Genomic DNA, 143,697 nt, shown 5'->3' on the forward strand with positions numbered 1-143,697 from the left:
GGCTAAATCACTATTATGACTCATAATAGCAAAGTTTTAGTGGAGATGTGGAACAGGGATACAAGTTTTGTTTTTTTCAATCAAATGGGATCCATAACTTTTAAACAGTTGCAGAAAAAACAAGACACTACAAAAAAGCATCAAAACGTCTGTTGTGTAGTGAAATAAAAACCATATTCATGTGGAGGAAGTGAAGGTTGTCTGTTTCTGGTGAACTCTGAAGAACCTTAGATAATATCAGTTAAAACATTTAATTTCCATTAGGGATAAAAACGTTATTTTTATTGAATTTGTGTCAATTAATCTCAGTATAAACTATATAATGTTCTTCCTGCAGGCATGTTGGATCAGACACGTCTCCATTTAATCACAATTTCCAGATATAATCTCAAACTGAAACAAATAAACAAGCAAAGTTTTTCATTCTTCCTGTATTTTTTTCTGCTTGCATTTTTTCTACAAGCAGCATTAAAACAAAGAGACAGAAATGGAAAGAAAAACTTTATTAGAGCATAAATTTGACTTATTTTTTGCTTCCTCAGAGGTTTTCAGGTTTTCAGGTTTTCAGGTCTTCTGGTTTTCAGGTCTTCAGGTTTTAAGGTCTTCAGGTTTTCAGGTCTTCAGGTTTTCAGGTTTTCAGGTTTTCAGGTTTTCAGGTCTTCAGGTTTTCAGGTCTTCAGGTCTTCAGGTTTTCATGTTCAGGTTTTCAGGTCTTCAGGTCTTCAGGTCTTCAGGTTTTCAGTACGGTCCGCACAAAGCCAGCAGGACTTTCTGATAATGTCCTTTGGTGTCGTTCTGTTAAAACAGAAATAAAAAAGCATTATTGATGTGGTTTGAAACTTAAACATAGAAACAGTTTGGGAAACGTATTTTACCACGATGTCCTCATGGAGGGTTCTGTCAAACATTGCCCGGTACTCCTCTATGACCTTCTGCAGGTCGACCTCGGAGCGGCTCACCAGGATCCGGATCAGAGTGTGATCCCTCGTACCGTGGCCCTGGTAAGGCACAAAATGGACCACATGAAGTTGAGTTGGACATTTTGATTCCTTTTTTCTATCTCCACTGCTATAAATATGGCATCAAAAAAACTATTTTTCGACATCTGGAATTTAATTACAGACAGACAAAACTGATTTTATGTCAAGACGGTTTTCCATATCACTCCAAACTAAGGAGTTTATTAAAACATGGTAAAATATGAACACTGTAGCCGTAATAATCCAGAGTAATCCCTATTTTAACCATGTTATTAGTGGGATTAGGAGCAGCAGACGCGTTCACTCACCTTCATGGCCGATTGAGTTTCTCAGCAAAGAAAGCCGGTGTGTTCCAGGCACATTTCACTGGACATGAAAGAGGAAACAGAAAATAAAAACTCCGTCACAGACAAAAATAACAGAGTCCAGATGTTTCTGCGTCTCCCAGCTGTGGAGCTTCAGGGTTCAGCTCAACCAGAAACTTTCAAGATGAACAAAAAGGTGAGAAACATTTAAACCAGCAGGATTCTGATGGACGCAGCATACTAAAAAATAAACAATTTTCTGTTCAGTTTGGGATCCGAGTCTAAGAGTAAAACAACATATTAGGGTCTTTGCAGATAAAAAAAGAAAAAATAGCACATTTATGCCAAAAAAATCTTTTATAAACATTTTTGAGCTCCAAAATTGTATAGAAAAAAACTCTAAATTTTAAGATTAATTCCAAAACTTTTCTACTAAAAAATGCAGAAATTTTAGTTTTCAAACTTTTTAAATTAATTTCAGAACATTTTGAGCAATGCTCAGTTTACACTCTAGTCTGAAAACTTGAAAAAATAAAAAAGTCAAACACTCAAAAATGTAAAAAATTTTCTGATTGAAAAGTAAAAAATTAGATTTTTGCTTGTAAATGTGGAAATTATTGGATTATAAATGCTGCCACATCTAGAACCACCACTAGAGGGAGCAATTCATCATATTTATTTCATATTCAACAAGTGAGACATAAAATTCTAATATTCTGAATATTTAAAATGTTAAATTTTCTTTAGAAATGAATATATTTTGCATATTTCAGAGCATTAATAAACTAATCATGTTATTAGTTGGGAGATGATTAGTTTTGGTGACAGGCCTTCCCACCGATGTGATGAGGCAATCCTCGATGTCTCCCTTCAGCTCCAACTGCAGGGCTTTAGGCAGCGTCAGGTCGCTGATGGCAGCATAATGCTGGAACGCTGGCAGGAAACAAAAACACAACTTTCATTTCAACTAATGACCTGAATATATGTTACTGCTTTTAAATACATTCCTGCTGTAAAGCAGAAGATATTGTATCCATGAGGAAAAACAGGAGAATACATGTTGGAAGTTGACTTATATTTGTGTTTTTTTCTTCAAAACCTGAGAGTAAATGTTGAATTGGATTACACTTACCATATGGAAGAAGATTATGGCCACTAAAATATTCTGTTCAATCTAATCTAATCTCAAAATGTTGGCTTTTTCTCTGAAATCTGACTTTTTTTCTAAATATTAGAATCCTACCACTAATCTCAAAATTCTAATTAATCTAAAATCTTTTGGTTTTTCCCCAAATGTCAAAAATTCCACCTTTAGACTCACAATCCTAATTTCAATCTCAAAATTTCTGTTTTTCCTCATGTGTTAATTTTTTCTTTGAGTCCAGACTTTTTTTGGGAAAAAAAACAGAATTTGATTTTTTTAAATTTATTTATCAGAATTTAAATTTTAATCTCAGAATTCAAACTTTTCCCAGAATTCAGACTGTCAAAAAAGCTAAAACTCAGACTTTTTGAAAATATTAATTCAAACTTTTTACACTTTTTTCAATGAAAATATCAGAATCCTAAATTTAATCTCAGAAAACTTCCCCCCCTAGTGGCCTGGATGTTTTCCTGTCTGATTAAAACTCAACATCGTCTCAAATTCTTGTGACATAACTTGTTCAGGTCATTGAATATTTCTCAGCCAGTCTTCTGTTGGCGCCCAGGTGTGACCCGGTCACCTGTCAGTGCGACTCCACCTGTTTGTCCAGGTGTAACGTCACTTTGGAGTGAAACTCAACAATTGACACGTTTCTGTGACTCACTTTTAGAAAGCTGCGGGCCGCTGCGCGTGGTCAGGATGTTGATGAAGGTCGACACGTTTGCTTTTCCGATGCCTTCACCAGCTTTCAAACAAAATCTGGACAAGAAAACATAAAAATGAAATGAGGACATTTAGTCGCCTGATAAAAGCAGAAATACTTAAATCTCAAAATCTCAACTTCAACACGAGAACTTATGGTTTTTTCATACATGTACACAAATCAAAATAATAAACATAAAGAAAAATCACTAAATATAGAAAGCTGAATGACTCAGATTTTGTTTCTTGATTTATTTTCTACCTTGGCGTCCTTTCTGGCCTGCTCCATGTCCACCACAGTGTTCTGGTCTCTCTTGGTGTTCAGCATGGCCAGCAGCGCCGCGGTGAAGTCACCGCTGGTCTCATCCTTAATCACCTGCTCCAGCTCCTTTGGTACTCTGACCACAAGATTCAGCTCAAAACCTTCAACTTTTAAACTGAACAAATGGATTCAGGAATAACAAAGAGAAAATAAGTGGACAGTCTGGACCAATGAGAAAGAAACAGGAACAAAATGGCTGCTGGCGGGATCGACCTGCATGAGCTGGAGCTTCATCACTGCAAAAACTTAAGTATTTCTGGCCGAGTTTCTAGTGTAAATATTTAATTACACTTGAAAAAGAACAAAAATATCTTACATTTCACAAATTCAGCAAAATATATGACTTTGGTTTTAGTAAACAATTCCTTAATATTGATTTTAAATAAGTTCCAGTTTAACTGGCAGATTATTTCACTTGCAACCAAACAATTTTTTCCATGCAAGTAAAATTATTTGTTGCTAAAAAGTTAATTGCAAGTTACTTTGTTGTATGTCGAGTGTACTAAGGTATATGCAGTATAAATTAGAGCAAAATTACTTGATCAGATTTTGTGTGTTTGAAGTGTTTTGATCTCATATTATTATGCAGTAAACAAAGAGTTCTGCTGAAATCTATGGACGAATGCAGTCGGTGTTTAAACGGATCAATAAAAGACTCAAACTGTTGAAGTGACTGTGAGAGAAAGAACATGCAGCAGCAAACACATAGATAATCGACATTAGATGAGCTAATTTTGCTCCATCATAAGAACTACAGTAAATATCACAGATATTTTATCTTAATTGAGTTCTGAAGTCGTTCTAATGAGCTTTTATTGTTTATAAGTTATAAAGGAACAAAACGAGAGCTACTTCCTGGTTTCTGGCTTGTTTACTGATGTCACAGCAACCGCCTGCAGGTGTGACGTCACATGAGAACAGGTGTGACATCACATGAGAACAGGTGTGACGTCACATGAGAACAGGTGAGAAGTCACATGAGAACAGGTGAGACGTCACATGAGAACAGGTGTGAAGTCACATGAGGACAGGTGTGACGTCACATGAGAACAGGTGTGACGCCACATGAGAACAGGTGTGAACTGAGAGTCTGGTATAAAAACCTTGTTTGAAGACTTTCTTTATTTCCTGAATTTCTGCGTAGGATCTGGTGGCCAGAACCTCGACCAGGACGTCCTCGTCTGTCCCCAGACCCTGTGGCAACAGACGGGGAGACGACATTTATCAGCAACGCACGGCAACGTTGATCCTAAAGCACAGGGGGGTCCAAAGTGAGGAACGCGGGCCACATGTGGCCCCTGGGCTGAGTCTGTGTGGCCCCCTGACAACAATTCAGAAATGAAACAAGATCGTCCTGCCAGCGCATGATGGTTGATACAGATGGAGAATTTTTGTTTCAAATACATTTAAAAAATTACTTGTTATAAGTGAAATGATCTGCCAATAGGACTAAAACTGTTTCATCAATACTAAGGAATTATTTTCTTTAAAACAAGATCCTGCTTTGCTGAGAAGTTCTCAAATATCTTAGTTAAAGTGAACTACGATATTTGCATGAGAATCTAGACCAAAGTTACTTGGTAAGGTTTTATATTTTTGCAGCATAAACAGGACAAAAAAGAGACAAAACCATAATTTAAACTAAATTCCCTCCAAAAGGTAAAAGGCACCAAATGTTGGACCAAAAGTAAAGACAAAATATCCTGAGAACTTCTTCTACATAATCCCTACTTCTAGATAATCTATGTGAATTCATTTTAAATATTAATATTTAATACAAAGGTGCATCTTTTTATGTTAATAATTTTGGATAGTGACATTTTAAACTCGTTTTATTCGCACTGCAGATACAAATGATTGAGCATTTTTCATCTTGCTGACAGTTAGGATTGTAAATCTGAGCCGGTTTACCTTGGTGGCTCTCCTGAGCAGGAAGGCATCGAAATGAGCTGGAGGCATCAGCAGAGCCAGAACCACGTCCTCCAAATCGGACCTGAGGACCGGCTTCAGGGATCCAACCAGATTCTGGAAAAAATGACAAAAAACATTTGTTTCCACTATAGAAAATGAAGCTAAACAAAAATATTAGATATTCCACCAAATCTACAGAAATTAAAATGCCTCTATTTATTAATGTATTTATGTAATATGTTATTGTGAGACATTGTTAATAAACCTGTAGTAGCTCTAATTACATAACATTGCATTTTATTGTAGTATTCAATTATATAAAATAAGAAAGATCAAAAATCTTGCTGAACTTTATTATTGTTCAATTAAACCCATATTTAATTAAATTTAATTTGTACTATATTTATAATTAAAAAAAAAAAGTCTTTGCAGCCATTTTAAGTTATTTAAAACTGTAATCTTCTCCGCTCTGTCCGCCAATTTTACAAAATCTCCTCATTGTCCCGCCAGGAATCTTGAGAAAGAGTACACCAGTATTTCCTTTAAATCCGGGGAAAAGAAGGACGCTTTCACGGCTGCTGAGGAAGGATCTGTGATGATCCATCTTTGTGCAGCAACAACTTACTTTTCCAGAGGACGATTCGTAAACGGCTTTAATTTTCTGCCTCTGCTCGTTGTTCCTCTTCACCAGAATGGCAACGATCACATCCACATCCACCTCTAGACAGAAAAAAATACAACTATTGCTAAAAATGGTCATTTCTCCAAAGCTAAAGCCTCAATGAAAACCAAAAATGACCTGAAATGGTAAAGTTTTTCAGTCATTTATCAAAATTAAAACATGCATTTGACAGAAACAAGAACATTTCTGGTCACACACTTTTACTTTGGATGGCGCTCTGAAGGGTCGATGCATCACTGCTGGCACTGAAGTTTGGATACGGAGTCACCGTCCCGTAGAACTTTGGTTTGGCTTCCTCCTTCACCTTCATAACCAACCAAACTCAGATTATTACCAAAACAATAAATACTGCTGAAAACATAAGAAGGCTCCAGGAAATGATAACGGACATGTTTGATTCACAGCAGGGGTCCCCAAAGTGGATCCTCGAGGGCCGGCATTCTGCAGGTTTTAGTTCTCCCCCTAGTGGTACAAACAACCTTCTCAGCATGTCAGTGTTTTTCTCAGGCCTTCTGATGAGCCACAATTTGATCCAGGCGTTTTAAACCAGGGAGAAAAGTAAAACATGCAGGATGCTGGTCCTCGAGAACTTCTTGAGGATCCACTTTTGGGATCCATTTTGGGGATCCACTTTGGGGACCCACTTTAGGAACCCACTTTGGGGACCCACTGTGGGGACCCTGGGTTTACAGAAATCAGTCCAAAGATGAATCTCAGCAAAGATTCTCACTGATTTGTTACAATAATTCAGTTCAAAAAGTGAATTGCATGTGAAGTTATTCTGTTTTCAGCTGTTTTCTGTGTTAAGTTTTTTCTTCCACTAAACTTTCCATACTTGCATAAAACACACTAAGCTACCTGCTTTTTTTGTAAAATACATTTTATAGTTAAAAATATTTAACATTAGTATCAAAGTAGACATTTGGACTGGTCTTTTGTAATATTTAAATTTTATGAGAAGCTATTTGTGGTTTTTATAACTTGATTATCAAAACTGATCCATTTTGAGTACTGAATGTAAATGTTTCACTTTTTGAACTGAATTATTAAAACTATTCTAAATGTATTAACCTGCACCTGTATGCTCACCTTGACAGTTTCATCCTTTGGGTCTCTGTCGTGGATGATGCCTTTGAAGAACTTCTTGAAAAGAGACATTTTAACTCAACTTTCAATGGTCAAAACTGCAGGGGACAAAAAAATTGGAGACATGTAAGTAATTTAGTCGTCAAAAGAGAAACAGAGAATAATCTCAGCTGACAAACAAGGAAGAACAGAAGAAACAAAGAGGCGTTGATGTGTAATTAGATCACCTGTGTCCAGGTGAGAAACAAAGACAGGAAGCTCAGCGAACAAAGTGCAAAAAACACAAAACAATAATTTAGAAAACTTACAGATTTAAACATTTAGGATCTTACCAGAGTCACAAAGCTTGTCCAGACAATCAGAGCTACGTTGCAGTGAATTCAGATCACACCCATCTCCACCCTAGTTTTACCTGAACACCATCAGCCAATCACCTGTCAGCTTTCCTACCACGACTCTTACAGGTGTGACAGCACTTCTGTTCAGTCTTAAGCTTTTTACCCCTTCAACTCAAACTGATTTTGGTTCTTGGAAATGATTCAAGAATCAGCTAAAAGCCGACACACCTAGTAAAAGAAACTGGAATCCATGAACACACCCAGTGTTGTTGTCTGTTGAACAACGGCTGAACCAGACGGTCCACATTCTTCTGTTCACAGAACTGGACTGAAGCTACTAGCAGTTGTGCTCACATGTGCTATTTGCATAGCTAATGTTTCATGTAAATGAAAAAAAAAAAACTTTTTATTAAACTTTCATAGATGAGTTTAGGAACCGAAAGACAAAAACAGTATGATCAACCAGCTTCTCCATATGGAATGCCTGAAATGTCAAAAATAGGACATGTACACCAAAAATTAAACATTTTTTTGAATATAAAGTCCATTGAATCAACACTACACTTGATACATTGGAGTCTTTATTTGTGAAGATGTTGCTGTACGGTTTGAAAGATTAAACAATCAAAAAACACAAAATGCACAGTGAAAAAAAGTATTAATCATGTCAATGTTTTTTTCCAGTCAGAAATCAAAACGGGGATGTTGACAGAAAATTCCCACCAGATGTTGGTAACAACCCAAATAATCCACTCACACAAAGAAATCTAAGCAAATGTACTGATAAAGTAAAATGTATGTGCAGTTAATTTTACAGTGTATAAAATATTAAAAGCACTGCAAAAAGAAACAATCAGATTTAGCACCTGCTTTTTATTTATATCTATATATATTTTCTCTTTGTTTAAATCAAATCAATATCCGCCATGAATGTGTGGGTTACTTGCATTGAAGTCCATGTCTGCTGTGTTTCATGTCAATGGCCCAATTAGAAACATATTTGTAAAAAAAACAGACATGTTTAATTTACCTAATTTCTTGACTGTAGTTTACATCTTCAGACATCAAATGTATAAAGATCACAAATTAGAAAAGGCACAAGACAATTTACTTTCTATGTTAATCATCATCATTTAAGGACAAATGAATGTTTGTTTCAATTATAGTGCAATATTTATTTTCTTTATATTCATTACAGTGATGGATGTTGCATATTTACACTCAAATTTTAACAATAAATTAGTTTATTATGATGTACTTTGTCTAATTTGTTCTCTTTTTCTGGTTTTCTCACAATATTAACTGGGAGGGGCTCCTCTCCCGCGGCCACGGCCCCGTCCAGCACCCGGACCCGGCCCGGGTCCTCTCGGTCCTGGTGGCCGGTCTACCGGCCCTCGAACGTTTGGGTTGGAAGAAGCCAGAGCCACGTCCTTCTGTAAGTTTACTCCTTTCCCAGCAGAACCAGGTTTGGTTTTGGTGGGTTTCGCCTCCGGTTCCGGTGGTTTTTCTGCAAAGGAAAACTTGGCTTTACGACCTTAATGGGTTCCCAGTCAATACCAATCAGATGAAAATTGGGTGAAACGTAACACTTTAGAATCAGGAATAAAAATTAGCTACTGAAGTATTAGCCATAGCTTATATTTTGGTAGCTAGCTCAAATATGCTTGCATAATAATTAGGTAACATTTTGAAGTTCTATTCAAATTGTTAAATTAGCATAAAATAAAGACATTATTTTTACCAAGTCAGTAAAAATCAAATGCAACCTGCTTATGAACCATTAGCCAAGTAGCTACATAGTGACCTACACTGCAAGAAGCTAGCAAAAACAGAAGAAAATTGAAAATATTTTACAACTGTAGCTTTATTGTAATTACTAAACAGTGATTCAATCTTAGCACAACTTTGACCACCTGTTAGTTATAAATACCTGTAAAGTTTTATTGACTAGCTCATTAATAAGATAATAGTTCAATAAGAATGACAAACAAATCAAGGACTATTTGCAAAGAGCCATTAGCTAACTCATATCTTATGAGTTATCTTTAGCTCATCCTCATGTAGCTACTTAGCTAGCTAAATAGGGAAATGAGCAAGGTAAATATGTATTAAATGATTAGCCATTAGCTAACGTTCATATTATGTTTTATAACACCTAGCATAAAACTAGTTGCTCTGCTTATTCATATGCAACTGAGCGTTACCTGCCAATTATTAACTATTTAAATTATTAGCTAGAGATGATTATTTATGATTAAAGCAGGTGTTTATGTTTAGCTAATGCTTAGCTGCTAACATTCCCTGTTATTAACGGTGACTGTGGTTCTGGTATGACTGACCAGGCTCCGGCGGCCGACTGAGGGATCGGTTGGGCAGCAGGTCCTCCAGGTCTTTCAGGACCTGGTTGGTGCTGTCTTTGTTATTTCTCCGGTTCTTCTCTTCATCACGGGCCTGGATGGACACAAAGAGATGGAGGGAAATATGAAAAATTAAACGATTGGACAATAATGGAAAGGCAAGCTCAGAGGTAAAAACTTTTCCTTAATAACTGGACAGCCATTAAATGATTCCTGTTTGGATGAAAATAAATCATTATCATTAAAGCCATTTCTCTACTCACCATCTGCATCTTCTTCTTCAGCTCCATGTTTGAGTTTTGGTAAGCTTTGGAGACTGAGTTCAGATAATAGATGGCCAGCCTGCAAGAGATCAACTGGATTAAAGATCAGTTTCTTTAGTAAGTTAGTAAGAGGACCATATAAAAGGCTATGGCGAGCCGGATGTGGCCCAGGGCCTCCAGTTTGACACCCTGACTTACACCATGAGCAGCACAGCCGGGATGATGAGTCCGGGATTTGCTGCGTAGCTGAACAGAGTTCCCATGAAGGCTGGCAGATCCAGCCTGATCGTCTCCATGATCACATCGAACATCTTCGCCCTCCCGCTGCAGAGACACACAGACAACTAAGTACTAGTTACATTTACCAATTAGCTTTTAGGGGAAAAGTACTTGTAGAACTAGTTTTACTACACTGTACTACAATCCAATAATTATACTGACAATAAAGTCCCCATGAAGAAAGTCGACTTCAGTATATTTTTCTCATGTAAAACTCAGGCAAGAGTCGGGTTCTTACTATTTACATTTACTCAATTGCATTTGCTTGAGTAACGTTTTTAATAACTATACTTAACTACGCTTTTCTTTGAGTTATTTTATTATGAAGTATTTCTACTCTCACCTGAATTAAACTTCTGGATTTTCTACCCACTGAATGGAAACAAACATATTTTAACCAAAAATCCACCAGAAAACTTTTCATTTGTCAAAATATAAAGTTAAGTGAAAATATTGGTAAAAATAAAATCAGGCGAAATAAATATTTCCCAAATGAGTTTCTGTTAATAAAAAAAAACTTATGAAACTTTAACAAAAACAGGGAACAGTTCGAACATGTTTGTTTTTTATTCAGTGGGTAGAAAATCCAGAAATGTTGCCCAAGTAAGAGTAGAAATACTTCATGATAAAATTAGTCAAGTAAAAGTAGTAAAATTACTCCAAAAAGTACAATTTTCAAAAAACATTTACTCAAGTTAATGTTAATACAGAATTCTGGTTATATAAATTTTTGTCATTAAAATGCCAGAATTTTGAGTTTCAAAATTCAAAATGTTCAACTGTTCAAATTCATAAAATTTCCAAAAGTTGAACATTTTAGACTGAATTAATCTCAGAATTTCATTTTTTAAGGCAGATTTCTTATTTTTCAAGTTCAAAAATTTCCCTAAAGTTTTTTTCTGAAACTCTGAAAATCTCAAAATTTCTCAAAATTTTTTGAGCAGATTTTTGACTTTTCAAACTCAGAAATTTCAGGGTTACTTTTAATCTTTTTTTGTTGTTTTATAATTTTTTATATTCATTTTTTATTATTTTTGGTTCTCTGCCCTCATCTGCACATAAAGTCTGGTTTGTTTTGTTTGGCACCTGAAGGGGCCGCAGTCGAACGACGGCGGCAGCGTCATGATGGTGTAAACGACAGGCAGCAAGCTCAGGAAGAGGATGAGGAGCAGGAGCCCCATGTAGAAGTTATTGGACTTGGAGGCCTTGAAGACTCTCTCATGGGGGACGTTGGTGGCCATGACGGCCCAGCACTGGTAGTACATGGAGCTGAGGAGGCGGAGCACGTTGATGCCCACGAGCCCTGGGGCGTAAAATGCTCCCATCCTGTCAGAGAAAAACGCAAATGTGACTTTAAACTCAAGATTAAAGTCAGAATTCTGCCAAAAATGATGCAAACTCGCTCATGATTAACGGTTGCAGATATTTTAGGTTTTTTTTGGAGCATCTTCCAGCATCTTGCGGCAACCAAATAGTATCATTTGACTTGTAGCAAAATCAAGTAACTATGTTCCCTTCAGTTGTGAGTAAAATGCAATATGCATCAAATATGACTGAAAAGAAACTATTTGTAATTTAAATGCCTTGAAATTGGATCTGTCTCTTTATGAAGCTCCACCTTTAGGAAGCTGTCCCAAAATGGCTTTTTTAACCGTTTAAAGGCATTTTTACCAGATAAGCTGCTCCTATATGGAGCTCAGTAGCTGTTTGCTAATTTCTGCTGGCTAGTCTGAAGGAGCTGAGTGGGGGAGGGGCTATGCCTGGTAGGCGGGGCTTGGTCCATCCTGGCATTTGCCCAGCAGAATGGTTGTTATGGAGATTAAAGGATTTCTCAAACATAAAAGAATCAAAGCAACATTCAGGTTTTGTTTTTGATGTGCTAATAACATCATGACATGATGTAAAGCTAAAATAAGTTGATTTTTCATGATACTGCCTCTTTAATGACTTCACCATAATGAAGCAGCACCAAGAAACAGAAACATGGAGAGGACGACGTCTTTAGTTTTTACCAGATCATCCCCTGGTTGAAGACCAGTCCAAGAACATTTCCACTGATGTCAAACTCTCCGTAAGACGGCTGAAAGTGATCAGACAACAGTTACCACCAAGATACAGAAATGGTTCCACCCAACATATTTCCAGGTGCCTTAAAACATATTTAAGAGAATTATTTGGGCATGAAATTTAAGTGAGACTATAATATATTTCTCATACCATCTGGTGTTTGTTTTAAAATTCAGAAATTAAAAAAAGTTCTGATCATCTTCTGCAATATATATATATATATATATATATATATATATATATATATATATATATATTAAGCAGATTTTTGACTTTGCAAACCTAGAAATTTTCATGTTTTTTCTAGAAAATTTCTAAGCTTTTCAGCAGAAATGTACTCCTTTTATGTTATATATGTGATATATCGCCCAATTAACCTGTCACTAAGAGCAAAACATGAATTGATCATTTTAAAATGTTGATTGATATTTAAAATGTCTTCCAGTTCCAGTGTTAAATATTTAATAGAATTTAAAGTTTATTTATTGTTAAGAATGTGTTATATCTTGAAAATGGTCTCAAAACAACAATATTATCGTTTATCACAATAACTTCTTGGACAATTTATCGTCCTGCTTGTGCAACGGATCACCAGTTTTTACTCGAAGCAAAAACCTCCTAGAAACTTGGGGTTGATCAACTTTTGCATGAAATCTTCATTTTCCAAATTTAACTCCATATCTGATGCAAATTTCAGTCAAAGGCAAACAAACCCAAGTGCAAATTTTATGCATTTCTTTTAAAAACAAGCGTTTCCAGCGACTTACAAAACCAGCTTCCAGGTCCCAGCACCAGCAGTAGTTGAGGAAACGAACGATGACGGCGCGGGCGAAGTCGCCGATCAGGATGGTCAGGTAGGTCACCTGGATGTCTGAGACGGTCAGCTTCACAAACTCCTGCAGCACAGCAAACACTTTCAGAAAATATTACATTTTACCTCTAATTTCATATAAAACTGAGATTCTTCATTGTAAAGGCGTAAAAATCAGAGTCGGGTCGTAATTAGTGACATTTAGTTGAGAACTTTTGGAAAAAAACTTTACTTTGGGAGTATTTTTAATTTTACTTGAGTAATTTTTATAAAGTATCTCTACTCTTTCTTGTAACAAAAAATAAAATCATTCAAAAGAGTTTTACAAATCATTTTCTTTCAATATAAAACTTCAACTTTCATAACTCGTTTTTGATTCAGTGGGTAGAAAATCCAGAAAATTTACTCAAGTAAAAGTAAAATTTGGTAAAAAGTTACTCAAGTATTGAGTAACTGATGAAGTTGATCATTTAATATTTTAAAATCAGATCATCAGACGGACCAAAATATTGTGAATTTGGTATTTTAAGGAACAAAATGACAATAATTCAGGTGACCAGAGTTGGAAACAAACATGTTTTAACCAAAACGTCACCAGACAAAGACACACACCTGCAGTTTGTGTCAGAGTTTCTGAAAAAGATTTTTATTGAAAGAAACTGATTTGGAAACATTTATTTTATCAGATTTTGTTATTTATATGAATTGTTGTCAGTTTTATCAACTTAACTTTATATTTTGATCCATCTGATGATGTATTTTTAAATTATTAAATGATTGATCATTTGATCGGTACTTCAGTACTTTTTACTAAATAAATTTTTTAATATCTGACTAAAAAAAACTTTCAGGGTAAAATAATAAATTTATTGAGCGGTAAACATGATTTTTGTTACTATGCCGACTAGCGTCTCCCAGCAGGGTCCCCTGATGACGTCTGCCGGGTTCAGCGGCGTGGCGTCCGAATCGTTGAGCATTTGTGAGTAATTGGCGTAGTACTCCTTCATGGCCCAGATGGAGGCGTTCTTGATGGACTGTTCCTCCTCCAGCTGGAACAGAAAAACAACCCAGTCGGGTTTATAAGAGAAAACAGAAAAAAGCTTCGAAATGCATCAAAAACCTTAAATTTGATGTTCTGTGTGGAACGCTTTGACTCCGTTATACAGACCAACATATCCAGTTAACTTCCAGGGATACAGATAAAACTCTAACTAACTGGACACCAGTATAATCCAGTCATCTACACAAATAATAAGTGATTTGAGTATTTGTGAAAAACAGTCTGAAATTTTTAAAACTCAGAAATATCTAAGTTTTTTTCTAGAAAATTTCTGAGATTTTTCTAGCAAGTTTTCAACTTTTGTTCATCTGTGACAGATATTGGCAAATCTAACGCAAAAGCAAAATCTAACGTCTTGTTGACTGTGGCGGCCATCTTGAATTTTTCAGTGCTTAACTTATTTTGGGACCATCTGTGCCTCGTTGCAGACTCATTTGAAAGGTTTTACTGAGACATTCAGTTATCTGCTGCATTATTTGGTAAAAACAGCAAAATGACAGAAGTGCAGCTAGCGTTAGCGCTAGCATACCTTACTGTTGACCTCATCAAACAGGGCGAACAGGAAGGTGTAGAGGTTTCCAAGGAAGAGGGCGAAGATGCGTCCCAGCTGCCACTTCAGGGCGATTCGAGGATGGTAGTCCTCAAGTTCGGCAATCGTCTCAAACAGAGGCGGACACACCAAACCCAGCAGGGACATGATGATCTCCAACTGGAGAGACACGGCATAGCCATCAAGAGAAACCACTAGTCTTTGTTTCCTCCTGGTTTGAATATCTAACTTCTTTACCTCATTCTTCTCATACCAACTGAGGTCATCTCGAGTGGCAAATTCCTGCGATCTCTTCACCACAAAGTAGATGAGGTACCCACTGCCGCCAAGACTGCAGGTGATCAGGAAGTTGGCCAGAACCCGGAGAAACCGCCGCAGGTGGATGTTCTCGTCCTTCTGGTTCTCTTGCTCGTCCACAATGGATTCCTGTTCTTACCAAGAGACAACGCTGACGGTTGGCGGGTGGTTAAAGTCATGGTCTGAGAAAGTCATCTCAGAGGCTGTGAGGTACCTTAAAGCTGGTGGTGATGGAGGCATACTTGTTGTCAGCGGTTTCGGCATTGCCGATGAGGTAGTCCCAACTGGTGAACATCTTCCAGGCGAAGGTGAACTCGCCTTCTTCTCCATCTCCTCCACCGACGTCAGCATTTTTAGCCATTCTAAACAACCAACCACAAACAGGCTGCCACTAATTGGCATTGGCCATTGAATATGAGATGATGTTTTGGAGACTCACGTCCGGATCACCAGCATCAGGCTGTATCCGAAGCTCCCGATTCCCACCGTAAGGTAGGACAGAGGCAACCTGAACTTTAGCGGACCAATGGTTCTCTTGTCGTCGTAATAGCCATAGAACAGGACGGAGTATTTACAGTATCCCTAAAAGGTAGAAAAGGGTTTTCAGACAGGCAGGGAGTTGGCCAAGTGGTTATGGAAGTTTTCTCTAACGGAAGAGTCAAAGTCTTCTTGTTTTCTGAGAACAGGATTTGGGGAATGTTGCCAGATTAAGTGGATTTCTGTCCAATTGGGCTGGTCACATAGCTAAATATAGAGCTTTAGCTTTAGATTCCTCTAAATACCATGTTGATGTAGTGCTTTAGAGTTAGCTTCTGATTACCGCTTTAGGGTTAGCAGTGCTAAACTTTTTGTTGTGTACTAACCACAGTAAGTAAGAATGCCCATGTGAAATTTAATCTAATAAAGCAACAGATAATCTTGCGTCAGTGTGGGACAAGTTGTTCCCCATTGGACATTTGTAGCAACAAAAAGTAAAACCTTTTGCAACCCAAAATATAAAGAAAGGAGGAAATAAATCACGTCTTTTCTGATACTCACGTTGAAGTCCATGAGAACTGAATAATCCTGAGCAGTGTCCTGCTCTGCTCTCGGTACCGTCTTTCTGGGAATGGACCCGTAAGGAAGACCCATGAGGACCTGGACAGTTTAACATAAAGAGTTCATTTGAAAAACTCTGAATTTTTTGTAATTAATCTCAGAAATATTCTTGAAAAAACAAATTTCTGAGAATGAAAAGTCAGAAATCCGCTGCAAAAATATCTGAAATTTTGAGATTAATCAGAAATTTTCAAAAAACATTTTTTTTTACATTTTTGAATTTGAAAAGACAAATTTGCTAGAAAAATCTCAAAAAAATTTAAAGCAAAAAAACTTGGAAATTGGCGATTTTGATAAGAGTATTTAAATTTTATTTTTTTAATTTTCTAAAGTTAAAAATTTTTGATTTTGAAACCAAGTAATTTTCTAGTTTTTTTCCCAAGAAATTTTAAGTAATTAATCTCAAAATTTCAAATTTTTTTGCAAATGTTTTACTTTTGAAATTCAGATATGTCCAACGTTTTTCTAGAAAATTTCTGAAATTAATCTAAAAATTATTGAGTTTTTTTTTTCTTGAAAATTTTTTACATATGATTTTCAACTTATTTTCTAGAAAATTGCTGTGATTCATAAAACAATTTTCCTATGTTTACAATAATACGCTGAACTGCAGTAATTCACCTCAGGAATGACGACGAGTCCAAAGGTGAGACCAAATAGGACGAGATTCATGCCGTACATCCATCGCAGGAAGATGAAGTAAGAAGCGACTGATGATCCAAAGTGGCCTTAAGATTCAGAAACACATTTTTAAATGTGGTGTCTATTAAGTCCGATTGGTTTTCTGTTAAATCAAACTTACTTTCCACCTCTTTAATCTTCCTCTCCCAGGGGATGCAGGCTGTTCTGAAATTCTCAAAATCTCTCTGAAACTTAATCCATTTCTAAAACAAAACATGACAAAGCACATAGCCTGAAAACGAAAGCTAAATCAAAGAGAATAAGACTTTTTTTTTTTTGTCCAAACCTTGGTCATCATCACTTTGTAGGCATACCACTTCCTGCCTTTTCCTTTTCCAAGAGCACCTTCAAACTTATCCACAAATTGTTGAGCTTCCCTGCAGAGCAGCATAAAAACACTCAGCAAACTCCAACAATATGCAGATGATGCAGTGGTTGGTTTATTTTTGTCTGAACAGGGCTGGCCAGAATTTTTGGGTCCCAAAGCAGATTTTTCTTTGGGCCCCTGATACCAGCATGTAAAAACCAGATCCTTCATCATTCCAGCAAGATTGATATCCCAAACAGTGGCACATCAAAAGTTCAAAAACATTTTTCAATGTGTAATGACACTTAGTTATTATACAAGCTATCAGCTTGATGCTCTTGGGTGCCCCCAGTGGTGTGGAAATCCTAAGCAGCTGATTATGTTGCATGTGAATTGGGCTGGCTCTGTTCAAATTTTCCACCTTTGATCTCTAGACACAAACATTGAACAATCTGAGTTTTTATGACGTTACTTTAAAAGAACAAGCCTCCGCTTCATCCGCCAAGGCTTGTTCCTGATGGTGGCGATCAGTTTCTTCTTCTCCTCCACCTCCTCCATTAGCCGCGCCATCTCCCCTCTGACATGGATTCCTCCTCGTCTGAGTTCGAGTTGGAGTCCGACGAACTGCAAGAGAAATGGAGAGAAATTAGCTTTTAAACATAAAAAAGTCAAACATTCACTTTCCAGTTTAAAGCAAAGTCTGATAAAAGTGATCAGAAAATACATTGTAGTAGGAAAGCACACCTGTATGGAGCTATATTACAGTCATATTGATACATTTATGTTCATACACTTGCCATCCAGAAACCACTTGATGCATTCTTTTTGGTTGTGCAGGAGGCTCCACTTTTGCTTCTCAAAGATGTAAAGTTGTATAGCTAAAATCCCATTATTTAAGAATGTATTTCCTAATACAATAATAATGGGTCACCTTCAAATGACCACCTGTAATACTCAGATCGTCCACCAGAGGGCAGCATGTTTGATTAAAGGGGAGGTGGAGGTAGTATAATAGTAATAATACATTCTCCTACCTGTCACCCTTCTTCTTTTTTTTCTTATCATCATCTTTGTCTTTCCCTTTGTCTTTTCCTTTGGCGTCGCCTTTCTTTCCCTTCCCGCTCTCCTCTTTCCCTCCTTTCTTCCCTCCTTTCTTTCCTCTCTTTCCTTTCCCGTCGTCGCTGTCATCTTCATCACTGTCTTGGGCTTTGCCGCCTTTCTTCCGGTTTGCTGCTCCTCCTCTCTTCTTCTTGGGAGACTCGTCTTCGCTGTCATCATCGTCGTTGTTTTTTCCGCCGCCTCGTTTATTGGCGGGCTTCCTCCTGTTTCCTCCTCTTCCTCGTCCCTTTGGAGCCTCATCTTCATCGTCTTCCTCTTCGTCGCTGCCGGCCTTCTTACCTCTTCCCCTTCCTCTTCCTCTTCCTCCTCCTCCTCGTCCACCTGCCGGCCTCCTGTTTCCTCTCCTGCGGTTGCCACCATCTAAATCACATTAAACACAATATGAACTCCTGAGCTACAGAGGCAAATTAGAGACAATTTAGACTGAAAAATGGAGCAAATTTCTGCCCCAAAACTTTTTTTGAGATCAATCAGGTATTTTCTAGAGAAAAAAAATCTGAGTCTGAATATTTGTGAGAAGAATCTCAGAAATTTTGAGACAAATTTCAGAATAAATAAAAAAACTGAAATAAATTTCAGACATTTTCTAGAAATTTCAGCGTTAAATATTTGCTGGAAAGAATTGCAGAAAACTTAAAGTTAATTTCAGAAATTTTCTAGAAATACTTGGAAGTTTTTTGATAAATCTCAGAAATAAAAACTTCAAAATTGAAACAAATTCAAACTCAAAAGTGACCAAGTTTTTTTGTTTTTTTTTTTTTACAAATTTTATAAAATAAATCTCTGTCTAAAAGTTTTTGTAGAAGATTTTGGACTTTTCAAACTCAAAAATTTCTTTGTTCTTTCTAAAATAAATAAAAATTCACGATGAATTTCAAAATTTCAAATAAAAATTTCCATCAATTTTTTTTACTTTTAAAAATTCTGAAATTGTTATATTCATCTCAAAGTTTATTTTTGGCAAAAATGTACTCTTTTTTTTTTTCAAAAATCTACAATGGCCCTTAAAGCGCCGTCATTCTGAGCTTCTGATCCAACATAAAAGTTTTTTACTCACCATCGCTGTCGCTCACGTCTTCATCGATCTCGATTCCAACTGAGGAAAACCGAGGATGAAAGAAAAGTTTTATTTATTAAAGGATTCATATTGACAGTGCAGAATTGGTTTAAAAATATAAAACTGCAAAAACAAAGTCATATTTTTGTTTAGTTTCTGGTGCAAATATCTCATCACACTTGAAATAAGAAAAAACTTAGAGGTAACATGTTAGCAAGACATGGAGCTTCTTGTTTTACATAAATAATTTAATATTGATGAAAAAGTTCCACTGGCAGATTACTTCACATGTAAAAACGCATTTTCCCTTCTTATAAGTGAAATAATCTGAAAGTGGAACTTTTTTTATTTTACAAATTCTGAAAAGTTTTATGTAGAAATTTTCTCAAGATAACCTCAAAATTTCTGTTTTTTGTCCAACAATTTTTCTCACTTTTGCAGTTCAGAAATTTAAAGAATGTTTTCAGTAAATTGAGATTAATTGAAAAAATTCCTTATTTTTTTTAAACATTCTTCTACTTTTAAACTCCTGTTAGAAAAACTCCAGTTTTTTTCTAGAAAATTTCTGAGAATAAAAACTTTTTTTTATGAAATGTTTTCAACTTCTCAAACTCAGAAATTTCCAAGTTTTCTATAAAACAATCAGCGATCAATCTCCAATTTTCTTAGATTACCTCTTAGTTTTAGATAAATAATTCAATGAGCGACTGAATGAATAAATAAATCTGAAAAACCAAACTCATAATCTAGAAATATTCCCAGAACAAACAGCAGCATTTGAAATGAAAGACATGATTCCTGGGTTTTGGCCTCACCGTCCTCAGCCGCTGCGCTTCTCCTCGGCATGATCCTCTCTCTTCGGTCCCTCTGTCTGATCCTTCTCGGCTTCCCGCCAGAGCACAACTCAGGTGTCTAATAGCGCTGTTGTCATGGCGACGGCCGCACGCAGGTGACAGGTGTTCTGTTTTGAGGCGCAGATCTGAAAAAAGTTTCATGAATTTAAGAAGAAAAAGGTGATGAAATTAAAGGTCTGCTTTACTGCTCAGAGCAGGGGAAGTGAAGAGGTGACGCACCTGTCCAGGTGTGATGGCGCAGGCTTCCTGTCCTGGGAACAAAATGTTGGTAAAGAGTCTGAAACACTCTCACTCGGTCTGTCACCCGAGAGGACGGCGGCAGCCATCTTAAAGATTTAATGAAGGTTTAAGTTTCCCTGTGAGAGGCTCGTTTAGCGCTGTAAATACGAACACGTGGCTCTGCAGCTGAGAGGCTCTACGGAAGGCCAAAAGTGCCATAAATCGCAATTTTGGTTTTTAACACAAACAGTCATGCAAAATATGTTGGTTTATGGCTTGGAAAGCAGTAAAATATGGTGAAATCCTGTCAAAACTACGCATTTTACGCGCTGTGAGGTCTAAAAGTTACACTGTTTATAGGATCATGCATCTGAGAATTTAGTATGGAAGGTCAAAGTGCCACAAGTTGCACAATTTAAGTTTGGCTAAAAAGTACCAAATAAAAGCCATTTAATTGTTCAGAAAACTGTAAAATATAGTAAGACTGAAAAACTACATTCAAAAAATTACACAGTTTATTCTGATTGTGCAATATTTTGATGGGATTTTGCCATACTTTATAGAATTTTAAGTCCTAAACCGCTGTTTGTCTTTGCGAGTTTCTAAACAGATGCATGGTAAAGGTGCTGATTTGTGGCACACATGGCTTTCCATAGTTTCTTCTTCTCTTGGTGCAGTTTGGATCCTGAAGAGGAAGGTGAGAGTTGAGCTGCAGAACGCCTTAAAAACCAACAGAGTTCATGTTTCACACGGATAATGACTCGATTACAGTCATTATCCATGACTGTTCTCACAGCCAGCTGACCTTTGACACCTCAGGTGAAGACAAGGTCAGCCAAATAAATATTTCCTAAACAAAAAGCTTTTTTTTTTGTTCATTTTCCTCTAAATAAATTAAATTAAGTTTAACTGAGGGCAGAAATATTCAGATGGGATTGTGAGAAGAAATCCAAAAGTAGTTTCTTTTTCTCCTGAATTTCACCTTCAGAAAAGGTTTGATTGGCCACTAGATGGCGTAAAAGTCGCACTTCTGATAATCTGCCTTTAAACAATTACAGAAAAAATAGTTTCCATTCATTGGTCATTAATACAGGATCAATGTTGACTTTAATAACTGTAAAATGGAGACATACATGGTATAAATATACAGAAAAATCAGCTTCTGAAAGGAGATTCTTTTGTATTTTTGTAGTTAGGCTTAGAAGAAAATTGAGTGGCAGGAAAAACTGTGAAAACAGCTTGAAATAAATTTACTGTTATTCTACGTCACACTAAAAAATGACCAAACATTTGTTTTTGTGTATTTGTGAACATATTTATTTACATAATACAATAATGGAAGATTACACACACACACACACACACACACAGCAGAATATAAATACAATGTACAAACTTTAGATCTAAGAGGGGTTTAAAAAAAAGCAGCAAGACCCAAAACGAGACAAAACAAAATGAATGGAAATCATAAAACTTTCAACCACCAATCAGTTAAATCTTCACTTCCTGACGTCACTTAAACAACAGAGAAACAGGTGAAAGATGAACCCCTTCAAAACGAGTCGCACAAACTGCACACACGCTAGTGTTCAGGAAAGATCATTTAACGGCAAAAATCAGTCTTGGACGGTTTGAGGACTCCACTGGAGCCCAACGCGACCGGACGTGAAGCACAAAAGTTGGCAAAAATGTCTCCTAAAAGGAATCCAAGTTGTGGGACTTGGCAGAAATCCAGAGGCTCAAACGAATCTATTTTGCTACTCAAGCCAGCAGAGAGCAAGCGTAGACCGAGCCGACCGGGTACCGGGCAGATTTCAGCCCGATAGTCCAAGTTGGCATTTTTACCGGGCAGATTTCAGAATGTTAGTCGGAGCTGATATCAGCCCTTGAGTCCAAGGTAACGCTGTTACCGGGCAGATTTCATGAAAAAAACCAGAGCGGGAAGCAATCAGCAGGATGTTTTTAAAGGGAAGCCACACCTTAACCTGCCTCCTCCTCAGCTAGCATTAAAGCTCCGAACGCCACAGAAAAATCACGAGAAGAAGAAGAAAAATCATGTTAGCAGAAAACGTGAACCGGGTCGGAACCGGAGGGAGAATGAAGGAAGAGAAGCTGAGTTCAGGTCCGTGTTCTGAAATCTGCTAAAAGTCCAACAGAGTGCTGTGTTCATATTCTCTGGATCTTCTCGGCCACCACCATGGGGTTCTCCTTCCGGATCTTGGCAGCGGCGTCGGCCTTGTAGTCGTACGGACAGTCGTGTTTGTCGGAGTAGCGGTGGATCCCGCAGAACAGATTCCCACAGCGGCAGCGAAACCTGGAAGACAGAGGATTTATTGGGTCGGGAGCAGAACTTTAGACAAATACAGAGAAGAAAAACGAAAAAGAAAAAAAAGGGACGGCGCTGAAGACGGGTGAAAATATTTCATGGCTCAGTGGAGGACGGTGACATGCCTGCACTCGGCCTCATGCCCCCACTGCGACTTTTTAATGCATAAAATATTTCTGTAGAGTGAAATTTTCACTAACATTTGTTTTTGGATTGTGGAAAGATAGAAAAACAGCAATAGATCAAAAAGTTGAGTCATTTGAAGAAACTTGTTTATAAGCTAAAATGTTTCAAAAGACATAAAAATGTAAATTATAAACAGCACTTTAAGGAGACGTTGGCAGTGAAACCATCGTGTTTTCTTACCAGTAAGGCCGACTTTTTGCGACACATGAAGCAGCGCTTCTTTTGGGCTTGTCGGGTTCTGAGGGTCGACGTCTTCACTGCCAGCAGTGGAGGGGAGGGGAACTGAACTGGGGGGCTGATTCACAACTGGAGACACAAAAACAAGTTTTACACCAAGTTCATCTTCACAGCACATTCAAAATGCTCTGAATCATAAAGAGTCATGACTCTGATTTTAATAAAAGGTTAAAAATCAGCTGGTCCGTTTCTGGTACCAACCTGCTTCTGTGTCGTCTAGTTTGCTGCCTGATGCTGGTTTCTCCTGAGACGAGAGCCTCATTTCAGTCATCTGCTGCGTTACGGAGGCGGCAGCTGAACTCCCGCTGAGGAGGAGGAGGATGAAGAGCAACGAATCATGAATGAGAAAAGCCTTTCATGTTCTCAGTGTTTCCTCACTTAAACAGAATCTCTGTTAATTTTAATCCTCCGTTTAATTCAGAAAATGAAGCTGGAAATTAACTAGAATGTAGAAAAAAAAAATCAATAAAATTTTGATTTCTTGAGTGTCTTTTTGAAGGAAATTTCAAAATCAAGTTGTTTGGATATAATTTATTGTGAAATAGCTTCAACAGGAAGTTCTCACCTGAGAAGATCTGTGGCGTTGGAGGCAGCCGCCGCCGCTTCAGCGGCCTCCTCTGCGGCAGCGACGGCGGCGGCTGCAGCGTTGTTCAAAGTGTCCTCTAAACTCTGGATGGCCGACTCCTCGGACGTGGAGCTGCTGCCTGGTGGAGGAACAAGATGGAGGAACAGGATGGAGAAACAGGATGGAGGAACAAGATGGAGGAACAAGATGGAGGAACAGGATGGAGGAACAAGATGGAGGAACAAGATGGAGGAAACATCTACAGCAGGTCAAAGCGAGCAGAGAGAAGCTGAGGTTCTCACCGATCGGACTCAGAGAGCCGACGCCGCCGTTGTTCTGTCTCGACAGATGCTCTTTGTGGCAAACGGAGCACATGCCATTGGTCCTGGGGTTGCCGTAAAAACCACAGCCAGTGGCGCACAGCATGGGAACCGGGCTCTGATTGGTCTCCTGGGCCATGGCAAAACGTCTGCCACCGACCGACAGATCCTGGAGACGCAAACAGATTCAGGTCAAAGATAGGGGAAAGAATGAGGACAGACGGGTCACCGCGCAGGGAAATGACAGGACGGCCAGCCGAGAAACAAACGTATAGATTTAAATGTAAAAGTTTGAGAATAAAGTCATAAAATTTCAAGAATGAATTTATGTGAGAATAAAGAGGAAATAAATAAAAACTGATCATGTTTTTCCAGCCTCCCTGCTGCTCTATGTTCATTTTTAGACAGTCTGTCCCGGGGTATAATATCATGGCCGTCCTATAAACAGTAACATGTTAGCGTAGCCGCACCATCATATTTGGTTGCACCCAAAATTAGGTTGCTAGTATCTGAAGCGGCTGTACATTGTGTGCCGTTTGACACCAGGGGCACAAACTTCCAGAAACACTGAATTTAATAATGTTTTAAAAGACAGGAATCCACTTACATTGTTTTACTTATTTTTATTCATTCTATTATTTCTCAAGCAAACGTCAACTGGCTAAAAAAAGCAGAAAACATTTTCCCCTTACTTACAAACAAAATGTCATATATTTATCTCATTTACTTCTACATATTTGACAATTTATTCACAAATTATTTGGAAAGTGACTTAAAGAGTGAATAAATGACATCACTGACAGTGTAACAGTTTTACAATTTGTAATAGTTTATCATAGAAAATAATAATAATAATGTAATAATCAAATACAGAACAAACAATGAATGCATTTAAATCCAAATTATTGTCACTACACTGTAACACACTTAAGTGTAAATAAAATATTTCAACATTTAATCTGTATGACATAAATTGGCCAATAATTTAGTATGTTTATTGCAATAAAAATAATTTTTTATGCTTTGCTATATAAATGTGCTTTTGCTAAATTATTCTCATTATTTAGTGGAAATATGGAGTTCCCTCTTAACCATAATATTATGGTTAAAAGTGAAAAAGGAAAATTTAGAAATAAAACAAATTTTAAAGGGCCTTACATATTTAGAAATAGGGAAATTAAATGTATTTAAATTCAATTAAATTTACTCCAGAAATCTGGCTTTTAAAAGCCAAATTTGGTTTTAACTTAGAATCTACAATTCTGGTATTGCTTGTAGATTCGTACTGTTACTTTCCCCCCCAAATATATTAAAATCTTTAAAATGTGCTGCTTCAGTCAGAGGCTTCCTCAGATTCACTGTAACATAGACAGCAACAGGAGATCCTTCGTGGCCACAGAAATGAGTAACTACAGCAATTCTTTAAAGACAATAGTCAAAGTTAGAACATTTAATTTCAGTCTGGGATTAAAAACTGATAATGTAACCCATACACCAGAAGATCACTGAGACAAAAGCCTCTAATGAGGAACTCCATGACCCACTAGCTAGTCTCTCCTAGCTTTAGCATGGAGAATACCTGATTATATCTAAAAAAAAATTAAAAATTACAACCCTAAAACATGTTGGGTAAAATTTAATTAAATCAGTGACATAATTTGTTGTTTCTATTTGTTTCCTGATTTGTTTCTGGGCCACAGCCGTTTTAAATGTACAAATCCACTGAGTCATGCTAGCAGGCTAATGACCGATGCTAACAGCTTTTCTTTGAAGAAACCCCCTAATAAAAGTTATTACGACAACAGTTTTAATATTAAATTTACGTAAGAACTGTTTATGTTGAACTAAGAGCAATAACTTAAAATTATACTCCTGTTTATATACTTTATTCAAATAAATAAATGGTGCTAGTTTTGTTAGCCACAGGGGTAGCTAATCATTTTCTACTGCTAGCAGATTAACGTTAGCCAAGTTAAAACATGTAAAATAATAAAAAGTTATCACTTTTTATTAAACCTAGTAACGGTTATTGCTCAGAGTAAGTTGGCATTTGACAGAAATGTGGATTATTCGTAGAATTAAATCTCACAATTCGGACAGGTAAAGTTTCCGACGACACGTGCTAACAAGCCATTCTCTAAACTGATTTTTACTTTAACAACTTTCCACATAAGACTTATTTGTGTTTTCCGGCATTTTCGCGCACGTTGAGTCTATTTCTAACATTATTCTTTATGTGTTTAACGTTTAAAGCGGTCGGAAAATGTTTAACAGGACGGTTTTAACTTACCCTTTGTGATTGAGGAACGCTGCTTTTCTTAGCCGGTTTAGCGATCACGACCAAATAACCTGACTTATCCTGAAGCTAACTAGCTGTATAACTAACTAGGGCCGTCTAGGTGAGTCTTTTTCCTTTCTTTCCTTCGTTTCGGACGTTCCTCACCTTGGGGATGGTGGCTAATTTTGTTATTGACAGCCCCTCGGTCTGTAGAGCTGTGTTGGCATCTGTTTTGTTTTACGTGTTGGCGTTATGCTGATGGGAATTACGAATCGGTTTCGGGATCCGAGTCACTTGGCAAAGATCCTTTTAAAGATGCGACTCATTTTTTCGGCCTCCTCATTACAATAAATTATATTTATTTTAGTGATGTATTACTAAATCAGTATTTCAAATCAGAGACAAATAGAAAATGTGGGACCAATAAAAAAAAAAACATTGTTTAATTTTTTTAACCTACATGTTGCCTGGCTTGTTTTCTTTTAGTGTTTGGGTCTAGGCTCACATTTGGACTCTTTGACTTGCACTATATATAGGCCTACTGCTAAAAAAATAAAGGGAACACTCAAACAACACAATATAACTCCAAGTGAATCAAACTTCTGTGAAATCAAACTGTCCACTTAGAAAGCAACACTGACCGACAATCAATATCACCTGCTGTTGTGCAAATGGAATAGACAACAGGTGGAAATTATTTTCATATTTATTTCATTCATTCAGCTCTAGGAAGTGTTATTTGAGTGTTCCCTTTATTTTTTTCAGCAGTGTATATAAACTACGTTGGGTAAAATTTTTTATTTTTGTTTTATTCCGCCTTAATTGTCATTCCGATTGAAGAAATAGTTCATATAGATTAATTAGCATTTCCAACCGGATCGTCCACGACCGACACATCCCCACAGCCTGTGCATCTTTCTACTTCCTGTAGTAGACGTCACGGAAATTGTGATCCCGCGATTGGATGGCGGCCACCAAAGATTTCAACACCTTGCGAAACAGCAAAGCTGCTTTTCTGGGTTGCAGTTTCATGTTGCTGAGAATTAAAGGAAGGAATGTTCACCAGCCGAAACAGTGTTGTTGTTTGTTGATCCTGGAAAACGTGTTGTGAAGGATATGCTGCCACTTATTGCTGCAAAAATAAAAAATAAAGTAAAAAAAAGAATATATATATATATATATATATATATATATATATATATATATATATATATATATATATATATATATATATATATATATATATATATATATATATAGTTATTCATTTAATTTTCTTATGACATTTTTCTGACAATCAGCCGTAGTAAAGTACATTAAAACAATAAATAAACTTTTGCTTTACAAAAAGAAAAGAAAGAAAAAAGGGTACAAGACATATGATAATAATGTACCATTTTTGGCCGCTCTGGAACAGGAAAAGGAAATACGGCTTGTTGTCACGTCACCACCGGTTGTCCAGGGAACGCATTTAAAGCAGCTGCGCTCGACCAACCAGAGTCGCGGAAGAGCCAGCGCGCAGCCAATCAGCGTTCAGTGAGCGAGGATTTAAACCAACACTGCAGACCTTGTAACCAAACCAGATTCTCCATTCATTACGACTCTTCGCTTGTTTGCTGAAGCCACGCACATTTCAGAATGGCTCTGCGAGTGACCAGAGTGAGTGTTTTTATGCACTTTTATTATTATTTACAGTAGTTAGGAACGTATTTAGTTACCTCTGGCAGATATTTAGATGTGAAATGTGGTATTTTATTTATTTTTATTGCTACACGGGAATTCCCTTCATGCTTTAAGCAGTAAAGCATGAAGAGACTCAGTATGTTAAAAATATTTGTGCATTAGGGCAACATGAGGAGGCTCTCTGCATAGTGATTTTCTGTTGTTTCCTGCAGAATCGCCTGGCTTCCTCCAGGACCGAGCTCGGCGGGGTGAAGGCCTGCTCGGTGGCCGGACCCGGCCTGAAGTCTCGGCCTGCGCTGGGTGAGATCGGAAACTTCGCAGCTAACAAAGAGAACCCGAAAAAGGTGAAGCTCCTTATACATCCTCTTTATTTTCAATGCTGTGGTTGTCATAACACGCTGTGAAATGACTAGAACTCTGTTTTCAGTGCAGCCTATTGGCAGGCTTGCAGCCAGGGGCGCTACTGATATCTGATTGCTCTATTAATGGGGGTTTTTGTCAGCCATTCAGCAAATGTGTTGCATTAACTAGTGCAAACATGTGATAAACAACAATATAACCCTCTTGTTCAACACAAACTCCTTGTGCTGTTTGTTTTTTTGGACTTAAATCTTGAGTCTTCCATGCTACGGCAAGCCACCTGATCATAAAATGGCTGGGATGGGCTTGTGAAATTGGAGCCACATGCTCAGTTTTATTTAAATGTAAACAATTTTAGCTTTAGAATTGAATTTGTTTTGCTCATTTTAAATCTGAACAAGTCTGTAGGCATGAAACAAATGGAAGTTTTTCAATTTGAACTTCATAAAGTCTTTCTATGCTAATTTTTAGTGAGTTTTTCTTGCATATAAACCAGATTATAAATTTGAATTTGCATTTTTTCCCCCCCTACACTAAATATCAAGATGAAGATTATGCTGGTTTTAACTTGTAATGAGGGTAATAACTGGAGTAAAGTGTTTACTGCATGGGGGTCCAGTTCATCTACTGTAGACTAACTTTCAGTTTGTTCTTCAGAACATCAAGACTGATGTGGTAAAGAAGACAAAAGTCACAGAAAAAGCTGAAAAGACCAAGCAGCCGAAGCAAAATGCCGTCATTGCTGTTGAGCCCGTCCCTGAAGTCCAGGTGAGTTGATCACATGTTGGCGGCTGAAACCCCAACTTGTCCGTTTCTGAACGACTATCTGGGTTTTTCAGGTTCAGCCTGAGCCAACGTCTCCCACTCCAATGGAGACCTCCGGCTGCGAGCCTGCTGACCTCTGCCAGGCCTTCTCAGACGTTATCCTGGACACCGCCATCAGGGATGTCGACGCCGACGACTACGACAACCCCATGCTCTGCAGCGAGTACGTGAAGGACATTTACAAGTACCTCCGGCAGCTTGAGGTGAGCAACACAATCTCTACCCTGGGGACATGAGCAGAGTATCTCTGTAAGCTAAAGCGCAATGCTGAATGAATTCTGGTTTCAGGTCGAGCAGAACGTCAAACCGAACTACTTGCAAGGTCAGGAGGTCACCAGTAACATGAGGGCCATCCTCATCGACTGGCTGGTTCAGGTCAACCTCAAGTTCCGGCTCCTGCAGGAGACGATGTACATGACCGTCGGGATCATTGACCGCTTTCTTCAGGTATCTACAAACGCGCATCCTATCGATTTGTTTTATTTATTTTTGCTAATTGTTTGGTTGGCCCACCATCAGGACCACCCAGTCCCCAAGAAGCAGCTGCAGCTGGTCGGTGTGACCGCCATGTTCCTCGCCTCAAAGTACGAGGAGATGTACCCGCCAGAGATCTCCGACTTCGCCTACGTCACCGACCGGGCCTACACCACCGCCCAGATCCGCGACATGGAGATGACCATCCTGCGGGTGCTGAAGTTCCAGCTGGGACGACCTTTGCCCCTGCAGTTCCTCAGGCGGGCTTCAAAGATCTACGAGGTGGATTGGCGGTTCTAAAACCCCTTTGATGCAGATGGCGTTCAGTCGTTGACAGCTCTAGTTTGTGCCGCAGGTAACCGCAGAGCAGCACACATTGGCTAAATACCTGCTGGAGCTCACCATGGTCGACTACGAGATGATCCACTTCCCGCCGTCTATGGTGGCCAGCGCTGCTCTGGCGCTCACGCTGAAGATCCTGGATGCAGGAGAGTGGGTGAGTACCAGGCCTGGGTGATCCAACTCTAAACACGTGCCTCTTCAAGATGGCTGCCATTTTAGGGCCAACTAACTGGCATAAAATATAACCAGTTTTCATGACTTGAATGAGTTTTATGCAAGATTCTTTGATTACACTAATGGTTTATGTGAAAACTATGATTTAACACAACACTTGTCTAATTGGTCATTTTTAATGCTAGCATTAATTTTCCATGAATTTGAAAATGTCACTTATGAGTTGAAATGTTAATATTATAAATGCTGGCAAATTTAATGCAGTAATTTTTCTTGACAGCCATCTTGAATGTTTTTGGTAACTTTTTCTTGTTTCAATCAAAAGCAAACGCCTGGCAACATGTGAACTTTTGCTGAAGTATTTAATCTTTAAACATTTTAGCATAACACGGGAGATTAAAACTGAAATAACTAAACATGTTGAGCAGCTTGTAAAATTATACTTTGGTATGACTTTTTGCATTGTGATTAAAAATGGAAACGCTGTAGCCTGATCCTTGTAAGGGTCGACTTGTATTCAAAGTCCAAATGGAGGCTGTAAAACAAGATGGCTGCCTTGCTTCCATTACTATGGAAACCCAGAGTGCATTGGTGGAAAAAATCTGGTTTTTGTTCCAAAACCAAATCTCCCAGCTCTACTCTACATCTTACCTGGTGACCAACTCTACTCTCTTCACCCTTCAGGACGTCACTCTGCAGCACTACATGAGCTACACAGCAGAGAGTTTGCTTCCTGTTATGGCGCACATTGCCAAAAATGTTGTGAAGGTGAACGACGGTCTGACAAAACACCTGGTAAGTCTTCTTCCCCTCAGCCAATCACGACTCTAATCCTTTAAAACCACCCTAACGGCCGAATGTCTCGCAGGCCGTCAAAGGTAAATACTCCACCTCAAAACAGATGAGGATCGCCAACATCCCCCAGCTCAAGTCTTCAGTGGTTAAGGATCTAGCGAAGCAGGCTGCTCAGTGACTGGACCCCCATCGGCACGGTGTGCCGACTTGTACAGTGTAATCTTTTAAAAGACTTAATGCAGCTGGACAGTTGGCGTCCAAACAATCTTGCTTTATGTTCTTCTACACTGAAGTTGCGTAATCCAAGTCCTTCTGTTTTAGTTGACGTACACTATATCTACATCATGATTGCACAGTTTGAACTAAAGTCTTGATCCGACTTCTGCAGAGGACGAGGGTCACTGCACCACTTCAAGATGGCCGTTTGTGTAAATGTTCAGTGGAGTTTATCGGGAGGGATTATTTTGTGATGTGTACAGCAATGCTTTTAAAATGATGTGCTTTGTATTTTTAAACTTCTATTAAATGGTTTTGACCAGAACTTTGTCTTATACATTTGACTTGCCACTAGAGGGAGCTAGAAGACCAGATGTTTTAGTTTTTAAGGTGGAAAAGTAAAATCTTTAATGGATGCATCAAACGAGTTTCTTGGGTTTTGGGGGGACTTGCAGTTATCACATGTGGATTATCTTAATCTAGGTTTTGCCATCCTAACCTGAACTTGTTGCTGAAATGGTTCAGAAGAGGCAAAGCCACAAGGATCAGTTACAAAGTTGCATTTGATACAATTTGTTTACAGTCATGACTTAAAATTTTGGGTTTTTTTTCATTAAATATTAAATGATTTCATCATAAAGTATTTGAGTCACATTTTTACCTTGGTAAAAATATGGACTGCAGTTTTCTAGCTCATTTAAAACATGCAAATCCTAAAAGGACATCTTAAACGCTTATTTAGCATTTAAAGTGGCAAACTGTAGGGCTGAGACTGGAAAAAGCTTTTCTCTGCCTGCAGAACAAACTGCATATTCAAATTAGGGTTTTATGGGATAACAAAGCATTTAACCGTTTTAGGTTGTAATGGCAGGAGCAAAGATGTCCAGGCAGTAATGCTTTAAAGAAGCTGATATTCACTTTTTACCACTCAGGAAATTTGAAACATTTTCCTCTTTTTGCAAAAAAAGGTTCTTAGAGATGTAACTGAGTCTTGTTTCTATGGTAGCCAAGCAAAACACCTGTTTAGAAGATGCCTGGATATAAATCCACTGAAGCATCTGTTCTGCCCAAAGCTTCAGTGTTCAGGCCTGAAGTGCAGTGAGCAGCAGAGATGAGACTTGTTAGCGGGTATTTAAGGACAGGTTGTGTTTCGGACATTTACAGTATTTTCTAGGCTGCACAAAGAAAAAACATGAGGGGAAACTAACTTTTTTACAAGATGGAAACAAAAAGCGGCTGATTTCTTGTTTTTATTTAAAGACCACAATGCATTTCTCCCGCTAGCGTTAGCTACAGCGTGTTTCTTTTACGTTTACCCAGGATGCACTGCGTCGTAGTTCGCTTCCTGCTGTCGGATTGTCTCTAGTCTAAAGTTCAGTCTGAGTTGAAGTAAACTCTGATGTGATTTGAGTATGTGACTGGAGATTGCTCCAAAACAAGGAAGTGAACTATAGTGCAGGGCATTCTGGGTAAATACAACCAAAACAAACTACAGCTATGGCTAGCAGCAGAAATTTTCCAACAGCAGAAGTCTGACGCTACTCCATCTTTATTTAGATTTAGTGAAGAAGGATGTTGTGCTGAGTGTCGTCTTTGAGGTTTTGTGTCGTTTCCTGTAGTGGTTTGTGGTGCAGCGCCCCCACAGGCAAGGAGGGGAACAGCTTTTCAAATTGGTTCATTTGATTCAGAGCAGCTGAAAATCTAACAAATGTTGCCATTTTGGTCCTGAGGTTGGATATAATTTCCTCATGACTTTAAGTTTTGGTCTGTTGGTAATTTTTAAATATTAAATGATTCATGTTTTGATCAATTACTAAGTACTTGAGTCACATTTTTACCAAACACTTCTTATTTTACTTGAGTAAAAGTTGTGCTGCTCTTACATGAGTACAAATTTTTGCAAACCTTCAAACTGATTTTCTTTAAGTATTTACAGCAGCTCCAACATTAGGCCTCAAGTAGTTAAAGCTAATGGACACAGCATGATGGGGGTCATCATTATCAGTGACCGGCTGACAGCTGAGACCCTGGGGAGGGGGCTTTTACTGCCCTCCCAGTCCCTCCAGGGGGATCTGTGGATGTTTGTTATTAGGGCCTCCTGCCAGCCGGGTGACGCGCGTCGGCTTCGTAAGGCCAGAAGTCCTTGGCGAACAGCTTGAGAACATCTGTTGCTGAAGAGGCAGAGGTTGAAAAGTCATCTGCTGTTAAAAGAGGCGACAAAAATGTGAAGCAAAGCGTCAGAAAATCAGCAGCAAAACAAGTATTTTAGTTTCCGCCGTCCGAGAAAACATCAGTGAGTCATGTACAGGGCTATATTGGTCTGAAACCCCCAAACATCTGTTATCTGATATAATACAGAGACTGCCACGCCACATATCCCTTTCAGAGCCTTCTGTTTTCCTTCTCCGCTGGGACAAATGATCATTAATCTCAGTTATCCTGTAAAAGCAGGGCTTTTAAACCCAGAATACTTCATAGTTGGAGGCTGAGGTCATGACTGGCCAGGGGTATCGGCTTACAATACCAACCTACAAAGAAACACTCTGGAGCGGCGCTGGGTCTTTCTGACAGAAAATGTGGGCTGATAGTTATTAGAAGAGAATATTTTTCATACAGTAGCCGTGGATCTGGAACCGGTGCAACAAAATATCCTTCACATTCAATACATCACAGGATTCACATGTCACCAAGCGAGGCCAGATGAACGTACACCACAACAATAAAGAGCTAGCGTTAGCATGTAGCACTGTGGATTTGATCATCTGCATAGAAACAATCAGCTGAGATGGTTTAGGAAGTCATGGATGGATGGATGGATGGATGGATGGATGGATGGATGGATGGATGGATGGATGGATGGATGGATGGATGGATGGATGGATGGATGGGATGGATGGATGGATGGATGGATGGATGGATGGATGGATGGATGGATGGATGGATGGATGGATGGATGGATGGATGGATGGATGGATGGATGGATGGATGGATGGATGGATGGATGGATGGATGGATGGATGGATGGATGGATGGATGGATGGATGGATGGATGGATGGATGGATGGATGGATGGATGGATGGGATGGATGGATGGATGGATGGATGGATGGATGGATGGATGGATGGATGGATGGATGGATGGATGGATGGATGGATGGATGGATGGATGGATGGATGGATGGATGGATGGATGGATGGATGGATGGATGAGTTGACATATAAAGTGTTTCTAGAGTTGCTGGTTATTTAAACAGAAGCATCTATAAACTTTTTATTCTCGTCTCATCATAAAATCTTCAAATTTATATATGAAAGTCAAACCAAACTAAACAGCTAAATACCTTATATCTGCTTATAAGGCTGGCGGTAACATAAATGGCAGCTATGATACATAAACCAGAGTTTATAAACCCAAAGCAACATTAAAGACATGATCAACATCAGGTGAAAGTTTCTCATTTATCTTTGGAACGAACTTGGAGTCCAAATGTTTCTGCTCATGTTCATCCAAACGCTCAGCACTAAAAACTCCCCAGTCAGCACCGAGGTCCAGAAAGAATGCCAGGCTTGTCTTCAGACCTGCTGATATTGCAGCAATGCGGCCCGAACCCGCAAACAAATCTTCCTCGCCTCAAGTCCAACACTTGGAAGTGTGTCCCAGTCTAAACATTGTCCATGACGGCCCAACGTTTAACAAGTGCACCCTTGAAATGAGTGGCTGGCCTTCCTCACCTCCCGTTCACCCAGTCTGCAGACCTCAATTCAATAATGACAAAGTCAAACAAACAGCGGACCGGAGCCACGGCTCTGGGGCGCTAACAGGTCGGCAGCTGGCAGCAGGAACCACACGAATAAACCAGAGGCAACTTTACATTAAGATTTTTAACTCGATTGAACTGGTGCATTAGAAAGAAAGACGGATATCAGCCTGAATGAAAGAACGAAAGAAGGCTGAAGTCAGGATGGATGGATAGACCAGAGTCCACCATATCTGCGTTAACCATGGTAACAAACCCAGTGTTTTGGTTGTCGGTCGGCTCCAACATCTCGTTCCTCTCGTTTCCATTTCCAGTTTTTATGGAGCCAGAAGCCAAAAGGTTGAGCATCTCATGAAGAAGGAATTTAGTAGCTGAGGCTAATTAACCTGTTGGCTTCTTCTCTCCAGTAAAGTAAACAAGCTTCCCTGAAGGTTCTTGTTCCCCAGGAAAACCATTTAAAGTGGAAACTCGTGAGATAATTCATATTGTTTTCTGAAAGGAGCTGCAGTTCTCGCAAACGTCTCTTTCAAGACTCAGACTCTTGAAATTTCATTTTCTGGCTCCTGTGTTTAACCTTCATTTCCACTCACGAAGTTGGACTTTATACGCCATTAAGCTGATTGAGCTGCCATAGTTTACTGCTGAATTTACCTTAACGTCACCGTTAAGCTGATGCTGCCATGGAAAGCTGATTATCGGAGGTTATATCACGGTTTTACTTGGAGGGAAACATGGCAGTGTTTGCATTTTGATTTAGCAATAATGAAAACAAGATGGAGTCTGGCACCATTGTTTTCCTGTGATTAGGGTCTCTTTTCCTGAAATGCATTATTTATTTCACTGATAACACTTATGACGTACTTTCCTCACAAACTGATAAACAGTTTGTGTTTATCAGGGTTTTTTTTTTTTTTTGCTTCAAATCCAAGAAAGAATAAACCACCATCCTGAGCAAAAAGGTGAGTTTACCTGTCATGGCACCCTGTAATCTCAGGTGATGTAAACACTCAGCATGCTGATCTGTCGCGAACTCGTTTGATGTTTGCAGGGTGTTGTAATCTGACCGGTGCGGTGAGTCAGCCCGTCTGGCAGCCATGGGATAAATCCCAACAGAGTGGTGGGAGGAGGAGGCGGGACGCGCTGCTGACACCATGTAAACCAACCTCTGGGGTCACTTTGTTGGGGACGGACAGAAAGCATCCAGCAGTGAAACTCTGCAGTCGGGCTGCGACCAACGATTGTTTTGGTGATCAATTATCCTGACGATTAATTGATTAGGCATATCTTTAAAGAGAGAGTTTTCATCTAAATGAAAAATCTGTAGAATGTGACTATTTATAAAATCTGATTAATCAATTAATCACCAGAAGAACTGATTAATCGCCAGGATAATCTATTACTAAAATAATTGTTAGTTGCATTTTATTGCTGGGTGCTTCATATCACCATGGTTTAGTTTTAGCTTCACTTGGTTGAGATTTAAATTTGAAACTTGACAATTAGTAGATTAATTTATTAATCATAAAAAAGAGGCATATCCTTTTTTAGCCCTTTTATGTAGAATTAGAAATGAACTAAAAACATGCAAATAAACAATTACTTTTGTTATTTTAAAATATGGAAAAGAAACAATTTATTGCCTAAAATGCAAAACTGTCGCAGTTCTTCAGTAAATCTGAACCAAGTGAAACTAACTAAACCATGATGACTAAATTAAATGAAACTTTGCACTAAGGCTGCTACTAATGATTATTTTAGTAATCGATTATTCTATATAATTGATTCTTCTGACATTAATCAATTAGTCGTAGAAAAACAAACACATCCTGCAAATATTTCTGTTAACCATGAAAGATTTTTTAAGTGGTTAAGTGAAAAATCATGTGAGAAAGACATTAAAACATGCAAATAGACATTTAATTCACTTTCTTTTTCAAATAAGAATAGAAACATTTTACTGGCCAAAATAGCATTTTAGGCAGTAAATCTGAAGCTAAACAATTATTTTATAAATTGAATATTCTGGCAATTAACTGATTAATCAAAAAGTTTCACTTTCAGAGGTTATAGAAATGTCCAATTGTTAGAGACCAAACTAAATACAACGGGAAAATGTTTCTAACTTTTTGTTCCAATCGTTGTATCTCTTTGGATTTGGTAAACTTAGCTTAAAGCATGACTAGGTTACTATTTTCACTCAATCATTTGAGACAGACAGCATCCTTTGGGGACTCAACAGCTCACAGAGGCACAGTTATTGATTATATTAGTCAATAACGGCCAGTTTCCTCTCTGACTATTATACTAATGCATGCATGGTTGGACGTCCTGGCCTGCCTCGCAGGCAGGGCTTATAAAGTGCTCCAGAGCTCCTCAATTATTCAGTTGGCCCCTCAGCAGATCCACGCCTCCATTAGATACAGAGAAGATGGGAACGAGGAGGAGGGGACTTTAATGATGATTTCACCAGTGGAGCCAGACAAAGGCATCATGGGAGGGGATGATAGAGTCAGACGTGGAAGACCACAGGTCTGCCGGAAGTCTTTACCAACAGATTGGTCGAGAGGAAACTGTAAATATGAACGAATCAAACATAACAGCAGTGAAGAGCTACTGACTAGAGTTTAAGAGAGATAAACTTATCGTACATCTCAGAATACTTTCACCGATATTTATTTCTGTAAATCCACTGGAGAGTTGAATGTCCTGGAAGCAACTTTACATGAAACATAAACTGAAAACCACTGACAGGGAGAACATATTGGATTCTTTTGGCAGAAATAGCAGCTGCCAATGGAAAGTTGTCTGCTGGATCCGTTGGGTTTTTCACACCTGATAATCCAGTAGATTTGGTTCGATTGGGGACCAAATCTACTGGTGCTGCCGTTCACTTTCTCAAAGCCTTTGAAAAAGCGGTTCCCCTCCTCGCCTGTGGGGGCGCTGCACCAAGAACTACTGAATTAAATGACACAAAAAACTCAGAAGAAGACACTGAGCGCAACTTCCTTCTTCATGAACTGTTAGCAAGATGGCGTATCGTCAGAGTTTCTCTTTTTTCTTTTGGTAAAAAACAACAAGTCATTTCTCCCACTAGTTGTAACCTAGCACTTTTATTTTGGTTGTATTTACCCAGAATGCACTGCACTGTAGTCCACTTCCTGTTTTTGGAGCTATCTCAGCTCCGCTTCGAGAGACGATGCTCCTCCTCAACCTCCTCCTCTGAGCTGTAGTTTCCAAGCTTCTGAGTTTTTCCCAACTCTCTCACTCAGCTCCTTCAGAATAGCCAGTAGCAATTAGCAAACACCTCGACTGAGCTCATTATTGCTCAGAAAAACGCGGTAGACATGTTGTTAAAGGGTTATTAGAGGAGCCATGTTCTGAAGCCGGAGATTCAGGAAGAGCAGGAGTTTCTTAAAGAGACAGAGGCCCAATTTCAAGGTGTTAAATTACAAGTTATATTTGTATGTTATATTTAATATGTATAAAATCTTTCATTTCTTTGACTGAAAGACAATAAAAAGAAGAGATCCTGGTTAGCAGAAGTCTCCTGAGCAAAATAAACACTAAATAACTTCTGATGATGTCACAAGAGTAAATCTTTTCTGAAAAGATGTAATAAAAAACACAATAAATAAAACATTCAATAATTTTTTCTAGTAAGATGATCCAAGATGTAATAATTCACAATATTAGATAAGACAGTAAAATGAAGGTGTAATTTTTTATGCAGGATAGTAAAAAAAAAAAACTTTTCTCTCTGGAGTTGACATGTTATTGTGTTCTTCCAACAAAGGTTAAGGACTTGACTTGATTTCCAACATATTCCAGCTCTTATGGGAAGTTATGGAAGCAAATGGAAAAGCAGGAGGAAATTCCTGCTGCGCATAAAATCTTGCAAGCGCATAAAAACAAAAGCTACGACTGTTTTGACAGTAGTGTGAGGTATTTCTGCCCTCCTGCTGTTTCTCAGTCTCATTTCTGGGAAGCTCAGATTGTAGTTTACGCAGCAAAAACACTCAAACGTTTTGGTAAATCAACACGACCGGCAACAAGAGACGCGAGAGGCCAAAGAATCCCTGACGCCAAGAATCATCCGTCTCTCGCCGACTCCCAACATCTGGGAAAGTCGGCTTCATGAGGGCTGGGAAGGTCTTCAGATCGCGAACATGTGGCCACGAGGATGTGTGTGGAATATTAAAGCAGGGATTTGAGATGGATAAAGAGCTTGGCCACAGACACAAGAGGCTGAACGTTTAGGAGCCTGAAACGAATGCGGAATATGTTGGATTATCGCGAGCGCCATGACTCAAACGCGTTCCAGAACGCAGGCCGACCCCAGGCCCGTCTGGCACTGCAGAGTCTGTTAGCATAGATGCTTTGTCACACTTGATAGTGCTGACAGTTTAAGTGCAACATTCTTTACTTTCCATCTCATCCAGTTCAGGCGTCGCGTTAAAGATATTTCCTACTTTAGGTTTTGCTGCGAGTCCATATCACATTTTGAGGTTGGTAGTTTAGTTTTGTTTGTTCTTCATTGGGTACAATTGAGAGATGACAAACAAATAGTACAGAGGGAAAAGAATAAGTTTGTAATTTGACCAAATTAGCTCAATTTGATCATATAAATATTTTCCAGGATATCTCACCAGTTTTTTTAATATGACCTATTATATAACAAAACATGTTCCTTACATTTTTTTGCACAAAATCATTGTATAATTTGTGAGATTGTTGTCTGCTCAGTCTTGCCTACCATATTTAGAGCTTTTTAGAGTCTCCTGTCGCTTTAAAACCAAATAATCTGCTCCTGGCCACGCCCCCCAACTCACAGATGAAAATGGCTGCAAACAAATGCATAATCATGCATCGTTGAAAAGCAAAAATGGAGCCTCCTGCACAACCAACACAAACGTACAACGTGTTTTCTGGACGCTACATCAACAACAAAACCCTTGTCTTTTCCAGTAGCCATTATACAGATCATTCAGCTGACCAAACTTCCTGGAGCTCTAGTTAGGTTGCTAGGTAACGGGCGTGACTCTCCTGGGGTTGCTAGGTAACGGCACCGTCAAATGTGATTTAACAATCAGGAGTTGTTTGAAATCGCTAATTTTCCAAACGCCAAAAAACATTAACTTACTGCCAACACAAAGCTGCATGTTTTTTTTCAGAAGCAGTTTAGACACCAAATGTAAGAATAAAAACAGTCAAAATGTAAATTTAGTATAAAAGATCCTGTTTAGTGACGTGAAGAAACGTATGTTAATTTGTCCTCCATTAAAACCCGGCTAGTTTAGCATAAACATTGCTTTTACAACTCAGGTTAGTTTACAATAATACTGACATCAGAATAACTTGTAGCTGAATTTGGTAGCATGCTAATGTCCCTGAAGGTTTTTACCCAGCATTAGATAGATCTGACATTTTTCTGTATGTTAATTTACCTTCATTTTGGAGCACAGTATAGACTGTATAGCCTTTTGACTGTATAAAAAGAGCTGCTTTGCCATACAACATTCAAAAACTCCTGAGACGTATAAAATTCAAGCTACAGACATGATTGCAACTCGTCTGCAGCATCATTTCTGGTTTCAGTTGCTGTTTGACATGAAATGTTTGGAGGTTAATGGACTGAAAACGTCTTGGCTTCAGTTAAAACAGATACTGCAATAAGGCAGCAGATCACAGTGACCTTTTACTCAATGACCGGGTTTCACTTCCATCAGAAAAACACATTAAAAGGTGCCGGACACACAAACCACTTCATTTTCATTCTAGATGCCACAACAAACAAATCAGCACAAAGAAAATGTTTCTCAACCATTATCCACATTCCTCTCTACTGTCACAAACTATTATTTATTGGAGCAGAGATTCTCATTGTGAAGCTGTGCAAGAAGTTTTTATTGTACTGAGACTTTCTGAATTAGTTGTAGACATGTAAGAAATGCAATGCAATCACCAAAGAATGGAGAACATTTTTAATTATCGCTGCACTAAAAAGGAATGACAAGAATCTGATTCTGTTAAAAACTCATTGGTATGCTGCAGTTAGACGTAAGCAAAGACGCTCTTTATGCAAAAACTGGGGTAGTGAGTTGGAGCAGCATCAGAGGGGAAGCAGCAACAATCAAACAGTCTAACAGCTCTTTGTGTGCAGCTTCACGCACCAGTTAGCAACATGCTTCCAGACACGTTCAGCTGATTGTGACAGAACCAACACTGGCTGTGAGGATGAAGCTGTTAAACTTCATCACATATGAACTGGAGACGGTTTGGGTTTTCAACACTTTTAAGCGTTCTGCTGAATCCCATGCAGGTTCCTCAAGGTTCGATCCATACATGCTGCCACTCGCTCAGGTTATGACAAGGTCACTTATTAAGATTAAGATACATTTTAAATAGGCAGAATTCAAATATTCAAATACTTTAATTTGAATATTTTGTTTGCCATTTCTTTAGACCTTTTACAGTTTATCTTAATAACTTTGGTTAGAAATGCTAAAAAAATCAACTAATGTTTTGAAATATTTGCTGATAAAATTCAGTTTGATCTTTTATTCAACGAACAATTGCTTTAATTTACAACTAAATAATGACACTAAAAGTACCAGAAGTATTTTTAGATCTATCTTTTGTCATAGTTATCCACAAATATTCAGTTATTTATGCACTTTTATCAAAGTCAAATTTTCTTTAATTTACAACACAAAGTAGAAATAAAATGGTTGTTCTTTTATCTCCTTTATAATTATCCAAAATTACAGCTACAAATTGTCTTTTTTCAAAACTTCTTGTAACACTGTTGGCTTGAAATACGTTTTATTTATCTGGACTGAGAGTCCAAATGTCTCCAGCCTCAAAAGGGACGCATAAATGGTGTTTAAATAATATTTTATCAACCATATCAACGTCGTTTTTAATTGTACAATGTCAAATTACATCAATAGGAAAAGATGTTCAATATTATTTACCTTTAATACGTAACCATCCAACGCAGAAGCAGCTATTTATTGATATTTTAACAGTTTCCTAGTCAGTTTGAGTGCTTAGCCACGCCCCCTCAACTCAATGTTGCTTAGCCACGCCCCCTCAACTCAATGTTGCTTAGCCACGCCCCTCAACGCAATGTTGCTTAGCCACGCCCCTCACTCGATGTTGCTTAGCCACCCCCTCAACTCAATGTTGCTTAGCCACGCCCCCTCAACGCAATGTTGCTTCCAAGGCATCTAGCTGATGCCTTGGAAGCCACCATTTCCAACTGTCTTTCTGGCCGGTGTCCATTCGCTGGATAAGAAAGTGGATTTGTTGCATCTGAGGCTGAGGGTTTCTGCAGAGATAAAGGTCTGTGCGTTCTTTGCCAAACGTAATCCCGGCTTAACAGCAACAAGCTGGTATTCAGCTCCACACTTGGGAGCTGAATAACAGCCCCCTCAACTCAATGTTGCTTAGCCACGCCCCCTCAACTCAATGTTGCTTAGCCACGCCCCCTCAACGCAATGTTGCTTAGCCACGCCCCCTCAACGCAATGTTGCTTAGCCACGCCCCCTCAACTCAATGCTGGAGCTCTGACTGGGTTGCTAGGCGACAGGCCGGGCTTGGCGGGAGTTGCTAGGTAACAGCGCAGCGCCAGTGTAACGTAGCGTAGCTTCCAGACACCAAAAGGAAGTGAAAATAATATTTCTAACTGTGAGAAGCAGAGTTTATTGTATTTTATCGGTTTGATTCCTCTGCTCTACGAAATCCATCAAAGAAAAGACATTAATTTAGATCTAAGTGGGTATTTTTTTAAAATAAAGTAAGAACATTTTGGGTAAGATTCTTTCATGAAAGTCAGATTTTTTTTACATTTATTGAGAAATCATGTGTGGAGGTCCTGACACTTGGAGCGGTTCATGTGGAGACCTCCAACGTTTGATCCATGACTCACTTCCTGCTGGACCCTGGGGACCTTCCTGGACCGCAGCTTTTCTGGCAAATGTCTGACCTCTTCCCGTCCTGCTTGCTCCCATCCAGGACGAAGGAAGTCAACCTCGTCTTCAGGGATCAATAAGCCCAACCATGACTGCAGTTTTCCACCGTGCCCGGCTCAAATGGCCCATTGTTGAGCGCCGCGACTTGGCTGCATCACCAACCAACTACATCACAGAGAATCACACATTTGAAGAGGATCTTAATTATTTCCAGAAATGTATTTTTTTTTATCTGAGATCATGGAGATTAAGGCATAATGAGGGTCTTTGTTGTTATGCTTTGTGGCATGAAAACCAAACAGGGAATGGATCGGTTGGAAATATTTTGGACTGGTTGTTCATAAAAGCAGACCCTCCAGCAATGTGCAACGCTCTCTTATTTCATTTGATTCTGTGAGGAGACGTAAGTAGTTGTTTTCTGTTTCCATGGTGAAATAACATCCAGAAAATACCGGGGTCAGCGGTGAACTCATGCTGCACAGTTAACTAAATAAATCCAAGCTCTTAAGCATTTCTGTCATAAGGCATCAAATCCTACAGTTAATATTTCACATTACTTTTTAAAATAGGGAACTATTTACTCATTTTAGCAGAATAACAAAATAAAGTTGCGCAGCGTACAAAACCTCTGCAGAGACGGTTATCTTGACAGGCCAGACAGAGTAATCACTCTGTCAAAAATGGCTTCCATATGTTGTTTTTTTTTCCCCCTCTCAATCTGCCCACTGAGGGCAACCCGTTTATTGTAAGCCGTGCAAAACGAGCCGTGTTGAGCAAACGTAAACGTGAAGAAACCACACACAGAGGACAGATTTTTTTTCTTTTTTCTGCTATAATTAGACGTCATCTGTTCGCTCCTTTTCTCTGATTCAGCCGTTTTCAGTCTCTCCAGGCATCAACAGGGAACTCGCTGTCACTTTGTGAGCTGGCATGTGAGGAAGTTGTATGATGAGAAGTGTAAACATGGGATATTACAATATTTAAAGTGCAATATGTTCTTGAGAGTTGTGGACAATGAATGCATGAAAAACCTGAACGTTTTTACTTATTTTCACCTTTTTATTATTACAAAAAGGATGAATTGCCATCCCATGTGCAGAAATAAGCAGATAATGTTATTGTTGTTGTGTAGTTTGTTTAAATATTTGGATTTTCAACCCTTAGACTTTAGTTTCTGTGGATTTCTCCTGAGAAATACTGAAGGTTTTTGCTCTGGGATGTAAAAAAATGTAATTTCCCCAAGTCTGCATTTATTTTTCAGCTTATCAAAGGGAGATAATAGAGCAAATTAACAAAAAAACTAATAAATAATTATTAATATTGACTAATATGAAACACTTTGTGGTGTCTATTCTCCTGACCTACATTTTGTGAAGAAAAAGTTGTTTCTGTGGAGATTTCTTGTGTCGTTTCCTGCAGTGTTTCTTGTGCAGCGCCCCCACAGGCGAGGAGGGGAACAGACTTTCAAACGGTTTGGTTTGTTTGACTCATGCAGTGAGAGAGAAACGCATTATCTGAATTGTGTAAGATGTGTGGAAATGCAAAAGGTTTCCCATGTAAAGGGCAAACCTTTTGGTAAAAAGATTTGGCATTTCAACCTGTGGACACAAAGTGTTCACAGTGTCATAAAACTGTCACAATCTGTAGAAATGAACTTTTAACTGCAAGTAAAAAGGTGAACGAACTCGTTCAGATGGTAACAACTTTAGGATGTTGTTCGCCCATCAAAGGAGAGAATAATTTTAATAACTGACCTTAAAGTGGAGCAGAAACAACCTGCAGGGACCAGAGAGTTATTACAGATTATCCTCCTGTGATCAGAGTTTTTATGAAAATGCTTCAAATTCCTGTGGAAATATTTCAATCTCTGACAGAAATCCACCAAATCACGTCACGGCGTTGCGACGTCGAGACAAACAGCACAACGTCGTCAATTTAAACTTCTTCCCACAACCTGAAAACCAAAGGTTGTCATTAAGTCGGTTGTGAGCTGCAGGAGTTTTTATGTCATAAATTTTTTCTCATGTTGTCAGACAGTAATAAAAAACCACAGTGTTGGTAATTACGGCCCAGAATTAAATTTTTCCACATTGTGGATATCTGCCACTGTTTTAACTGTAATTGTTTTTCCAACAGACGCTTGTAGTAAATAGTGAAAGGTGCAGAAATTCCCAGAAGAAACGTTTCTGAAGGCTCAGCCTGAATGTTCAACAGTTTTTCCATTCCTACTAAATGACTACAAAGTTTCACCAACTAAAGGAAAAATGTTTTCACTAATAACGTCGAAAGATCTAAATTTAAACACAATCTGTCTTTATATATTACTATAATAGCTTTAACTTTTTCACTTGAGGACATGATTAAATTAAAAAATAATTTTAAACACCTGTAAGAAAAGTCATAATGAATCATTTCCTACCTTTGTCCTCTTTATTTATGACATTTAATTTACAATCCAATGAAACACAAAGAAAATATCTATTTTTATATATTAGAAATTATTTATATGAACTGCTATGTGTGTGTATGTAGAAGATTTTGAACCAAAAACATGTAAGAAAATGTTTTACTTTTGAAAAATTTCTCAGCTTCAAAATTAGAAAATTTGTAAGAAAAAAAATTAAAAATTTTGAGATAAATCTCAAAATTTTCTAGGAAAAATTTTTTCATTCTGAGTTTCTGAAGTAGAAAAAAAACCTTTGGAAATTTTCTGAATTTCTAAAGTTGAAAATTTGCAACAAAACCTCAGAAATTCTTAATCTCAGAAATTTTCTAAAAATATAAAAAAGGAAAATTCTGAGCTACAAAATTTGAACATTTTCAAATGTAATCTTTTAAAACTGTTTTTATTTCCAAAAGTCAAAAGTTTTTTTGAGCAAATTTTTTACTTTTGAAATTCTGAATTTCCAAGGTTGTCTTGAAAATAAATTAAACATTTTCTGTCTTTCTTTTCTGTGCACATTGACCCAAATGCTCCGTCACACAGATGTGCAGGATTCATTGCAAACACCTGAACAACAACAGGGAATCATTATCACATTAGACGATTCGCTTTTGGAAACTAATACCTAATTGATTCCTTAAGACTTTCCCGAAACAGCGAGCCGTCAAGAAATCGTAGTTTTTTGTAGGCAGGATTTGACGTGGAAAACCTTTGTGAAATCTGACTGTGATTTTAGAAGTTAGCCAAGCAGCAAGTCGGCGAAATCAAAGCTTCTGTTCCCAGATGTTTGGTTGAATCAGAGCCAGTAAAACCTCCAGGGAGGAATCCAGGGGCCAAGATGGAGCAGCTGCTGCTGCACAGACACAACTTGAACACGATCCGATTTAAAAGTGTCGTCAGCTGATCTGATGAGTGCCGCGTTAGTCAGAACTGTCAGAACAATGGAGCGACTCAAGAACAACAACAACGAGATCCTTAAGCACTTTACAGTTCCTTTAAACTCTTTATCTTTGGGTTTCTTAGCCGATTGTTGGTTTTGGTTTTCGGGACAAATTTCTTCTCTAGATCTGTTTTTACATTTAAAAATGACATGAATGATGGGTAAATTTAACACCATGTTCCCATTGACCAAAAACCGTTACAAATCGGTATTATAAAAATACTTTGGTTCAATGGACGCAAGACAAATTTGAAATCAACCTTTATTGCTAGAATGAAGTGAAACTGCAATTGAAAGACTTTTTTGCATCATGTGATCAACAACTGTATGTTACTACTGTCGGAAACAACAAATAAGACAACAGAAAGTGGTTGGAGGATGATGGTGCGGCGCGTTTTTAATTACTTGTAAAGTTAAACTTATTCACATGTGATTTTAAATGTGTTTCTCATTTAATCAAACTGGCACAATTGTAAAATTGTGTTTTTTTCAACACTTGTGGAATATCAGCAAAGCTTTGGAAACATATAAAAACAGCTAATGTGCTGTTACCTTTCAACCCCACCAGACTTCTGCAAATTACTTAGCAACCCAAGCAGAGTTCCAGCAGATTTGGTCAGCTGGTTTTCCCTCCACATGCGCTGTATAAGCGCATGTATAAGCGCAAAGTGTTTTGTCTTTTCCAAAACACTTTGGAAAAGACAAAGTGTTTAGTTGTTGACTTACCGTCCAGAAACCACATGCTGTATTTTTGTTGGCTGTGCAGGAGGTTCCACTTCTGCTTTTTAAAGATGCATGGTTGTATAGTTGAGCAACGGTTTGCAGCCATTTTCACATTTGACAATAAACGTTGAGTTGGGCTATATGGCCAGCAACGGCTTTTTGGGATTTAAAATGACAAAGGCTCTAAAGCATCTCATAATAGGCACCAAAATCTCGTTATACAATAATAATTGTGTTAAAAAAATGCAGTGAACATGCTTTGTATTCCACATAGTCTGATGCTAACCTGCATAAAATGCCACCTTTAGAAAACAGCAGACATAAAGCAGAACTGAATATTATTTATTCACAGATCTGCAGTGATTTCAACACTCAGAGACACATTTCTTGAGACAGGAAGTGACTTCTTTCTTTTTGCTTTCCTCCATCTGGTCGCCTTATGCAGCAGAACAAAGAGTCCTAGACTTCCCAGCAGGGCCGGTACACCCGTCCCACCATGCACCTCATGTTGTCCCTCCTCAGAATGGGGATGCTCAGCTGCTGGCCGCCGTCTCCGTGGTCGCCCGCCTGGTCGTCGGCCCTCCGCTTGTAGACGGACATCCCGTTCTGCAGAACCTTCAGGTCCCTCCAGATCGTCGGGTCGGCGGCGATGACGATCACCTTGGCCGCCCGCGCTCTGGCCGCCGAGGCCAGGTCCGCGTCTCCCGGGCCGCCCTCCATCGCCTCGTCGTTTAGGATGGAGGTGAAGACGTCTTGCTCCAACGACCCGTCTTCAGTCTTTCCCATGGGAATCGCGTTGCAGTTGAGAAAGAGGGCAGCAGCAAAAGTGATGGACAAAAGGGATCGCCTCATCTTCTGACCGGTCGACGGCGTTTTACTGGAGGAGATGGATTTTCTTCGGAAGTCTCTCTGCTCTGGTTTGGACTTTGGACATCCGTCGCCTTTTATACGGTTTCAGAAACCCGGCCACGTCGTCGTTCTTTGTTTGTCCGGATGAAGAGAACGGTTGGGTGGAGATGAAGTGGAGGGGAGTTGATTAAAACCTCTGGTGTGTTGGCTCCTTCTAGACACTTCAACATGAAAACGTGGAAGGTCTTAATCCAAAATGGCCGCCCTTTAAAACAACAGGGACGGACGAACCGCCTGATGCGCTTGTGGCGGTCGATACTTCACCAAGAAACCATTTTTCCCAAAGCTTTGTTGCAGAAACTGTCAAGAGGGGATTTAGAGCCAAAGCTTAATGACAGGAAGAGCAAACAAACGTGTTGACGTGTTCGAGTCCTTCAGCAGCAGATCTGTTGACGTGTCAACGAGTCGAGAAACTGGAGTCTGTTTCTACATCCATGTAGTTATAGAGGAAATGAACATTAAAAAGCTTTGATAGTCAAATATAAACTATAAAACCTTTAATTTGTGTTATAAAACTTGCTTAATGTATTTGACTTAAAGAGTAAAACAGAGCATTCATGTCAAATATCTAAATGTTCTTGAAGGGCCGGTTGTGCCAGAATGTCCTGATAAAACCAATTAAGCTGTTAAAATATCAGTAAATAGATATTCCTCAAGAATTTTGTGATTATTTTTTGCAATCAAAATTGCAGATTTAGAAATGTTTGTCAGAAACTTTTACAATATTTGTACTAATATATGATGCTAAATGTGACTTTTTATTACTCGCTAAGACTTGACATCAAGTGAGGCTGAAGCAGCAATCAATTAAACTCAATAATTATTGACCAATTTTGAGAATTTTTTTTAGTGAAACCAGAAAGAAAATGTGGAGATTTGTTGACTTTGTGTAAATTTTGCTTATTTGTGAGAAACTGGAGGAAATTCTTGATGTCATTTGGAGTCTAAAGGGCCACATAAAAAGCTACGATGGGCCAGATTTGGCCCACGGGCCTCCAGTTTGACACACGCGGCGTAGAAGATAAACACAATTAAATGTGGCTCAAATGTTTTACAGGAATATTAAAAGATATTCCTACAGATATTTATCTTAAAATGTAAAGGTTAAAGTAACTTTTACAGCGCTGCAACTATATATATATATTTATATAGTTTGTTTTATCTTGGATTATTTGTGTAGCAGAAATAAATCTGAACCTGTTTTCCTTCACAGTTTCTCCATCTGTGTTAATAAACGAACCGATAACTTTCCCCTCATTCTTGCTGAAACGTTTCTCCATGTTTGCCCTCGGCTGTCAGCAAAAGGTCGACGTGTTTCTCAGGCAATTAGTTACTGGAGACTGAGGTTTTTCTAAAGGCAACATGTTAATGCACCCCAAACTGCAGCCCAAGCTCAAAGTCTCTGAGTCTGGGTGCCAACCTGAAACGCCACAAGCCGACGCTCCGGCGTAATTCCACCTGGAGAGAAAATTAAATTATGTTGGATTGGAGAACGTGTTCCTTTGGGCTCAGTGGCTGAAATCACTCAGACAGGTTGAGGATTTTCCTGCCCGCAGCCTGAATTAAATGGTCACCCAATAGGAACGAGACGTTCTGGTTCTGATCAGTCTGGACAGTTTGGCTGTTTGGGTCGATCACATTATGAGCTTTAAAACAATAAAAAAAACCCTGAATGTATCTTGTTGCAGCAGATGATTGTAACTTATTACATTTTTTGTCAATAATCGTCATTAATCGTAATTAAATGAACAGTTTTATATAAACATCTTAATCCTGTTGCAGTTTTCATCCAGAGAATATTTGCAGATTGTGGCAAAATGACGTCTTTGTATGACTTAAATTAAAATAAACCCTTACGACAGCGAGTTAGGGCCATGGAGATAGAAGAAATCAGGAAAATATTTACAAGAAATAAGAAAATATTCTAGAATAAACAAGGAAAAGTAAAAAAAATAAAATTTACTCAAAAATGAAAACAAAAATTAAAATATTTCTGACTTTTTTTCTTGCACATTTGACATGAATGTAAAAGCATCAGAGAATTTTTCAAAATGTTTGATTCTTTAAAATTTCTGAGTTTTCCTGTCAAATTTTCAACTTTTTTAACTCACAGAAGTCCTTTTCTTTGTAAACTCATTTTCTTAGATTAATCTCTACATTTTTACTGTTTTCTTAAGCACATTTTTGACTTGAAACTGAAAATTTGAGATTAATCTGAGAAATTTCCCAGAACAAAACCACAAAAATGTCTGAGATTTTGTCAATAGCTTACTTTCTTTGTTTCTATCTATAGTAAAGCCTCCATCATGCCGAGTTCCCATTTATACAGAAATAAAATAATTTCCACGTCCATATAGCAGGTTGATCTTTGATTTTGTCTCCTGCTGGTTCCAGACAGAAAGGCGCCGTTAGGGGACAGTCTTCACCGTTTCTATTCTGGCTCTTGCAGCTGCAGCTTCTCCATTTTCAGGTCCTGGAGAACCTTTTCGCTTTTTCATGTGACGCATAAACCTGTGAGCAGAGTTCAGAATGTCGCTGCCTGTTGCTTGTTTACTTGAACAGGAGAAGCTGATTCGGCTGACCTCTCCGTCACCTTGGACCCGATAACGAAGTGACACAGATGAAATGCTGCACCGGCTCCCGGTGGGGGGTCCGGTTCGGGTCGGTTCTGGTCGGTTTGTGACTACATGGGAGGATGAAAGTGAAGATGAAAGCTGAAACGTCTCAGTAATTTGGCCAAAGAGGAAGTGACTCTGGACAAAGTGGTGGCGCCGATTTATCCCTCTGCAGGGATACTGGTCGCTGCAGCAACGGCCAGTCAACATCCGAGCGGTTCTGAAGGAGCGGTCTGAAGTAACAGCTGTGTGGTTCTGAAGTAACAGCTGTGCGGTTCTGAAGGAGACGATGACAGAGGCTGCGTGTGATGGCGGCGGTGAGGCCAAAACGCTCTGCGACCCTGAACGCCTCACAGCTCAACCGCCTGACCGGACGTTTGACCAGAACCAGCCGGGCCCAGACGGAACCGTGTCATTATTTCAATTTAAAAATAAGGGAAAATAACGGCATAATAAAGGTCAACCAGAACCTAAGATAGAGTTTAATGTCAGGTTTATATTGAGGAGGAAAAACTGTGGATCGTTTCTTATTCCAGCACATAAATATGAAATTCTGACTCTAATTTCAAAAACTTTAATCTAAAAAATGTTTGAATTCTGAGACGTCAAATATTTTTTCAGTGTCCCTAATCCTGTTTTATAAATATTTCTATAGTTTGACAAAATGTGTTTAAAGCTCCTGTCTGCTGAAACTTAACTCTTCCTGTCTTAATTATTCTGGATTTGATCTTTTAGCTCCGCCCCCTTTCTTCTTCTTTTGTCCAGAATCGTAATGAAATTTCTGTTTCTCTCTTCTTCCTTATTTCACTGGTAAGCTTGACTCTGATTGGTTGGCCCAATCAGACAAAACATCCAATCAGAGCCAGGAGGAGGAGGGTCTTAGCGCTGTCAATCAACACTGTACTGACTACTAAACAACTTACTGATACAGGAAAACTGTTTAAGTGCTGTCATCAGTGGCTATGCTAACTAGCCTTAGCATACACGACATGTTTTGCTAGCTGCAGCAACAAAGAGGAAGGTAAAGATGGGACTGTGATTGACAGCGCTAAGACCAGACCGCTGGCTCTGATTGGTTGTTTCTAGTTAAAGGGAAAAGGCAAAGGAGATTTTTTTTTTTTTTTACAGATTATTCAACAAACATGCAAAAGAATAATTCTTATAAAAGTTACATGCTGCAGCTTTTAGAACCTCCTAAAGCTCCAAAGTGTTGCTACATTTGGCTCCATTTTAATTCCAGGATATGTTGTCACTTCCAGCTGGAATAATCCCCCCGTCGCTGTGAAAGAGACGGTCGTGTTTCAGTCCAGCTCCTGACATCCTCACAGCCTGACTCTGTTTCAGCCACGCTGCCTGCAGAGCTGCTGGCGACCGACCGACCGCCACAGGCAAAGGTCTACTCGCTGTTTCTCAGCAACAGAGGTTTGTTTCTGTGCTTATTTCCACAGTAACCGGCACAGAGTGATATATTTAGCCGGGTTTGGGCTGATATGAATAAATAAATAAATAAACACAGTGATTCATCAGGGCTGCCTGAGAAATAGGAAGGAGGTTGTAAGGTGGCGATGTTTCTTGACTTGGATGTAAAATGAATTTACCTTTTAGAGAACAACAGTGATGTTTTGCTTCAGGCGTCTCAGTTGTAGGTGGTAGAAATCAGACCTGAAGACAGTCAGTGAAATCCACCCAAATATTATTATAATCAGGCAAAATTAGATTATTTAGGTTGTTTTGGTTTTGTTTTATTTTCTAAGACAGCTAATAATCTTTACTAATGTACATATAAAATCACAAATTAATCAACAAACACAAATTTGGTTTATCTATATGCAATTTTAGCTAATACAACATTTTCTCACATATGGCGCCAATTAAATAAATATATTTGAGGTATATTGCATTATTTGTGAAGAAATACAGGATTTTGTAGTGATGGGTGCTGCTAATTCAATGTTAGCCATGCTAAACCTGAACCACTTATCATAAACATTAGCTCCACCAATGCTAAAGTGCTACACAAACAACACAGTATTTAGTGGAAACTAATGCTAAGGCGGTACATGGTAACTAGCCGAATGCTAACACTAAAATACCAGAGTATTTCACAGAAGCTAATACTACTAACAAGCTCCACTAACATGGTATTTAGCAGAATGCTAATACTAAAACACTAGAGTATTTCACAGAAGCTAAAACTACCAATAAGCTACACCAACATGGTATTTAGCACAATGCTAAATACCATAGCATTTAGCTAATGCTAATGCAATACACCAACGTGGTATTTCACAAAAGCTAATACCAAAGCACTAGTATTATTTAGCATTAACTACATTGTATTTAACATTAATGACAGCAGTCATATATTTGTTGTCATGAAGTGTCATTTGGTGAATTATGACACTTTAAATGGACAAGTTCCGGGTAACGTTGCTTTAAGTGTCAGTATTTACCAAATAATGCAAAGTTGACACTTTTAATGGAAATTTTGATGTAACTTTCAACACAGCTTTGCATTAAAAACGACACTTTATGACAACAAACATTCACGGAGACTCTTTCGTGTTCATGACAGGAGTTACGTCATGCCAGCGCCTCATTTTATAGAAAGTGTTTTCTACCAGAATGCTCTGTGGACTCCTCTCTGCAGTGGTTCTGTGAGTATTTCCCCAGTTCTGTTCACAAACAACGAGCTAACGTAGCCTAGCATACACAACACTTCCGGGAGGCGCTGCCCGTTGCCATGGGAGACGTCCAAACGGAGCAGTCCGAGGAAAACTTGTGAGTTGTTTCGCTTCTGAGTTAGCAGCTGATTTTGTGTCCCTATGGCCGAGGAGCCGGACGCCGAGGAGACCCAGCCCAGAGGGATTCTGAAGGACAACTGGGTGGAGGAGGTGAGCTGGATGAGCCGCTGGTGGAGGAAAATAACCCCGGAAATGAGAACTGGTGGGGATGACAGCGGCTAACTGCTGGAGTAAACATGGCGGACACGAGCCGAAAATGGGCTTAAAATAGACGTGAAAATATATACATTTAACGAGGTATATTTATTAATCCGACATCTCTGTTATTAAATATATTGGTCTGATGTAATGTTATTATGTTAAACAACGTGTTTTCATTGGCTTTTCTCAGGAAATCATCTTAATTTACAGAGATAAAGGCTTGAACACATCAGCCATGTGTAATTAGTCTATACATTATGTACTTTAATAAATTAACAGCATTCTAATTTACTGAATTGGCATTACGTTCATTTTAATAGTCTAATAAACCAACAGACCCATTCAATAAAAAAAATCAAAGTTAATACATTTTAGTAACTCCAGCCTTTAACTAAATATTATAAACTTATAACACAAAGGCTTATTTCTGTTATGTGTCATAATTATCTGTTTGCAGCAAATTAAAACTCAATATTTAGGACTAGAATATTATATCAGAGCAATAAAAACACTTGACAGGATTTAATTAAATGTATTTTTTATGGCTGGGATTTCTTGGGGTTGTTCAGGTGTTATTGATACTAATCAGCTGTTCCTGATTATATAAACAATACCTGGTTGCCATGGATCTTTGGTAAATTAAAATGGTTTTAACAAACTGCAGATATGATCAGGTACTGTAGAGGGATTGTTAGTTTTCTGTTGGACCTTTTAACACCATTCAACTGGAACTGGAATTGTAAATTGTAAATAAAACAAGTTTATGCCACAAATCTGGCCATATTTCAGATATTTAGAAAGAACTGGATCAATAATTATTTGTATGAAGCATATCGTCCAGCCCTACTTTAATTTATGCTAAAGTTTCCGTTTGTCTCTGACTTCCTGCCGTCCTCCAGAGAGCAGTGGCTGCTCTCAACATCGACGACAAGAAGAAGAGCATCCGGCTGAGCGGACACGACGGGCTCATCACCATAAACCGAGGGTGCAAAATGGAGACTTTATCTCTGTTCGGTGCTTCTTACGTCCCTCCCAAGAGTCCGGGAGTGAGGGTCAAAGGTCAGCGCCTTCATCAGAGAATCACATTCCAGCGTTTACACACTTACGCTGACGACTGTCTTCTATTTATTTACTGTGTTTCCTGTGCTCTCTGAGTTGGTTTGTGTTTTATTTGGTGGCGCAGGCGTCAGGAAGGAGCTGCTGGAGAATCATTTATCCCAGATGATGCGGTGAGTCACACAACGCTTTTGATCCTGGAGAGGAAAATGTCATTTCTGGAAAGCGTTGCAGGGGAAATGGGGTAATATTTACCCGTCTGGGTTAAATCAGACTTTATGGTGTTATTTTACATGGAGCCCAGTCATTTTGATGAAGGGCTCCCCCATAGAAATGAATGTCCTGCTGCATTTTAGAGCTTAGAGGGAATAAAAAGCTTTGAATCTGATGACATCGCAGAAAAGCTTTTGAAGCCGTATCTTCAATTTCCTTTCTTGTCTAAGTGCTGCTGATTCACCTCAGGGTTTCTGGATGTTGAGTTAAACATGCAGAGAGGAATATTTACTCATTTAAATACATTATCTTTGGATGTTTTAGGTTATAAAACACATTTTCAATAAACAACATGAGTAAACAAAATGCAGTTTTTCGGTCAAAAAAAAGTAGATGCTGCTGCATGTTGGAGGATAAATTAACATGTTTTTGTTCATTTTCATGAGAGATTCTGGGCTACAAAAGTCAGAACCTGAACCTGTCAGTGATAAAAGTTTAGTCTGATCCAGATTTGACCCAAATTTAGCAAGAAAACGTGAGCAAGTCTTTCCAGTAAACTCCAGTGAAGAAGAGACAAAACTAAAGCCAGATTCTTTATTCTTTTTAAATGTGAACCTGGTTTGTTTCAGTTGAACCGTTTTATTTTAATGGCCTCCCTCTGACCGGATCCACTCTGACCGGATCCCCTCTGACTGGATCCCCTCTGACCGGATCCCCTCTGACTGGATCCCCTCTGACCGGATCCACTCTGACCGGATCCCCTCTGACTGGATCCCCTCTGACCGGATCCCCTCTGACTGGATCCCCTCTGACCGGATCCCCTCTGACCGGATCCCCTCCTGCCTCCACAGACAGAAGATTCTGGCCGAGCTGAAGCCGGTAGGAGAGTATCTACCGGAGTACGGGACCACACATCAGAGGCATTTCTGCGCTCCAGGATTCGTCCCCAGCAAAGCGAAACCGTCGACGGTTCGTGAAGCTTCTGCTCCAAACTGCCTGACCTGTGGTGGACTTCCTGCTGACACCAGTTAGCTCCCATTAAACCAGAGGAACCAGAACCATTCTCTCATCTCTCCTCTCGCTTTCAGGATCACGACTACAGAAACGAGGAGGCCATCACGTTCTGGAGCGACAACTACCAGCAGATCCAGGTGTGGGTTTGATCACATTCACATGTTTTTATATCTCAGTAATAAATAATCTTGAACTGAGAGCGACTGGCTTCAGCCGGGGTCAAACCGGTTTTCATTTTGGGTCACAGTTTCCATGTGACGCAGCATTTCTCTGAACCACTGGCAGCCATCTTGGAAAGCGATTGCTAAAAAAACTAGCTCTCGCCTGGTTCCTAACTTATAAACAATATAAGGAAATTAAAACTACTTACAGCGGAAATTAGACAGAATGTCAAATTATGACATGAATCTAAAATCTCAAGAAAAACTTTCAGAATGAAATTAATTTAAGAAATTTCACAGAAATTTCAGCTCCAAAAGTTGGAAATTTGTAAGAAAAATTTTTAGATTAATTTTGGAGTTTCAAAAGTCCAACAATTTTAATGTTTTTATTTTAATTTCTATCCCATTCTCCAAACAGCATATGGTGACTTTTATGGTTCTATTCTTAAAACTGGTGAAAGTGGCTAATAAACAGTTTATATGAGAATATCATCTGAATTTAAATCTCTTAGGATTTTCAGTGTTGAATTTAATTAGAATCTTCTCATCTTATTTAACCTTTGCTCTGTTTTCGTTTGTTATGGTGGGCAGCGCGTGTCGGCCATCAAGAACCCCAACGATCCTTTCAAGAAGTCGTCTCTGTTCAGCACCAGGATCCAGGACCGGCTGGATGACGAGGAGCCGTGACGCCTGAGCTCCTCCTGCAGTTCCTCACCTGTCCACCAGGTGCGCCGATAGCTAATAAAACCCGTCTGGTTTGGGTTTATTTTCCTAAGGGCTGCAGCCTCGTTAAAGCAAAAACTGGAAAATTCACACGACTAACAAAAACACAGGATCAGCAGAACTTTGACTTTTTCAGATTATTTTGTCACAAACCAAAACAAAAACAAATCTAACATTTTATTTACTGTTACAATATTTTTTTAGGTAGCAATATGTTTGTTTTTTTATTTTTCTATGATTGCTGTATTTTCTGTTTCCAGTATTTTTCTGCGTTTAGCCGTTTGAACTCGTCAGCCACCGTAGCACCAATTATAACTTCATAGTTTAGGCTGCAGATCAGCGGATTGGTGATTCTGATGATGTCATGAAAACATTTAATTCAGCTTAAACACAAAGTTGGACTCTGAAGCAACCGTAGATGTTTTTTTCCCTGGTGGAGAACAAAACGTCCCTGAAAGCGCCGATTCTTCCCGGATCATTATCTCTCCTCTGCAGCAACCTGCAATTAGTGCAACTGATGTTGAGCAACAGAACTTCCTCCCACGCCGGGCAAAGATCTCGTCTCTGTCCTTGAAGACAGAAGAGACGGAGCTGCGTCCCTGCAGCCGGCTGCACATCCACACGTGGAGTCGGTCAGAGGACGATTCCTCATCCGTCCTCAGCCTTCAGCGGGGATTAGTAGGCGGTCGCTATGGAGACGAGCAATTTTAGCTTCTAGTTATGCAGCTTTTCTCCAAACATTTCATTATATCACAGGAAAAAGCAATTTGGTGCTGAATCTCACAGCCGCACCGCAGAGGATCTGTACCCAACACCTCAAATGAAATGACATGCAGAAATTTTGTTTCTGCTCTTTAATTTTGAGTTTGACTCCACTGAGCAGCACACACACACACACACACACACACACACTGACACACACACACACTGACACACACACACTGACACACACACACTGACACACACACACTGACACACACACACACTGACACACACACACTGACACACACACACACACACACTGACACACACACACTGACACACACACACACACAGACACACACACACACTGACAAACACACACACACACACACACACACAGACACACACACTGACACACACAGACACACACACACACACACACCCACACACACCCCCACACACACACACTGACACACACACACACACACACACCCCCAGACACACACACACACACACACACACACACTGACTCACACACACGCTGCTCTTCATCCAATCCATCAAAACATTTACACTCTAAAAGTGAAATATTTCTATTTTATCCTCAAACTGCAAGTTTTTGCCTTTGATTTGATGTGAAGATTCGTCCATCCAGTTTGTGCTCCACAGCATAATACTGCCACCACCACCATACTTGATGGTTGTCAGAGTTTTCTGAGTCTTGGTGTCTGAACCTTTGTGTCATGAAGGACAAATTTATCCAGTCCAGAGTAAAATAATAATAAAAAATTAAATAAAATCAAGTAATAAAAAGAAGTAATTTTATTCAGCAAAGATCAAAAACTTATTTTCCATATTTGCCATTTTAAATAAAATAAAAAAACACTTCCTATATTTATCCAGGGTTAAAACATTTTTGCACCAAATTAAACATTTCAGTAAAAGTCTCAGGGTGTTACCATGGAAACCCAATTATAAAACCCAATGGGAAAATTCAACTGCAGTCGCCACCATTACACCCAAAGAGGGCAGCACTGAGCCCGAGTAATAAACACGTTTATGCAAATGTTTACAGTAACATAATTTTATACATTTTGCTCCTTAATCCATATTAATGGTTTTTATTGGACATTTATGTTTAAGGTGAAACATGTTTGTAATTATTTCTGCTTAAAAGTCAATAATAAGAAAAAAAAACACAACAGATCGCAACTTATAAATGAAAAAAGAGTGCTTCACTCATTTTATTGAACAAAATATTTTACAGTGTCTTGGATATACATATATACATCAGCTGTGTTAAACGGTTGATCAAACCCCTGCAGTGGCAACGATTGCTTCTCTGTGCCTTTAAATCTTTCCAAAAATACTTAAAACATTGTCGACTTCCAAACACGTTATTACAAATCTGAATATAGAAAGCACAAAAAAATAAGGATTCATCTGTGAAAAGCACCCTCTTCATACAAAAACAACTTTTCTCTCTGATTTATTGTTTTTATTTAGTTAAGCAGGTAATAAATACCTGGATTCCTCTCGTTTCTGTCTGTTTTCGCTGGAAATCACAGTTAAGGACTTATTCTAGAACAAATAAAGTAGCCGCGCCGCCGTCAGCAGGCCTCTCAGATTACGTACACATCCGTCTTCTCCCCAAGAAGCCAATATGTTCTCATTTTACCTTTTCCCTGAAAAAACAACAACAAAAAAAGCACAAATCAATCAGTTCGTCAATGGAGACGCATCAGCGGTTTGATTGGGCCTGGATAACGGCCGACACCCAATGACACCAACGCAGCAGGAAGGAGGCTTCGACTGCGGCGGCCATTTTGTTTCCAGAAGGTCTGATTAGCTCCATTAAAGGGACGGTAAAAAAAAAAACACAAGACAAAAATACATCATGCTGAAAAAACCAAGATGGAACAGAAAATATTTAAATTCCTATCAATGGGAAGAACATGAAGAGTTTTTATTTATTATATCTTCAGTCATGATTAAATCGGATCTTTGTACAAAAATACTTTTTCACTCGTATTTGAGTAACTTCTTGTGTGAGAAAAACATACTGATTAATGTTACTATTATCAGGAGAACAATTTCTGGGCAGCACAGTGGAGCAAAACAAGATCTACAACTAATTTTAACCAAATAAGTTTCTCAAGTAAATGTAACAAGTTACTACTTATTACCAGAAGTGGATAAAGTACTCAGAAATGTACTTCAGTAAGAGTAGAACTACTTCAACATATGTTTACTGAAGTAAAATGCAGTTTTTGGTAAAAAATTACATAGTAACTGATCAAATTATCATTAATATTTAAAGCTGACCTCATCAAACGGAACAAAATATCAAATTAAGTGGAAATTTTGGTCTTTTAAGAACCAAACTGACAATTTATAAAGGTAACAAAAAAAAAGAAAATTATTGCTTTTCTGAAGTCAAGAAAAGCATCCCACAGCATCATGCTGCCACCACCATGTTTTGTTTAACCAAACTCTTGGTCAGAGGCCAATCAGCTGTTCTGTGACACAGACTGCTACAGGAAGCGCTTCCTGCCAGCAGCCCTCAACTTATTAAAGTAACATTTAGCTCCGTTTTGGGATTAAAGAAGCAAATTTGAGTTGAATTTTGGGAAATTTTAAGCGTTTATCAGTTATTTCGCAGTTCTGAACAATCTCTGAGTGAGAATTAAATCGATTTCACAGGAAACTCTGAGCTCTTGTGTTCTGGAGAGGAAACAACCTCGTCTAAAACGACACAACTAAAGAAATAAATAAAACTAGAGTGAAATAATCAGATCTTACCTTCATTTCTACGTCTCCTCGCAGCTGAAGGTCAAAGTAACCAAACTCATCCAGCACTTCTTTGGTGGCGGAGGAAACGTGGATCTTTAAGGCTGCGAGGAAAACCAAAAGCAGAGCAGAAATAAAATAAAAACATCTGAGTTTGGAATTGAAATAACTCCAGCTTCTAAATAAAACCCATTTTGAGCAGAGAGTCAGAAACCTGGTTAGTTTCATTAGTTAACGAAGGAGAAACGATTCCCTCCTGCTGCAGTTCACGGCTTTTTTCTGAGAGAAACATCAATTATTCACCAGAGGAGACCCGATACAGGAAAACACTCAGCAGCTGATCAATGCATCTGAAGATCCAGCTGGAAAATATCCACAACTCACAATGAGGCAGCAAACTGAGGAACTAAATCGCCTCATTTTTAGTTTTTTTATTTCCAGAATATTCCTAAAATTAGAAATATTATTTACAGGAAAATAAAAAATAGTTTTATTCTTGTAATATTAATTTACTAAACATTTTCTTAGCGTGGCTCTAATACGGCGTCATAATAAAGCGCAAATTCTCAACACACACAAAAAAAATAACATAATTAAACGAAATATTATTAAAATATCTCCAGAGCACAGGCTGGTTTCTGACACGTCTCCCTGGTTAAAGCAGACAGGAAGTGATGTCAGCAGCTCTCACCCTCTCCGTTGGACTCCATGCGGGACGCCGTGTTGACGGTGTCTCCGAACAGGCAGTACCGCGGCATCTTCAGCCCCACAACGCCAGCGCACACCGGACCTGAGGAACCGAGACGGTCAGAGGGCCGGACACACAACGCCGATGCTGCTGCTGCTGCTGCCAGCAACCAGCAACTTCATGCTGCTACTGGTCAATGTCTACAACTGATAGTTATTGTGGTGCAAAGAAACATTGGATGTTTTTATTTCTTCCTGTTTCTATTCAACCAGGTTAAGATTATAGTGGTGAAAATACGTGTTTTGCTCATGTGTGATTTTAAACTTGTATCATGATCCAAATAAATAAAATAAACGGTTTAATGGACGAATGAATGGATGTTTCATTGGATGGTTGGATGTCATATTGGATGGTTGAATGTAGGATGGTTGGTTGGTTTGTTGGATGTTCTATTTGATGGTTGGATGTTTGGTTGGATGTTCTATTGGATGGTTGGATGTTCTATTGGATGGTTGGATGTTTGGTTGGATGTTCTATTGGATGGTTGGATGTTTGGTTGGATGTTCTATTAGATGGTTGGATGTTTGGTTGGATGTTCTATTGGATGGTTGGATGTTTGGTTGGATGTTTGGTTGGTTTGTTGGATGTTTTGTGGATGTTCCATTGGATGGTTGGATGTTTTGTTGGATGTTTGGTTGGATGTTCTATTAGATGGTTGGATGTTGGATGTTTTGTGGATGTTCCATTGGATGGTTGGATGTTTGGTTGGATGTTCTATTGGATGGTTGGATGTTTGGTTGGATGTTCTATTGGATGGTTGGATGTTTGGTTGGATGTTCTATTAGATGGTTGGATGTTGGATGTTCCATTGGATGGTTGAATGTAGAGTGGTTGGTTGGTTTGTTGGATGATCCAGTCGGATGTTTACCCCTTCAGAGTTCTGGTTTTCTGCTCATCCTGCTTCAGTTTCTAACTGAAGGCGTTTTTGTTGCGTTACAAGTCGTTTCTGACCTTTGACCCCTGACCCAGCACCTGAACGCTGTGACCTTCAGACTCACCAGTGTGAATGCCTATCCTCAGCCGGAGCTGGTCGTTGGGTCGGTGCCGGATCTTGAAGGTTCTGACCTGCTCCAGCAGCGCTAGCGACATGCTAGCCACCTCTCTGGCGTGGAGCTTCCCGTTCCGGACCGGCAGCCCCGACACCACCATGTAGGCGTCTCCGATGGTCTCCACCTGCAGACCGGACACAAACCGGTACAGCACCAGTACAGCACCAGTTCACCACCCACACGTCCCAGTTAGACCCACTGGTGACCCAAACCCACCTTGTAGACATCAAAGTTATCGATTATGGCGTCGAAGCAGGTGTACAGATCGTTGAGCAACGTGACAACCTGCAGGGAAAAATAGATTTTTTTATTTAATTCAAGCAGTTTTTTTTAAAGTAACCAGTAGAACAAGAAAATACATAACTACACTGTAAAAAATGTCTGTAGAAATGCCAAAGAATTTGACCAAATATTGTAAAATACCGTAACATTTTACCATATTTTATTTTACAATAGAAATATAAGAATTTACAGAATGAATCCCATAAAAGCACAATGTTTTTGAATAAATACCGTAAAATACTGGCATCCACAGCTGCCAGTATTTTACCGTAAATTAGAGACTTTTTTGCAACAAGAACAAAATAATTAGTTTGCCGCTACTCTTCCATAAACATGTTATGGTATTCACAAAACAAAATGATTACAAAATGCCTCTCATTCAAGAAAACCCACATAAAATCTACATAATAACTGTAAATAACAATTGCACTGCAAAACCATCTGGTCGTAAAAAGTATTCCTGTCGAGTTTTTGGTGTAAATATCTTCGCGCACTTGAAACTAACTTTCTATTTCCACCACAGCAGAGCAAATTCTGTATCCGTCTAGATGAAGTGACTCAACTCTGCGTCAAGATCTCCCATCTAAGGGCTGATCTATTTCCAGTCACACACAGAGTGTGTGTGGGGGAACACACTCTCTCCGCTGGAGATCACGACAGCGCGGCGCGGCGCGGTGTGAGCGGGAAGCGTACCTGCAGCGGCGTGCTCTCCGCAGACAGAGAGGTGAAACCGACGATGTCGCTGAAGTAGATGGTGACGCTGTCGAAGGCCTCCGCCTGAACTGTCTCGCCGCGCTTTAGCTGCTCCGCCACCGAGCTGCACACACACACACGCACGCACGCACGCACGCACGCACACACACACACACACACACACACACACACACAGAGAGAGAAAAAACAGTTAGAATGAGCATGCTAACCGCTAATGTCTCCCGTCAGCCACTTTAATTTCAAGATGGCTGCTGTTTTTGCACCTTTTTAATAAATTATTGACACAACGTTACCCCGTCATGTTTTCAACTTCAGCTATTTTGTTCATACAATGTTGAAGTAATGATCAGAAACTGAGGACTTGGATGTTTGCTAGATTCACCCCAGTCATGAAGATGTGACCGAATCAGATTCTGCTAACTTTTTTGATGTGTTTAGCCGTTTAGTGTCAGCGGTTTCGCTTTAGCTTTCACTCATTTTTATAGGTTTAGCAGTTAGCTTTAGTGTCTGCTATTTGTTTATGTGTTTAGGAGTTTAGTATTTATGTTCTTATCAGTTCAGTGTTAGCAACTGCTAATTTGTTTGTGTGCTACAGATTTATCTAATGTTCCATGACAGCCATATTGAAAAATGAAAAACTATCAGTAGAGATGATTTCTATGAGTCTAATGTAAAATTTGACATTAAATGTGTTTATCTTTTATAAATATTTGCAAATCTCGTGCCACATTTTGTTGACGATGGCGGCCATCTTTAATTTTTTTAGTAGGATTTTTTAAAACAACGGTGGGAATAAGTAAGGTTCTGGTATCCACATGTAATAGATTTTGTAAAATATTGAATTATCTGGTGCAGTAAATAAGGCAGAGGCTCTAAAGTGAAAGAAAAATGTTTTTCCAGCTGTTTTCTCCTTATTATCCAGCAGCCCTGGGCTCTGGCTGAACGCCTGGCCACTGAAATCATCCCCAGATGTCAGTTTATCTCTGCTCATGTTAATTTCCCTTCAATCAAACGACACCAAAGGCAGGAACATCTCGGAGGCAGAGGTCAGTTTGTTTAAATCTGGAGCGCGGTGAGAAATCAGATCTTCTGTTCCTCTCAGGCCCTTTTTCTGTCTGCCTAATTTCAACATGATGAAGGAGGAAGAAGAGGATAAACGATGAAGGGAAGCTGGATTTGCTCTTCCTGTCCTCCCTCTATTGCCCTTTTCTCTGTAGTGAGATTGCACTGCAGGGAAATATGTTTGAGTCTTTAATTAATACAGAGGTTTAGCGCCGCTGACAGAGTGTCACTGAGTCCAATCAGCTGAACTTCAGTTAATTGGTGGTTTTGGTTTTTTTCCTTCCTTACTGTGGGAGGATTTGGTAGAGGAGGTTTTCGGCTTTCCGCTTCTCCTCCAGGTAGGCCTGCGTCCGCTCCTCCACCAGGTTCTCCAGGTTGTTGGCGTATTGCTCCATCCTGGACAGCAGGTTGTTAAGGATGCTGGTGCTGCCCTCCCTGCAGAAAACACACAAACAAACATGTAACAACTCTGAAGAGCAATAAGAATATTTTTAAGTTTAAAATCAGCATTGTTCTTTGTAATGTTTTAGTAAAATGTCATTTATTTATATTTTGAATATTTTTTTATTTCATTGTATTTTTGTACATTTCTGTAATTTCAAATAACATTTTCTGTATTTTTTATTTTGTATTAATTCCATTTTTCAATTTATTTTATCATATTTAGCTTTTTTTCATTTTTGTATTTTTTACTTAAACTTTTTTGTAGTTTTTCATATTTCTAATTTCATTTTGCTATTTTTTATTGTTCTATTTATTTTAATTGCATTTTTTGAAGTTCAGTTTTAATCAAATATTTTTTCCATTTTATTTTTTTATCATTTAATTTAAGATTTTTATTTATTTTCATTTTTCATTTATTTGTTTGCATTTTTGTATATTTTATTGCTTTCTGTTGTCACTGGAAGAAGAAATATTACAGATAATATCTACTGTAAACATTAGTCTTATACTTACAACTTTGATTTGGAAAATCAGTTGAAAATTTGCGTTGTAATCATGTTAATTTTTTGTATTATAATTACGTCACTTCAGGTGTCCCGTACAAAGAACTAATCCTGCAGACGTAAAACTGACTTCTATCCTCAAATGTTAGCTGCTCATTGTGGCATTTAGTGGCTTTTTTTAGACGCTGAAGCTCTAAAAGCTGATGCCTGCGTCTCGTAGGTTTTCTAATTAAATGTGTAGCATAATGTTTATGCTCTACAATCATATGCTCAGGCATAAACACAACCCAACGCTCACAGTTACTCAGACGGAGCGAGAAGGTGAGTCATCCACGCCAGCATGGAGGCTGAAAGCGTCAATGTCTGGCACCTTCCCAGTAGCTACTGGGTCATAGCAGCCTACAGACGCCAACACGCTGTTCATCTTTAAAGGAGCAAATATCAGACATGGACCACTAATGAGTAACGAGGCTCTGAGTTCAATCGAAAAAGGTCACGTAAAGATTAGCGCGCCCGGTATTTCAAATTTAGACGTACAGTATGACGAACGCAAAAATGAAAATACAAAAAATATGTTAAAACTGACAAGTTAAATAAAGGAGTGTTAGGACTGAAATGATTAATCGATTGTAGAACTAACTGTCAAATAATTTTGTAAACATTTAATTCTTAACTGGATTCAAAAAAAGCCATTTGGTGAAATAAAAGATATTCAGAGAAGAAAACAACCTAAGAGTACAAAAAACTAAATGCATTTTGCATTATAATAAAAGAAACATTTGTCTGAACATGTTTCAGCCAAAACTCCTCATGTGATGTAATTTTAGCTTCATCTGGTTTGAATTATGCAGAAGCTATTATTATTTTTATACTAAGTTCCTTCTGCTTTCCAGTTATTATTCACTTAATCCAAAAATAATCATCAGATTCGCTCTGCATGGTACTGATGCCAAGTCAAGCAGAAAAGTGTTCACAAAAGGAACGCCATGTTGTTACATTTTAAAATGAATTATTAGTTTATTTACATTTTCTAATGTATTTCAGAGAGCGTATAAAACGTCTTAAGTGAAAAGAATTTGGCAACTTTTTATCCGATTGTCTAACTAATAGGTTAATAATCAAATAAAACAAGACAATAACTAAAATAATTGTCAAATAAAACTAAATTCAATATGACTCAATTAAGTTTTATTCTAAGAGTTGAATTGAAAAACAGAATAAGGACATTTTTAATTGATTAATCTAACAAGAATATAAAGATTCAATAAAGGCCATTTGGTGAAAAAACAACAGGGTTTATTATAAGCCTGGCGGGCCTCCAGGCTTTTCCTGTTTTTAGTTTTTAACTACTATGTAGTTAATATTCAGGTATTAATCTTCCAATCTTTTGATAACACATAATTATCAAGTGATGTTTTCAAATGTTCTGTCAACTTTAAACCGCTGGGTGAATGACTGCCAAGCGCCCAACCAATGGCGTTATAGCAAGTTTTCTGGGAAAAACGTTGAATAGCAAATCAAATCTGCTGTAATTCATCTAAACTAGAATTAAAAAGGATTCATACTTTTGGTCTGAACCTCCAGTAATGCAGAAAAGCTTCCAGTGAATCAGAGTGAATGTGTTCAGAGACGAACAATGGGGAGACTTCGTGTTCGCAGTGAGAGGTCGGCGTTTCACGGCCAGCTTTAGACGCCCTGTGTGGGTTCGAACCAAACCGTTTGTCGCTCGACACCCTTTCACTCTCGCTCCCAAAATAACAGCCCATCCGTCACGTCACGTCAACAACAAGCATTTTCCTAATGAGAGCAGCCAGCAGACGGAGCGCTGAGGCACGGGCCGCCCAGGCCAACCGGAGCGGAGGGACGCGCCTGTCAGCAGCATCCTTGAGTGCTTCGGAGGTCATCAATCATGAGGACCTCTCCACTTAAAACCACTCAGGGCTGAATGTGAGCAGAGCCATCCAATGTGGAGAAACAGGGATAATAGAGGAGACGTTGAGCTGAGAGGAAAAACTCAATCTGTTACAGAATCACCTCCAACATGGCTGTTTTTATATCACTGATGGGTTTGTGCTGCAGAAGACATAATATCTATAAATATTAGAGATAAAAGCTTCTAACTGCATATTGTAACTGTTCAAATACTAAATATACATTAACATGCTGTAATATGCTCAGTGGAAACTGCCTTAGCAATGGTTTCTGATCCCTCTAAGTCGTTATTTTGCTCCAGACTCTGATCTCCTCCATCTTGGATTCCTGCTCTAATACCGTTTCATCTCCTCTGGGCTCAACTTAAAACTCGTTCCCAGTCGTTCCTCTGCTTTACTTTGTTCCCACATTGTCAGATGAGACACATCTGGACTGCTGGCATTCAGTTCCAGCTTCGATCTGGACGGCCGTGAAAGATGATGATCAGCAACATTAGCATTTCTGTTGTTCACAACGATGATTCTCCACCACATCATGACAGAGCCTGGATTTAACTCCCTTAGTTTATATCACCCGCTCTCCGTGTTTTTAATTCAATCTGGGCCTGTCTTTAAACAGAACACTTGTCGCCTGCATTTTTATCCAGCTTGTTCCCAGAGAACTTGCTCCGTTCAGAGATTTATGCCTTCCTCCTTCCTTATGCAATATCCAGTTTCCCTGCTGGATGCAGCGCTGCCTTGGGTGACATCGATTTTCCAAAGTACTTTTGAGTTCATGTGGCTGTATGGATCGTTTTTTCTCTTTCCAAAGTTTGAATGTGGTCTCACGGTGTCTCACAGTGTTCAGGTGTTGCAATGAAAACAGCACAACCTAAGAGTTTGTTTTTCCAGCTGAGAGTCAGAAATCTCCAAGTCGGCTTCAGTCTAACGAACCGTGACCCATATTTTGATATTCCTGCCACAGCTTGCAGGACGTGACCACCGATTGCAGCTGACAGGCACAAAGTCAGAACCTGTAAAAGCTTCACGCCGCATTCGCCAAGGCTCAATCCCTCAACCAATGATGAATGTAAGCTCTTCTTTATCACGTCTCTGGGCAAAACCATGTAAATAACACGCAGCACTGCATGATCCATGTCTTTATGAGGAGCTTAACAAAAGAAAGTAACACAGCCTCACTGTAAATATGGGCTGAATGCTAATTCTCAAAGCTAAAGGAACAAATTTAAAGCTTATTTCCAATATCAGCTTCTTGTAATGTGCTGCAGACACAGATTAGTTTAGTTTTTTCCCCAAAAGGGAAAAACACCAATTATATAGTTCAATTATTAATGAAGTATAATGAGTTAACGATTCAAAGGGCCAACAAGTTCAATGACTCTTCACTCACTGTCAGATCTGATTAAACATCCCACACAATCATCCAAACTGAGGAACGAATTAAATACTAAAACGGTTCATCTCCAGTCAATGCAAGACGGATGTTAAATCAATAACTTTATTTCATAATTCAAGTGGTTAGTAGCTATTAAACCAGATTAAACCACTTTATTCCTGAAAATATGAAGTTATGAGAGAAAAAAAACCTAGTATGGTTTTCTTACTCATCTGGACAGAAGGACAGAGTAAAACGTTATACCAACATGGTATTTGGCACAGCCTAATGCTACATCGCTACAGCAAAAGGGTATTTAGCAGAAGTTGATGCTAAATCGCAAAGCGCTATTCACTGGCCGCTAATGCTAAACTGCTAACCTCAGTTCAAATGATCCTCCCTTGAAAGGCTACGAAACATCAATTTAGATTTTATAATCTACATCTTAGATCTTGTGTTTATATCTACGTCTTGTTCTCTAGGGTCCGTGTTTCATTTTCTTCCTTTATGTTTCTTGTTTTAAAAAATGTTATTGGGTAAAAAAGAGAGAAAACATGAGGAGGAATCATAACAGTCTTCTCACTTCGAAATGAGAGCTTAAAAAACCAAAACAGCAACATAACTTTCTTCAGCTAAAAGTTACAAAACAGCCAAGAAAATCAGCATGTTAGAATTTATGTGGCAAAATTAATTTAGAAGATAAGTTTGTTACATGTTAGCATGATCGTGTCCATAAGTGCATGTGAATATTTAATGTTAAAATAAATGTATATATCAATATGTGAACATTTCTGGTGAAAGAACAGAATATTTCATGTGGTGTCTTCATTTTTTTCCCATGACGGAGCTGTTGCAGAGTTTCTCCAACATCCAACCTGCCAGCAGTGTATCTGGTTTCTGAGCTTTAGAGTCACTTTGTTTCCTTACACTAACTCTTTCTGACAGAAGCTCCACTCTCAGGGGAAAACATGCTGGCCTCCCTTCCTGCATCGACATAATATTCCAACCAAAATATGCGCATAAATGATTCATAAGATCATCAAAAATAATACCAGAACCATGGACTCCGACTCTTCTGTTACTCAAACACACACCGACGCTTTCGCAGGGCGCTTCCTGCTAACAACCGGCTGTCAGGAATCACAAACATTTGTCAGAAACTGTCGTTCAGTTTTTATTTGCATTCTCATCCCAACACCACTGCATCGGACCCGTCAGAAACTACAAAAAAGTGTCCTTCAATCAATCTCAACTTAACTTTTTATTTGAGGTCTGAAGAGGAAGATGGTAATAAAATGTAAAGTTGATTTAAATGTGACCAATTTCTCCTCCTTGAAAAGGTTAGGATAGGTTTACATAGCAAAACAAATGTATTACATTTTTTGTAATGAAGCAGAAGTGGAGCGGTAAAACCAGCTGACCAAACATACTGAAGCTCTGGGTTGCTAGGTAACAGGCGGAATTCCGCCGGGGTTGCTAGGTAACAGGCGGAATTCCGCCGGGGTTGCTAGGTAACAGGTGGAATTCCGCCGGGGTTGCTAGGTAACAGGCTGGGCTTCCCTGAAGTTGCTACATTTTCTAAAGATGCCAAAAAACATAAACTTATTGTCAAAGAACATCTGGGTGTTTTCAGAAATAGCTGAGATCCAAATGGAAACATAAAACTGTGCAAAAGGTTAACTTTCCATAATAGGTCCTCTTTAAGTTTTTAATGTAATTAATCATCCCACATAAGTTAAAATAAAGTCAAACACATGGTTACATTTATTAAAGAGATTTCTGCTGTTACCGTTTAAAGGAAAAATATCAACATGTTGGACATACTTGTTGAGTTTTGCCATGTAGATCTTGATGTGGCCGAAGTCCGGCCTCTCTGTCGGGTCTTCGGCCCAGCAGCCCTCCATCAGGATGGTCAGCTCCTCCGGGTGGCATCTGTTGTCCGTCGTTGGCCGGAAGTACGGCTTCTGGCCGTTTCTCACCTTCTGTATGATCTCTAAGCGTGGAAGAAAACACGCCTCAGTGTCTGACTGGATAATGATGAATAATATCAAACACAGAATCAAAAAGCACCGAAATAAAAATACCAACGGTCCAGTTTTGTTGATTTGAAGGGTTTTATAATAACATTATAAGCTCTTTGGTTTGTTCATGTGTACATTTTTGTAGTAGCATCACCTGATTTAACTTCACTAGTTTGAAAAAATTGAAAATTTATTTCAAAAAGAAAATTTTTAAATGCAAAACATTTGAAAACAACCTTCCAGCTATTGTTAAGTTAACCTGGAAAAAACTCCAAAAACAACAAGAAAACCCTAAAAATAGCAATAAAAACCTACTTAGTTCAGTTTTGTTGATATCAAATTTTTTTTTGAATTGCATAAACAAATAAGATCTTAATTTGTTGAGTTATGTCCTTTTGTATTAGCTCACATTTGTGACTTTAAGGCCCTTTTATGGCTTTATTTTTCAAATATTTTACTCCAGGTTATTGAAAACCAAGTCAAACATACACGACAAAAAACAGATTAGCAAGGCTAAACTAGGCTAAGCTAAACTAAATTACACCAAATGCTAACAGATGCTAACATCTTAGGATCAAAATAAAAAACCAGAATAACCTAAAAGTAGAAAACAATGCAAAAGCTGATTGCTTACTCTGTAAAATACTAAAAGTGATTATTTTTTTAAAATATTGAAGGTAATTTCAAAATTCCATGTTAAAGGCTTCATTCATTATGTCATATTCTATTGATTATTACGTGTTTATTATTATAAATCAGCAAATGTCACTATTTAATTTGTTAACGGTTCATTTTAAAAATTATAATTGTTAAAATAAGTTGTGAAATAATGGAAAAATATAAAGGTCAAAGTGCGTTAGTTAAGCTAGGCTAATTTACACTAATAAACACAAACTTTTAAAAGCAAACATAAAGCTAAATCTAATCTGTACCCAGATTAAATTTTCTTTTTCAGTTTTCTGCATAATTTTGTTTTTAATCAAGCCATAACTGTCGATTATGCAAAAACATGGCTGCTAATTTCTTTTACAACAAATTCTCATTTTTCTTTTTGACGTTAAGTGCAGCAGATAAAAAACACAACATTTAAAAATATAAACACTAATTTTCTACTATATTTCCCAAGACACTCCAAGTTTTCATCACTTCTTTAGTTGGACTCTTTTTCCCTCTGATTAATAAAACAAAAAAGCTCTATAAAACTATTAATTCAGTTTTTTCCGTCTCCAATGACAAAAGATGCATAAAAGCCTTTTAAAGAATCTGGTGGAAGTGGAAACGTTATGGCGCGAGGTTTCTGCTCTCAGGCTGTTAATGCATAAGCAGCAGGAAACGTGACTCTGAATAAAAGGTTTTAATCGAGGTTAACAGGTTGAGGAAGCTCCTCAGGAAGGCGATTCATTACATTCAGGTTCAAACCTGCAACCCTCCCTGCATGCATTTCGGCTAAATTCAATAACATCCCCAGTTATGCTGTAATATTTGACTTTTTAACATGTGAGAAAAAAACAATAATAAATTAAGACTAAAAAGGAAAAACTTTGATCCAACATCTTCTTTTCAGTTATTATCTTTTACTTTCCAGATATTTTTAGGCTCATCTCTGGGTTTGATGCGTCATTTTCAAAACACAACAAGGCGCAATTAGACAACTTCAGGTTTCCACAGCAACTGAAGCAGCTGTTGTGGAAAAGGTTTAATCCCCGCGGAGACGAGTTCGACTTGTTGCTCAATCTGTTTTTCAACAACTGCAAGGAGAGAAATCCATCCACCACTCAGTCACAGAAAAAACGTTTTTTTTTTTAAATCACCAGAAACTTGTCATTAAAAGAATTTTACCGGATCATTCTGGTAAAATAAAAATACATAAATACTGTAAAAACTTAATCCATATTGTAATCTAAATATGCTTTACGAATATCAAACATTTCAGCTTAAATATGTTTCACTTAGAATGAAATATGGATTTAAAGGTACTGTCCAAATCAAACATTGGGTCAAAAAAGAAAATAATTTACTGCAGGACATCTGTGTAATAATAATTGTATTTATAAATTGTTCATATTTCAGGGAAAAAAAATCTAATTCTCCGTTTTCACCTGAGCTAACAGCGAGGCAGACATTTTGTTGCAGAGTTAAAAGGCTAACCTCTTCACATCTTTTCAGGTTTTGGGAAAGTAATTTTTTTCCGTCTTAAAAGCTTTTCAGAAATGATCCTTTCAAGGTTTCCCTGTGATGTTGACATTTCTCAAAGACACACAGCTTTGAAAAAGTAAGAATTTTACAATCTTTTCAATTCAAAAACGAAGTTGAAGTTAGATCACATTTAAGAGATTGTTCACGTTGCTTCTGTTGTTTTCATGTTAGTGTGAACTGACTGACTGGAACGTTGTTCTGTAATGTTATTAACGTTTCTGCAGTCGGTCTGACTGTCTTTTCCTCTCAGTTACATGATGACATCTGGCCAACACGTCATGTTACAGTGAAAGGAAAACATGGAACATGGCGCTAAAAATAAATACTTTCTTGATTGTGTCTGTTTAAATTACTTGTTTTATTTGCTAATTTTGCTAATTGAGCCACTTGAAGGCTCGTAAAAGGCAGCTGTGTTTACCTTTAGGGCTGAGGTCCATGCCTTCCACATAGAAAGGTCCATTCCTCAGAGCTATTTCCTGCAGTATGATGCCAAAACTGTACACATCGCCCTCTGGGTCCCCTGCGGAGGGTGCCGGTCGTATATGAGCAGCTCTGGAGCCGTCCACAGCTTCTCTGGAAGAAAACCCACAACGTGATAAAACAGGAGCAGAGGCTTTTGTGAAACTGCAGTTTGGGAAGCTGACTTACTTGCATATAGGGCATGCGAATCGTCGTTCTCGCAAGACGAGCGGAAGCTGGCCAAACCGTAATCTGTGATTTTCAAAACAAATCGGCTGTCCACCACACAATTAGATGACTTCAGATTTCCGTGGCAGCCAAAGTAGCTGTTTTGGAGATAGTTCATTCCCTGGTGGACAGGAGTCAAGCATTAGCATCCATCTCTTTCTGTCTGCTTTTGTTTCTCGACGTCAAAACAGCAAATTCAAAGAAATACAGACATAAGAAAATAACAAATTTGACAAGTTTGCAAATGAGTACAGAAATACAACTAAAGTTCAGAATAAAATGCAATACTTGATGGCATCATTCTGGATACTTCTCATCATTTTCAGCTAATGGAACGTAAACCTACGCTAAGCTAAGCTACACTAAGCTAGCTACTGAGAAATAAACAAACTGCCTCTCATTACAAAGAAGCCACATTGACTAAGAGAGTAAAACATTTATACAATATGACAGCAGTTAGAATGGGTCATTAGTTAAACATTTATTTCTGTTTTCAACCAACATGCCTAGTTTTAGGGTCGACAAAAGTTTCAACGCTAAAGAGAAGCTAGGATTTAGGAAGTGAAAAATTAAACAAAACTGTTACAGGAAAAAACAGAAAGAAAGTTTTATCTGTACGTAAATTTAACGTGTTTTTAATTCAAGAAGTACAATTTTTTTTAGTTATTACATTAAATTATATCCTATCTTGGTATAACATGATTATATTAATGAACTGTTTCTTAACTGGACATTTTTGCACTTCTTTTGACATTATTTAAAAATAATTTAATCATCCCATTGGGGAAAAAATCAACCTCGTCTCATATTTTGTGGAAATGTGGAACTGATTTAGCTGAAGCATTTCATTAAGCAATCAGTCCAACAGAAATGTGTCATTAAAAGCAATTTTCTAAACTGTTCCCATGATTGCATTTAATCAGAGTTTCTGATGAAATTTCATTTGTTACCTACACTTCTCCAACCACTTCAAGTCAATAAACTTTAAAGCAGATTTTCTTTCTCTCCATTTCAGCTCATGTGAAGCCGTGGCAATGCAGAAAGATTGGTGCATATCTGCATGGCACAACAAGCAACCTTTTAGCTGGTGCCCAGGCGAAAACACATGAATCAATGTTCTGCCTTTGACGTCTGGTTCATGTTTACCGGGCCTGCAGCCTGAAGGCCACTCACCTTCACGATGTCATTGATCAGCGAGTAGCGGAACATCCAGTCCAGGTTTATGCTCTCGTTCTCCAAAATGTCCTGGATGAGCGAGAGCAGATCAAAAAAAAAAACAACTTGAACTTTGCCGTGACTTTTCATCTGCCAAAGCAGACTGAAAGTTTACATTAGGATGAAGCAAAGAATCAACATTTTTTCCTCTTCTGTTCATCTTCACTGTTGAAGGATATTAATGAATAACTGTGAAAGCTTTCCTGGGTCGACCCGCTTCCTGGAATTTGGAGCTACATCACATTTTTATTCTCCCCAAATGTTAGAAACGTTAAAGTTCAGTTGGATTATCAAGCATTTTCTTATCAGAGGTGTATTTAAGACAAAAGTTTGATGGTGTATTAGAGACACTGGAGACAGAAAGGAAAAAAAAAACCTCTGACATATTTGGATTTCAAATTTTTCTAGGAAAACAATTACATATCTGACATCTAAAAGTCGAAAATATGTGGGGAAAAAATCAGAAATGTTCACATTAAACGGAAAAAATTTTCTAGCAAAAACAGAAAATCTATGACTGTCAAAAGTGAAAAATTTGCAAGAAAATTCAAAAATTTTGAGAGAAGTCGCAAATTTTTCTAGAAAAAAATAAGCAATTATTTGACCTCAAAAGTTTAAAATTTTTGCTAAAAAACTGACATTTTTAGAATATCAGAACAAAAAAATAATTATAAAAATTTAGAAGTCAAAAATTTGGAAAATTCCAAGATTTTTCTAGAAAAAAAATCATTTTTGACTATAGAAAGTAAAAAATGTTCCAGAAAAAAAACCTCTCTTTTTGAGATTAATTTTATTTTCTAGAATTTTCTAACATTATTTTATTTTAGAAAAAACTTTGCAAACTCAAAAATTTTTTATACAAATTGTTTTCGAGAAAATGTTCCACTTTGTTCAAAAGCCTTCACGGTCGACAGACGTTGAACTTTATTCAACTAAAAGTTTTCAAAAGAGCCAAATAGATTTTGTATTTATATGGAAACATTTATTTCAGGGGAAGCCAGGTGTGCTTAATGTTTTCAAAGTTAGCTAAATCGCTAAATTAGCTCCACCAATAGCGGATTAGCGAAAGTGTGCTCACCACAGCAATGTCAAACTTTATTCAACTGGAAGTTTACAAAACAAGCAAATAAATTAATGCTCTAGGAATTTATCCAGAAACAATAATTTAGGGAAACTAAGTTTGCTAAACGTTTTGGAAGTTTGCTAAATTGCAATGTGAAAAATTATCTAGTTAGTAGTGGATTTGTGCTGACCAGTGGAAGCAGTTAAATGTGTGACATATTAATCTCTCTGCTGATATTAACAGACATCCAGTGTGAAAAGAAGAGGAAGAAGAGTGAGCAAACAGTTTCAAAGGTAGGTAAATGAAAAATTAGCTCCAGTATTAGCGTATTATCAGAACTGTGTTTACTCCTTGGTATCAGAATATAAAGCGGAACAGAGTTTAATTTAAAACTTTTCAACAATTTCCTTTCACTTCACAAATACGTAGCATTTTCTTACTGTCTTTAACATGAAATCCTAATAAAATAAGCAAACGTTTGTGGCTTAACATGTCAAAAAGTGAATAGTGATTTGGCTGTGGAAGTTACCTGCAGGCTTCCTCTGGGGCAATACTCGGTGATGATGCAGATGTTGGGCGGGTCGATGCAGGCACCAATGAACCTGGTCAGATGGTTGAACTGAACGTCTCTCATCTGAAAATAACCGCACAAACACGCGGCGGCTGTGAGCCCCGACTCTTTCCAAACATCACATCCCCAAACCCACGGAAACAGAGCACTGACGGCTCATTTAGGCACCGACTTCTCGGGACAACGCTGCCAGCTTTTCATCAAAATAGTCTGTTTGCAGTGGACCTGGTTGTGCCGGCTCCATTTCTATGTGTTGAGCGAACCAAGTTGACGCATGTGCATAAACTGCAAGAGGTTATGAATGGGCCAGTGTGCTGAGGAAGATTTGATAAAAAAAAAAGTTAACAAGTCGTGTTGGGCAGGAATATCAAAGTGGAGCGAAACTAGAAACTAACGATTAATTTAGCAATCAATTAATCGTTAAATTGAAGAATTAATCATTAAATCTAACAATTAATCGTTAAATTGAAGGATTAAATGGATAAAACTGTCAAATCTTATTTTTAAGATATTGTTTTAACATCTTTAAGATAACAAAGATATTTAAATGATTTATTAATCGTGATTAATCATTTCAGTCATAACCAAGAACACTGGACATGATCTCTAATAAAACTCTGGCTTAACGATAATTGTCCAACGCAGGTGTTTGAGGTTCTGACAGGAACATTTGCTGCCAGATTCCTTCCATGCAAAGGTGTGAATTTCTCCTTTGCAGAAGCAAACGGGACAATCCTGACGCTTTCACTCCAGCCGGTAAACGCGCTGACAGAGGCAGCAGTCAGAGAAACCTGCAGACGGCTTCAAAAGAACATCGCTTCAACAGCGCTCTTTTCTTCTCCGACCCGCAGTGAGTGACAGCCGCTCTCACGGCAAGCGGCGAGCGTTAGCGGCTCCTGTTTCACAGCTCGGGAGACGCTGTTAGCCTACCCTTTGCCCCATTTATTTTCCTCTGCTGCACCCTGGAACACAAGCGGTTAAGTTTCCACTGGCAGGCACGGCCGTCTCCCCCCATCTGGCTGGCTTTCTTTCCTTCCCCTGAGCTGAGGTTTGACAGGCCATCAGGCCCGCGGGGCATCTCAGACCGACGGCCACTAACCCGTCCTCTCCGAAACGGCTTCGCATAAAATGACCCAAAATTCACTGCCGAACCGCAGAGCTAACGCTCTGAGAGCTGCAGGCTACAAGAATGATCAACAGCCACAAGCATCCGTCTTGTTCGTGTTTGCCAGTGTAATTTCCAAGTTATGGCTTCCCCCGATGCCACGGCGAGTTTCCATCACCAAACCACATTAAGTTGTGAGATTTCTGTCTTTCCTCTAGCTTTCTTATCGCTTACTCGTAAATATTTCCCAGCCGGAGGGGCCTTTCTATTAGCCGCTGCTGCCGTTTGTGTCAAAAAGAAGGTTTAAGGTAATTATGCTCTAGGTAACAAACAAGCAGCAAGACTCAGCAATGCCTGAATGTATTGATTAAAGCCAGACTTTCATTTGTTGGTAGGAGGGAAATAAAAGGTTTATTAAGTCAGAAACAGACTCAAACTTCTATAAAGGCGTATCGATTGGAAGACGAATACATTTTGTCCTCTGACTGCAGCCGTTTTAATTGAATGTCAAGACAGTTTATTTATACACAGACATTTCAGAAAACCAGAGAGCTGATGAATGCCCTGCAGAGTGAATCTGGCTGAAATCCATGAAATGACTCCACACTCGTTGTCTTAAACTAATTGTCAGATTTTGAAAAAATAGCAAAACAGAAATGAGGAGACGGATTTGACACATGGATCCACTGCAGCTGTCTTGTGAAATAAAACTTTTGCTTGTTTACTGGGGAGAATGAACTGATAATGAAGGTTTCTGAGCAGGATTTGTACTTATGGAACTGATAACAGTTTTCAGTGAAGATATTTTTACTTCTCTTTCCAACCCAAACTCTTTTGAACCGTGTTTGATTTGGGGACAGAGCTACCAATTAACCAGAGACGGAGAAACTGAGAGAAACTCCCTACAGGACAGAGATGGGTGGAAAGCACTGTGTATGTGACTGATAAGATGTAAAAGGAGAATTGTTTGTGTTAAGTTTAACTTCTTCTTCCTTCTTCTCTCTTGCTTTCCTTTTCTCACACACTGATTGCTGATACTCTGATTTTCTAAATAAAATATCTAAAGACAAATAAGTATTTCTCTGATTCAGTTTCTCCCAAAACGAAACCCAGCGTGACGTCCCGCCCTCTTCTACCTGCTGGAGGGCAAAAAGCTGCTCACTGACTGTGACTAGCCTTAGCGTTAGCTGCTAAGCTATTAAAGTGAAATGTTAAATATTAAATGTATATGTGATATATAAAAGAAGAAGGGATGCAGTGCTTTGCTGCGCTATGACAGGGTCAGAAAAAAGTTTTAATTACGATAAAATAGTGAGGGAGTGGGAAGTAGGTCAGCTACGCTAGCTTGACTATGACAACCATAATGTAAACGTGGAAGTCTGTGTGTTTCTTTAAAAACTAAAACAAAAGGCAACCACCAATTCTGACATCATCAGTGTTTAAACTAGCTAATCTGAACTAGCTGCGGTAGTTAATCTACCACAGCGATCATTTATCAATAATGAACATCAAGCCTGAAAACATGAAACTACAACAGACTGAATGTTCTGTTCTCTGTGTGGGAAATGTCTGAGAGTTCGTTTGGTGCTGAAACGTCAAGGGTTGACTTCTATAAAATAAATACTCACATGTTTCAGCTCCATTAATACTTGTCTGGTCAGCTCTATCCTCTTCTTGTTGACGTGTTTAATGGCCACCAGGTTTCCCTGTGTGCAACACAAAACACCTTTGAAATCAGCAATAATATTCTGCATAAAGACAAAAGAAAATTCAATACAAGTTTTCTTTGAAAATCTTAAAAAGGAGCTCAAATTTATTTATATGAAGACATTTTGAAAAGACTTCAGAAAACAAACATGTTGCCTGAAATTTGACACCTTTGACGTCAATCCTGCTCTGAATGTCGTTTCTTTTCACCAAATGATCTATTTTGAGTCTACATTAACGATTAATCGATTACTAATTAGTTTATGATTATTTCAATAATTAATCACAATAATCGTTTCGGCCCTAATGGGAGCAAGTCAATCGCAAATGATATAAGTGGAGATTTCCATCTAACTATCCTCCGCCTGCTAGCAGAGTGCATTACTGTCTGTAGAAACAAATAACAAAAATGTTTTTATCTTAAATGCAAAATATGTAGTTTTGTTCACTTTTGACTTACATGCTGCTCTGAAAATGTATTTCCACCAAAAAGCCTTTTTTCAGTCTATATTCTCCAGTTAACGATTAATCAGTTTCTAAATGAGAGGACAAAATTTCAACAATCGATTAATCGGAATTAATCATGTCAGCCATAATCAGCTATAATTGAATATTTTTGGACTTTTATATATTGGGGGGTGTATGAATATATTTGAACCTGTATGTGTAATTTTAACTATTTAAACATAAAGAAACTCCAACTTTAAAATTTTGAAAACTCAAACCTAAGGTTTCATAAGATGCAAAACTGGCCTATAAACTCCAGTTTTGAAGTAGGAATTAATTGATTACACCATCAATTAACTGATTACTATATTAGCTGATGATCAATTCAACAATCGATTAATCACAATTAATTGTTTGCCAATGGGGTGAAAAGATTAATCGGTTAAAAAAAGGTACATAAATGGCCTGGAAATTCCACTCAATGATTAATCGATTAATAAATTAGCTGATGATCAATTGACTAATCACAATTAATCGTTTGCCATTAGGACTGAAACGATTAATCGGTTAAAAAAAGGCAAATAAATCATAAAAAGCAGGTGTGAAACAGGTTTTCTGCAGACAGAACATCCAGGTCTGCAGACTTTCCTAAACTGGAGATGAAACTCCCCAGCGGCGAAGACGCGACCGTCTGAAAGGAAAAAATAAGCTGCCTCTGTAGCAGCAACGCAAGACCAGCTGCTCGGTCTGATTTAATATCGAGATTTGACTTTGAGAAACATGCAGTCGAATCGTGTCTCACTGCAGAGAAAACACCTTGGATTGAAGTTTTGCAGGTTGTCAAGGATGTTACATCATCATGTTTTATCTCTTTGCGTTTCAATCACCTCAGGTCAGCAAGGAGAACTTCAGAAGTTCATCTGCGTCTCCGTTTAAACAAAAAACATCTTCCTGCTAAATACAGCTCTTTGTGTCACCCTCTCCGTATAGCACAGAAAAAATTAGCAGCAACAAATTAACGGTTGTGTTCAGACTGAAGGAGTTACAGAACCAGACACACACACACAAATAAAAAAAATAAAATAAACAGAAAAGCAAACTGACGCATTCTGCAGCTCGCACTAAAACCAACTACCTAAATTCGCCCACACACTCTCTCTTTCTCTCGCCTCTCTCCAGCTCTCCGGCTTTCTTTCTCTGCACATGTGTGTGGGTGGGAAAGGAGTGTGCAGGAGTTGAAAATGTCAGAACTCACTAAGCCTTACCTTAAAATAGACGGTTTTTGCAAATAGCTGATATTTTCCATGGGCAGTTATCAGGGAGCCGTAGCTGGATCCTCTCTGGGAAGAAGGAGAGGAGCAGAGGTGAGGAACAGACGTCTGTTATCGAGTTTCACATCAGAGAAATCAACAGGAATTACAAATCTGGATTCGTAAGAACCCGCTGTTAAATCTGCGTTTGTAATGATTGCAAAATGGAAAAGCGGAAAGCCGGAGAGGTTTGGAAAAACACGGCCTTTTCCACTATCAGAACAAGACAGTTAGTCGTTAGGAAGGTGTGTGCTTGTGATTTTCATGAACGCTTGCACGTGTGGGAGAGGAGATGCAAGGGGCTTTGCTCCCTGAATGTGAGGAGCGGGGCCAGACCCAGGGCTTACTTTAACGACCGTTTAATGTGCGTCTGCCGCTGCAAGCCCAGCCACCTTGGATCAAACCGCTGGAAAAGCTTTCAGGAATGTGTAAACGCGCAGAGCATTTGGGATTCTCTCAGGACTGCAGCTCAGATAGGAGCAAAAAAATAAATAAAAGAAATGCTTCAATCATCATTTCACAAAATTACACAGATTTTGTTGCTTTCTTTTCTAAGAATTACAGAAAATATTCTCAAAAAGTGGATTTTATTTCAATAATCCTTTCTCTGAGTTGTAGGATGAAGTAGTAGAGAAAAGCTATGAGAATATTAGCAAATAAGGACAAAATTTTACCAGAAAAACGTCTTAAAATGATGAAAAGAAGATTCTAGAGTTGACATAATTTGAAGTATTATTTTATCTGTGAAAACGAAGGATGATCATCATTCCTCTTTTTATTTTTTGTTAGTTTCTATGTAGGAGTTCTCATAAAATTATGACTTTATTCTTCTTTATTCTTATATTATTAACCTTTATTCCCATTATTTTGACTTTATATTGTTATATTAGAACTGTATTCTTGCTTTATGTCTAACCTTTGGTAACCATTGAGACAGTGCTGCACCGTCATGTAGCCTAGCATGTATGGAAACAACTGGTTAGCATCTCGTGTTCTGTACGTTTGTAATGCCGCTCCAGTTTAAACGCTGTTTATAACATAGTGACATAAATCATGTGGTGTGGTGTAATTTGATCAACACATCAGGAGAAAATGTGAATCCAGTAAACGGTTGAATGTGCAACGGCTTTTCCTTTTGTTCAGTTTCGTATTTATGCATCTCGATTCGTTATCGACAACAACTTGCAGCTCAGCGCTCCAACGTCCATAAACAGCGACTGCTATCACAACTTGAGATTGACGAGGTCGATTTCTAAGCTATTTCAACCTTATGTACATCCTGCCCTCCATGAGCCCAAACAGGTGAGCTACATTCACAAATTAGCTTGATGCTAACAAGTAGACGCCATGAATAAACTGGCAAAAACAACTTTGGAAAACATTTTCAGTTGCTCTGTTCAATACTCCCTTTCTGGTTGTAATGATGAACTCTGACTTGAACATTCAGAGTTACATAAAAACAGTTACAAAGTCGGCCTTCTATAATCTGAAGAACACCTTCAGGATTAAATATCCCAGAAGGAGCAAGAGAAACTCATCCAGGCGTTCCTTTTTAGTCACACTGCCTTTTAGATCTCTCAGGTCTCCTGGTTCTGGTCTAAAAAGAACCAGAACCGAACATGGAGAAGCAGCATTCGGTTTTTATTCTCCTCTAATCTGGAACAAAAGTCCAGAAAACTGAAAAATTGTCAGAACACCGAGTTCCTTTAAACCAAGGCTAAAACCCCATTTATTTAGAGTTGCCTTTGATTAACAATTACTGGAACATCGTGAGTTTAATCTGTATTCACGTTCCCATTACTTTTATTTAGCAGTCATCACTCTACAATATATTTAATTGCTTTGAATTGCCAATAAACTTGCCTTGCCTTTGACTAGACCAACCCAAAAAGTTATTAAGAGATGAACCGTAATCATTCCTGGGTGTAGCTGCAGAACTGAACTCAGATTCCCAAACAAATCTGGTTAATTTGTGGTTTAAGTAGGCCTGCTTTCTTGGTTTAAATATTGGTTTTCCCCTTATTAAATGAAACTTTAAAACTGCTTTTTGAATTTCATCCAGTTTGATTAAATCAAACACAGTTCAAAATGGTAGCACAGCTCAATAAAAACCAAAACAAAGCTTTTAATGTGAGATCAAGTGGGTATCGCCTCATTTATGTGCTTTGCATCATTATTGGCTTTTAGTGCTGCACACCAATCTGTCCAAGTCTGTTTACCTGTGAGAGAGTCAACCTGCTGCCGGCTCGTTTGTGGTATTTATTGGGGCTTTCGAACTGAAGATCCTCCCACCGAATCCTCCACAGCATTCCAGCCAGCTCCTTCTCCAGCTTCAGTTTCCTGTTGAAAGCAAAGAAATAAAGGAGCACCTCGTTAAACTGACTTATTTTCCCACACGGATCAGATCTGGAGGAGGTAAGTTGGATAATTTCTGAAATAATAATGGGTGCAACAGCACCAGATGGGTTTAAATGGAAGAAAATCTGAATTTTCTGGGTTTGGAGAATCAAAGCAACATGGATTTAATCTGATAAGCGGTACCAGATTTGCTACATTTGCTTGGTTATGTTTGATCGCCCTCCCATGTTCAGAGATAACCATCTGGATCTGATGGTGACGTTCGTCACATCCAGTATTTTGTGTTAATCATTTGCGTTTTTTTTCTAAGATTTTAATTTCCCTGATCCTCATGTTCTTTTGCTGCGTTTTCTGCTTTATGGTCCAGAACAAGGAGTTCTTTGAAATAAAAACACGGTACAAATTTATAATTTAGCCGAGATTTATGTCTTCATCACTTGACAATGGAGCGTTTATAACTATCGGTTCAGCTTGTTCTTTAACAGATGTTAGTAAGATCATAAACAAGACATAGATGATAACTGAAGGCAAATAAAGAGATAAGAAAGGAGGCTTTACTGAATGAAGACCTTTGCATCTGGTCAAAAGCACCGGAGAGATGAAAACTCATGTAGCTAACACCAGCTCTGACCTTTGACACACATTTAACTGCTTATGTTAGAGGGCACGCTTCTGCTGATGCGCTAAAAGTGGAGCTATTAGCTATCAGCTGATCCTAATAGCTAATAGCTCTTTAGCTAACTTTGAGAAGACATTTACAGATCAAAATTATGTTTCTTGTTCCATTTGACAAGAAACATAATAAAAATCACATGTGAATAAGTTTGTTCACGCAATAAGTCATTGAAACCACATTGCATCGTCATCCTTCGACTACTTCCTGCTATCGTCTTCTTTGTTGTTTCCAGCAGTAGTAACTTCCTGTGATTTGCGTGATGCAAAAAAAAAAGTGTTTCCATTGGAGTTTTAGAAATAAACCAATTTTGGATAAACGACTTCATCCTAGCATCAAAACGTTTTGATTAATAAACGTGAGTTTTTCCAAAACTGCCGTTTTTCCAGAAAGCAAATTTATTCTAGTAATTCCAATTCACCCAAATTTACGGTTAAAAGAAACGCAGCTACTGGAACACATTCACCAATCCAGGCATTTACAGAGTTTCACTTCAAGAATATTTGATAAAACTCAAATTAATATCAAATCTTCTACACTGTAAAAACACAAAATCATACCAACTATTTTAGACTAGTTTATAGTGTGAATATCTCAGTAGACTAGAATTAAGACAAAACAAGCTTTTGTATAAATAAATCAAACAAATGTAAAGCCCTTAATTTATTTGATAATATACATATTTTTAAATGAGTGCTAGAATCATTGAATGCAGTGAAAAAGTTTTCCTTCAGATTGAATTTTGATTTTTTTGACAGATTTTTGCTAATTATGGATGTATATTAATATTAAATACCTCACCCTGTACAACAGGCTGAATGAAATATCAGTTTTAAGACACGCGTTTTTAAAGTTTAGTGGTTGAACTTCAGCAGACTGGGATGTGAGCTTCTCCACAATGACAAAACAAACACACCCACATGTCTGCACAGCTTAGCCAGAGTAATTCATCTCCTCATTTTCTTAGTTAGTGATGCTTCTGACATGTTTGAGGATTATTTTTGAGCACCCATCTGACTGGCAGTCTCTCCAGAGAAGATGCATTCCAGCAAATCAACACATCACAGCTAAAAATCGTACTGGAGCAGCTGCTTGCTTGACATTAATGATTCAACCCCAAGAACAGAAAAAGAAAAAATCAGAAATGAAACCTGCAGAAAGCTAGAAAGCATAGTTTCTTGATTTGTTTTTATTTGCTTTCCACTTCTCTTTTTTGCTGTTGTAAGGAAAAAGTAAGGGTTTTATTTATGGTTTGAAACGTAGACGTGAAAAACGAGCAGAGAGGAGGCATGCCAAGGCGATCCGAAAGGTAAAACACTTCCAGATGGCCGCAGGAAATTATTACAGCGTTAGCATGTCGCCCCGTTGTTCCCGTCCAGCCAACTTGGCCCTAGAAGTGGCTTCTTTATTAGTTTTTTGCCACTATGTCACCAGTATTAATTTTACTGTTGTGCAATCCAGCAGTCTAAATGAGACATGAGCATTTGGAGGACATTAAAGCGCCAGCGCCCCTCCACCACCACCACCAATTTTCTATTTAAAGGGTCTTGTTTAGAGACTTCTGGCAGCCAGAGGGGCGAAGTGTGGGGCTCCACACTGGGCCTATTGTTTCACCATTCCCATTTGTGAATACCTTCCTGCGGGACCGGCCCGAACCTTACCCCCAAACCCGCCTCCATTAAAACAACAAAGTCACTGCTACTCTGCTCAACATCACCTCACACGTCCTGCTGCCCGGCAGACTCCAAAATCAACTCACAGCACCAGACAGTCAACCTGCCTGAACGTAAAGTCCAGGAACCAGCCTTCACTCTGTGCACATTTAGACTGAGAAATGTGGTTGTTTTGATGCAATAAACCCAAATATATGCATTAGAAATGAACATATGTCATGTAGAGGCACATTTCAGGACTTACTATAGAGAAAATCTGTGTTTTTTAAGAACTTCTTCACATTTGTGATTATAAAAATTGTTCTGGAAAAAGAACCCCAACTTTGACTTACTATCAACTAACTATTATTTTAGTAAACGATTGTAATCAAGAGTTTACAATTGGCCAAATTCCACATATTTTTTAATTTAATCACTACCATCTTTTTTTTATAAGCCATTAATAGTTGCAGCATCTTACATTAGAAAGTAAATAGTTTATTGCTTGAAATGCAACAGTATTTCTTTAGTCTACGCCTGATTATTTGTAGCAAAGGATTCATCTGCAGTCAAAAAATGTTTCCAATGTGTAAAACTCAACTCTTTCTGTTTGACCCAACATCATTTCAGTAAAGTTCTGGTTTTCCTTTTATTTTTTATTACTTAGACCCAAAATGTGCTAAATAAGAGATTTATTTACAGAGTTTGAGCCAGGTGTAGATAAATCTGCCACTTGAGTTCAGGGTGACCCATATTTACAAAAAAACTTTTTTTTTATCTTAAATGAAAAATGTTTTTATTTTTTGTGCAGTTTTAGCCTAAGTACAACTCCGAATGTGATGTTCTCTCAGAAACTGACCTTTTTCAAAATCTTTATATAACGATTAATCAATTATAATTATTTAAATTGTCGATTAATCACGATTAATCGTTTCAGTCCTACTTCCAACTCAACATGGTGAACAAATCAAAGGAAAACAGAATATTTCATACACATTTTTCCTTTTATTTCATTCCATATTCTGTCAAAGTTTCACAACAGCATCACTTTGTGTATCAGAGGAAAATCTTGTTAAATCATCAATTCTTTCCTTTATGAAATACACCAGAATTAATATAAAATAGGTACAAATCATTCAAACCAACAATCCTTCGGATATTATAGGCTGCAATCGTGATTGAAAGTAAGTACCCCGTCACCAGGTCCTGAAACTCTTTCAATCTAACCTCAAATGAGCAAAAAGACACAAAGCCGATTCAAACTGTCGATATTTATTGAGTTCCTGCTGAATCCAAGATGGGGGTTGCTAGGTAACGGGCAGAGCTAGGCTGGGGTTGCTAGGTAACCGGGCAGAGCTCGGCTGGGGTTGCTAGGTAACCGGGCAGAGCTCGGCTGGGGTTGCTAGGTAACAGCATAGTGCCCACTGAATGCGACTCCATATTTGGCCGGTTTTATAAACGGCTCAATGACCAGACACTAAAAACAATAACCAATGTTTCCAGAGACATTTATAATGTCTCTTGTTGGGCTGAAACGATTAATCATTATTAATCAATAACTGAAATAATAGTCAACTAATAACTTAGCAATCAATTAATCATGAACTGGAGTATACAAAGTCAAAAATGCCCATTTGGTGAAAATAAACATAATCAGAGCAGTAAATAAACCAACATTTTGCATTTAAATCTGTTTTAAATGCAATCGGTATAAAATTACCTTCATTTATTTCAGATTTATAAAAGGAATAAAATTAATTTTAATTTTAGAAAATCAAAACTTATTTTCTTAGGTGAAAATGAATTATTTGTGTAAGTTTTTAAATGAAGAATCTGTAGAATGTGGCTACTCCTTAATCTGATTTATTGATTAATCTTCACAATAATCGGTGGGTTTGATTACTAATAGTCGTTACTTGCAGCCCTTATTTCCTGTTGAAACATCTCGAATCTTCTAGCAACTTTTCCAGGCATGAGAAACTTCAGTAACTTGTTCTGAAACTGAACTATTTAACAAAGTAGCAAAACTTCGTAAAAGAAAAAACAGGTTTAATTCTGTTTACATGATTTTTCTGGATAGATGAGACAAAAACAAGAGAAAATGGCCATAAACGCCTGACATCAACTGTTGTGATGATGCAAAAATATTTGCAGGTTAAACTGTGACCAAATGTCATCAGTGGATCAATAATCCAAACAACTGCAAATCTCAAACTAAATGGTTGACCTAGTCAAAGTCCAGGCTGAAGTACTGCAGTAGCAGCAAATGTTATAATTAAATTAACTAATTTTTGTTCAATAAATAAGACAGTTTGTATCTTTGAGGTTATGCTTGAACAACTCTGGGGTGTACTTACTTTTTAACCGCAATTGTATATATTCAAGAAAAACAGAATCAAAACAGCAGTAAATACACTTTTAATTATACAAAAAATTTATTTCTTATCAAAAATATAGAAATTAAACACGTTTATCTCCCAGATATATGAATTGCACCTTGAGGTTGAGAAGCTTATCTTGTGTTCTGGGGAACCGCAGAACATTTCGGACATTTTAGTGGCATATTTGTGGGTCAAGTTGTAGAAATCAAAGGCCTGAGCAGCAGCAGCAGCTGGCTGATGTTAAAGGCAGCTGCTAAAAGCTCCGCTGTCCGCCGCTCAGTCCATCAGCAAAACCCGCGCTGCCGTCTGCAAAAACAGGAAGTCATCTGTTAGTCTCTGGTTTCAGGCTCCGAAAAACGACACAAATCTCACAGCTTAATGCAGGCAGGAAACAGAAAGTTCCCTCGAATGACGTGGATGACGTTCAGATTTCGGTCGTTTTGTGGAAAAGTGTCTAAAAATAGTCGCAGTTGAGATGAAAGAACCAAAATGTGGGTCAGACCTACAAATACACGCCAGAATTTCCAGAACGCAAATAGAAACTTGTTGCTTTTGGGTTCAGATGCAGAGATGTGATAAAAGTATTAAAGATAACAGTTTTCTAACGAGGATTTTATTTATAGAGACCAAAATCAATCTATTTACCAGATTAAACTTCCTGTAAAAACAAAAAGTGGTAAAAAGTGAAACATTGACAATTCAGACACTTTATTGATCCTAAATTGAAATCAAATGTCGTTTCACTGCAAAAACACAAAATTTTACCAAGTATTTTTGTTTTCTTTCTAGAGCAAATATATTATAACACTTAAAATAAAACAAAACTGACTTATAAGTAACTTTTCAGCAGGAAATGGGAGCTTGACATTATGAAAGACAGGTGGACCGTCCCAGCAGAGGCCAACCTATCAAAATTACTCCAACAATTATCAAAATTATGCAACAAGGACTGATTCAGGAGAAGAAGACGATGAAACATCTCAGATTTCAGTTCAAACAGCCACCAGAATCTGATCGTTTCACCCCAAAATATCCATTTTGTGCCTCTTTGAAAACACGAATCTGAATGTTTTCAAAGCGTCAACAGTCTGAATTGTCACTTTTACGTCATTAAAGTTACACCTGCATCATGATTCGTGACCAGAATAAATCAGATGCAATACATCGGGATGTAAACAAAAGCTGAAAATCATAATGATGAAATTACAAAAGACGTTTTTGTCACCCTGAGCTCCGACGACGGATCCAAACTGACTCTCTTGCTTCCTTTGTGTTGTTATGAATTTGTGATAATACTGTTCGCTCTCATTACTGTGTAAACTTTAGAGTAGATCCATAAATGCCGGCATCAGATTGATGATTGATGAACAGATTGATGCAGTTTGGCGTCAACGTTCTTCTTCTGCACATTTGGGTGAAACCGTTCGCACACAAGTCAGTGTTTTTTAATTAGTAAAATGGAAGACCCCGCGAAAAAAAAATCATATTTTAGCGACAAAATCTCAGATTAAAAAAATGAAAAAATTATCTTATTTAAAAAAAAATCTTATTTCAGAAAGAAAAATTAATTCACAGCGAAGTAAAATGACCATTTATTATCCGTAAGGGGAAACAAAAATGTTGCTTTGTTTTTTCCTCCCGATTAATTAATAAAATCCTCATTAGAAAACAGTTTTCTGCATCAACACTCATAACTGTCTTCATTGGATGATGTAAAAAATTTAAAAGTGACTAAAAAGAAGTGAAAACAGAAGAAATTAAAAGGGGGACAATATATTTTTTGGCGCCGGTTACAAGAATTTTGAAAGGACGCCAAGAGAGTAAAACTTACCAGACAAGCATTCAGGAAAATTACCTAGTTTGGAAACCTTGAAGCGCTTGCTGAACTGTGAGCTGAAGAGAGGAGAAAAAAGAAGAAAGAGCTAATTGACTGAGAGTTAAGCACACTCTCTGGATCAAATTAAATGTTAGTTATTTCATGACTTGTTTTTTGGGGGGGGCAATTAAGTCAGATTTATGTTTAGTGGAATTACCTCGCGTGGACAGCTGCTCCTCCATCTTTCCTCCGACGCTCCTCTGATCAAAATCCATTCTGATTGGCTGGTGATTAACACTTGTTTGTGTTAATGGTCAGTATTGGATAAGTAATCAGATTACCGGTGTGATTTGTTAGCTGTGCAGTGGTGCGTAAGTTATAAGCTCAGAGTAAAACCGTCTAATACAGAAAAAGCAACAAAAGAAGAAAAAAACTAATTTCCTTCCCTGTTTGCAGATATTACCCATGACATTAACCCCAGTGGTTATAAATCCCTTCCAGGAGTTTAATTACCTGGAGCATGCATGATTTACTGAGGGTGTAATTAAATAAGGCTTAATGCTACGACATAAAGATGTAGACGGTGCCACTTGGGACACTGAACCTATTTTGTTTCCGTTGTTTTTACAGCTGAATGTTCAGCAGAAAGTTAAAACCATTAGACAAGCTTTTATTTCTCCTTTAACACACACATAAAACTGAACAGCTCGGGGGCGGCAGCCGCTAGTTAAACACTTAGCTCAACACCATAATCACTTAACGTTCAGGACACAATCATTTCTAAATTTAACCTGCATAAAACTAATTGCAGTCTGCAGGTCAGTGAAGTCGGGTACAAAAGCTTAAATTTAACCAGCTAGCTTAAATTCTGTGATTCCTGAAGCACTCAGTTTGTTTTTGTCTTTTTAAATGTGGTTATGACAAGTAGCGATGAGCAGTTAGCATCTAACCTCCATTTAATATTCTCCAGTTAGCTAATAGCGGAGCTAACTTTTCATTTAGCACTTTAGCTAGCTTTTAAAACCTTTTGCACACTTAGCATCCCATAAATTAATTTTCCAGATCAATTTTAAAGCCCTAATTTACTTGATTATTTTATGAACTTTCAGTTGAGTGAAGTTTGACATGTGTTAAAACTTTGGTCAACCGTTAATAATTATTTAAGTAGTTAGATGTTTATATTCATGCTTTTATTTTGAAGAGGGAAGATCCATTTCCTCTCCTCACTTTCTCTTAAATAACTATTTAAATAAAAAAAACAAACAGGAACAAAATAAACAAACAGCAGAAAACAACATAAACATTAAACACAATATCTAAGGGAAATATGTGACACGTAAATAAAAATGTCAAAATCAAACTGGTTCTCAAACATTGTAGTCTTTCAGGGAGACAAGTTAGAGCTTTAGCTTCTGCTAGCTATCTTATTAGCATAGCGGTTTAGCATCAGCAAAACTAATGTTTATGATTTGTGCATTAGGGTTAGCACAGCTGATATTTTAGTTAGCAGTGGCCAACCCTGATAATCTGTAATATTAGTAATCTGATTTATAAAATCTAAATAAAATATATAAATAAAAAATATAAAAATTTTAATCATGAGATCAGTTCATACGTTTAACTGTTAGCCACGGAGACGGGAACAGAGGAGCTACTTTCCAGATCTGTTGGAAGTTTTAACAAAACCTCTGCTTTTAATTCTATCTGTATTTAAAAAGAAAGAAAATAAATTAAATTAACTGAAAGGTGTAGAAAAAATATGCAAGATAAGGTTTCATTTCACTGATTTTATTTTTGCATAATGCAACATAATTCCAAGTTGTAACATTTTATAAATTAAAATCCGACCGATAGCGAAGCTGAAAAGCCTGTTTGAGTTTTAAGGCATAATATATCTAATGATTAAAGTTAGACATTTTACCTTTAAAGATGATCTATTATGCTTCTTTGATCAGGTCAGGGTGATTCTTTGGGCTACAAACCATGTTCATCAAGTTTTGCACAAATTGATTTAAATAATGAGATTTCAGTTTGCTCAGCTCTACCCCTGTTTAGCTGTTTTAGGGCGTCTTGTCACTTTAAATCCGAATGATCTGCTGCCGCCAACTCAACGTTTATATTCACACGTGAAAATGGATTCAAACAGACGTGCAGCTATACAACAGTACATCTTCGAAAACCAGAAGTGGAGCCTCCTGCACAACCAACAAGAATGCAGTCAGTGGTTTCTGAATGGCAGGTCAACAACAAAACTCTTGTCTTTTCCAGCAGCCATTGTACAGTGGCAAAACCAGCTGACCAAAGGAGCTGGGTGGCTAGGTAACAGGCTGGGCTTCTCTGCAGTTGCTACACTTGAAAATGATTTTTTTCCAGATACCAAAAAAGATTAACTTATGTGTTTTAGAAACCCAAATGGAAGTACAAAAATGAGCAAAATGTGAATTTTGCGCAACAGTTCCCCTTTAAAGACAAATGCTTTTCAGTCTCCATGTTTCTCAAACAAGCAGAGTTTTATTTTTAACCCCAAGAGACAGAAATGAGCTTTTAAAACATGTAAATGATCATTAAGTGAGAGTGGCAGCTTTTAGGGGGCCAGCCTATGAGCTCACCTGGCAGCTTAGGCAAACCTCATCTCCGCATTTTGCAAAGTCACCTGCTGAGCTGCGTTACATAAACACACACCCGCCTCAAACAAACTCTTCTATAAAACTGCACTAAATCAGTCGCAGGAAAGAAAAGAAAGTTTTAAGCCAGCATTAGAGCCGTCGAACTCACCTGTAAATGAGAAAACTGGAGATCCCGAAGATGATGAGCGCTAATCCAGAACCGACAGCGACGATGCCCAGAACGGGGAGCTGACCTGGAAACAAGCAGGATAACAGCGTCACGGCCTCATATGTGCAGCAGATGGCCAGGATGGTTTCTTAGAACTCTGGGAGAAATATGTGTGCTGAGAAAAATCACAGCTGCGCCGCTGCAGCCGTCTGTCAAACCACCAAACAGCACAACCATTTCACATCCCTGATGCGCATTTAAAACCCTAATTAAGTCCCGCAGTAAATCACTGCACAACCCGATAGCCATAATTATGGAAAATCTTTTCTTTTTTTTTTCCCACCCCATCTTACTGTCTTAATTTACTGCCATCTGAAGCCGACTGTGGATTTTAAGATTATGATCTACATATTTCAGCAGGTTAAATATGTGCAGAATTTAGGTGGAGTTCACAATGTGGCCGCAATAAAACGGAGAATTTTCACACACAGATTCGGTTTACCGGCCTGTACAGCAAGAAACCATCTGCAACACACCGCCGCAGTGGAAAACAGTGACACACACACACACACACACACACACACACGCACGCACACACACACACACACACACACACACACACACACACACACACGCACACACACACACACACACACACACACACACACGCACACACACACACAATCTGAAACAACCCTGTCCATGCTGAGCAGAGATTAGAAAATACTGCAATGGCCATAAGTCTTGATGTACGGAAGAAGATTAGGGCCAATTTCTTAAAAGATGCAGGGAAAAAAAGGAACAAGAGAGAAAATGTAATCTCTAGTTTTGAACCTTTAAAATAAATTTCGGGGATAATTCAGTTCTCAAAAACTAAATTGAAGGCTTGATTTTTTTCTGTTGAAGTCTTATTGTCACCCAATTGTCTCAAATTAATCTCTTTTCTCAAAATTATACACACAAATACCCCATTATGACAACATGGAAAACAGTTTTTGCTCATTTGTTAAACAAAAACAACAAAATCACATTTATGTAAATAGTCACAACTTCTTTTTATGGTTTCAACATTTTGAATTGTGACACCATGTTATAGAAAATAATTACAAGCCAATTAGTAGATTTTATATGGTTTTATTAGCAAACCCTTTCTGTGTGTTAGTGGTTTGTTTCTTGACACAATTAAATACTTTCAATTAGGTGAAAAGAAAAGAAAAAATGTGGATAAAATAACTTTTTCTAAAACCAAAACCAGTTTTAAGCTTCCTACAGATAAAATGAAGCATTAGCATTCCCTACAGTTTTATGTACAAATAAAGTGGGAAAAATGATTAAAAGTCAGTTGCGTGCGTCAATTTCCTAACAGTCCATTCATCACACCATACCATCGTTGCAGGAAGGGTCGTCTGTGGAAAACACACACGGCGGATTGTCCAGCGGCGGTCCACCGCAGGGCCAGTGGATCTTCTCCGTCTGCGACCAAATTATTTCTTTGCTGCTTCCGTTGAAGTACGCCACGACCTGCCGGCACACAAAATGGAGGCTAGCGTTAGCATCGGGGTGTTTTCACATCTGATAGTTGGGAAAACTTGGTTCCTTTTGAGACCAAAGTGGCAACGTTTGTTACGTTTTCAGCGACTGAGGTTCTCTCTCACGCTGCACTGTGTAAAAAAAAAACCTTTTTGAAAAAAGCGATTCCCCACACCAAACAAAGAAAAAGCGCGCCATCTTTTTTAAATTACTTATTGTGTGAACAAACTTGTTCAAATGTGATTTTAATTTCATACTTAATAGAAACGCCACAATTGCAAAATTGTGTTTTTCCAACATTAGTAGAGCATTGACAAAGTTTTGGCCACATTTATAATGGAAATAATTAATAATCGACATTTAACTTAATAATAAAATCTTGTTTTATTTTTAGGTTGAGATACATTTTGTGCATGTTGACATAAAGAGGAAAGTCATAAAAACTGCAGCACGCCATATAAGGTAACGAAATATTTTGAAGATGGTCTCTGGAAGCCAAACAGAGAAATGTTTACAGTAACGTTTGGTTTGGAACTGTTGAATCTTTCAAACACCAGCTGTGAAGAGTCTTTTTATCTCCTTAACAGCATTTTCACGATAAATTATCAGTGTAATGGTGTACAGTGTCTGTCTCTGGCAACCAGACAAGGAGGAAGTTCACCCAGAGGTCGGATTGTGCAAAGCTGAATGAGATTAACGTTAAGAAAAGAAACTCAAACAATATTAATTTTAACACATTTTGCTATAAAAAGACTGAAACGAGACTCATGCTGGGAAAGAGGAGACCAAAGTAAAGACGTTTAACTGTGATGTGCAGCACAAAATAAACAGAATATCTGCAGAAAAAGGTTTGTTTTGCAGCCGCTGATTTAAACATAAACTCTTCTGTAGGACTGAAACGATTAATTATGATTAATCAAATTGATTACTGAAATAATCTGCAGCTACTTGAGTCATCAATTAGACGAAAAAAAGACATTTGGTGAAAAAACTATATATTCAGAGCACTATTTGGCCAAAACTATAATAAAAAATATATACATTTAGCATTTAAGAAAAAAGCAACTTTTTAGCCAAAACTTGTCAAAAACTCTCAGAAAAAGTCAGAAATCCAAGGGAAAAAAATCTCTGAATTTTGACATTAAAGTCTGAGAAATTTCAAAATTGTGAGAAAAAAGTCAGAATTCTGAGGAAATGTGAGAAATCTGAGAAAAAAAGTCAGGATTGCCAGATTAGTCAGAATCCTGAGAAAATTTTTCAGCTCTGAGAAATTTCAAAATTGTATTTCTGAGAATAAAAAAAATCCAATTTTATGAAAAAAGGCAGATTTCTGAGATTACAGTCAGAATTCAGAAAATGTCAAAGTTTTGTCAAAGAAAGGAAAGTTTTGTTCCTGATGTTCCCAAAACATCAGAGCAAAGTAAAACACCCGGATGCTAAAATGTTAAAACTTCCTGAGACTCTAAACCTGGACTCACCCCAAACTCTCCCGTCTCCTGGTTGGTCATCGACCAAAGGTCCACATCTATGTTTCTTGCATTTTTGTCGTCTATGGTCACGAGTCCGGTGATTCCTAAGACAGAAAAATAAGCAGCATTAATGCCATTTTCTGTATGACTGTTTGGTATTTTTAAAGGCTTTTGGCCGAATTACGCCATGGAAAAACAACCATAATTAGCCATTTTAAGCTCAACAATGTTTGGCCTCTCTAAGTATGATACACCATAACACTCATCACGCATGAAAACACTTTGGATTGAGGTGATTTGTAAAAATGTGCAATATGGCTGTAATCACTGTAAGAAAGCTGCAGATTTAAATGAGATACTTTGCTTCGGTATTTAGTAGAACCAAACATTTGGCCTGGTTCAACAACAGAACGTTCATCAGCTGCTTATTTAACAGTAGATTCACATCAAAGGTTAAAACATATGTTGATGTTTCAGGGGTCAAGGCATGTTTTCTTGTGTGAAGTCATTTGAAAACAGGAAACAAAAAAGTAAAAACAAGAATCCATTCAAACAAACGAGACAAACTGTAAACTGGTGATTTAAAACTTATTTAGAAAGACAAAAATGAACAAAGAACTACAGTAAACATTTGTTTTTGTTTCCAAATAAACTACTGAGCATGTGATCTTAGTTTGCTGAGATTTATAATTCAGGTCCTGCATATAAAACAGGAGTATACAGATTAAAAAATGGCAATTTGGTGAAAAGAAACATATTCAGAGCAGTTATTAAGCCAAAACTGTACAAAGTAGCGAAGTGTTTTGTATTTGTCTATAAATGTGTCTCAGTACGGAAGAGGATTGGGCCACCGAAAGGAGAATATATTTTTTTTTCTAAGTCACAATTCTGAGAAAACAGACAAAATTCTAAGAAAAAGTTCAGATTCAGACTAAAAAACTCAAGACTTGTGAGATTAAAAATAGGGGAAAACAAGTAAAATTCTGAAGAAAAGAAATAAAAATTCAAACAAAAAAACTAAATCTAAAAAACTAAATCTAAATTTGAAAGAAAATGAAAAAGAAATTAAAAATTCTGAGAAAAAAAACGGAATTCTAAAAAAAGAAAGAAAACAACATTGTACCTTCACCAAGTTCAGATTTACTGTGTTGGTTACAATATTTTTCTTATTTAAAACAAAAATTTAATCATTTGCTTTTTTCCATCTTCTCTTGTATTTCTCATATTGTATAAAAAAGGTTTAAATGGACAAATAAGGAAATCTGCAGAATGTGCCATTTTTCTTTTTTGATTAATCATCAGAATAATTGATTCGTCATTAGTATAATCGATTATTACAGCAATCGTCAGCTGCAGCTCTACAAATCAGCCATTTGTTTCAGATTAAATGAACAGGTTCTTGGTAGAAACGGGTCACCCCAGAATCGGCGGTTCTGCGTCCTCATGGTGATGTTGATGCCGTCGTTCTGCGCGCCGCCATCCGCCAGCGTGTCCTCCAGCGCCATGGCGTACAGCAGAAAGCCGTCATAGAAACTGCCAGCAATGTAGTCCATCTGCAACAACAGGCGTTACTCAAACCAACGAGAACAAGAGTTTCTGCAGCAGCAAAACTGCATTTACTCTGCAGAATCGAAACAAAATGCTGCTTTTTTTTTACGCTCTCACACATAAACTGACTACAGTAACTGCGAACAGAACTGTAAACCTCATTCCTCATTAAGTTCAAGCAATTACTCTGCACAGTGGGATGTTTTGTCCGTCTGATTATCCCATAAAAAATTAAAGAGGCTGTTGTGCAACCTAGAACTCACAGCAGTTTAATACTTACTAATGATGGCTCCAAATGAACACCAAAATCCCTCTGAGCTCTGGCATGGAGCCTCCTCTGGAAGTCCAGGTATTCTGGATTCTCTGGGTTGTGGTACGTGATGATGAAAACGGACTGCAGGAAGCACAAAACGGAGAAGACGATGGATCAGAAGAGAAACGTTTGGGTTCATTTCCAACCAGACGTGGAAAAAGCACTCAAAAGCTGTATTCAAGAAAGAGTAGAGCTACTTCAACATAAAAGTGCTGAGTAACTGATCAAATCACTTAAAATCTAAAAATTACATCAGATGGACCAAAATATAAAATTATGTGGATATTTTGGTGTTTTAAGGAGGAAAATGATAATTCATATAAGTAACAAAAAAAAAAATCAAGACAAATAAAATGTTTCCAAATCAGTTTCTTTAAATATAAAACGTATGAAAGTTTAATAAAAACTGCAGGTGTGTATCTGTGCTTTGGTTAAAACATGTTTGTTTTTCAGTCAGTGGGAAGAAAATCCAGAAATTTTACTCAAGTGTAGAAATAGTTTACAATAAAATTACTCAAGTAAAACTAACAAGTAAAGCGTAGTAAAAACACTCCTAGAAGTTTCAGAAAAGTTACTCAAGTAAATGTATCTTAAATATCCAAGAAAACAAAATGACCAAAAATAATAAAAACACACACAACTGAAACCATAAATGTCAATAAAATATGTAAAAACATAATCTTGAGCTGATTTTAACCTATAATGTGATTGATTGAGTTATAATATTACACATGAAACACCTTAAAGTTTGCTGTTGTTACGTGATAAAAACCGTGAAACATTAAATACCCGCGGTCCAAAAACAGAACCCTGGGGCGTTTTTAATAAAGTCTGTCAGCGTTGCTTTCTACTTAAGAAGCTGGGGAATCATATCTCGTGTCACAACAGTGATTAAAACCTCGCCTCAAACTTCCACAAGCAATTACTGCAGCAAAAAAACACCGTGTTGCCACAGCAAGAACCCACCAGCAAATCCAGGCAGAGAAAGACCTGCTGATTGTTTGACAACAACACCATAGATACACAGGGAAAGTGTCTGGAAGCATCGTTTTCCTTCACGGTTACATTTTAAGTTAACGTCTGCTTAACAAGACTTTTCTTGTAGTTCAGCTGAATGTTGTTGTAAATATTTTTAGCCAGAGTTGGTAACTGGCACCGATTCTTCAACTGAAAGAAAAACATTCATGCTGCGACCCGAGATCGCATATCTTTCCACTAATTAGAGGTGACTCATTATCCTGCTGGGGCAACCCCGAAAACAACAATAAAAATGAACGAAAAAACATAGAAAAGTGTAAAATAGCATGTTTTTTTTACAGGGTGGATTACAGAAGAAGAACTGTAGGTTGGATGGATGTGGCAGACGCCCAGGGCTCAGATTCTGGGGCGTCCCAAAAAAATATACATATTTATATTGTGCTTCATATAAAACTCTTAGATCCAAATCTGGTGAAGTGTGTTAATATTTCAGGATTTTGCTGAAAGTAAACGAAACCCAAGTATTAGAAAATTATGAAATTAGTAATTTTTGCTTTTTGGAAACAACATGTGACTGTTGGTCAGGTATTAAAACTTCTTATGCACCAATTAATTCCCCATCATCAGTGACAAAAACACTTCTGTCAACACGCTAACAACGAAGCTAATGTCGCTGTAATTTTATTTCTAAAAATGCTCAAAATTAAGGCGTTAATTCAACTCAATTCAAAAACGCTGCACTGATTTCAAATGCCAACTAAACAATTAAAAAATTGCACCAAAAAAATACAGTCACTTCAGCTAATGGTGTAGCTAACTGTTAATTTAGTGCATTAATTAAATTCTATTCAAAAATATGTTATTGATCACAAATAAATATTAAATAATGAATAATTAGTGTTTTAACACCAGAATTATTAAATAAATAGTATTTTCTGCTAACTTTTGACATGCTTAGAGCACTTAGCTTCCTCTAATTTAATCTCACCAGATAAATTTTTATGTTTTGCAAACTTTCAGTTGACTAAAGATCATTATCTCTGTTAAAGTTTTGGTTTTAGACTATTAAAAACTCTTCAAGTAGTTAAAAGTTCATATTCCTTCTCTTATTTTGAAGTAGGTTAAAACAGTTCAGTTTCCTCTCCAAACACATCAAGAAATAAAAGTCAATTAATTCAATTATATTCATTCATAATGGGGTTATGATGCGGCCATGTTTTTCTAATAATACAAAATATAAAAAAGGGATTCAGGTTGCTGCCTTATTACAAAAAAAAAATAAAATCAAATTTCAAATTTCCACATTTTTTGGCTCTAAAACTGTTTTGGTTTTGTTGGCCAGATTTTTACCATTTACCACAAATGGCCCACAGGCCACACTTTGAGCATCCCTGATAGACAAAAGCTGCCCATGTTAATAGTTAATAGTTAGCATGCTAGCTAGAGCGCTTTGACATAATGCAACTAGTTTACAGAAATATGTTGATATTTTCAATATCAAATAAATAAATTGCTACAGATTTCAGTGACTGTTAGTAAAATAATAATACAATTCCTCTCCGGATTCTCCAAACTGACTCCTGTCTGCTCCTGCACGTTAGCTAGCAATTAAACAGCAGGAAACCGCCGCCTGACAGAAAACGCACTAATGGGGTTTCAGCACAATTGAAGCATTGTTTAGCTCAGACAGTAGTTGGCATTGTGAGATTTTAATTGTCTGTTCAGTTCAGTGAACCCTTTGGATCTGCTGTGACCCAGAAAACTAGTTTTGTACTGACAAAACTGAAGCCCAGCAACATTGTATAATCCTCAGAGTCCAGTTAGCCGGACGTTTAGCTGTCTCCAAATCGATCACGCTAACAGATGGTGGGGACCTGCTGGAGAGTTTACCTGTTGGAGTAAGAATCACAAACTTTATAAACCAACATAAAGTAGTGCATTGTGGTGATACAACCAAACTTGTAACCAATGGGAAAATTCAACTGCAGTAGCCCATGTTCAACCCAAAGAGGGCAGCACTAAAACAATTTTAGGCAGAATTAAACAAACATGTCAATTTGTACAAAAATGTAAAGATAGCTCCTTTAAAGACCACTTTGTGCCATTCATCTTCAAAAAAAAGTTGATTTTAGTTACTGTTTAAAGTTTAATAATGAGTCCAATTGCTAAAAACTACAAAAATCTGAAACAAGGTGGTGGCAGCATCATGCTGTGGGGACAGAGAACCTGCTAGAGGCTGAAGAAGACATGAAACTGGGGTGAAGGTTCATCCTCCAGCTGGACAATCACCCTAAACATGCAGCAAAAGATACAGTTGGATGGTTTAGCAGGCTTTAGAAAGGCCTAGTCAAAGCTCAGACAAAAATCTAGTTGAAAATTATACAAAACATGATACAAAAATGTATGCATTTCATCTGGCTGAGCTTGACTGATTCTGAAAGAATTGGTTGGAATAAAAATTAGCTGGAAGCGAGACCAGAATAAAGGAGCTAAAAGACAAAGTATGCTATAATTTTCAAATATTTGTTTGAAAAACATTTAATTTACAATATGCATTACGGTGTGTTGGTTTATCACCTAAAATCCAATGAAAATGCATTAAAGTTTGTGGTTCTAATGTGGCAAAATGGGAAAAAAAATGTACAACCCAATGGGAGAAATTGCCCAAGCAGCTGCAAAACCATATAGTCGAACAGCAGTGAGTGGATGTGCTACAACAATCTCATCTGAAAAAATGAAGAGAATATTAATAAGACATGTCTGCATGGCATTCAGGGAAATAAATTAGGGGAGCATCTTCTGTGGTGTCTTATTTCACATGGTGCTAATTTGTGGAGCTTCCTGTAAAAACATGTCTACTCTTTCATTAATGTCACGCAGGAATTCAACTCCCTGAATCGTGACGACGTCTTCTGCCCGGGAGACTATTTGGCAGCGTCCGCTGCGCTCGTTAAGGAGCGTCTTTAACACATCTGTCACGAACAGAGAAGTGTTTTTCATTCTCCAAGCTTTCAAACAAACGGCAGTGAAAGGAAATGCTTTCTGTCTGTACCTTGAAGACCTTGACGGCATTGGCCCAGTCAAAGTTCGCCTTCTGCCACGGCTTGCGGTCGGTCAAGCTCTCGCCGAAGACGTCCAGGTAGAAGATGGCGTAGTTCTCTGGGTCTGGAGTGTCTTCCTGGAACAGCTTCATGATGCTCATGAAGGACTCCAGCGGCCCGCAGATGTAGATAACTGCAGGAGGAAAAGAGAAAATTAGCTGGAAGGAAAACAAAATAATGCACAGTTAGAGGGTCGTGAATGAGTCGTCTTTTCTCCACTGTCCTGAAGTTAGACTCAAGAATCTGGTAGATCCAGTGCAACTGGCACCAAAGTTACAACATTTGTTACAATTTCAGTGCTGAAAATGTAACAAAATTAGTTTGAGTTAAACAAACAAAACTAATTAAAAAGGCTGTTCCCCTCCTCGCCTGTAGGGGTGCTGCACCAAGAACCACTGAAGGAAACAACAGGAAAACCTATGAGGAAGACACTGAGCACAACTTTCTACTTCACAAAATGTAAACAAAAAAGGAGTCAGATTCTTCTATCTTTGGTAAAATACCACAAACTGTTTCTACTGCTAGCACTAGCCTAGCGTGTTTGTATGGTTTCATTTACCCAGAATGCCCTATGCTGTAGCCCACTTCCTAGTTTTAGATCACTCTCAGGTCCGCTTGATGTTCAGAGTTCACTTCAATAAAACCAGGACCGAGGTTTGTAGGCGGACCAGAGTTTGCATTTTTGGTCCAATTACGAGTTCAAACTCCCCCAAACGAACCAAACTTTCTAGATAAATGAACTAGAATTTGATTAAAGCACTAAATAGAGCTTGTGTGATCCATCCTAAAATGAATCCTTGATAATTTAAACCAGAAGTTGGCATAAGAAACATCTTTATCTTTTCATCTGAGGTCAAATGAGACCAAACGTCTCTAATTTCAGGTCAATCAGAGTCACCAAAATCTAAATCTGCGAAAGAAACTGAGATTTACTCATTTATTTATTAAAGTCTGAAGCAAACCAACCAGACAAGTCAGAAAAGACACAAAGTGAGATTCAGGTTGAGGAGGAGGCGCTGCCCCTTCATAGAAAGGCATCCTGGGTAGAGAGCCACACAAACAGCATCCCAACCAGAGATCTTTTAAACTTTAACTAATTAAAACCCAATCCTTTGAAAATGATCTTATCACAATTACATGGAATAAAAACTACCATGAATAAGCAGACATCCAGCGTCTGCTCCTTTATTTTTCACTGTGTGTTTTTCTTTTCTTATGTGAACCCAGGAGTCATTTTCTCTCTGGCAGAATGACAAAAGCTTTCATGTTCACTTATTGTAATGAAATTAGCTCTAGCTTTTGATGACAAGCTTTGAGAGTCGCCCTGATTTTCAATGCCGTCTGATTCTGATAAAAAGATGAAATTAGAATTTATAAAAAGGGTCATTGAGATTCAACCAGATTATCTGAACTTTATGCATTGAGAATCAGAACTGGACAGAAAAATCCTTCAGAATATTAAATGATAATGAATATGATGGATGTATGGATGGATTTCTCAGGAAGTCCACCCATCTATCTGTCCATCCATCCATCCTCTCGCTCTCAGCAGTGAGAATCGGCCTGAATCGTGTTTCCATCCCGGCGGTGGAAGCTGTCTTCTCCCCCCACACCCTGCTGAGTCACACAGAGAAACCAGCTTTCCTTCCCGCTCATGTTGGAGCCTCTGCTGCTGCCAGCTGGAAGCCCGACTGCCTGGTTAGCAGACGTTTCCTCATGAGCTGCTGCCGCTCTTAACGCTCAGCTCTTCCAGCACGGTTCGCCATGCCAGGAGTTCCCGCCGCCTGGACACGACCCAGAAACAACACCCAAACCCACCTGAAGAAATGTTCTCCCATGTTTCAGCCTTTCACTTTGCGTAAAACATCCAACACCAGTTGCTAATTTTAACCTATTCGCATTTCACTCGCATTATTCAAACTCCTTTGGCGTTTGGCACAACTTGTCAACTTACAAACTCAAACACATGGCTGTAAAGAGGAAGAAAAATTATTTGATGGGTTACTGTAATAGTAACCAATTTTCCTGGACGATGAATAGTCACAGAAGTTGTCGCAATAAACAATAATATTATTGTTTGAGACCATTTAGAAGTAATGGCAAAATCATGCAAAAACTCATTCTAAAATATCAATTAACTTTAAATTCTAATGAACATTTAACACTGGAACTGTGAAATATTTAAACATTCTTAATTATTAAAACAACAAATAAAATTAATATTGAAGTCTCTGAATACAAAACAGTCCTTCAAAAACAAAAAAAAGAGGCTAGTTGAAACCAAAACACCAAACTGAAGACTTTTACAATCCAGTTTTTGGTAGCAAAACAGAAAAGAGAAAAGCGACAAATCACACAAATGGAAAGTACTGAACTCGTTTCTGGCCGGTCTATATTAAACCACTAAATAAAATCCACCCCAGTCAGTTTCCACAAACAAATGTAGCTTTTATAGAAGAAAAATCTCACAAAGTCAGCAAAATTTATAAAGAAAACAGAAAACATGTTGAAGAAAGTTCAGGTCGGATTTCCCAGGGTTTTCAATCAGCTAAAATCTATGAATACTTGAGTAGGGCTGAAAGGATTAATCAAATTAATTGTGATTAATTGATTATTGAAATAATATTTAACTATTTTAATTTAGTGTACAGATTCAAAAAATGTTATTTTGTGGAACAAAAAACATTCAGAGCAGTAAATATGCCAAAACTGTACAAGAAACATCCATTTTGAATTTAAGATTAAAAAAAATATTTTAAAAACCTTCATCTGTAAATATAGTTTAGCCAAAGCTCCTAAAGTGATATAGTTTTATCTTCATCTGATTCAGATTTACTAAAGAAATGCTTTGGTATTGCAATTCAGGCTACAAAATGTTTAATTACTTATTTCAAAATGAATTATTTTTTTATTTACAACACTGTATAAAAAGGCTTAATCAGCAAAAATGAAAATCTGTGGAATGAGACATTGTTCATACGATTAATTATGAGAATGACCGATTAATCATTACTAAAATAAACATTAGCTGAAGCCCTAATAAAACCTTCAAAGAACAATTACAACTGCCAGTTAGCTAACGCTAGCGCCAAGAACGTCATTGAACGCCTTTCTGTCGTGGAATTCCCAAAACAAACAAGTCAAAAATAAAGCTAAACAATGTATGAAATAATACTATTCTACAAACTAAATATTTATTAATTGATATTGTACTAAACAGGCAGTACGGTTATGTCCTCCAGGAGCTAACAGCTAGCATAAGCAGATGGCACATATACAATTATGTATATTGTAAATGAGTAGTAGTAATAGTTAATGTCCAACGTTGATCGGGAGAAACTTAATTCAATTTTTGTGTATTTGTTGGGACTCTGACTATCCAACAAAATGTATTTAAGAGCTAGAAAAGTGGATTTTGCCAAGTTACAGTCCAAATGAGAATCTAGTAAACATCTAACCTCCAAAGACTTGCTCGTATATTTGCAATAAAAGCTGCTACTGGGAATTATGGATTCACAGAAGGCTGAATATGTTGATTCATCACATAAAATCCCAATAAAATCAAGTTTATTTAACAACTTCTGGGACTGTCATTCTCCTCACTAGTTCTGAGAACTGTAAAGTTTTGGTTCACAATTTAAAAAAGACCCACAGGTTCCCAGCATCGCATTACCAAGAATTACAAAATCATTACATGGGAGTCTGACCCACCTTCCTTCTGGGTTACTATCAAGATGGATCCCAGAGAACAGCCCTGTTCCACTGAAAGCGTCCTTCATTTTCTGAGAAATGCCAACAGATTTGTGAAAGTTAATGTCCTCACATGGCCTCAGCGTCAGAAACGGACTTTAATCATGCAGAACGATTCTCAGAATCAGCAGGAAGTTATCAGTAACAAGTATTGTTTTTCTTTCACTGCTTGTCCGTTGGTTGGAGTTTCTCCTGCTAATTAAACGTTAGCGGTAAAAAGTTTAACTGCCTGTGTCTGCAGATCATAAGCTCTAAAATGTACCTTTTAAATTTTCACATTTTCACTCACGCTGCTCTCTCAAACATTGTCAAGGACCTTGAGAACATCTGGAGGTATTCTGAAGCGATGACAATTGAATAACAGTTTATTTTATAACGATAAACACGCTGCTGTTTGTTTCTATTAATACCGCATTACGTCAGACTTCATTGATCATGTCAGAGGCAAATAAGTGTCCCAGGTCTGTGGAGTTGGGTTGCCTCATGTAACAAAATACAGAGTTGACAGAAAGCTGCTGATGGGGAAGAATTTCATGGAGAGAAGCAAGAAGAGAGAGAAAACATTTAGTCAGTAAATGTCAACCAAACCTGAATTATTCTGGATATTTTTCAGGTTTACCTAGAATAAAAAGAATGTTGTGGGGGATTCACCAACAAAAACAGGAAAAAGGAGTAAATTTCTGTTGAAAAACTCAGAAATTTTCAAGAAAAATGTGAAAATCTGACTTTTGAAACTGAGACATCTTCAGGTTTTTTCAAGTCTTTTGGATATCTTGCAGTTAAAGTAAGACTGTACTTAATTTATTATCCTATTTAAATGCTAATCCTCCTGCATACATCGTCCCTGAGGGTGCTCTGACATTCCTGTAGAGACTAATACGCTTCCATGAAGAGGTTAGGATAGCTCTATGGCCTATACAAAACCTGTTCATTGCATTTTTTTGTAACAAAATTACTCTTAGACAATGAGAGTTTAGCTGTTTTACAGCATCTTCTCACCTTAAATCCAAATCATCTGCTCCTCTCCACACCCCCAACGTAACATTTACACTCGCACGTAAAAATGGCTGCAAACAGATGGGCAATTGTACAACCATACATGTTTGAAAAGCAGAAGGGGAGCCTCCTGCACAACCAACAAGAATACAGCAAGTAGTTTCTGGAAGGTAAGTCAATATCAAAACACTTGTCTTTTCCAGCAGCCATTGCACAGAGCATACAGCGGAAAAACCAGCTGACCAAATATACTGGAAGCTCCACTGGCGTTGCTAAGTAACAAGCAGAATTTCACTGGAGTTGCTAGGTAACGACAGAGTGCATATTGGATGTGTCTTAACAAAAAAACAACATAAAAAAACAACAAAAGCTATGTGTTTTTTAAGCACTTAGGTTGTTTTTAGAAGTGATTGAAACCCAAAGAGAAGCAGAAAAACATGGACAACATACATTTTGCATAATGAATCTCCTCTAATTAAAAAAGTTCAGCTTGTTTGAAAGCAAAAACTGAACAAAAAGCAAAAACCTTCAGTGTAAATAAAAGCAACCAGCGAAGCGGCTCGGCCCCGTGGCGCCGTTCGGTTCCTACTGAGGGAAACGACCCCATCATGGTCATGACTATCATCACTGTTACCGCTCCAAGTTTCCATTCAGCCTTGATTTGCTAAACCTGCTACTTGAGTTTACCTCAGAATGAATTAACACCCATTTGTTCCTGTTGTAACGTCTGTTTATTTACGTAGCGCTCCCTCATCAGTTCTTGGTCAGACAGAGACACTAAACAGACTCAGACACAGATAATCATCATCCAGATTAGCCGGAATCAAGTCACACTGATTTATGTTCCAAGGATTTCTGCAGATTTTCTGTTTTTCCCTCCAGACGAGGCAGATTACGTCTAACCTGAGGAGGTTTCTCTGTGAGAACATGAGAAACTCCGCGATTTACAAACTGGATGTGTAAAAACAGCGTGCAGGTTATGCAGGATTTCAGTGATTATAACGAGGTGAGCCTGAGCCGTGACTCTTTGTCTCCCACTGTGAGCTGCAAACCACTAATGCACAGAACAAACTGGACAGAAAGGGAGGAATCTGCAGCCTGCTGTGGTTTTTACAGCTCTTAGAAGAGATTCTGCAGCTTTTTTATTTTTATTGGTGCTCCTTTGAAAAAATACTTTCTATTCTCACTCTTTTCTTTGACAGCACTTTATATTACGAATAGATAATATCAATGTGGGCAAACAAGAGTTGAAATTTAAGATATTTTAATTACTAATATCAAATTTGAGTAATAATAATAATGAAACTAATTAATTTCATTTATTTAACCATTATATATGTAAAAATATATTTAAGGCCTTATTAATGTTTTAGATTGTCTTTCAACTCTCAAAATTAGACGTTTGTCATTAAAAAAATACTGTACATTTTAATAAACATCAGTTTCTGTAAAAATATATTTTTCTGGCGCATCTCTATTAAATATAATATTACTTATAAATTAAATAATTCAACTATTTTATGTTTGGGGAGAGAAATTAAGTATCATTATCATTAACCTTGGCGAACAAAGAGAAAAACATAAGAATAAATAAATGAACTTATACGGAAAGACATTTAAAGCAATACCAATGAACTGAGTATGGCAAACCCTGTTGAGTAATAATGAAGGAACACAAAAATTCAAACACTCATAAATACTGTGCAGAGGGACACCAATAGAAAAGTCAGTGATCATTTAATAACCAGATTTTGTTGTTTGATTTCTTGTGCTGCCCCCCGGATTGAAGAGCGCCCTGAGTGGAGAGCCATTTTGCCCATTTCGTTAACCAGGAGTCCCTTTGTTTCAATCCTGCTCACAATACTTTATTTGCCTCTTTAAAGAGGGAAACAAACACAATATGAGCAGAGTCTTTAAATGTTCGCTGTTGTTTGTTTTCCCACTGAAACCTTCACTTTTCCTCCCTTTTCTTGTGGAGTAACCCCAACCGCCTGCGGGATGTTTCTGGTGTGAAGAGTGAGCCCAGTGGTGAGGCCGGACAAGCCCTGACAAGCCCTGGCAAAGCCATTAGCTCACATGACCTCCTGCCCCCAGTTCCTGAACGAGGGAGGTCAGAATCTCCTTTTGATTTCGTCCGTGTTGTTCAACCAACAGATAAAGTCTCCCAGGAATTACTTTACGGAAATGCGGCAGTATTTACTATTTGGGAGCACATTCTGCTCTGAAGTGAACAGTGATTCCCTCCAGATGTTTCCTGCATCATGAGATTCACGTGTCCACAAGACCTCTACGAACTACCACTGACTACAAGAACCAGTGAAAATATAAAAACGTTATAAAACAACAACAAAAAACCATGAACTCCTAATATAAACAGGTGACTGAGCAAACATTCCCCTTATCGGATTGAATTCAAACGGGATATAATCAGTCCAAACATATCATCTGTGGCCAGCTTTCCAAAAACAGCCGCGGCCCGAGTGTTTTCTGAGCTGTCAGCGGCACATCTTCGCTCCTCGAGCTTTCCAAGACAAATCGTCGCAGCAAAAACATAAATATTCCTGCAAAGGTTGCTCTGACGTTTCTGTTAGGAAATACACAAACAAACTGAGCTAAATTCATGACATGAATCCTTTTAAATTCACTCCGCTATGATTGAAAACATGACTAATTGTGATTAATTGATGATTAATCATGATTAAACATGATTAATCACAATGAATTGCGATTAATCAATTATTGAGATAATTGTCTCCTCATTTCGTTATTGATTAATCGTTAACTGGGTGTTGAATTTGGATTTGTTTTGCAGATACAAGACTTGAGCAATCACTAACTTAAACATGAACTCTTCCAAAGGGCTCAAACGATTAATCAAATTAACTGTGATTAATTGATCATTCAAATAATCTTCAATTAATTTAGAAACAATTCATCATTAACTGGAATATTCCAACTTCAACAGGTTCGTTGGTGAAAAAAACATGTTCACTGGAATAATTAAGCCAAAATTGAACAAAAATATTTACATCTGTAAATATGTTTTATCTAAAACTCCTCAGATGGTATAACTGAAAAATTCACCAGGTTCAGATTCACATTTTGCAATAAAATGTTTATTTTCTTATTTAGAAAAATAACTGAATTATTTATTTGCGTCTTTCAATTGTATAAAAATCTTGTTTTTGTTTCAACAAATGGCCTTCTTTGATTCTGTATAGTTAATTATTAATTGTTTACTAAATTAGCTGACGATTATTTTGATAATTAATTAATCGCAGTTAATCTGATTAATCATTTCAGCCCTAGTATTTTTAGTGTTTAGTCCATCCTTCTTTTCAAAATAGATCAAACTCAGCCACATTGAGTGGAGAGCAGCTGGGAACACAACTTTTTAATTCTTTTCAACTGGATTTGAGTCTGGACTTTGACTAGGCCACATTAACACTCCTGGATTTCTTAGCGTTGAATGGTTGTTATGGAGATTTGACACTCCTTGTAGTGGTGAACTTTGAAGAAAATGTTTTTCTTGTTTTTGTTACTCCAGTTAATGATTAATTGATTGCTAAATTAGCCGATGATTATTTTTGATAATCGATTAATCACAATTAATCATTCCAGCCTCACTTTGTGGTGATCTGTCATGAAATATTGATAAAAAATTACCCATAAATTGCTGTTGGAACAGCACCAGTTGTAAGCAAGTTGAAGGGATTTTGTTTTGTTTTCCAGATTAATTAAATATCAGCAAATCTGCTCACGGTCTCCATGTTCTTTGTTCGAATGTGAACAACATGCGGCTTGTTTTTGGCTGTCAGGGAACAGATTTAATGACAGCTTCTCATTCCCATGTGGCGATCCTCCACTGGCGCTAAACCCGCAGCAGCAGCAGCAGCACAGCCTGAAGACATTCCTGAGTAATAACCCTGGAAAAAACAGGCTTCCCACCGGACCGAGTCCTGACCGCCTGGAAAAACCTGATTCTGACCTGGAGAGTCAAAGACGAATTAATTTACATCAGCATTTAGGAAACGGGCCAGAGATGAAAGAACTAGAGATGGATGGATGGATGGATGGATGGATGGATGGATGGATGGATGGATGGATGGATGGATGGATGGATGGATGGATGGATGGATGGATGGATGGATGGATGGATGGATGGATGGATGGATGGATGGATGGATGGATGGATGGATGGATGGATGGATGGATTTATGGATGGATGGATGGATGGATGGATGGATGGATGGATGGATGGATGGATGGATGGATGGATGGATGGATGGATGGATTTATGGATTTATGGATGGATGGATGGATGGATGGACAAATAGACGGACGGACGGATGGATTAAGCCTGTAACTAATGATTATTTTAGTAACCGATTAATCGACAATTCAGGTGATTAATCGATTGATCAATTGTTGGGTATTTTACATTTAACCACTTAATACAATATTACAAATACATTAAAAGATTCAAATAAACATTTTATTGCCTAGAATTCAAAAAGTTACATTTTAATTAACAAATTAATCATTAGATAGCAAAAGGTGTGTGGAGATTTTTTTTTCTAAAGCCGCCGTTCGGAAAAGTTCTGAGTTGAATCGATTTACAAACACGAAACATTTTTAATTCAATGTGTGAAGGAGCCATAACTTTCTCCAGCAGAACAGAAACAAAACTGAAGTTTTTATCTTTAGACTTAGAGATGAGTCAGTGATGAACTCTGATCTGAACCTTCAGAGCTTCATAAAGACAGTTATAAAGCCAGCCTTCTGTCACCTGAAGCCAGGATGAAAGGATGTAGAGAAACTCATCGATACGTTAATATTTAGACGCATTAACCACTAGACAGTAGTGTCTTCATAGCTTCTCAAATCTGGAACAAACTCCCAGAGAACTGCAAATCAGCTGAAACGCTGAGCTCCTTTAAATCAAGGCTGACATGTTTAGAGCTGCAGTTGATTTGTAGGAACTGGAATCAACATATTTGACTTGTATTTGCTTGATGACTTTGATGATGTCATGTCTTGTTTCATAATTGACGACTAAGTGTTGTTTTTATGATTATTGCTGAAATACGTTATAAAAATAAACTTAACTTAATACAAAATGTATATATTTTTATACAATATGGCATAATTACTGTTCTGAACAATTGGTCTTTTAGAGTTTGTATGCTCAAATTGATGGTTAATCAATTACTAAATTTGTTGACAATTGTTTGAATAATGACTTAATCACAATTAATCATTAATTTTATTAAACATTTCAACCCTAGAATGGATAAACTGATTCATAATTTCATTATTTGTAGCAAAGGACGCATCTGCAGCTAAAAAATACTTTTGAAATCAACAGCTCAGCTTTTATGCTTGACTTATCAATACATGGTAAGTATGTCTGGATTAATCAATGAAAATTGGACAGCAACAGTTGCTTAAAAGATTTGTTTTAGGTGAAGCTAAAACTGTCACTTGAGGAGTTCTGGGAACAACATATTTACAAATAAAGAATGTTTTTGTGCTTAATGCAAAATGTTTAATTTTTTGTACAGTTTTGCCATAATTACAGCACTTTGTATGTTGGTCTTTCAGCAATTTGCCATTTGAGAGTCTGCATATTGGAGTTAACGATTAATTGATTACTGAATTAGTTGACAATTATTTGAAAAATAGATTGATTAATCGTTTAAAGTTATTTGTGTTAAATCCTAAATGTTTGTACAGTTTTGGTGTAATGCCTTTTTAAGAGTCTGTAGATGAATCGTGACCAAATTAGTTGAGGACATTAACGCATTGATCCGATTAATCGGTTATGAATGATTTCCAGTGAACATGGATGGTTCTTACTCCGGCCGCTCTCCTTCATGAAGCCGACCAGCTCCTTGTGGTCCTGCTCCTTCTGGTACGGCCGCGCCTCCACCGTCACGTTGATCTCATGCTTCAGGTTCAGGTAGATCCCCTCGGACAGGAAGTAGTGCGGCCGGTCGTCCTGCCGCTGGTCGTAGAAGATCACCACGGCGCGCGTCGTCCAGTTGAACTGCGTGTGCAGCGCGTTGATGAAGTCCCCGATCTTGGTGGTGGTAGGCCCGCTGCGCACGATGGTCCGGTACTCCTCCCGCGCGTCGAACCCGTACGCGGGGCCGCCCGCGGTGATCAGCGGCAGCTTCCAGTGGGACGCGAACCGCGCCACGGAGGCCAGCGGGTACACGCATCCGGGTCCGAAGAAGACGTCCGGGCGCACGTAGAGCTTCGCGTCCACGGCCAGCACCTGCGCGCGGCTCTCTGCGCACGAGCCGCGGCGGGGTCCTGCGTGCTGTAGTTCAGGATGTTGATGTCGTGGCCGAGCAGCAGGTTGTGCTTCCCGTGCAGATCCTCCTTCGCCATGAGGATGGCCGGCAGCACGCGCGGCAGAGCCCACGCGTACATGCTGTAGTTGTCCGGCAGCATCACCGCCACCGTGATGTCGCTCCAGCAGCCGCGGAGGAGGCAGAGCGCGGCCAGCAGGCAGCAGCCCGTCGCGGCTCTGCGCCCCATCTCAGTGCGCACAGCTTGGAGAGGTTCCCCTCAGTCACCCCGCACCATAAAGACCCCGAACTCGACCCGCGCGCGCCTTCACAAGTGGCACCAACTCAGTAAAGTCGTCGCCCGGTGGCGTGAGCGCGGCTGTGCCATGCGTCCCCGCTGCGTAAATCCACGGTGAGTGAAGCTGTAGTATTTCCCAGCGCAGCGCAGCGCGGTCCTCACAGTGACGGCCTCTCCCAGAGTGATAACTCACAGCCGGATGACTGTAAGTTAAATCAGAGCCTGGTTCTGCTCGGCCCCCTGCACACGTCACACACTGTAAAAAATACACGGCGGCGCCGTCCGAGCCACTGCGCGCTCACTGCGCTCTACAGATAAGAAGTATTTACCAGATCAGATGGCAAACTTCTGCTGACGTCTCAAGAATCCAAAATGTTTGATAAACATTAAACAGCCATTGTCTTTACAGTGCGCAAGTAAACAAATAAATAGAACTAAATTAAATAAAATCAGTTTATAAAAGTAAAAAAGTCCAGTTAAATCACCCCCTGGCGGCCTGGTTGCGCCAAAAGACCAACACAAAGAGTTACGTAAATGTAACTGGAAGGAAAAATAAATGTTTTCAACATTTTGACGAAAGAATAAAAAATCTTAAAAGTGTGGCGTGATTTTGACCACTCTTTGGTCCAGTTGCAGTGCAAAAGCAAAAATAACAATTGCTCAGTCAAACTGGATGAAGAATAGACACTGGTTTCAATTCTTGAAAATTTAGGCTTTGACTAGGCCATTCTAACACATGAATATGTTTTGAACTAAGTTTAGTTCATCCTGGGAGTTTAGTTTAAGTGTAAACAGTAAGAACTCTGAAGTCCCGTTTGTAAAGGCAAGCCGGCAAAAATTAACAGCGATAATTTGAATAATTTAGCCTCACATTAGAAAAATAAATGGGATTATTTTTCACAGTTTCAAACTAAACATTTAATTGACATTTAGTTTGTAGCTAAATTTAAAAATATATATTTTTTGTTGTGATAACTAATAAATAAGGTGAAGAAAGTTTAATTTGTACCAGTAACGTTTTTTACAGGGCTCTACACGAGTCAAATGTTTTCCTGCAGAAGGTCAGAGGTCAGTTTGGGAGTGAAGCTCCCTTCCTCCTCCAGATCCGCCTGCAGCCTCTTCATCTTTCCGGATGAACAGAACTGAATGGGTCATCGGGTTTCAGCTGCTGGTTCTGGAAAACCGTCCCGACACCTTTCCATGCAGTCAGAGGAAATACGACAGCATCAGAGGCGACGGATGGATGGATGAATGGATGGACGATGGATGGATGGATGGATGAATGGATGGACGATGGATGGATGGATGGATGAATGGATGACGATGGATGGATGGATGGATGGATGGATGGATGGATGATGGATGGATGATGGATGGATGAATGGATGATGGATGGATGGGTGGATGGATGGATGATACAGGAAAAATGTGACCACAACTTTACACTAGTCAGTCACTTTGTGTCAAATAACAGAACGAAAAAAATGAGCTGTTCCCTGGAACATGGCGCAACGCTGCTCTCTTGTGGTGGCAGATGGAATCACTCTTTTTCTTAATCTAATAATCCTTGATAATCAGAAATCTAAAAGTATGATGGAGTATTGGAGATAGAAAAAAAGGAGCAAAATTCTGGCAAATCAGCTCAGAAAACTTGTAAAGTTCTGAGTTTGAAAAGTCAAACATGTTAGAATTTTTTCTTAATTTTTAGACAAATTAATTTCAAAGATTGTTTTAAGCACATTTTCAACTTTTCAATTTGAGATTTTTGAAATAAAACCTGTTTCTCTTTCTCTCTGCAATGGCTGTAATATGCCGTTGTATAAATCCGATTTACAATGTAAGGAATTTAAAAATCTTCCAGTGAAATAATAGAAATATCAGAAAAATTTATTTTTAAAAAAGGGATCAGTTTCCATAAAAACTTGATTAAACATTACATTAGTTTGATATTTTATTCTTTATAACAGATAAAGAACATAATTAATAAAAATCAGCTGTAAGAATTAATTTATTTTCTCTACATAAACATGTCATAATTATCTGATTCATGATCTAGTTTAAAGCAGCGGCGACACGCCAGGCTAAAAAACTAAAATATGTTTCTACATTCTCAGTACATCATGGCTTCAGCAGCTGAAAAACAGAAACTAGTTTCCGGGCCATGAAGCAGAACTGCAGCCCAGTCTGGAGATCAGACGGTCCAGGAAGGAGTTGGTTCCAGTTTTACGACGTTTCCCTCAGTCAGAGCGACTCCCTTACTTACTTCAGCCAGGTGAGCAGCTCAGGTGTGAAGTAGGTGATGATGATGTCAGCGCCTGCAGGTGAAACCAGCAGATGAACTCAAAAACCAAAGAACCTTAGGAGACAAATCTAGGACCTTAAGGATTGTAGAGTTTTCAGTCTATAGAGTTGGTAGAAACCCAAAGGCTGCCAGTTTACCTGACTGGTGGTTCTATAAACCACTGACTGTTTTATTTCAACCAGATCCTCTAAATGAAACCCTCAGTTTGTCAACAGACGGGTTCTTCCACCTCACCTGCCCTGCGGAACGCGTCATGGCCTCCATCACAGCGGCCCGCAGGTCGAACGCTCGGCCTTCGCTCCGTGCCACAGCATGGCGAACTCCCCGACACGTTATACACCGCCAGAGGATGGTAGGGGAACTGCAGGAAGGACCCAGAAAAACATGTCAGAAAATAAAGACAGTAATAATGAAAACAGATGATAAATGTGGATGAACAGGTGACTTGATAAATAGATGTGTAGATAAACAGATGGAGGGATTAATGGCTGAATACATAAAAAAATAATACGCAAAAATGTTGAAAAGCTCGTCTGCTCACCTTGTCCTTCACCTCCCTCATGATGTCCAGGTACGGCAGGCCCGGTTTCACCATCAGCATGTCGGCTCCTTCCCTCACGTCTCGCTCCTGATGAGCACAAAGCCAGAGGTCAACCAGAGGTCAGCCTCACGGCTGTGTTCAGACAGAACCGGACAGGAAAACCCACACGGCTCGCAGCGCCAGGCCTCTGGCGCCGGCTGGAAGCTGGTAGCAGCGCCGGTCTCCAAACGCGGGCTTTGACTGGGCCGCGTCCCTACAGAACGCAAAACAAGAGGCAGAATTAGAAACGCCGGGAAAGAACGATTAGCTGGATAAATACAGAGAAAAATATGGAAGGAAAAGAGAAAGAAACTAGAATAGAAAAGAACTCCATGTTTTTATTTCTTTTTTCTTCAAAATAGAAAAAATAAAAGACAAAAAAAGCCATACAGAAGAAAAAAGTAAAATGGAAAAAAGAATAAAATACAAAAGAAAAACGAAAACAAAACAGGAAAAGAAGAGAAAATAAATCCATGTCTTGTTTTCTCTTTTTAAAATAAGAAAAAAATGTTTTTAAAATGAGAAGAAAAACAAAAATGGAAAACAAAAGTTAATTGGTTCTGATGCTGAATTCACCTGAACGGACCGTAGTAACAGGAAGCAAACTTTGCGCTGTAGCTCAGCACTGTGACCTGCAAACACAGAAAACATGGAGTCAAACAAACTGATGTTGTGTTTCTAAGAAATGTTCCTGCTGCAGAGCTTCACCTTGTTCCCCAAACCGTTGGACAGCAGAGACTGTTTGATGGCTCCGATCCGTCCGTCCATCATGTCCGACGGAGCGATGATGTGGCAGCCTGCACAGGAAGTTCAGCTCCGGTTAAAACGACTTCGCTTCAGGTTCGGTTCAGACATGTTGGGTCGGAGGTTCTCTTTACCGGCCTGAGCGTAAGAAAGAGCGACTTCGGCGAGCCGCAGGCAGCTGGCGTCGTTGTTCAGGGAGCCGTCCTCGTTCAGGATGCCTGAGAAGAAGAAGGAAGAAGTCAGACAGGAAGCAGATCGTCTGTAAGGACGCAACAGGAAGTGGACGCTGACGCAGTGTCCGTGGGAGGTGTAGGGACACAGACAGACGTCACACGCCACCAGCAGCTCCGGGAACAAACTGCGGATCTTTTTAATGGCCAGAATGGCGGGCGTGTCGTCCGAGTCGGCGCCAGAACCGCGTTCATCCTGGAGGAACCAGAACACGGAACCAGACTGGGATGATGCAGACGTCGCTGATTCACATATTAATGGGTTTTTCATATTTACTTTGACTGACCTTTGCTACTTTTGCCGGGACGCAAAAATGAGGACGCACTTCAAACCGTTTCTGACAAGCGGCTGCAGCAATTCCTCCACTTTATTCACCCCAAACCCTGCAGAACAAAACGTTTCTGTCATTACTGAGGTCATAAATACAGTTAGCAAATACTAAGGGCTAAATTAAAGAAACACATTGAATATAATAAAACTATGAAATGTGAAATTCTCAAAACTTTTTAAAATAACTTCACATAAAAAATATAACTTAAAATATTATAATTAAAAGATAAAGAAATTAATAAAATAATTTAAAAAACATTAAAAATTTTAAATAAAAATGAGATTTTAAATATTACACAGAACTAAACAACAAAAAATACTAATAAATTAAAATTGTTTATACATATATATGTATTATATGTATTATTGATTACTTACTAAAACGCAAAATAATAATAAAAACACTAAAAAATAAATGTATAAAATATGAAATGAATTACTAAAATATTTTGATAAATTTAAAAACAAGTTTTAAAGATTAAGTAAAATTAATAAATCAATCATTAATAAATAAACTAAAGATTTTTAAATAAACAAATAAATCTAAATTTATGAAACTAAGACTGCATGACATACTAAATACAATTAATGAATACATAAAAAAAATAAAACATTTTATTTTTCTTAGTCAAAAATAAAACAAATGAAATAAGTAAAAAGTTTATGAGAAATATAATTTAAAAAGCTACAAAAATAATTAAAAATTTAATGTATATAATATTAAAAAATAGCTGAATAAGCTAAAAAATAAATCTCAGTGAATTAATAAAATTTATTTAAAACATTTCTGAACAAAGCTGAATGAAAAATAAACCCATTACTGTAGAGAACGGCCTCCGTTTGAAATAAAACAGGTTTCAACCTCTGAGTTTCCTCCTAACTGATCTGAGATCAGCTGGTCGGCCGTCTAACCGCCTCTCTGCTTATCTCAGTCCAGATTCTCACTCTTCCCTCCCAGCAGCGTTTATCTGACGACAACACCCACGTCGGCCCTCGACAGTTCGGCCCCTGGCTTTCCTCTGGGGCCGAACTCCCAGGTGAGACTCACCTGGCCTGACCCGGCAGGCTCCCGATCGGCTCCACCGCGTCCGGACTGTCTCTGCAGGACAAGCAAACGGAACAAACTGAACGTCAAACTCTTCCAAACAGCAGGATCAACCCGGTTTGTTTCAGAAAACGAGGAGCAGCTCCACCGACGTGATGAAGATGGGGTAGATGAGGTTGTCCGGTCTGAGGTCAGCGGCGCAGCTCTGCCAGTAGCGCAGCGTCGGGTGGAAATACCCGCTGTGGAGGACCAACTGGGCCGGCGTCTGCATCGTCAAAACTACCAGCAAACTAAACAGAAGAAGAAGAATACCAAGATCAAACCAGGGCAGGATAAAAACTGCATTTAGATCCACTTTTCTACCCATAATGCAAAGCTGGATCAGCCGAGCTTCAAGCAGGAAGTGAGTGGAAGTGAGTTTTTGCTGCCCACTCACTGGGAAAACTGGGCAAGCATGCATGAAAGAACCAGGATGAAACGGAGGAACGAGAAAGAATAATAATCCTGAGGTCACATCAGCTCTAAAATGTTCTTTTAATAATAACCTAACAAATATGTTGATTTTATAGAAAACCTTGATTGTTATTAAATTATTATACATTATAATATAGTTTTGTCAAATGATGCTTAAAGAAAAAACAAAATTATTGAAGAGACACAAACAAAAATGCTGCATTTAAAAAGGAGGAATATTGCGAAATATTGTTATAACACACCGGATGTAGGTTTAGGATAATTTCTTCATAAAACTAGTTAAAGGTTTTAGGTTAGTGAGATGAACTTTGACCTATCTCTAGTAGATAAAAGCATCCTAATTACACAGAGATAATAGTTAAATATCGAACAAAAAGCAATAAAAAGTGTTTTACTCTAAACTCAGGATTCCCATAAACACGACGCGACCTTATATGGGAGCTTAATAAAACAGTAAAATTTAAAAAACAGCCACTTTAGTACAATAATAAGCGTTTGTTGACATAAAATAAACTTTCCTTCACCGTTTAAAGTAGGTCAAATCTCTGTCCACACATTAGCATTTTAGCTAATAAAATACCTCCAAACTGAGCCCGGAAACGAGATAAAGTTACCGATAACTTTGTACAACTGTAAGAAAATTAAAAATAGAGATAAAATCCGACATGAATGCATGAAAAACAGATAAACTGACCTCGGAGGAAGAAAGCAGGAGACTTCTCGACTCTCCAGCTCAGTCTGATGATAAAGCTGCTGCTTCTTCTTCTTCTCCTTAAATTCAGCAGCGACTTCAAGCAGCACTTCCGCCTCCTACCGGTGAAGGCGAGAATCTGCTGCCAGTGGTTTAAGCCTCCAACAAAACTCTGTAAGGACAAAGATTGTTATTGCTTTAATTCTGACAGATAGAAATCCTAGATAGTTCCTTCTTTGTCTAAGGAAACATTGTTGACTGGGAAAAAAGACATACAGCTTGAAGAATTGTTTAATAACAGATTTTCAATTACTGAAGTACATTTCATTTTTATCAGTAATGAAATGTACTTCATTACTGATAAAAAATAAGTACACCCTCATTTTTATCAGCACTTCTCTCCTCCCTCATGATGATTTATCAACCTGCCTCTGATTTCACCGCAGAGCTTCTACTTCCTGCTTCTGTTGCTCTGAACTGGGAAAAACTGGACTCATCATTTACGCAACATCCGTCACATTTACTTTCGGTTTGAATTCACTTGTTGCATGAGGTGCCAGACCGTTAGTTTGGTGTCAGGCTGTTGTTTAAATTTTCTTCTTTAACTCCTTGGATGGTTTGAACAAGTTGTAAGTTTAATTTGTTTATTTCTTGAATTTTTAAAATCACTTTAACTTTTCCTGATTGTTTCTAATCTCTGACGTTTGGAGGAAAGTTTCACTTCTGATTTCATATGAAACTTTAATATTGATGTTTGAAGGCTAATCTACAGGATTATTGAAGGATTATTATTTTACTGATGAAGTGGAACCAATCAACACGATGAACAGCTGATGTTTCACTATTTCTTCTCCGAACTGATTCATGTTTTTATTTCCTGGTAATGAACTCCAGTCTCTACAGTTAAACTCAGAAACAACAGCGTCTTGTTAAATCTAAAATGTTAATGTATATTATTATTATTATCATTTATTATAAAACAGTACTTTTGAAATATGTTAAATTTCGTCGAATTATTAAATAGTTAATATTTGATGGAGCAGATGATCCACTTGTAGAATTTAATGAACTAAAATCCTTCCTGTTCAGGTTGAATCAGTGAATGTAAATGTTGCTCCATGTCTCCATCTAGTGGACTGATAGTAGAAGTGCAGCAGCTGATGGCAGCTTCCTCTGCCTCTCTGCTGTCTGACTGCATTCACCTGACACTGATATGAAGCAGAGAAGAAGAGCCAATCAGAGGAGGAGCAGCTGATCTTTTTCCAGCACTAATGATGTAAAGGATCAGAGTTGATGTGCAGATGAATGATGTGTGTTTCCTCTGCAGGTGAAGCTAGAAAGTGTGTGAGCTGATGTGGATTCAGCAGCATGGATCAGTGTGAGGACAGAGAGGAGGGAGTCCCTCCCTCTAAAACCACTCTGTGTGGGGAAGATGAGAGCCAGAGCAAAGGTCAGAGGTGAGGTCACCATCTCTAACTGTCCACAGCCCTTTTCACACAGCGTTCACTATATCAGGCCAGAACAGACGTGGTGATGAAGCTGCTGCTGCTCCTCTTTGCTGATTAAGTTTTAATCATCATGTTTCTGTCAGGATCCATCAGAGACTCAAACCAGAACCAGAACCAGAACCAGAACCCAGCTGTGTCTCCTTTAAGAGCAACAAGTCAAAGGATGACATCATTGACTTTAAATCTCCTGGATCTCCACCATCAGAGAGGTGAGATGTTTCTAACTGCTGTAACTTCAGTTTATATATGTTATTTTTGCCATCCAATATTAATTTAACACACAAACACAAAAGGGCAGAAATTAGTTTAATTTATAAATTGGTATTTGGATTGTTCTCTAAATCTAATTTATTTTCCAGAGTAATGCTGAAAGAAAAAGGCTTTTATGAATTAATTTTATGATTCCAGTTTCATCTCTGTGGTTCAAACATCATCCAACATGGTGGATTATTCACCATTTTTACAGTTAAGCTAAATAATATCTCATGGGGATATTTTTCAGAACCAGATCATCTCTAACTGACACCATTCATAAGCAATTGGGTCATTCTCTGAATTCAGTGCATTTTGTGTCTCAAATATTTTCATATTTAGATAAACCCACATTTTTTGACAAAAATCAAGTAATGGAAATATCCGTGTCTTGGTCATATAAAATGCAAATATATTTTAAAAGTTACATTTTGAAAGATTTGATGGTTGTTGAAGCGTAGAGGTCAGCCAAGTGAACATGTCTCCACTGACCAATGTTACGTTTTCACTGAATATAAAACAAATAAAAAAAGCCAGTAATTGCAAGTTATTTGTACCATTTTAAACATTTTAGGTATACTTTAATGTAAATAAAAGAAATATGAGGAAAAATACATAAATTATTTAAATAATAGCACTTTTTAATCATGTCCCTCCAGTTTTGTTTAACCCTGTAACAGCAAACCAATCCCTCCTTTATTTATAAATAATGGCTCGGTCCAATTTCCTCAGCATCCTGGAAGTGACATCACTTCAGTCTTTTCCTGCTCACACTGTAAAGAGATTAAAGTGTTAATATAGTTCCTTACCTATATTTGATTCTTTTTTATCCAAACATTGTTATCGTCAAGCTCATCCTTTCAACAACATTAGGCATGTAAATGATATTTATTATTGTTTAGGAAAAGTAAAGAATGACCTTTGAAACACATTAATTTCTTGTTTAGTGAAAATCTTCAACTCCATTACAGCCTGGTCAACTGTAACAATGAGTTCAAAAGCTTCACTTGATACATTGTTATAATTTTTTTTTTATAATAACATCAAATATTAGACTAATAAAATATTGGACTGTATGCAAAGTTCAAAGAATGATTCAAAAACATAAAAAAGCCTGATTTGAAGTTTATTTTAAAGAATATTTTTATGATTTATGAAAAGCGGTTTTAAATCAAGTTGGCATATCCTACTTTTCAATCTAATTATTATGATTCAGAATCAAATAAAAATAAATTGTGATTTTAATCAAGGGAAAGGTCATCTAAGAGAATTAGTTTTTTCCCTGCTGATTAATAACAGGGACAAAAATGACCCATAATGAACTCACTTTTCAATCAAGACACATAAACTATCATGTTAATATAACTATTGAGCCACAAGCATTTAAATGCATTTTCTTCTCCTTAGCAATTAAATTTTTCCAAATGAAACAGACTCATTTATTTAATAAAATATTAATATTAACACAAAAACAAAAAGGCAGAAGTAAATTTAATTTCCAAGTTTATGTTTGGATTAGTCTCCAAGTCCAATTAAACACAAATTAATGCTGAAAGAAAACAATTCTACAAATTAATTTTATGATTCTAGTTGAATCTCTGAGATTTAAACATCCAACACAGTGAATTATCTGCCATTTCTACAGTAAAACTAAATAATGCCTCCTGTGACTCGTATTCAGAACGAGATGTTCTCTAACAGACCATCTGGTTCTGATTGAAGCTCCATCAGATCCTCCTTGGATGGTCAGAGTGGAAATGATTCCTGGTTCTGCTCCATGTCAGAGCTCAACACTAAGATCACCAAACTGTTCTCTCAGTCATTTCAAACCAACATGTTGGTCTCAGAAACAAATCTTTCTGCTCTTTAAAGAAGGCTGGACATTATTCAGGAGGATCAATGATCAGGAACATGTTGGAGGATTGGACCGGTTCTGATAGGAATCATTTAGAACATCAGGTTGATGATCTGTCTGGTTCTGGTTCTGGTTTTATTTTACAGTCACATAAAAAAATATCTTGAAATCAAACAACAGAAAGGTTCTATTGAGAGTTTTTGTTTCAGTATCCATCAGAGATTCAAACCAGAACCAGAACCAGAACCCAGCTGTGTCTACTTGAAGAGTGACAGGTCAATGGAACCTCCTATTACCTTTAAATCTCCTGGATCTCCATCATCAGAGAGGTGAGCTGTATCTAAATTGCTGTAACTCTGGAAACTGAACCAGTAAGAACTCAGATGTTTCCAGTTATATTTCCAGAGGTTTGATCCATTATCTACAGAAATCCTGCTCTGTTCTTATGAAAACACCTTCATATCTTTATCTCTGGATGTTGATGATGATGTTCTGTTGCTTCCTGGCTCCATGTCAGACTAACAGTGGATCACATTTCCACTGGGAAATACCTGGTAAAGCCATTCTGGTCCATCAGGACTTGGTTCCTGTGTGGATTGTGAGAGCAGTTCAGCAGGAAGGAAAGCTTCATGATGTGGTTGGTGAGATCTGCTGGAACTCAACCAAACTGAGCTGATGTGGACCATCAGAGGTTCTGCTGGTTCTTAATGGGATCAGCAGGAACATTAAATCTTTACAACTACTTAGATCACCTGGTTCACTGCTCACATCCAGATGAATATTTTCCTGACTTTCTAATTGTTCCTGGTTCCTCCCAGAATGGACCAGCAGAGCTCAGAGGTTCCCATGGGTCCATCTGCCCAGCAGCATCAAACACAGTTGGACTCCATATTTATGGTCTGTATATGAACAACTACTTTTCCATGAGTTCTGTTCAAAGTCTCCTTCATGCTGCACTTTGTAGACCAGAGGACTGTCAGTCTGTCCAACATCCATCTGGTGTTTGGCTCCATGATTTCACTCTGATGTTTCCTTCATCTATTATTCTGTTCCAGCTGCTGGAGGACAACATTGTTTCTTTGTGAAGAAAGAACTGAAGGACATCCAGAAGGTTCTGAGTCCAGATCACCCAGAACATTCAGAGAGTCAGAGAGATGATGAGGTGTTGGAAGGTGATGATGAAGAGCAGAGGAGGAGCAGCAGAGATGCAGTGATGAAGATCACACTGAACTTCCTGAGGAGGATGAAGCAGGAAAAGCTGGCTGACCGTCTGCAGAGCAGTAAGAGGATTTCTAAAGAGATTCTAATTGATGGATAAATTACACATTTGCTGAAGTGATTTAATCAAATTCACAAGATTATTTTTGTTCAGATCTGATTTTTGTTATTGTGTTAATTTAGGTCTTTTTGCTCCAGTTTGTCAACATAAACTTAAATCTGGTCTGAAGAAGAAGTCCCAGTCTGTGTTTGAGGGAATTGCTAAAGCAGGAAGTCCAACCCTTCTGAAACAGATCTACACAGAGCTCTACATCACAGAGGGAGGGACGGGAGAGGTCAATGATGAACATGAGGTCAGACAGATTGAAACAGCATCCAGGAAACCAGACAGACCAGAAACAACAATCAGACAAGAAGACATCTTTAAAGTCCCCCCTGGAAGAGATCAACCAATCAGAACAGTGATGACAAAGGGAGTGGCTGGCATTGGGAAAACAGTCCTAACACAGAAGTTCACTCTGGACTGGTCTGAAGACAAAGCCCACCAGAACATCCAGTTCATATTTCCATTCACCTTCAGAGAGCTGAATGTGCTGAAGGAGAAAAAGTTCAGCTTGGTGGAACTTGTTCATCATTTCTTTAGTGAAACCAAAGAAATCTGCAGCTTTGAACACTTCCAGGTTCTGTTCATCTTTGATGGCTTGGATGAGAGTCGACTTCCACTGGACTTCCACAACAAGGAGATCCTGACTGATGCTACAGAGTCCACCTGAGTGGATGTTCTGCTGACAAACCTCATCAGGGGGAAACTGCTTCCCTCTGCTCTCCTCTGGATAACCACACGACCTGCAGCAGCCAATCAGATCCCTCCTCAGTGTGTTGGCATGGTGACAGAGGTCAGAGGGTTCAATGACCCTCAGAAGGAGGAGTACTTCAGGAAGAGATTCAGAGATGAGAAACAGGCCAGCAGGATCATCTCCCACATGAAGACATCACGAAGCCTCCACATCATGTGCCACATCCCAGTCTTCTGCTGGATCACTGCTACAGTTCTGGAGGATGTGTTGGAGACTAGAGAGGGAGGAAAGCTGCCCAGAACCCTGACTGAGATGTACATCCACTTCCTGGTGGTTCAGACCAAAGTGAAGAAGATCAAGTATGATGGAGGAGCTGAAACAGATCCACACTGGAGTCCAGAGAGCAGGAAGATGATTGAGTCTCTGGGAAAAATGGCTTTTGATCAGCTGCAGAAAGGAAACCTGATCTTCTATGAATCAGACCTGACAGAGTGTGGCATCGATATCAGAGCAGCCTCAGTGTACTCAGGAGTGTTCACACAGATCTTTAAAGAGGAGAGAGGTCTGTACCAGGACAAGGTGTTCTGCTTCATCCATCTGAGTGTTCAGGAGTTTCTGGCTGCTCTTCATGTTCATCTGACCTTCATCAACTCTGGTGTCAACCTGATGGAAGAAACACAAACATCTAAGAAGTTGTCATATATGGAGTTTTTATTACTTAATGAACCTACAATAATTTCTCTCCATCAGAGAGCTGTTGACCAGGCCTTACAAAGTCCAAATGGACACCTGGACTTGTTCCTCCGCTTCCTCCTGGGACTTTCACTGCAGACCAATCAGAGACTCCTTCAAGGTCTGCTGACAAAGACAGGAAGAAGATCACAGAACAATCAGGAAACCGTTCAGTACATCAAGGAGAAAATCAGTGAGAATGTGTCTGTAGAGAAAAGCATCAATCTGTTCCACTGTCTGAATGAACTGAATGATCGTTCTCTAGTGGAGGAGATCCAACTGTCTCTGAGTTCAGGAAGTCTCTCCACAAATAAACTGTCTCCTGCTCAGTGGTCAGCTCTGGGTTTCATATTAGTGTCATCAGGAAAAGATCTGGATGTGTTTGACCTGAAGAAATACTCTGCTTCAGAGAAGGTTCTTCTGAGGCTGCTGCCAGTGGTTAAAGCCTCCAACAAAGCTCTGTAAGGACACACATTGTTAATGCAGTCATTTTTGATGAAGTGAAAACATTTAATGATGTTCTAAATATTGATTCATGATGTTTTAATTTATTTATTGATGCATTGCCTCCCAGATATTGCCCACTGGGATACATCGGGAAGAATGTCTAACATTTTCACCCTAACAACCCCATTATCAATATATATTATTAAAGAAGTTAAACTCATCTTTCTGCTAAAACTGAGACTTCTTTATTATTATTATGCAATTCTAAAGGTTTGTTTTCCAGCCTTCTTGTTCTTTTTAGATCAGACCTTCAAAGATTGTGACCCAACCATTGACCAAATCAATTCACAATAGGCAACATAAATATGCATAGTTCCATCAATCTTTCAAAAGAGAACATAATTTATTGGAGAGTAAAACATTTTTAATGAATTGTTTAATAACATATTTTCCTCCCTGTCTCCTCAGACTGAGTGTCTGTAACCTCTCAGAGAGAAGCTGTGAAGCTCTGTCCTCAGTTCTCAGCTCCCAGTCCTCCAGTCTCAGAGAACTGGACCTGAGTAACAACAACCTGCAGGATTCAGGAGTGAAGCTTCTCTCTGCTGGACTGAAGAGTCCAAACTGCAACCTGGAAACTCTCAGGTAACTCTGGGCTCTTGACAAATTGCTGCATCTAAGATGCAAAAAGAAACATAATTACAGATCCATCCATCCATCCATCCATCCGTCCGTCCATCAGTTCAGACCTTGGTCTCTACCTCAATGTTCTCATTTTCTCATCATGTGATGAATTGTGTGTCTGCAGCTTATCAGGCTGTTTGGTCTCAGAGGAAGGCTGTGCTTCTCTGGCCTCAGCTCTGACCTCCAACCCCTCCCATCTGAAAGAGTTGGACCTGAGCTACAATCATCCAGGAGACTCAGGAGTGAAGCTGCTGTCGGCTGGACTGAAGGATCCACACTGGAGACTGGAAGCTCTCAGGTATGGAGGAACCTGCTGCAGGAGCAGAGAAGGTCTGATAGAGGAGGAAGAGGGAGAAATGTCTTTAGTCAGTCTGCTGGGAAATATTTAGTATGAATCTAAATATTTAGCATATTGCTGAAATAAACAGCTGTCAGTTGCTGCTCAGTTTTCCATCTGTATCCATCAGTTAAAAATGTAAAGATAAAATCTGAGATTCTCTCTGCTTTGCTTGATCTGTTTTTTTCCCTCAAACCAGCGCTGATGCTGTTATTCAGACTACATTTCCACTGGACTCTTTCTGTTTAACTGACACTGTATAATTTACTTCATCGTGGATTGTAATATTTCTCTTGCCTCCTTGTTGTCTGTTGTTCAAACCTTCAAGACAGGAGGAACATTTACAAAAAAATCAGTTCACAATTAAAGTCAACATAAAAATATGTGAAGTAAATATGCTTTCAGTCTTTCCAAGTAGAACATCACTGACTGGAAGGAACTAAATATTTGTGATTTGCTGAATAACAGATTTTCCTCCCTGTCTCCTCAGACTGAGTGGTTGTAACCTCTCAGAGAGAAGCTGTGAAGCTCTGTCCTCAGTTCTCAGCTCCCAGTCCTCCAGTCTCAGAGAACTGGACCTGAGTAACAACAACCTGCAGGATTCAGGAGTGAAGCTTCTCTCTGCTGGACTGAAGAGTCCAAACTGCAACCTGGAAACTCTCAGGTAAAATGTTCTCAATCCCGGTAAAACCATATTTATGTCCATGTCATTTGATCAGTTATGATGCAAATGTTTTTTCAATAATAGAGTAAAATAATAATAGATATCTTACTATAAGATGGGTAATCATGTTAAGTCTCAACAAACAAACATGGCTGGTTTCCTTTACTGCAGCCTGAATGAACCAAAAAGAGAGAAATTTAGAAAGGTTGGGTTCAGGCTAACATTGATAGTGAAGCTCTGGATATTTGACAGGTTGCTGCATCCTGGTGCACAAAAGGAGCATTATTGCAGATCCTTCCTCCCAGCGGTTGTTAGACTTCCTAATCCATTGTAGATGACTGATGTTGATTTTTATTTCCTACTGAACTGGAAGCTCTCAGGTATGGAGGAACCTGCTGCAGGAACAGAGAAGGTCTGATAGAGGAGGAAGAGGGAGAAATGTCTTTAGTCAGTCTGCTGGCAAACATTTAGTAGGAAGCTGAATGTTTAGTTTGATAATTAAATATTTAGTTTGGAATGATGGGATTTATACGTGAATGAATAACATGGTGAAAATGTAACTTGATATTCTGAACATCTTTTTTGCTCTTATGACAGTCGAATAAAATTATTTTTGTTAATTTTGACTGTAACTTTGCAAATAACATCCTATTATCATATAGCATAATTTTCCACATGGTTCTGAATAAACTTGGGAAACCAACTGTTAGGGTTAACACCTGTTGAACATATTTAACAAAGACAGAAAAGACAAAAGAGTCGGTATTCTTGCTACTCGCGAGGATAACGGACAGAGATGTGCTTCAGTCACAATGTCCTACCGCTCTGAAGCACATTTGTCCGCTCCTCTCCTTTTATTGTTTTCAGGATCCCTAATCACAAGGACACTGTTGTTCTAATGGGAGGGGAAACAACTCATCACACAGCTACAGTGCCAGTTTCTCATTTCTTAACTAAGTGTTAGATACCTATACAAATACATATACTCAAGACCAGGAGACTATCATACCCCTGGGATTGATCTGCGTTTCCTCTATCTTTGAAGCAAATGATTCTGTCACCTCAGAGACAGATGGCCAGGGCGACATCCAGCCTGATAGGATGAATGGGTCGTTTGCATACAACCCAGTCTCAGGAACTGAACTTTACGACCCCAGAGAGACAACAAACTGTAACCTCAGGAGATGCAAAGACAGTACCTTGAGAATGTGTATTGTGTTTGTCACTCCTTCTATGCAACACAATTATCTTGTAAATCGATAATCTCATTCCAGACACATCAAAAATAAATAGTCAATCTTCACAGTGACAGTTTTACAGCATTCCAACATACATAGTAAGAAAACAATACATTGGATAACTTACATAAAATTATTCCAACACCAACCCATCTACTGGAACCACAATAACATGGTATTCAGAGCAGCAGGGGGTCAAATATAGCTCCATGTGGAACCAAGAGGTTGGAGAGAGAAAATCAGTTGAAACTGTTTCCTATCAGAGTTCAGTTTCACAACTCTTTAATTTCAATACTGGGTTAAATTACCTATATTTAATTTTGGCTAATGCTTGTTTTTGGATTATTTTAGGAGCAAATTTGTTTGTATTTGTTTCTGATTTTTTCGACATTAGTTTTATTGTGATTTTTTTCCTCAAACAAAAAAAGAGTTTTGTACAATGCTTTTATTGAGCAATTTCATTCTTGTTTAAAGAATGTTTTTTGTGAGTTTCTGCTCAGTTTTCCATCTCTGTATCCAACAGTTAAAACATGTAAAGATGAAACTGGAGATTTGCTCTGCTTTGATTCAAGCTGCTGTTTTCCCTCAAACCAGCTCTGATGCTGATCCTCAAACTGAGCCTGATGCTGATCTTCAGCCCAGCCTTGATTCTCAGGCTTCATTGGACTCTTTCTGTTAAAACTGACATGGATTCATTAGTTCATAGAGAAATTTAATATTTGTCTTGCCAGCCTCCATGTTGCCTTTAGTTCAGTCCTTCATGGCTGGAGTCCCAAATATAGACTGAACCAGTTCACAACAAAAGGCAACATGATTATTGTTAGGTATTTTTTACTCGAACCTACAATAAAATAACCACAGACAACGTATATGAATTAAATATGGTCTAGCTTCTGCAGAAGGAGAAGTCTCCATCAACAGCTCCTCCAAGCTGTTCATAGAGCGTTCTGATCTGCTTTCACATGAGCTCCCTCTTTATTGTCAAAGAAAAACAGTTACATGGGGCAGTCAGGAAACAACAGAGGTCGTAAAACATTTAACACAAACAGACCAACAACTCAGTTCCAGGTGTGATATCTGATCTACCATCTGAGCCCAGTTCAGCTCTAGGTCAAACTATCAATTAAGGAAGTGAGTGAGCACAAGAAGAATTTAAGATCTGAGAACCATAAAGTTTTACTACCTCGCATGAAGACAGTCGTAATCTCCAGGTCAGTTTATACACACATAAGGAAGAGAACACTTTAACAAAATGATAATACCAAAAAATTTCTAACATTCCCCCCTTTTTATCATTTTGCTATGTGTATAAACTTTTACGTAAAAGCTAAACATATAAAAGAAAATAATAAAAACTAATCTAAACACAGAGAATACACAATGAATAAAAGTAATTTAATGAAATACATGAAAAAACAAAAGAATAAACAGTAAAAAATAAAATGCAGTTTTCTCATCCTACACATCACTTGTTTCCACATTTTCGGTGTAGGAGTCATTCAGCAAATGAATTCATCTGTTTATTGATTACAGAAATTCATCATTGTTCAGAAAATCGTCAGAAACTTGGAACAAGTCATCTTCAGTTGTCTCATAAGATGCCTTTGTCAGCTGATAGTTGACAACAGTCGTGTTAATTGTTTTAAACATCATATTTCGTAGACAAGGAATAATGCAACCCGTAAAAAGACAAAACAGAATTAACACAATCTGAATAGGTGTCACGAGCTTTAACAGCAAGGACCACCATGGTCCGGAAGTGAGCCATGAAAGCAAATCAAAAGAGGGTGAGCCGCGTGTTCCACTCTCCACATACTGTTTTGCAAAAACATTGGGCCAATGATTTTGCAGACCCCTCCCTGAGGGGCAGTGAGAAAGTCCAGGACAACACGGTTTTGCATGACCATGTTTCTCAGTTCAGTCAGTTCTTTCATGGTGCCATTGGCCAGCTGGTATGTGATGTTGATTAGTCGCAGTAATCCGTACCTGTTTATCTCAAACATGGTCTCGAATCTCTCCTAGACCAACCCACGGAAAAAGAACCTTGCATGAATTTTTCTCCGCCGTTAATTCCCATGGAACTCCAGTATGTGTTGTTAGGCCTCCCCATCTTTTAACCTCTGGCATAGCTGTTCGCTTGGAGCGGGTGTGTAGATCATTTTGTGCTTTCCTGATGAACGCAATCGGATTGTTTAGAGGTACCACAGCACACAGTCCACTCCAATTTATTTATTGTTTTTCAAAAACATGTACGCTTCATTCCCGCATATGAAGTACCAGTCTGCTAACATCCGAGAGCCATAATCTCCTGGCACTATGGCGCTGCACAGTGTTGTCATTTGTCTCCTCTTAGTCTTATGCGTGATGTTGAAACTCCTCTCCTGAAGCAGGTTGTCACAGTCTGGATTGTCCTTCCAGACTTTGCAGTGTGGAGTCGCCCTTTGACCCCTGCAGGCTGTGCAGTCGATGAAATCCTGTGTCGGGTCGCAGTAGGTGTAAACTCTGTTACACAAGTGCCAGGGCAATGTCCCTAGAACAACATGTCCATTATTATAAACACAGTTCCTCAGAGATCCTTGTTTGGCTCCTGCCAACGAAATGATCTCTGGTATTTTCCATACAGTTTGTTGAGATGATGAAAAGGAAGTACATCGTCTGCAAGTGAACAATTTAAAAATTGAAACAGTCCTTGCACCGCCTCTCCCATCCGGAGGTCAGCTGAATAGTCCTTCTCACGTAGTCTGTCTCCCCTTGGTGGTGGGATACGCCGCGGTCTAGTGCTTAGAACATAGAGACACATCTGCTTGTTGTCAGCAATGTTACCTGGTCGGAGATCTGAGTTGTGTATGGAAACCAGCAGCTGCGCACACGTAGCAGTTCACAGCATGTCCCTCATAAGCAGTTCTGTTCATCAGCTTCCACCAGAGATTGGTACTGTAGTCATGTGGGTGGAACTCAGGCTCGCTTCCTCACCAAACATCAAACATACAACAGTCACAGCGCTGCAGAAAATCCATCTGGCATATGGAGTCCCCATTGCTGCTCGGCGTACAGAGATGTCAGAACCCCCAAACTAAAGGAGTGAGAATCTTCGCGTTTCTTCACCGGGTTTGAGACGAACTACAACTATAATGTAGCTCCCCTTTGCAGCCCGGAAGCTCTCAAAAGAGCTCTCCTTCTCTCTACTCCGACTTTAGGGGTTTAACACTCTCTGCAGCTTACAGTGACTGAGATGTATCCAGCTGGGTCTTTCAGCAATCTTTACAGCTGTTGGTGTGGTCATCAACACTTGGAAGGGTCCTTCCCACCGTGGACTCGCCCAATTCTTCCGTTTGATGACTTTTATGTAGACCCAGTCATCTGGCTCGATCGGAGCGGCCTCCTGTGCAGGAAGAGAATCAAAAGGCAGTAAATTTGCACTGGACACCTCCTTCAGTTTAAGGGTCCTGATCATATAATCTGCTAATGTCTGTTCTTCATCAGCTTTTTGTAAGTCTGGAGCAAACAGAGGCAATCTGTAAGCTCTCCCATGAATTATTTCGAAAGGTGTTAGACCATCAGCTGTCGGGGTGATCCTCATATAGAGTTTCACCAAATCTAAACATTCTGGCCAGGGCCGGCTAGTGTCTGCTATGCATTTTCTTAATCTGCTTTTCACAGTATTATTCGTTCTATAAACAGTTTGCGCGATGCCATGTGTTGGGATAATAGTTTTACAAATAGCCTTAGCTACTGTCAAAGCATCTGCATGCTTTGCTAGAACTATTTCAACCCATTTTGGAAAAGCATCAATCATATATGGCCCACAAAGTGGCCATATATGATTGATGCTTTGTGAATGTTCAATAAAATCCATATGCATGGTTTGAAATGGATAAGATGGTTAAAAGGCAGTCAAAAGCACAGATGCTGCTTCAAATGTGTTTCCATCTATGTACAAGTCTTCAGATTTATGTCAATTTATCCGCTTGTTTATACTTCTACTTTTATCTCGGCGTCATTTTATCAGATCTTGCAGTGAAAACCAAAAACAAAACAAAAAAGATATGTTAATGTAGGATAAATCACTTTTGATGCAAATCAAACAGTGAATTTCAGTGTGAATTAACAGCCCAGTCTAGATTACCTTTATAGCATTTTCTAAAGTATTTTATTAGGGGATATTCTTTGTTGACTTAATAATTCCTGTATGTTAACAGGTCAATAAGCAACACAGGCTCACTTTATAGTTTAAAGAACATCATAATTAGTTTCTTTCAGTTGTGAAATATTTAAAACTTTGCTTATCTTTTTTATTACACATAAATCATTTGCTTTCCCAAACACAGAAACAAAAAAACATTAAGAGCTGTAATGTCTTTTGGAGAATCCAATAAATGAACTTTGTGGCCAGTTTGCATCTTAACTCCTTAAGAGGGGCCTTTGTTTCAAAGAAAAGTCATTAAGGTTTCTCAACAGATCCAACTCCCTGAATTTAGAAACTAAAGCTGCATCAAAACCTGCCTTATGTGAGAATAAGCAACATCTCTACAACATCCTATAACCTTACGTTTCGAACAAAACTATAAGATTGAAAAACAAGGTCTATTCCTTACGGAAAAAGGTTATTTAGATCCTTTGCAATTTTAGTTTTCACAAATTACATTTAAGGTTATTCCATTAGTTTGAGTAATCTCTATTGTCAGACCACAAGACAAATCCTCACCTCCACCTCATGAATTTTCCTTCACCTCTTGGAGGGGGTGATTTTATGGCAGGAAAGAGAGCTAATAAGGATTTCTGGAGAAACTCCTAATTGTTCTGTTTTCCAACTGTCAAGGATGAAAACCTTACACATGTGGAGACTGATCTGTTGCTCCATTAGGGTTGTACCATAGAATATGTTTTTATTTCATCTAATTTTAAGATTTGGGAGTCTTCTATTGCTTACTTCTAAATTTGTTACTCTCCTTAACATAGACTAGTGTTGTGATGAGGTTTCATATGTTGGTCAATTGGATCTAGTGGGGGTAGAAGTTGCAGAGCTGCTGCTGTAAATGGGGATTGCAACTAATCCCTGCGGCTTCATTATTCTCTAGTCTAAATAAACATACTTGTTGCTTTTTCTGTTTTGTTCTTATTATTTCTTATGTTTATTTTCTTATTTTATTTGCAACCCTCTCTTCTTTCTGTAGTCGCTTTTAATCATCTCTTTTATTTAAGTTTAGTACCGATTCTCTACAAGGTGTCCCACATGCACCATAGTCACACAAGAGAGTCATCTTTTTCCCATTAACCAATAGGTTAATTTCAGGCTTAATGTTATCTAGTGATAAGAAATCTGGTAAGTTTCCTTTGTTTGATCAATTTCCATTTCATTCTCTTCATCTAATTTGGGATGCGAAGTCTCATTATATGACTCTGGTGCACTTGTTTACTCATATTCTAACATCTTCAGATCATGCAACGCATTTTTTATTATTTTATTTTTAGATCATCCTTTTATTTTATTTCATTTATTTACTGAACCATTTATTTATTCAGATACATGTTTATTTATTTGCCAATATTCTATATCTTCCTAACTTTCTTTTCCCTCACTTTTTTGGACTTCCTTTAGTTTTTATTTATTTATTTAAAAGTTTTCAATCACACTTTTTCACGCCAGCATGAACACAAACAGAAACACAAAACACAAAACGATTAGTCAGATATGTAGTCAGTCAAAATTTTTATCAGTCATCGATTATCAGTCAGTCCTCATCATTTTGCTTTACTCAAATTGTTTAACAAATTATACTGAATTTTATTAAATTTTACTGAAGCTTCAGGAACTTTCCAATATTTTTGGTTAACTTTTTTCATGTTTTAATTTATTTTTTTCTTTAAACTGTATTCTTCAGGATCCTGTTTTAAATAATGTGCACATTTAAAAAGAGATATCTCAAACTTATGTTAGGCTGTAACAACAACCAATAGTTTCCTGATGTCCGGTACCACTTTTCGAACTAGCGCTTGTTTCCAATTTACACACCATGTTTTTCTATTGTTTTACTTTCAACACGCCATCTATACCGTATTTCTTCTATTTAGTCAAGTACTTGGTTGATTCCTGCTCTGTCTCGGTTTGAATCCCGGCAATCCGCTGCTGGCAGAAGGAGGTGACCTAAGACGCTGGCCCAGCGAGGAAGTTACCCCCGGGACTTTTCAAAACAGGTCCGCAGAACCTGACTACCGGTAGATTTCAGCGCGTCATACTCCTTCCGTCAGCGGCGGGTGTGTAAAGAATCCCGGACGAGCCTCCAATTGTTTTCCATTGATCAATTTTTTTTGCTTCCCATCTATTTTATATTTCTTTTTCCATTTTTTTTTATTTTTATTTATGTATACCATGCTACCAGGAAATCTGGACAGCATGTATTTCTCATCCCAATCGGAGCCCTCAACGAGTGAGGAATTACACGAATTTGCATTTACCATTATTCAAATCACTTGCAGTTTTGGCTTCAAAATTTTTATTTATTTAAATTTAGTCCAGGTTCGTTGACTCCTAGGGAGTCCTATGAACTGGAGATCTTTTCAGTAGGCCAGCAATTAAAAATACCTTGTTGTGGTATTCTCCACTTCAACTCTTTCGAGTGGGAGAATCTTGCCTTTGTATCCACAAGAGGTTTGCTGCTTACAACCCTACTGTTTTATATGTGGTAAAATACAGAGCCGTATTTAAACCTCCAATCAGTCTTTCACGCATACGCACACATCAACAAAGCAGTACACACCAGCAATAACATATAGTAATGACAAGACAGCAAAATTCAAACATCCCATCTACATGAGGATTTTCCCTTATGGGGTTTCCTCGAAAAGAGAAAGGTTCTAGCAACACCTGTCCTTTCCTGAGTATATTTTTAGTCAAAACGCCATTTGACAAGGTTTCTCAAACCTCAGAGTTTCAGTTAAAAACATCGTTTAACAAGGATTCTCAAACCTCAGAGCTTTAGTTAAAAACATCGTTTAACAAGGATTCTCAAACCTCAGAGCTTTAGTTAAAAACATTGTTTAACAAGGATTCTCAAACCTCAGAGCTTTAGTTAAAAACATCGTTTAACAAGGATTCTCAAACCTCAGACCTTTAGTTAAAAACATCGTTTAACAAGGATTCTCAAACCTCAGAGCTTTAGTTAAAAACATCGTTTAACAAGGATTCTCAAACCTCAGAGTTTTAGTTAAAACATCGTTTAACAAGCGTACTCACACCTTAAAAAAATAACCATTTAATTCACCTACATTTCTGTAGTTCTCTGGTTGTCCAGTCGGATCTCGTCACTCCGCCGTTGACAGACAAAGTCGGACATGTGTCGCTGGCCCAGCGAAGAATTCACTTCCTGGGTCTTTCTTTCCAGGTCTCCAATTGACTCTGGCCGTGCACGGATTCAGCGCGTCTTCCTCTGCCTGACATCGGGGGGTTGAGAGATCCCGGGTTTCGGCACCAATTTATGTTAGGTTTTTTCCTCGAACCTACAATAAAATAACCACAGACAACGTATATGAATTAAATAGGTCAGGCTTCTGCAGAAGGAGAAGTCTCCACCAACAACTGTCTTCAAGTTGTTCACAGAGAGTTCTGATCTGCTTTCACGTGAGCTCCCTCTTTTATTGTGAAAGAAAAACAGTCACATGGGGCAGTCAGGAAAACAGCAGAGGTCATAAAACACTTAACACAAACAAACCATTCAACTCATGGAACACGCGTCATGACAGTATCAAACCTACCTAGTTAACCCTGTGCGACCTTCTATATTATTGTTAGTTTTACCGCACAATTACAGTGAATACCAGCAACAGGATTTGCAACAAGTGACATCATATCACTAACATGTGGCTAACAAGTCTCTATACATAAACGTTGCTGGTTTCATTTACTCCAGGACCAAGAAGAGACGTATTTAGAAAGGTGGCGGTCAGGCTTCCATTGATAGTGAAATTCTGGATAGTTGCCAGGTTGCTGCATCCTCAGTGAATAAATGAGCAGATCTTCCATCCTGCAGTTGTTGGACTTTCAAACCAAATGCACAGAATTATTAAACCTGAACTCCCTGCTATTGAACTATGAAGGATGTTTCTGTTCTGATCCGTTCTATGTGTGACAAATGTTGATTTTTATTACTCATATAACGGAATTAGATTATTGCTATTTCATCTAATTGACAATTACAATTTATTGAAGTTTTTCTCACATTAAAATGACCAGTTCAGACCTTGGTCTCTACCTCAATGTTCTCATTCTCTCATCATGTGATGAATTGTGTGTCTGCAGCTTATCAGGCTGTTTGGTCTCAGAGGAAGGCTGTGCTTCTCTGGCCTCAGCTCTGACCTCCAACCCCTCCCATCTGAAAGAGTTGGACCTGAGCTACAATCATCCAGGAGACTCAGGAGTGAAGCTGCTGTCGGCTGGACTGAAGGATCCACACTGGAGACTGGAAGCTCTCAGGTATGGAGGAACCTGCTGCAGGAGCAGAGAAGGTCTGATAGAGGAGGAAGAGGGACAAATGTTTTTAGTCAGTCTGATGGGAAACATTTAGTTTGAAGCTGAATGTTTATCAGCTTCAAATCTTTGATTCTTGTTGAATCTTTGTTGAATGTGATGCAGCTTCTCCTTTTGAATGTTTGTATTTCTGGATATTACAGTGAGGCCACAGCAGGTTTTCAGCAGCAGGGCTGTTTAGTGTTTCATTCCTTCATCTGTGTGTGGGAGTGTGGATGGATCAGGTATCCAGGTGTTGATCAGAGTTTAGATTGATTGTATTTTAATGCTGATTATTAAATCAGGTTGAGCTTCCAGAAATGTTTCCTTAGTTTCCTGATGTCCTTTTAGGCTTCAGTGAGTTTCTTCAGGTTGTTACTGAGGGATTTCCTTTCTCCTCTCTGTTGGAGCTTTTCCTGTGTTTGGAGAAATGAGTTGTGCTGCAGCAGCACCAACTGTCCTTCCTACATCCACTGCAGTTTGCAATCCAGATGTTGGACTGTTCCTGTCTCAGTGGAGGACAATGTGTGTCTGAGAGACATGTAATGTCCATGTTTGCTGCTGAAAGAGACTGATGGTCTGACCCCCCTCCTCCTTTCAGGGTGGAGCCTGCTGGAGGCCGATTCTTGACTCCAGGTCCATGGAGATGTAAGTGTATTTTTCATCTGATTCATAACAACAAAGCAGCTCAAATTCAACCATCTTCAAACTGTCACATCACTCATTCAGGAGTCAAAGTGCCAATAAATGATCAATAACTGCAGCTGGATTGTGTTTGTTCTCTCCATCAGATTCCTGTCAACTCACCATCGACACAAACACAGTGAGCAGAAAACTCAAACTGTCTGATGACAACAGGAAGGTGACATGTATGGAGGAGGATCTTCAGTCATATCCTGATCATCCAGACAGATTTGATTACTGGAATCAGCTGCTGTGTAGAACTGGTCTGACTGGTCGCTGTTACTGGGAGGTCGAGTGGAGAGGAGGAGTTTATATATCAGTGAGTTACAGAAGAATCAGGAGGAAAGGAGACAGTATAGACTGTTGGTTTGGATGTTATGATCATTCCTGGAGTCTGAGATGCTCTGATCGTTATGGTTACTCTGTTTGGCATGATGGCAGAGAAACTCATCTCTCCTCCTCCTCTGTCTCTAACAGAGTAGCAGTTTATGTGGACTGTCCTGCTGGCATTCTGTCCTTCTACAGAGTCTCCTCTGACTCACTGATCCTCCTCCACACCTTCAACACCACATTCACTGACCCTCTGATTCCTGGATTTGGGGTCTGGCCCAGTTCTGGTTCCTCTTCAGTGTTTCTGAGCTGATTTGAGTCTAAAGTTTTTTCTCCTGTCAGAGAAACTCTCTCACTGTTGAACAGATAGTTCAGTCTCTACAATTTATTTCTTGGTGAAACGATTCTGATTGAGTCCTTGGAAACTTTTTCTTCTTCCAGTCCTTTAAAGATGGAATCTGGGATTATTCCAGGATTATTCCAGGATCCTCATGTTTTTATGTCTTTTTCCAGTCAAAGTTTCACACTGAATATCAAGATGTTGTTTTTCTAATTTTTTCCTTTCATTCATCAGATTTTATTGAAATATTGATCAGTTTTTCTCAATATGATCAGTTTCTGTTTATCGGCTCCTATTTTTCTCATGTCAGATTTGAATATTAAATCTTCCTTTTGTAAATTTGCTGCAGTTTTTCTTAATGTGTTTTAAATAAAAACATTTTTCTTCTGCATTTGGTTCATTTGCTGCTCATTCAGTTCAAATTTAAATATTTGCATTAAAAATATTTTTTTTTATCAGCTCTGCCTTAAGGCCACAGCCAAATCATATTGATAAAAAACCTCTGAAAACGTCTCATTTTAATATTTAATTATAATTTCTGTGTGCACAACATTTCAAATGTTCTAATAATTGCAATGGATAAACATATTCTAACATATTTAATTTCCCCTGATGGAAATCCTGATACATCAACGACCCTGAAACAGATTTTCCTCCAAAATCTCAGTGATTTCCTTTTCTTTCAGTCTTGCATCCACATCAGCAGAAAGAGGTTTTGAAACCACTGAAATATCATCAGTAGCAACAATTTCAGCATCTAAAAGCTGAAATCTGACTTCATCTAGTTGAGTATCAAGTCGTTGAATGGAGGTTTTAGACTCCTGGGTAGTTTGAGCAGTGAATGTAACAAACAGCCATTGATAGAAAAAGCTGCTGTTCCTGTAAATGACGTCAACATGACAGTTTGGTTTGATATGTCAGCCTCCTCTCCATCAGTAGAAGAGGCGACTGATGGATCTGATGATCCAGAGCAGTGCTTGCTTCAGATCAATACATTTAATCAGCTGGGATTTTCCACTTCCTGCTCCACCGCTGACATACAAGTAAAATGGATGAGGATTCAAAGCCCAGAAACACTGAATACACCAGTCTCTTACTGCACAGAACACACAGGCCTGGTTCTGGTTCCGGTTCTGATCCATTGTGCGTAACACAGCTGGACCAATTGAAGGCTGTTCCCTGATGACTCTGACTTCTGTTCCAGCATCAGACTGATGACTGGAGTCGGGGCAACATCCTGTTGTTTGTCATCATCAGATTATCTCAGATTCTCATCACACTGTAATCTCACAGCTTCAGATTCAGGAGCAAGAATCCACCATTCATCATCACATTGTCTCTGTTTGGTTCTGGTTCTTCCACTGCATCTGAATCTCCTCACTAAAGTTTCTCATGTTTGTCTGTCTTGATGCTTTTCACAGACTCAATGTCCTCAGAACCAGGAAGTTGAAGAACTGTAGAAGAACTGATGGGTTTGGACCATCATAGTGTTGAAATAATAATGGTGCCGACTGAATACCAAAATGGATCGGCAGCATTTTAATGCTGGGTGAAAAAAAGAGCCAACCAGGCAGACAAGAAGGTGAAATCAGAGACAAACAGTTTCTCCACAGCAGAGAAATGGATCACGGCGCTCTTCCTCCACCTCCTCGCCGCGCCCCATCCTCATCCTCCACCACCTCCACTGAGTTCTAATGGGTCGGTTCAGATCCTCTCTGGAGATCAGACACCAGAACAGAGGCGGATCAGAACCAAAGCCGGCAGCTCTGCTGAAGCTCAGGAGAACTCTGAGTCCAGATGTGGACCCTGGTCTCCTCCAGAACCTCCTCTGTTCTGCTGTGGAGGAACTGTGTGGCTCCAGTTCTGCAGCAGGACCTTCTCAGCTGCAGCAGAAGAAGAAAGGACTTCCTGTGTTCAGGTTGGATAGAAACCTGGATATTTTCTAGCTTGTGGTTCTGCTTCCAGCGTAGATGTTCTCCAGGGTTCTGATCTGGATCTAGTGGACTGTAGAGCTCATCAGGTTTCCTCTCATCCACTTTGAGATCTTCAGCCTCCTTTAGATTCAACCTGAAGCTTCTTCTGACAGATTAGCTGCAGCTGATATTTAGCATGATGTTTATTATTCTAGCCTCAGTTTTCTGTTCTTCATGTGACTCGGTGACGCAGTGACATGTGACTGGGAGGTAAGAGCTTTAGCCAGGAAAGAGTTATCATTTTCTTTGCTGCTAATAACAGAATATGTAATAACTGGGCTTCCTTTTTATCTTCTCTTAGGGTCAAACCCAATCTATAATGCAGTGGGTTCAGCGGTAATGTGAACTTAAATATGTTTCTGGTTTCTGTCTGAATCCCCTGCCAGAATGGAATCAGCACTGGACAGTCCCAGGAAATGTGAGTTTGATCCCCAATCTGATTTCAGCCTCTCCAGCACAAATTTGTGGCATTTCTGTCATATCTTGAAAAACTGAAAGGTCTTTTGAAAAATCTCATTTTTAATTTCCAGTCAAATTCCTTCCAACCTGGACTGTGGCTGATCTTAAAACCTTTTTCACAGATCTCCTCTCACTCCTCATCTTCAATAACAATATTCATTTCTAGTTCCCACTTTTGCGTCATATCTGTAGATTGTCAGAAAAATGCATCTGCAAATGTTTATATAGATGAGATATAATCTTTCTCTTATTATGGTCTGTAAATAACACTAAATGGTCAAATTTTCCTTCTTGTTCTTTGGTCCAACAGTGACACCTAGTGGTTGATTTGTGATGTTAATTTGAAGAACGGTAGATTTCTTCTCCGTGTATTTTGTGTTACGCACTTCCTGTTTTTGCTGACCGCGATGAGTCATCGTTGGAGCCTGAAGGAAACCAAAGACAATCTGTAAAATAGCGGCTTGGGAAGCAAATTGAGGTAAGAATATTTATGATAAGACATGTTTATTTAAAAGCAACAGAACATCAGTGGTTTATTGTTTAGAAATGAAACTGTGTCGACGAGTTAAGGACACAAAGTATTTTTTGTATGTGTGAACATTTATGTATACTAGAGTTAAGCATGCCCAACAGTTATGTATCTTTTATTTCATGCTACAGTTTTCACGGTGCTGACAAGAAAAGTCCAGATTAAACTGCAGCTTCCTGCGTCTGGCTGTTTATCCCAAGAGGCCGCTGTTTGAACCTCTACACATTTTATCAGAAATATTTCTACAGGTGATGTATTTTATTTCAAGGTAGGCCATTCTTTGTGTGATAAAATGCCTTAATTGTAAATACTTATAGAATTCTTTTGAGCATAATCCATATTTATCTTGTAACTCCCCAAACGACTTAAGAGTTTCTCCTCTGAATAACTGATTAACTCTTATTAGTCCTTTCTGTGCCCATCTCTGAAAACCCGAATCCAGTTTGTTTGGAAAAAAAGTCAGTAATCCTGGATATTTTTATTATGCAGGATATTGTTAAAGTTGCTCCTATTTTCTTCCTCACCAGAGACCAGACTCTGTATGTACAAATAATCCACTGATTTTCAATTTTTAAATCCTCCCAATTTCTTCCCTCCATAAATGGAATGGCTTCAAGAGGTACCAGTGGGCCTGCATTGTTCTCCAGACTGATCCAGTTCGTCTCCTCATCCTGTTCAAGCCACTCGACCACAACATGAAGCTGTGCTGCCCAGTAGTACAATTTCAGATCAGGCAAGACCAAGGCCACCTTTTTCTCTTGGGATTAACAATAATTTCTGTCTGATTCTTGGTTTCCTCCTTTGCCAAATAAAGTTAATAATAATGTTATTACAAATTTTAGAAGTGGAGGCAGGTATCCAAACCGGGAGTGCCTGGAATAGGTACGTGGGATTATTTTTTGATATTGAGAGAGAATATGATATGATGTGGAGGGAAGGATTATGAATAAAAATGAGAAGATGGGAATAAATGGTCATATGTTTAGATGGATTAAAAGTTTCTAGAAGAAAGACGAATACAAGTGAGGATGGAGACGGATTATTCTGAGAGTTTGAATATAGATAATGGGACACCACAGGGCAGTGTAGTAAGTCTGTTATTATTTTCAGTAGTAGTTAATGATATGTTTAAAGAAGTAAAGGGTGGAATGGGATTTTCACTCTTTGCTGATGATGGAGCAAATGTGGAAAAGAGGAAGAAATTTAGACTTTAATGTAAAGAAGCTTCAGGGAGAAATTTCTACTGTAGAGAAATGGTCAAATAAATGGGTTTTAAACTTTCTGTAGAGAAAACTAAATGTTTTTTACAAGGAAATGAGTTGAGGAAAAAAATTACTTAAAGTTATATGGACAGGATTTGGAAAGTGAAACAATAAAAATGTCTTGGGGTGGTTTGATGAATGACATGTGATGCTCACATTCAGAAAATAATCAATAAATGTAGAAAAGTATTAAATATAGTGAAGTGCTTAGTTGGAACAGAGCTGATAGAAATTAATTAAAAGCTATTTATACTGGGTTAATTAGGTCAGTCGTGGACTATGGATGTATAGTTTATAACTCAGCAGATACAAACCTCCATAAGTTAAATATTATCCAACATCAGGCCTTAAGAAAATGAACTGGAGCTTTAAAACATCTTCAACAGCAGCACTACAGGCTGAAATGGGAGAAATGCCTCTTAAACTTAGAAGGAATCAATTATCTTTAAACTACTGGTCAAATTTATAGGGACAAAGAAAAGATCATCCAACATTAGAGGAGCTTAAACCTGGATGGGAAAAGGAAAATAAACAATTAAAGAGCTTTGGATGGATTATAAACTCTAAATTTAATGAAATTGATTTAAATCAGTTATATGTCAGATTCATTACCTGCAGTTCCACCTCGGATCCTTCCTGATGCTGAAGTGGATTTTTCATTATTAGAAACAAAGAAGATAAAATTCACATTATGAATAAATACATAGTACAAGAATACTTAAATAAATATTATAACTATTTACAAATATACACAGATGCATCAAAAATCCAGCTAATAGGGCAGGAATAGCGTTTACTGGTCCATAGTTTTAAATGAAGGTAGGAAAGAGGATTAGTGATGGAGTCTCTGTGTAAACAGGAGAAATGCTTTGCTTTGCTTTTAGCTGTTCAA

At 38.3% G+C, this 143,697-nt stretch overlaps 8 protein-coding genes, 2 long non-coding RNA genes and 1 pseudogene across 11 annotated transcripts in view; 3 read left to right on the forward strand and 8 right to left on the reverse strand.

Annotated features, from left to right (window-relative positions):
• Positions 1-707: 707 nt before the first annotated feature.
• LOC129379606 (annexin A1-like) lies at positions 708-3,223 on the reverse strand. The gene is made up of 5 exons (XM_055060421.1): positions 3,094-3,223; positions 2,132-2,218; positions 1,304-1,355; positions 876-1,014; positions 708-795 (listed from the first exon to the last, which is right to left on the reverse strand). Exons 1-5 carry the CDS (start codon positions 3,221-3,223, stop codon positions 739-741), a joined length of 465 nt encoding a protein of 154 aa, XP_054916396.1. The 3' UTR covers positions 708-738.
• A 34-nt stretch (positions 3,224-3,257) lies between these two features.
• Positions 3,258-7,703, reverse strand: LOC129379607 (annexin A1-like). Its single transcript, XM_055060422.1, has 8 exons — positions 7,465-7,703; positions 7,136-7,230; positions 6,251-6,350; positions 5,990-6,084; positions 5,365-5,478; positions 4,475-4,647; positions 3,394-3,529; positions 3,258-3,269 (listed from the first exon to the last, which is right to left on the reverse strand). Exons 2-8 carry the CDS (start codon positions 7,202-7,204, stop codon positions 3,258-3,260), a joined length of 699 nt encoding a protein of 232 aa, XP_054916397.1. The 5' UTR covers positions 7,205-7,230; positions 7,465-7,703.
• Positions 7,704-8,690: 987 nt separating this feature from the next.
• LOC129379626 (transmembrane channel-like protein 2-A) lies at positions 8,691-20,267 on the reverse strand. The gene is given in 21 exon segments (XM_055060439.1): positions 8,691-8,977; positions 9,810-9,921; positions 10,091-10,169; positions 10,289-10,414; positions 11,456-11,695; positions 12,382-12,449; positions 13,204-13,332; positions 14,144-14,296; positions 14,837-15,016; positions 15,095-15,283; positions 15,369-15,516; positions 15,594-15,736; positions 16,193-16,291; positions 16,874-16,980; positions 17,055-17,136; positions 17,220-17,310; positions 17,713-17,818; positions 17,821-17,864; positions 18,275-18,719; positions 19,417-19,455; positions 20,232-20,267. Coding segments are annotated over 21 exon segments (2,820 nt in total). The 5' UTR covers positions 20,263-20,267; the 3' UTR covers positions 8,691-8,768.
• A 1,573-nt stretch (positions 20,268-21,840) lies between these two features.
• Positions 21,841-26,654, reverse strand: LOC129379608 (AN1-type zinc finger protein 5-like). The gene is made up of 6 exons (XM_055060423.1): positions 26,414-26,654; positions 24,106-24,292; positions 23,804-23,942; positions 23,440-23,543; positions 23,166-23,307; positions 21,841-22,839 (listed from the first exon to the last, which is right to left on the reverse strand). Exons 2-6 carry the CDS (start codon positions 24,260-24,262, stop codon positions 22,656-22,658), a joined length of 726 nt encoding a protein of 241 aa, XP_054916398.1. The 5' UTR covers positions 24,263-24,292; positions 26,414-26,654; the 3' UTR covers positions 21,841-22,655.
• A 1,295-nt stretch (positions 26,655-27,949) lies between these two features.
• LOC129379660 (G2/mitotic-specific cyclin-B1) lies at positions 27,950-31,595 on the forward strand. Its single transcript, XM_055060451.1, has 9 exons — positions 27,950-28,060; positions 28,297-28,428; positions 29,102-29,212; positions 29,284-29,472; positions 29,558-29,716; positions 29,789-30,025; positions 30,099-30,239; positions 30,944-31,054; positions 31,128-31,595. The coding sequence occupies exons 1-9, from the start codon at positions 28,040-28,042 to the stop codon at positions 31,230-31,232; spliced, it is 1,206 nt and encodes a 401-aa protein (XP_054916426.1). The 5' UTR covers positions 27,950-28,039; the 3' UTR covers positions 31,233-31,595.
• A 15,872-nt stretch (positions 31,596-47,467) lies between these two features.
• On the reverse strand, positions 47,468-48,025 carry LOC129379627 (pro-MCH-like). Its single transcript, XM_055060440.1, has one exon. It carries the CDS (start codon positions 47,957-47,959, stop codon positions 47,567-47,569), a length of 393 nt encoding a protein of 130 aa, XP_054916415.1. The 5' UTR covers positions 47,960-48,025; the 3' UTR covers positions 47,468-47,566.
• Positions 48,026-50,436: 2,411 nt separating this feature from the next.
• On the reverse strand, positions 50,437-53,338 carry LOC129379628 (uncharacterized). The gene is made up of 3 exons (XR_008608204.1): positions 53,253-53,338; positions 52,230-52,293; positions 50,437-50,699 (listed from the first exon to the last, which is right to left on the reverse strand). It is a non-coding gene; the product is annotated as an uncharacterized LOC129379628 (long non-coding RNA).
• A 43-nt stretch (positions 53,339-53,381) lies between these two features.
• Positions 53,382-61,049, forward strand: LOC129379583 (sperm-associated antigen 8-like). Of its 2 annotated transcripts, XM_055060405.1 has the most exons (7): positions 53,382-53,525; positions 54,476-54,635; positions 54,760-54,805; positions 55,697-55,814; positions 55,934-55,996; positions 56,612-56,746; positions 60,900-61,049. In XM_055060405.1, exons 1-6 carry the CDS (start codon positions 53,457-53,459, stop codon positions 56,705-56,707), a joined length of 552 nt encoding a protein of 183 aa, XP_054916380.1. In that variant the 5' UTR covers positions 53,382-53,456; the 3' UTR covers positions 56,708-56,746; positions 60,900-61,049. The 2 variants fall into 2 exon arrangements, with proteins under 2 accessions (XP_054916380.1, XP_054916379.1); XM_055060404.1 differs by lacking the exon at positions 60,900-61,049 and having other exon boundaries at positions 56,612-56,790.
• Positions 58,984-112,779, reverse strand: LOC129379582 (atrial natriuretic peptide receptor 2-like). The gene is given in 24 exon segments (XM_055060402.1): positions 58,984-59,130; positions 60,248-60,339; positions 60,927-61,025; positions 61,982-62,156; positions 62,249-62,317; positions 63,008-63,131; positions 64,379-64,525; positions 70,168-70,336; positions 72,979-73,101; positions 73,104-73,133; positions 73,209-73,368; positions 74,421-74,492; positions 76,055-76,159; positions 78,830-78,907; positions 80,621-80,695; positions 82,885-83,005; positions 92,321-92,405; positions 93,706-93,841; positions 95,329-95,423; positions 96,737-96,872; positions 97,148-97,261; positions 101,211-101,392; positions 111,865-112,312; positions 112,315-112,779. Coding segments are annotated over 24 exon segments (3,135 nt in total). The 5' UTR covers positions 112,552-112,779; the 3' UTR covers positions 58,984-59,067.
• Positions 112,780-114,858: 2,079 nt separating this feature from the next.
• On the reverse strand, positions 114,859-119,067 carry LOC129379609 (delta-aminolevulinic acid dehydratase-like; annotated as a pseudogene).
• A 22,611-nt stretch (positions 119,068-141,678) lies between these two features.
• Positions 141,679-143,697, forward strand: part of LOC129379561 (uncharacterized) — a 3,962-nt gene continuing 1,943 nt past the window's right edge. The window contains exon 1 of the long non-coding RNA XR_008608199.1: positions 141,679-141,791. This is a non-coding gene — a long non-coding RNA (uncharacterized LOC129379561). The remainder of the gene's footprint in view (positions 141,792-143,697) is intronic.

Source organism: Poeciliopsis prolifica, unplaced genomic scaffold (genome assembly GCF_027474105.1).
Source record: "Poeciliopsis prolifica strain line A6 unplaced genomic scaffold, Auburn_PproV2 SCAFFOLD059, whole genome shotgun sequence".
NCBI lineage: Eukaryota > Metazoa > Chordata > Actinopteri > Cyprinodontiformes > Poeciliidae > Poeciliopsis > Poeciliopsis prolifica.

Excerpts from the sequence above, each read along its gene's own strand:
- LOC129379606 (XM_055060421.1), bottom strand. The coding sequence starts at position 3,223 with ATGTCCTCATTTCATTTTTATGTTTTCTTGTCCAGATTTTGTTTGAAA. Across the intron at positions 1,356-2,131 it reads AGACATCGAGGATTGCCTCA|CATGTCCAGTGAAATGTGCC; the intron begins TCACATCGGTGG and ends TGTTTCCTCTTT. Across the intron at positions 796-875 it reads CCCTCCATGAGGACATCGTG|AACGACACCAAAGGACATTA; the intron begins GTAAAATACGTT and ends CTGTTTTAACAG.
- LOC129379607 (XM_055060422.1), bottom strand. The coding sequence starts at position 7,204 with ATGTCTCTTTTCAAGAAGTTCTTCAAAGGCATCATCCACGACAGAGAC. Across the intron at positions 6,351-7,135 it reads CAAAGGATGAAACTGTCAAG|GTGAAGGAGGAAGCCAAACC; the intron begins GTGAGCATACAG and ends TTGGTTATGAAG. Across the intron at positions 3,530-4,474 it reads GACGTCACACCTGTCCTCAT|AGTACCAAAGGAGCTGGAGC; the intron begins GTGACTTCACAC and ends TCTTGTGGTCAG.
- LOC129379608 (XM_055060423.1), bottom strand. The coding sequence starts at position 24,262 with ATGGCCCAGGAGACCAATCAGAGCCCGGTTCCCATGCTGTGCGCCACT. Across the intron at positions 23,943-24,105 it reads CGGCTCTCTGAGTCCGATCG|GCAGCAGCTCCACGTCCGAG; the intron begins GTGAGAACCTCA and ends TTCCTCCACCAG. Across the intron at positions 22,840-23,165 it reads ACTGGTAAGAAAACACGATG|TTCTGCTCCCGACCCAATAA; the intron begins GTTTCACTGCCA and ends ATTTGTCTAAAG.
- LOC129379660 (XM_055060451.1), top strand. The coding sequence starts at position 28,040 with ATGGCTCTGCGAGTGACCAGA. Across the intron at positions 28,061-28,296 it reads TGGCTCTGCGAGTGACCAGA|AATCGCCTGGCTTCCTCCAG; the intron begins GTGAGTGTTTTT and ends TGTTTCCTGCAG. Across the intron at positions 28,429-29,101 it reads ACAAAGAGAACCCGAAAAAG|AACATCAAGACTGATGTGGT; the intron begins GTGAAGCTCCTT and ends TTTGTTCTTCAG.
- LOC129379627 (XM_055060440.1), bottom strand. The coding sequence starts at position 47,959 with ATGAGGCGATCCCTTTTGTCCATCACTTTTGCTGCTGCCCTCTTTCTC.
- LOC129379583 (XM_055060405.1), top strand. The coding sequence starts at position 53,457 with ATGGCCGAGGAGCCGGACGCCGAGGAGACCCAGCCCAGAGGGATTCTG. Across the intron at positions 53,526-54,475 it reads AGGACAACTGGGTGGAGGAG|AGAGCAGTGGCTGCTCTCAA; the intron begins GTGAGCTGGATG and ends GCCGTCCTCCAG. Across the intron at positions 54,636-54,759 it reads TCCGGGAGTGAGGGTCAAAG|GCGTCAGGAAGGAGCTGCTG; the intron begins GTCAGCGCCTTC and ends TTGGTGGCGCAG.